The 144179-nt window shown below is 34.9% G+C and overlaps 2 protein-coding genes across 6 annotated transcripts in view; one reads left to right on the top strand and one right to left on the bottom strand.

Annotated features, from left to right (window-relative positions):
* Positions 1–23811, top strand: part of Lrp4 (LDL receptor related protein 4) — an 872950-nt gene extending 849139 nt beyond the window's left edge. For both annotated transcript variants that reach the window (XM_081751909.1, XM_081751908.1), the window contains exons 26-29: positions 3800–4043; positions 8733–8991; positions 10078–10496; positions 12142–23811. In XM_081751909.1, the coding sequence (XP_081608035.1) occupies positions 3800–4043; positions 8733–8991; positions 10078–10496; positions 12142–12288 (1069 nt within the window). In that variant the 3' untranslated portion in view covers positions 12289–23811. The remainder of the gene's footprint in view (positions 1–3799; positions 4044–8732; positions 8992–10077; positions 10497–12141) is intronic.
* A 9640-nt stretch (positions 23812–33451) lies between these two features.
* On the bottom strand, positions 33452–141296 carry snz (sorting nexin snazarus). 4 transcript variants are annotated; one of them, XM_081751904.1, is made up of 19 exons: positions 140965–141296; positions 130497–130710; positions 114032–114210; positions 89051–89185; positions 88288–88463; positions 83829–84015; positions 80777–80897; positions 78978–79115; positions 75746–75955; positions 61731–61917; positions 55936–56069; positions 54876–55049; positions 50289–50428; positions 47831–47954; positions 46519–46652; positions 44781–45011; positions 43038–43181; positions 41185–41323; positions 33452–36072 (listed from the first exon to the last, which is right to left on the bottom strand). In XM_081751904.1, the coding sequence occupies exons 1-19, from the start codon at positions 140997–140999 to the stop codon at positions 36019–36021; spliced, it is 2856 nt and encodes a 951-aa protein (XP_081608030.1). In that variant the 5' UTR covers positions 141000–141296; the 3' UTR covers positions 33452–36018. The 4 variants fall into 4 exon arrangements, with proteins under 4 accessions (XP_081608030.1, XP_081608031.1, XP_081608032.1 ...); XM_081751905.1 differs by having other exon boundaries at positions 61737–61917; positions 140965–141295; XM_081751906.1 differs by lacking the exon at positions 140965–141296 and having other exon boundaries at positions 130598–130710.
* Positions 141297–144179: the final 2883 nt, after the last annotated feature.

The raw sequence follows: 144179 nt of genomic DNA, 5'->3' as shown, positions 1-144179 counted from the left end.
CTGGGGCTGTAAATCATCTAAGGGAGCCCATGAAATTTTTGGTTTGTGAATAGAAACATGAACCCTGAAAACTTCCGAGAAATAAATAAATAAAAGTTATATGTTACCACCAAACCGAAGCTCCTGGAACGGTCTTATGGCGATACTATCAAGAATATGCGCCATTTTACAAATCGAAGGAGACTCTTAAGTACTTTTCTGAAAATAATTCATCTCTTCTTCCTTCGCCCTAAGGAATTTAAATGTGAGACCATTCGAACCAATAATGCAATACTGGTTCCATCACTACCAGAACAAATGAAATAACTTCGCTACAATGTAAAATAATACTTATAGGGGGAATTTTAAAAATCTGGAAGGAGGCTATCTAAATAATAATAATAATAATAATAATAATAATAATAATAATAATAATAATAATAATAATAATAATAATAATAATAGTAAATTCCATGTCTACCAGAGAAAGAAATTCTACAAAGCCAACAGGGTTACTGTAAATATTAGTGTGTGAGAAAAGTGTTTCATAAACATGGTATATATATATATAATATACAGCGGCGGCCCGTGGGAGAAGGCTGCAGGACCGCAACCCCCAACGTAATTCCATACTTCCGATTCGAGACTTAATAATCAATCTTTATGCCCTTTTTGCGTTTGGTTGTTCAATTTTTCACCTCCTTGAAGCAAATTTGTTGTTCCACTTCACCCTCTGGGATTGTCAGTACAATCTCGCCTGGCCTTTTTTACAATGCTGTGATTCCACTTCCTCCTCTTTTTAGGATGTCTTTACTGGTAACGTGCGGACTGCTTTACATGTAGTCGTTTTGGATGCTTGACAGTTTGCGCAAGCGCGTTCTTCTCATTTTGTGTTCGTCTGCTTTGATCAGCGATAAGTACGTATATTCAGGTTTGCCAATTCCAGGAAAATATCTCCTGGCCAATCCTATACAAAACTTTAGTTTCTGATTTTAGCTTCGAGTTGCATAATCCCCCGTTCTTGATTAGCAACGCTGAGTATACTTATGTTGTTTGGGGTTTGTTTGTTTGTGTGCTGGCGGGGTGTTTCTAGTAGGCAGCTGATTTATTTTGTGCAATATTCGATTATATTTAATTCTTTCAAAATGCGATTTTATGTAATTCTTTCAGTATTTGCGTGGTGTCGTGCGAGTGATCTGGTGTTACGTGTGATTTTTATCTTCTGTATCAGTGTTCCCAAAAGACAAGTGAAAATATCTATGAAATATGAAACTATACAATTAGTACTGTTAGAGTGATCTGTTTCGTTCTTATGAGCGGCCTTCTTATTGGCCAAAGTTATGATGGCGCACCTGTAGTGAGCGGGGCTATAAATGGAGTCGAGGCCAAAGTGAGACAGGTGTATCCTAATGCTTATTTTGCGCACTGTTTTGCTCATCAATTAAATTTTGTAATGGAAAGAGCCACCAGACAAAACACTAAAACCAGAATATCCTTTTCTAATCTTTCTACTATCTCGGTTTTCTTTTCGCTCTCATAACAGAACAGCAGTTTTAGATTCCTGTTTTGCAAATCCAGTGGTGGACCAACCAGATGAAATTTTAAATATAGGACTGTTAATGTGATATACGAAAAGCAGGAAGAACTAAAAGAATGTTTCCAAATTTTGTTAGAATCCGAGACCTCAAGCACTACAACAATAAATGAAGCGTCTACCTTGTAGTGAAAGAGATATACCCTAATGCTTATTGAATGAAGAATTTTGTTTCTGGCTAATTTTCTTCACTTAGTTACGCAACATCTAGATATTCTATGTAACCAACTACATAGTCATCATATAGATGCAGCAAAAGTTCAGCCATATTTATCTCCCTTCACTACTGAAATTAATAAAATCAGGGAATCAATAGAACTAGTTGATATCGAAACGTAAAATCAAAACCAAAAGAGAATTGTTTCAAATACACAGTCAAGAGCAGACGCAGCCAAAGAAGTGTGGCGTTATTTTAAACCAAGTAAACCTGCGCTTCCATTTTACAGACTACTTATCTATATTTTCACTTCTGCAGAAATCTAATTTTGATCGGTTTAGTGTTTCCTTTCCCGAAAAAAATTTCAATAAATGTACAGAGCTCTTTCTTGTTTCTGATAAAGACGAAATTTATACTGAACTTATAGTGTAGTTTGTGCAAGAGAAGAGATCAGGAAACTTTGTGATGCTGTGAATTTCCTTCAGTACATTATAAGCAATCAGTGGTAAAAGTAGATCTGAAAAGGTAGGGGACGGTCGGTAGCAGAATTTCGTCACGCCGTTCCCCTACTTATCTTTGTCCATTGTATTTTTTTTAGGAACTGGGGCGACGCCGTACATAGTTTTTGGAGATGAGGGGATGCCATTCCCCTCACTTTTACTCCTGTAAGCAATAGTCTTGCTTCCACTTTTTTTGAAGTGCTAAAACTTTTGAAAATACTCATAACGCTGCCCCTAACTACAAGTGAACCTGAATGATGCTCTTCTACCCTTAAAAGAGTGAAAACTTTCTAAGAAATACAATGGGAGAAGAATGGTTAACGGTACTTGCCATGTTATCGATAGAAAAGGAATTGTTTGAAAAGATCCCTAAGTTTAATGATAGAGTTATCGAAAAGTTTACTACAAGGAAGGACTATCGTATGGAATTAATTTCTAAATAAGGTGTTTTATTTTATGCAGTCCTCCTAAGTATAAGTAGCACGAGCCGCCACTATATACACTGTATATATATATATATATATATATATATATATATATATATATATATATATATATATATATATATATATATATATATATATACAATAGAGGCATGTAGTATTTCTAAACTTTATTTTCGCTCCTCCATCTTTTCTCACAATAGTTTTTGTATTACAGAGATATGTTAGCTTTGCTTTTAGTTCCTTAAATAAGTTATTCCAAGTACAAACTATAAAAAATAAAATAAAATAATAAGTAATTGCTAATGTTGTAATACCAGTAAAATTACAGATTTACAGTTTCGGAATAAAGTAAAAGTGTGTTTAAGTGTTGTTGTTAAAAATGTTGCATACCAAATTAAAGAGGAGTCAGCTTTCCATAATCTAACTTTATTTTGTTGAACTATATTTGTTAGTTTAGACGTTATGGCGGAAAACACAATTTACAACATATAAATGCATAACAATTACGCAAGCTATGCGTAATAATTACTTACGTGTAGAATTAATTAAACTACTTTGTTAAATCGTTGCCTACCAATTTTATTGTTAGAAATAAGAAATTTCTGGCAAATCTAAGACTTCAGTGAGAGAATGGCTAAATTTCTGATTGCTGGTGGTGACCTGCGTGAGTTCGTTGGTAGCGTAAGGGATAATGTGGCCTGAACATTTAAAGGCATTTGATTTGATTATTATAACAGTTTTATGTCGTAATTGTCCTTTTATTAGTTTTCAGTCATTCATGATATACTTAAGATAAAAGTAAATATGTATTGTATTAGCCAGCTAGAATAAGTGAATATCGAGTTTCACTAGTTCATTAGTAGGAAACTTATTATTTTTTTTATTAGTTTGTATTTAAATTGTGTTTGATCATTTTACATCTTATCATAAATATTCTACCATATATATATTCTACTGATAGCTCTTTTCCCATAAATTATCCTGTTTTTCATATTATCTTCATTCCTTTAATAGTATCTATCAATTCAATTCATATTTTTTTCCTAATTCTGTTTCCTTTCATTAGTCATTCTTTCACAATACAATATTCACTTAAATAATACTGAAATTTAATATTTTTCAGGTACCTTTATTGGACAGATTGGGGTGATAGACCTAAAATTGAACGCTCAATGCTAGATGGAAGCTCACGAAGGATTGTTGTTGGTAATAATTTAGGTTTTCCCAATGGATTAGCACTTGACTACTCAGCTCGACGACTTTATTGGGCCGATGCACTGAAAGATCGTATAGAGACCGCAGATTTACATGGCAAAAATCGTGTGCAGCTAGTTCCTGCAGCCACTCACCCGTTTGGTCTCACACAGGTAATTTTAAATTTATTATGATATACAAGATGATTGACATTTCAACCATTTCTCTTTATCTGTATTTAGTGCGGGATTAGGATTCGGAATTAGATTTCGGGGCTTTCAGCACCTATGGCCATGTTAGCCCGTCTCAAATAAGAGATGACTTCCCCCCCGCGATCACACTATCCGAAGAAAGGAAAGGAAGGAAACGGACTGGAACCTGTATGTTAGGTACCATCCCGGCATTTGCCTGGTGTGAATGAGAACCCAGGAAAACCTTACTCTATATGGCTGGTCTATAAAAGCTTTTACATTTTTTCTACCGAGTGTTCCCACCAAGAATCGAACCCGGGACCGCTTGCACCAAAGACGAGGGCGTTAGCGACTACGCTACACAAGGCCACAGTTTTCACTTCGGAGAAAATATTTATTTATTTATTTATTTATTGAACAAATTCCCAGATACAGCATAATTGTGCCATTTTACACAGAGAAATATCAACAAGAGGGAAAAAAAGAAAAAGAATTAAAAAATAAACAACAACAGTAATATCTACAGTATTAACAAAGAGTGCACAAGTAATATTATTTAGCCAGCACGCGTTTTATTGCTCTTTCAAATACCGGGTAGCTCGAAAAAATGTCCACCTCACTAGTTAGATTATTATAATAGTTGGGTACTCGGTGAAAAAGAGACCTCTGTATAATTGTCAACCTAGGGCGTGCAAGATGGAATAGATGGGTATTCCGGGTTTTGCGGGAAGGGACATGCAAAGATAGTTGTTGAATTAGGGTTTCTGATCTTAGGTTCCTATTTACAATCTTATGAAGAAACTTCAAATCAGAGTTATTTGTGCGTACTTCCGGCGTCTGGATATTAAGATATCGCAAAATTTCCTCCTTAGGTAATATTCGAAGTGCGGGAACACGAGAACGTACTATTGCAATAAAGAAATTGAGAACAGACTCAAGTCTAGAGAGATGTGTAGGTGCGGCCATGGCCCATATGGGAGAGCAGTATTCGATCTTGGGTGCTATAAGAGTTTTATAGAATGTTGTTAATGATGCCACAGTACGTAGTTCAGTGAATCGGTAAAGAAGCCCCAGCATACGCATTGACTTCTTAACTATTGAGGAGATGTGCTCTGAGAACGAGAGTTTCGAATCAAAGATGACACCAAGATCATTATGACTGGCAGAATGTGTTATAGGGGAATCGTTAATATGGTATTTGGAGGGAACAGGAGACTTTTTCAGAGTAATTGTAATACCGTCACATTTCTTACTGTTAAGTTTCAATTGCCACATTTCACACCAGTCTACAAGATAATTTATGTCTTCCTGTAGGGCAATTGTGTCATGGAAACATGATATTTCTCTATATAATTTGCAATCGTCAGCAAAAAGCAAAAGGCCACTAGGATTAACTGATAGGTGAGAGTAGAGATCGTCCATATACAGGACAAATAGCAGGGGCCCTAGTACGCTTCCCTGAGGCACCCCCGAGATCACAGGTTGGGGATTAGAAGTCACCCCTGAAAGAACAACTTTCTGTTTACGGCCCTTTAGATAGCTGGTGATTAAAGAGAGAAATTTACCATGTACATTAAACCTATTGGAAAGCTTGTGGAGAAGAAGAATGTGACTGACAGAATCAAAGGCCTTTGAGAGATCAAAATAAATGACATCTATTTATACATTGAACTGCACAGGAAAGAAGAGTACTTAAGTTTGTGAGACTTGAGCTTTTCGGTAGAAAGCCATGCTGAGAAGTGTGAATGTAAGGCGACGTGAATTTGAGAAGCCTGTCTTTGATTATTTTTTCGCAGATAATAGATATTACAGAAAGAAGAGATATTGTCCTATAGGAGGATACTTGATCTTTAAGTCCTGATTTATATATTGGGGTCACATGAGCTAGTTTCCAGCTGATGGGATAATATCCTTCTCTGAAGCATCTATTGAATAGGATGGATAAAGGAACTGAAATAGCTGAAGCAGTTTTGTTAAGATAGAGAGAGCCAATGTTGTCGGGCCCAAGATCTATGTGGAGAAAGCGACTGCAAGAGAACCAAAACCTCACCCGGGGTGGTAGAGAGGTCTGATAAGGTGTTAGTACAAATGGGGAGGAGGGGGGGAAGATGGGTTGTAGGGGGGAAGGCGGTAAATGTTTTATAGAAGTAGTTATTAAAAAGGTCGGGTCTCTGACCATCACTAGCTTCAAAATTCTCGTCATGAACTGTTGCTGGTATGCCGGGAGATTTCGATCGAGATTTAATTACAGTCCATAATAGTTTAGGGTTACTAACAGTAAAATCACCAATTGAGTCCATGTATTCAAAGTACTTACGTCACTGTACCTTCTTCGTAAAGCTTCTAATTTTAGCGAATTGTTTGTATGTGTAGTCACTCGGATGTGACTTCCATAGATTCCAGGCAGCCTTTTTGTTTTTAAGAAGATCACGCAGCTCATTGTCGAACCAGACCGGAAACTTCTTCGATTTTGATGTTTTTACAGGGACAAAATCCTTTATAGTTGAGTGGACAAAAGATGTGAATAGGTCCACCGCCTCGTCGACAGATCCTGCCTCCAACAAACACCAAGGAAAGAGTTCAATAGCCCGACAGATGTCGCCCCAGGGGGCTTTCTTCCAAAGAAGTTGTGACCTACTTTTAAGGGGCTGGTTTGTAGTACTGGAGGGGGAGAAATTGAATGAAACATCCAAGGAATCGTGGTCCGAGGGAAAGAGATTTCTGCATGGAACAATACGACGAGTTTCTAAGTTAGAGAGAACATAATCCAGATTGCCATTTTTGCGGGTATTATGCATATTGTGCTGACCCAGTCCAAGTCCATGAATAAAATTGTCCATGAAATAATTGTCATTTCCGTCTTTAACGATGCCATGCTTACTGTCCTGCCTCGTGATGGAGAGGTTGAAATCACCTAATAGGATGACGTCACCGAGTGATAATGCTTGTAACAGTGAGTCATGGCAAGCTTCTAAGATGTACTGAGGAGTGTTCTTATGCGGTCTATAGAAGCACCCAATAAACACAGAACTACACTTTGAAATAAACACTTCGACCCAAATAAGTTCACAATTCCGTTCAAGTTCCAATCTTCTCTTGCTCTTCCATTTATTATTAATACAAATCATCACTCCACCTCCACGAGTTATGCGGTCTTTACGAAAGATGGAGAAATTATTTGAGAAATTAAGTTCACTGTCGTTCACAGATTCATTGAGCCACGATTCAGTCACTGCAAGGCAATCCAGTTCCATTATCTCGCCTAGGTTGATTGAGCATTCGAGTAATTTGTTTTTAATACTACGAACATTCTGGTAATAAATATTAAAAGCACTGGTGGAGTCTGGACCAGATGGACCAGGGTTTATGTGAATATCACCACAAAGCAAGAGAAGATAAAAGAGAATGGGATACTGTTTTTTTTGTTTTTGAATCATACCTTGTCACACAGTCACTGGTAGTTCCTCTGTCACTTTCAGTAGAAGCTAAGAAAGTACATGGCGGTCTCCTTGGTATGCAAGCAGCAGCAATGTAATGGAAGGATCTTTCACTACACTTCAGTCCATTTACATATATAGCACATTTATATGAAAATAATACTTCGTCCATAGTAATTAAAATATAATAGAAACAAAGTAGCAATGCAATAAAAAAAATAATGAAAGAATGTAAATAATGAACGTATACATAAAGCACATATTAGCAGTGGAGTTGAATTACAGATAATGATTCAGAATATAAGGTGCAAATTTTAAGAGATCATTCCTGCATAACTAGGAGATTGGAGCGTCGGGAAGTATTGTCAGCAACATTGTTTTTAAAGCCCCTTGTCTAAAAACAATGTGATGTCTCTACAGATATTATTTCTTGTGTTCGCAGTTTATCTGAGTTCGGACATCCTTTTAATTGGAAATGACAGCAGTTACTCTTTCTCGTTCATTTAAACGAAACGTTTCGCAATGTAACATTTTGTTCTACTTTCGAAGAATGATGACTCGAAATTCATTTTACTTTATACTTTGGCTGTAAAATATATTGCTAATCAAGTGTAAAACTTACTTCAAGAAAATTGAATAGGTATTCAGGTTACTGCACAATAGTTTTTAATCAAGATCTCAATCTAAAATTGTAAAGTAATTTCTTATATATAAGATTTATCTCACGGATCCAATATGAAAATCACTTATACCTTAATTTGTCAATTTTAATGTGAGAGTATTGTAAGGCTTAATAAAATAAAAAAAAATTACATAAACTATGCAATGTATGTAATTAAGTTAATTTTTTTTCATCATTGCATAGATTTCAAAAGCCTAATATACAAGAAGAGATGGAATTGTATGTATATTTATTTTTTCTGCGAAAAGCTTTACAGAAACAACAAACCAAAACATATACACAATGAAATACTATGTCTCACCTGTCTTTGAGCATAAGATCCGAAGCACTCGAAACCTTTGAACGTGGCACTAGGTTTAGTATACCTTGCACACGACAGTCTATTTTTTGAGCCTATGCTTCTATGCCTATAACGTATAAACGTTAGAAATTTATGTACAATATAGCAATGCATCTGAATATTTCATAAATTGACCATACAAGTAAGTGAATTATCACAACATACCTGTAACTAAGAAATAAATACAATGAAACATTTTCTTGTCTTTTTAGTATGGGTCCTATATCTATTGGACAGATTGGTATAAAAAGTCTGTAGAGAGAGCTGATAAAAAGACTGGGGAAAACCGAATAGCAATACGCACAGACCTTGATGGAGTGATGGAAATACGAGCGGTCGCTGCTAGTCGTCAGACTGGATGGAATCCATGTGCTGTTCAAAATGGAGGCTGTTCTCATTTGTGCTTTTTCAGACCTCAAGGATACGTCTGTTCGTGTCCTGATGAGCCTGATGATAGGGCCTGTACTACACGTAAGTATTTTATTTTGTTTATTTATGCAGAGTGACATCATTTTCACTATTAGAAATGTGGAAGAGTCAGAAAAACAATTGAAAAAGGGCCACGAGTTTTATACGTTCATGAAGAACCATCATCATAATATACTTGTATAAGTCCAACACCGAGTGATTTCCGTTTGGCTTTTCATTTTTATCAGTGTCGTCTTACATTTACTTACTAAACTGCGAAAAATTAACTAAACATGAAAATACAGCTACATGTTTTAATAAAAGCACTGCTAGTCAGTGTGGTCTTTAACAGCATTATGGGCCCCTGGAGAAATCAGTATGCTGGAGCTCCTACGGGAACCAATGACAGGAATGAAATAGAAATGGGTCTATATGCACGTGAGGTAGCAGTATGTTAGAGGTGACTGGAATATTAACTCAGGGATACTAAATCAGAGACAAATCATCATTTCATTCATAACACAAGAACATTGGAGCAAATATTATTTTATAGTTTAGTGTAGTCTAGGCTACTGTAGTAGTACACGTAGATAAACGTAGTGGTATTTATTTATTTATTGCCGTTTGACATACACAGATTAGCATGGGAATCCTATGCTCGCGGAGCACCCTGACAAGTGTCCATCGGACCCATGCGTTAAGATGGCCCTTCTGCTCTGCTGACCGTTCTTTCACATATATAAATATATAAAAGTATTAAGATTGAATTTTGGAGTTTACTTATTTCACGAAAATCAGATTTTTAAAAAATATTTTCAAATAAAACCTTAGCAAATTAACACTATTATTGAACTTGTTAACAATGAAAAGGAAAAGAACTTACGTTTTTTTCTGAGAAATACATACATATTCTTGTTTTAGCGGGAGCATCTCTGTTGTTGGAACTACATGTAACTTCAAACTTTCAAATGGAAATAGTGAATTTTATAGCATATTGTTAGAAATAATTTTGCTAATTGATTAGTTTACTTGTAGGAAATTCATGTGATATAGTTATAGTACACTTCTATTTACAAAAAGCAGTGTTTGACAAATAATATTCAACTCTTTATTTTTTTTTTTCAATAATATTCAAATCTCTCTTTTCAGAGCCTAATATAGTGGTTCCAAATAAGAAGAATGCGAATTCCGGTGATGATGACGGTGATAAAGATGACTATGACGATGAAGACGAAGCACTAGGAGAAAAAGAAGGAGGAAGAGGGAAGAATGTTGATTCGGCTGGATCGAAAACCAACAAAGATGATAAATCTAGTCAATCAGGATCTCCGCCAAGCATTTCTTCACAACTTGTTGGTGCACTGATGGTTATAATATCGCTTATTGTTGTGTGTGGTGTTCTGTTTCTTGTACTGTATCGCTACAGAAGACATAAACGAATGAAGTACCTGTTAGCCGGAAGTAGTGTTCTTACATTTTCTAATCCTAACTACAATGCATCTAATCCAGATGTAGCAGCGGACAAAAAGCCTTTCTTGTGGAAAAGACTGAAATATGACAAAAGTCAGGTAACTGTTTTATCGATTTTTCTATAACTGAAAATTTTTAGCGAACCAGATATTATACCAAATATTACACCAAAAGAAATAAAGTTTAAGTAACTGTTTCTTAGGAAAATATAATAGTTTAGTTTCTTAGGTTCAATATTCAATAAATTTGGATTAATCTCTCATGTGTAATTGTTGTATGTAAAGCCCTCACAGTTAGTTCTTACAGGTCTTGTCAGAGCTTCAGATAATACTCCAAAATTCAGCATTTTATTTTGTAAGTAGCTGAAATGCCAGGCCTTCTGGATTTCTTCACATGGGAAAATTAGATTTATGGAAAAGGAAAGATATATTGGAATCCAATCCCACTCTTTGGGTATTTGTTTGAATCGAAATAAGATGATAAAAACCCATTCGACCCAAGCTCTGAGTTCAAAAATTCATTTTAAGCGGTGGTGTTACTATTATTTTGCTTTTTTCTCCTTAGGATATTCATTTTAATCAAAGAGTAATGATAAAATTAACAACTGATCGTCTACTGATATCAACCTGAAATATAAATTTCTAGTTTTTCTTTCGTGTTTTACTCAAAAATATATAAAAACTATAAAAGAAATTGCTATTTTTAATTCAAAATGAAATGTTTCACTTTTGTATTTAAAAGGAAAGTATTATTTGACTATAAACAACAGAATGATTTCATATAAGTAGGCATTGAGTCATCTTTTCTGTCAATATTTTGTGAATAAAATAACCGGAGAAGTTAATTGTTATTTGATATCTTGTAATTATTACTTGATTAGTGTTGCAACACAAATATATTTTAGTGGTTGATGTAGGATTGAAAAAAAAAATGTTAATTATCGAATCAAAAGCTGTAATTTCTATCGACTGATTTAAATGATAGATTAATTTAATTTTCATATCCAATTGATTTTAAACAGTTCATCTGTTTCCTTATTATTATTATTATTATTATTATTATTATTATTATTATTATTATTATTATTATTATTATTATTATTATTATTATTATTGCCATTTCATGAATACAAAATGCAAAATTAAGAAAAGTTTTCGAAAACGCTAGGACACATGTTCAATTATTTTACTGAGGAGTGTATATGCCGAGTCTCATCTACCCAACTTGAGGGGTTCCTGAAATACTCTTAGTTTTAGTACAACTTTTAAACCCCGTCACCCCTCACCCATCCCTTAGGATAGTGGTGGGCAAACTACAGCCCAATAATCAGCGCGTCCCAGTTCGAACTAGATTATGAGAAAAACCTAATTGATTAATAGGACTTAACAATTTCGTAAAATATATCGTTGTTGTTTTTGATAAATCATTGTTGGCCCGCCTAAAGTTTGTTTTTCTTTGACCTTCTCGTTAAAAAAAATGCCCATCACTGCCTCCGGATATGCATTTTAAAAATTCTAAATGGCCTACAGTCTTTTCCGTGCAGTTATCTGGAAATATGTCAAAACAATGGTGTGGGTTTGTATAGCAGACAAGCATAAAAACAACCAAACTTCAGCTTCATATATAAGATTACATAGGCACAAATGAAAATCAGTTGTATCTATCTAGCTTAATGAATCACTGTTATACTCTATTCTACTGATTTTATTTAATCGACTATATGATTTATTTATTTATTTACAGGAACGTGTTTATGATCTCCACGAAGATAAATTGGGTGGCCACGAAGTAACGGCACTCATTGCCAATGGAAGCACGTCCGATCGAATACTCACTCCTCCACCTACGCCACCCCAGAGGGTTGACAGCATTAGTTTGGAAGCAGGGTGAATTAATAACATACACCGACATACAAGAACATCATGTAGATATCATAATGTAAAAAAAAAATCGATGTGTACATGACTAACAGAGCTAAGGGTGCCACAAAATTGTAGATTTCATATACTTTTTTGTATAGCACAAAAAATGCAGCAAATATTCCATCATTCATATATACATCAATCAGTAAAAGAAAATAAGTAAAAAATGATTTTAAAAAATAAAAGAGTATCCCAGACATCAGTGGAGTATATGAATTAACGTACTATGATCAAGCTGTATATCATTCATTTTCAGCATGGCAGAGCACAGAATGCTTTACTTAATTGTATTTGTAGAGCGCACAAAGCAACACAACAGTTTTTGCTTTATACTTGAGCAGCAATTAACTTATGGTAATACATAACCGAAGAAACGAAGACCGTTTACTGATATCTACCTAATTGATTCAAAAATATATATAACTATAAAACAAATGGTTTCAAAATGAATTGTTTCACTTTTGGATTTGAATATATATATATATATATATGACTATGAACAACAGAATGGTAGTGTTATTTATGACTTTATATAAATAGGCATAAAGTTATCTCTCATGTCAATATTTTGTGATTGAAACAACCAAAGAAATTGATGTTTTTTTTCTATCGTGTAATTATTACTTTATTAGTGATACAACACAAATATATTTTAGTGGTTGATATGGTATTTAAAAAATCGTTAATTATTGAATTGAAAACTATAATTTCTATCGACTGATTTAAACGATAAATTAATTTAATTTCCATATTATTTTCGTTTAATAGTCAAATGACAGTGGATAATCTCACAGTTAGAAATATATGCTGTATGCCCTATTTAACTATTAAATATTAATTTCATTAGCAAAATTATACTAAGATAAATTGTCGTATCTAATGATGAGTGCATTAGTTAATTATACAACCTGTGCTTAGTATCAATAATACAAATAAGGAAATAACGCCTCCATATTTGCTGCTCTTGTAGAACTCGAGAAAATAAAATTGTGTTTTGGTAACAAATGGTAACAAATGTAATCAAGAAAAGAAAGAAAAATAATGAACTATATTTTGATCTTCCAACTTTGGATATTAGTAGACGTCTTCGTTACTGACAAAATATATTAATGTTTCTTCTTATGGCCGTAGTTAATATACAAAAAAATAAAGACACAAAAATTGCTGTTAATGTAGCTGCACTTTCGTTGCTGTATGTGCATGACGAAATTTAAGCGAACTGTCTAAAATATTTCACATTTTTCACCTAAACGTGTTGCATTTTCTTCTTTGGCCTCGTTTAGATATTTGTATTTTGTACTTTAAAAGAAAATGCATAATGAAAATACGACATGATATTGTGTACGTACAATTCCTGTACGATTATCTAATTTTTATGAAATTATTGTTTTAATAATAATATACAGTATAGACTGTTAATGTAAATATATACATACACAAAATTATTTTAGAAGTGCCAATGTATTGTTTAAGAAACACTTGTTATGTACTAACATAAATTGAATAAGTACCTTGAAACTAAATCAATCATCAAATAGAAATCAAAAAGACGAATTTTTTAAAGCTAAAATTTTGTCTTATACGAATAAATTCAGCAATAGTAATGGTATCTTACGTTTTTTAAAAACAATCTGAATTAGGTAATGAAGTTATGAATAATATTTGCATTTCTTTGATAAGATAATAATAGTAAAATATAAAATTTTATATCTCCACTAATATTAATCTATATTGCGTATCTTTACATAAAAATATTTTTGCTATAAATATCAGAAAATATATACTGAATTATGTGCTAGAAATTTTAAAGCTAATCGGTAATTAGATAAACTCTGTTAAAGGTGTGTAAGTATTGTTTACAACAGCAGCTACGAAGTAAATGCTCAACGAAAAGCGAAGAACCATATCATGTTACTCATTTTTAATTATTTTGCGTGAAAATTAAAAGTATTGTTTACAACAGTAGAACAGCAATAAAAAAGTGAATGCTCAAAGAAAAGTAAGGAACCATATCATCTCACTCATTTCAATTACTTTACACAAAAAATAAACAAACTGTCTTCATAATAAACAATTCTTTTGCATTCCAAACGGTGAAAAATTTAAGAATGTTCATACTCAACAACAAACTTAATACTTTTTCCACATTTTTAGTCACTAGATATATTTCTTAAACAACTAAAATATAGATCAAATTGCTAAATAATTGAAGACTATTATATTTTAAAAATAACTCTGAACTGAATCTAAATAATTATGTACCTTCATTGACAGAATCCATAGTTTATGTCTGAAAAGAATAGCAACCTCAAATACGATGTATTTTTTTGATATTCTTACAAGAATATTCAAGTTCGTGACCTCTGCAACGTATCAAACTATACTGATCATAACTTTTAGATAGTGTATCTTCTTAATATTGTGTTACACAGTACACACTAGGACCGTTGAATGTTAATTGTTTTCGAAATTAAGTTCTAGGAGTCGTCATATTTCACTCAAAGACGGTAGTAAAATTCTCAACAAAACGAATCATATTCAATTTGTTGTTGAAAGATATATTTCAATTGCCGTGTTCGTTAAATTGAGGATTCGTTCTCAATACTTCAAACGTAGTACTCATTGTTTCGAAACTAAATAATTTTGTTAACATGGAAACTGAACAAAAATTAAATTTAACAATGAAAGGTTAATTCGTACGATCTACAGCAGTCTTATCGAAGTTACACTGCAGAATATCAGGACTAATATTAATATGTGACCAAAAAGGAAATTACCATCTTTAATAAATATGTTAGATAGAAATTGTTTCTGAAAAAGAGAAAAATCTTGATACGGCAATATCATTAACTTTTTAATATCATACAAAAAATGTTCCTACTATAACGTAGTGCTGCGTACAGTATCTAATTAATGCATTAATTTTATTTTCATATGAAAACATTCGTTAATTAAAATTTGAACAATTATCTCAAATCTGAAAGGATTTTCTCTTTCTTTTTAATGTAAAATAAATTAATAAACATGAAAGAACAAAAGGTGAAACATTAGTGAAATGATTTATAAAATTAACCAAGTCTTGTGCTAGGAAAACAGTATATTCAAAATCTATTAATTATATCGGAAATCAGCATCGTTGCGAATAATCAGACACTGATTACTGAGAAATGATGGTATCGAAATTTATAAGTTCCCAAAAATATTAAAGAAAATGGGTTTTATATACACGAAACACGAATATATACAGGGTGTTTCAAAACAACACCGACAACGTTTAGGAGGTGATTCCTGACACCAAGACAAGACAAAAAGTATAGACCAATCTGGGTGCACAAATGCTTCCTTTCGGAGTTATAGGTTGCTGAAAACATGAAAAAATGAACTTTAAAAGTCCATAGCTTCAATACTATGGGACCTACCGTAGTCAGGTCAAGACTTCACTAGGGAACTAGTATATGCCCTATCCAAATATCCATGTTTCAGAAGCCTGTGGTACTTCCGCAACAATTTTTACAGAGGTAGTTAAAAAGTCCTTCAAATTATATACAAGTAGCCAAACTACCTCTATAAAAATTGTTGCGGAAGTACCTTAGGATTCTGAAACATGGATATTTGGATAGGGGACATATTAGATCCTAAGTGAAGTCTTGACCCCATTTTTTCATGTTTTCGGCAGCCTATAACTCCGAAAGCAAGCATTTGTACACCCAGGTTGGTCTATACTTTTTGTCTTATCTTGGTGTCAGGAATCACCTCCCAAACGTTGTCGGTGTTGTTTTGAAACACCCTATATTATATATATATATATCAATAAAAGCAAAAATAAATCTTCATGCATAAGCTGTTTATTGAAATATCAGTTTTCTTCCATTGAACTTATTCACAGAAAACTCTGGAGACGTTAATAATAGGTATAAAATAAATTGTTATTGACATATATATTTTGATTATATATGTATAAACCATAAATGTTGAGACCAGAGGATATTTCTTCCGTTGAAACAGGCTGAAAATATACTTTTTAAATAGATATTTTGAGACAAACAAGTACTGTTAAACTTTTCAATTAAAACTATACTAGACCTATTCCAACTCTTCCTTCTTCCCGCCAATCTAATGAAACAGTGGATAATAAGTAAATAAATAAATAAACGAGCTCCACTACCTCACGAACTAAAAACTCAATTAAATATTTTTCAGGCACAATCGAAACTACAGGGTGGGCAAAAAGTCACATTGTTCTTATTTACTAATAACTACTTATTATTCTGCTAATTTATAAGAAAAGAATGGAAATATTTGTTATGCATCTAGAATGTCAATATGATCTTTACAGAGACAATATTCATTTTGCAGAGCATTCCTGCGTCAGCCCTTAGAAGCAGCACGATCAGCAGCTTCTAAAGCATCATTAGAAATATAACGACTTTCTTGCAACTTCTCCATAATGAACCGCTATATGCAATTACCTGGCATGGTGTAGCCTACGGCAATGGTACAGGTGACTGCTCATTTTCGCGTTCAATCTAGCATTGTGGAGACGTTTCGTCGAGTCACTCGCGAGCGACAATTGCGAAATGTGCAGGTGCATAATCTTGTTACAAAACAATATCCAGAATGTCGGTCTTTGCTCTTCAGCATGTGAAAATGAGGCAACTGATTTTGTGATCCCTTAAGGCAGTAACGACTAAATAAATTAGCTGAATTCACGTTCCCCACATCATTACATGCTGAGTATCCTATTCAGTTTCTTGATAAAAACAGCAGTTCTTCTCAGCCGAGGAAAAGATTTTCCGGCTTCGTGACTGCAGTAAATAGCACACTCATCAATAATCGTAACTAACCTTTGCCTTGGCCTTGTCGGAAATGTTTTAACCGACTGTGCAGATGCAATATGTCTGTCGCCTCTCCAAATCTCTGCCTGTTAATTCATTCACATTTACATCACGAAAAGTTTCATGTGCAAGCCTTTCTTGATGTAACCACGCTTTGTTGATTGGAGCACTTATTTAATAGCATGGTTTCTTTCTTTATTTCATCGCTGGTCGCGCCAGTGATTCGAAAATTGCAGCACAAATTTCTCTCCGAGTGAAAAGTCTCCAGTTTCGTGGCGAAACACTCACCGTGCCGAACTTTTTCTTTTAACATTTCAGAAAGTTGCTGGTTGGTAGTGAATGATCTACCAAACCCAACCATGAAATCTTACATTATGGTACTCATATTTTTCTATATGTGGCTGCTCATAGACCCATACAACAGTCACGAATGCCTCCTCCACTAAAAGTTCTCGTGTTAGTCATTCCAAACTCTTGACAGTGGCATGAAATCTACTTTCTTGTAGTCGCCAGTCAGAGTTCGCTATATGTCTTTTGCAGTCATACAAAGATACATGAGTATTACCCGACACAATTTTTATGCGTAAGTTTCTTTTATGTCGAATAAAAAAAGAAAAACTGTACTGGGACTTTTTCTCACACTGTAGAATTCAAGAAGGTAGAAAGTCCTCTGTCGAAACTGAGTTTCGTGAGAGTGTTGAGGTTTGTAGAATACTTGGTCTGTTGGTTGGATTGGAGTTTAGCGTACCATTCAGCACGAGGCTATGTGAGACGTGGAATGCGTTTGAATCCAGGGTTATCCTGCTGGTAATTGAACCCGGGACTCCGTGCGCCAAAGGCGCGCGCGTTAACAACTAGACCAACAGGAGAAGGCTCTTATAGAATGTAGGTATAAAAAAAAGAAAAAAGACAGCAATGTATGTAGATCAAAGAAAAAAGAGAAAGTATGGTTATAATGACAAACTACATTTGCGGGAAACCCGAGATCAATTACCGGCGGGAGCTCATGAGGTTCGGATCCCACGTTAAGCTGTAGGTCCACGTCTCATACAGCCTGGCTGCTGAACAGGACGCTAAACTAAAATCAATCCAATCCAATCCAAACAAACTACATGTATTTGAGTTCCAGTTAAAATTACTACTTGAGTATCTAATGATTACGTATATTATGAGCCTTATTTGTCAATGTTTCTTTCTGTGTTAGTACTCGTTGAGTGGTTTAATTTTTTCGTGATTGATTTGTGCGCAGATGTATTTGAAACAGGGGTATCATTTTGGGAGAGCAGAGGGTTTGAGAATCACATGCATTTTAATAAAATGTGAACTAATACAACAAAAAAACGTGAAACTCTTATGTCAGTGGACAACCTTACCCCCTTCTGGTAAAATATGCAATGGCGCTACTGATTTGAAATTATCCTAATAGTAAGTATTAGTTAACGGATTTTAGTTGTAGTGTATAACAAAAAGAAGTTTAATTGTGTATGTGATTGCATTATTCTGATGAGTATCTTAAAGATTTAGTGCCATTTAATAAGTTTATGCCTCACATTCAGTATAAAGTAAAAGCTGTTGACCTAACAGATAGTTTCCAAAATTCCACGTAATTATTCGTTCATTGGCCATAGCTGATACTAATAATAATAAAAAAAGAACTGAGTAGCGGGAAGAACCCAGATTTAAGAGTGTACCAAACATAATATGCATTCTGATTAGTTGTTTTATCTAATTTTGTATAACTAAATTTCCACAGGTTTTTAAAAGTTATTGCAGAGCATGTTTTATTTATTTTTTCCGCCTTCCAACTTAATACTAAAGATTTTTTTCCCGTTAATTCTAAAGCTCTAAGAATGATTTTCATTCACATACTAATCGAAGTACAATTATTATTAGTGTTGAGTATCGTTTGTTCACTGTCTACATGCTCGTACAGTACGTTGATAAATAAGGTTTTCTCTATAAAATTTATTGTACAAACGATAGACTAATAAACGGTTATCATAGTTTGTGGGTTCTAGTTCCGAACCTCTTTGTATTTCTCATTTCATGTACATACAGATTATAGTGTATCTTCAAACAATTCGTGTTTAAAAATAAAACGACGAAACTTTGTCAGGTGTATGAAATTAATTGGTACAATACTAAGAAACAAGTACAAATAATATGAGAAATGGTTATATTTAATTTTTTATATTTAAAATGATTGTGTTCATATTACTTAAAGTTTTCTTCCATTGTTCATCTTCCAGATTTATAAAATTCTTTTTTTTTTTTTTTTTTAATTTCGTATAAAAGTAAATCACTACTTTATTATTTTTAATTTATTTTTCCTATTGTATTTATATTATTACACAAAAAGATTGTGAATTCATTGATTTTTTAATAATAGGTAAAAAAAAACTTTATATGAGATATAATTGCTGATTAAGAGTACTTCTTTTTTTTTAACAGCAACATATCTATTGATAAAAGGAAAATAAATTTGATCTTTGCTTATATTTGAAAATTAAGACAGAAATTCCGTTTTAATTCTCTCTTTTTGCTGGGCTTGCAAAACATATCTAATCAATTAATACTTATGTGATCATACTTACTTAGTATCACTACCTTATATACTTTTATATTACTATGACAATATATTATAACTCAGCTTTAAGGCTGTAATATTACGAGTTACTTCTTTTTTTTAACATTTAAAAAATGCTATGAACTTCTGTTTACAAGAAATTTCTCATTTTTGAGCAGTACCTCACTAAAACATATAATTTCGTAATTCGTATCAATCAAAATGAGAAACTTTTGGAAACACTGGTCATTTTCAGTTATACATTTTCGTGCTCTTAAAAAATATATAAAATTATATTATAATATTTTGAAAAAAAAAAAAAAAAAAAAAAGAATATAAGATTGTAAAATTCAAACAACAGCCCTAAGCCTTAAAACTGCTAAATTCAAATCAATTATCCATTTTGAAAATACTTTAAGTTTCCTTAAATGAATGTATTCCTTTGGATAACGCACAGTAATAACTTTCAACGGACACAAAACAAAGAACCTCTTGAGTTAAGTGATATCGGCAAAGTCTTAAATTATATCGCTACAAGCTATAGAAGAAAGCTTTTCTACTAATGTATTAATTATATCGCTTTCTGAACCTGTATGAAGCTTACTTCCATTAATTCGTAGCGATAACTTTTTGCTGGTGTGACTTCGCTCAAGAACTATCACTGGAAAGAATATAGTTAGAATGTCAGTACCAAAAAATATATTTCAGTAACATATGAAATAAATTCAACAAACTACAAATTTCTTTAACGTGCTTTATTGTGAAATAAATTCAACAAACTACAAATTTCTTTAACGTGTTTATAGTGAAATAAATTCAACAAACCACAAATTTCTTTAACGTGTCTATATTTTTAAGGGTACACAAATGAAGACAATGTGAATTTAACGTGAAAACTATGTGATTTCATAGAATATGTTGTATAAAACTTAACGGAATACTTAACAATCCGTGATTTAGAAACGGAATTTCTGACTAGCACATGATAAGACACAGCGGGTAATAATAATTACTACTAATAAAAACTTAAAATATGGAAGAAAAATTATCTCACACAACTTTGTCAAAGTTTTGTACTATTTAGCACAAATTTAAGAATTGTTATTAAGGAAAACAAATTGGCTAAAAATTACCAATGAAGCATTTTCGAACTAATAATAATATTAGATACATTTATATATTGTATACTTACACATTTTGACAATGCACATTACTTTTTTGGTGTGTATGAAAAGTATGTATGTGTTTGAGCGGTAAAATAAAAATGAATGTATGCATGCATGTTTTTGTATGTGCGCGAATTGGAGAAATGGTCAGTGAATTATGTGTGGATGTTTTGTAATGTTCCTAAAATAATGATTTTAAAGAAAAGGTACATTTAATGACAGTTATGAACTTTACTGTAGAGAAGACCGACTAATGAAAAAAAAGCGTGATCATAGTTTCTAATCGAAATGGAGGGTAATGAAAATCAACTAGTGTGAGTTCTAATTTCAACTCTCTTTGTATATTACTCATTTCTTGTATATACAGATCCGTATTGTATCTTTAAACAATTCGTGTTAAAAGACGATGAAATTTCCTCAGGCTTATGAAATTAAACATGACATGTATTTTAAATGTTCACATTTGAAAGTGTTTTATTTTGTTCCTTCCTGTTTCCTTGCTATAATACAGTAGAATGTGTGTTACAGTAATTGTTCATTATATACAAATCCACAGGAAGAACATTTCGAAAACTTATACATCTCTTTATGGCAAACCTAGAAGGCGCGATCAAAAAGTTCGATGAATGTAGTTGGATAGTGCCATTTATCAATGTTGTATCCATTTCAATTAGTAAGCCCGGTAGCCTAAACTTTTGGTACAGTCAGTATCGAGTAACAGTTGTGACATCATGTTAGTTGGCTTCCAGAGGCAGAAGAGTGAGGACGTGTTAAGAGTGTGTGTTGCGTTCCAACATTAAGTTTTGTTTTAAGCTGGAAGAAAAGTGCCAAAGAAGCCCACGAAATGTCAAAATCAATGTATGACGATGAAGCGGTGGCATTAAAGATTGTTTACAAATTGTACGAGGAATTCAAAACCGGCAATGAGTTGGTTGAAAACGAGCAACGCTCGAGACATTCTTCGACGTCAAAAACAGATCAAAACATACAAAAACTGGCATGATTTGTTCAAACAGGTGAATGATTATTCGATAGCTATGTTTCTGAAGAACCAAACATCTCGTATGGTCCGTAAAAAGCATTTTAACCGCCGATTAAATGGGAAAATGGCTTCCTCACCACGAAAACGCGCCGTGCCACACCTTCCCTTTGATCTGCGAGTTATTGGCCGAAAAAATATTTCTTCTGTTCACATTAGCTGTGTTCTCCAGATATAGCACCATGCGAGTTCTAGCTCTTCCCAAAAATTAAAACCGTGCTTAATCCTAGGATGCATGATACGAATTGTATCATAATTTCCATAACATGAATCTTTTGTGACTCATACTCAATTTCAATTGTATAGGTTTATTTTGTATGTTTAAGACACTTTATTCATATCTTCTCATTAATTCAATGTTTTTTGATTAAGTTCTTAATTTATAAAACATTTTAATTATTTTATTTCAAAGCGTTATTATAATAATATATACTACAACATGAAAATGTATTGTTTTGACTACACACTAGCAAGTATTATGCCAAGTTAAAGAGAAAAAAATAAATATTGTTGGCTAATGTAGTTATAAGCGCGAAGTTCTTATGTCCAGGAACTTACAATTTCCTTTTTTTCTTCTTCTTCTTCTTTTTTTTAAACAGTTTCAAAGTATTTACATTGAAGGCCCTTCTTTTTAATATTTGCAGTCTCCATAAACAACTAATGCAACTGAATGTTCACTACACACACACACACACATTTTTAGCAACTTTTCCTCTTCTTACTTGCCGTTGCAGTCTTTAGAAACAACAAATGTAACTGAATGCTCCGTGCGCGCGCGCACACACACACACACACACAAAATCATCACTCATTCTCTCTCTCTCTCTCTCTCTATTTATCTATCTATCTATCTCACACACACTCACACACTCTCTCTCTCACACACACACTCACACTCACTCTCTTTTCACGCAATGGCACCCTTGCTTGCAGTTTTGCTCTTCTTACTTGCAGTTGTTGGTTGAGGTCCTTTTTTCTAATTGTATATGACTCCTATCCTTTCCATAGCAACCAAAATATGTTTCTGAAGTGTGGTGTATTGTTTTTGATCATGATGTATGGTTTGACAAGTTCGTCACAAAAGTCTGTGAAACATAATCTCTGATATGTCATGTTCTTGTAATAGTTTGGGTGTAGTGTAGTAAATAAACTATAGGCCTTGAGCTCCAACATCTAACATATTGAACCAAATAACCATAGCCTATCGAGTTTGTCGTTTGACAGTGTAGGTATTGACCATTTTGCCCATATTGTTAACCCCTGATTTTGTCTTGATATAGTAGAGAACTATTTCGGGTTTACGCTAATTTTTGGAAGAATCAATCTGAGAATCATGGTGCATTGTGCTTAGTACAATGACGCACTTGTTTTTCTTAGGTACGTATCTAGTGAGTGTAATGTTATTGTTGAATGTGAAAACAGATGACCGCACTTCTCGATCTTTCTTAGGTTTCAAAATTGGTGCACATTACTCCATGCAGTTCATATTTGTCTGTCCAGTCTTTCCGGTTGTGAACAATACCAGAATCTTCATCTTCTGATGTTTCTTCAGACGTAACGCTGCTACCACAGATTCGAACACTTTCGTCACTATGGCATTCAATATTTTCTCCTGCATCATCTAACATGTAACTCTTTTCACCACTGTCTAAAGCACAGTCACTTTCATCAATAATAGCTTGAATCTCTTTCTCACCTAAATAAGCCAATTGTCTTACACCTCAATTTGATTCAATCCTACAGCAATATAACACCAAACTTGTTATTTTTGCCCCCCACGACACAAGTTACAGATTTATCCACCAGTTACCGGCAGAAACAACTACACAATATATCAGTCTAAATTAGTTCATTTTGAGAGATACTTATAGTTGCCAAGGAAAAAGTCCAAAAAAGAAAATCCTTCATAAAACATATTGAGACTGTATTGCAGATTGTAAATATTGCGTAAAATAGCTGAAAATTTATTTTGCAATGAACAAAGGGTAATGAAACATTTATAAAATACAATACTTGTGCATTTTAGTACATGAGTTTTTTGTAGACAGTTTAGAAAACTCACAAGAAGCAATTGTAACTAAGAGTCATCTGTTAGCCATAAAAATGATTAATGTGTTCAGAGTACATATTTCTTAAAAAAAAAAAAAAAAAATTCGACTCTAAGTACAAGACTGGTAGTAGTAGATTTATTCATTCCTCTGTGATAAAAGTAAATATTTATGGCATATAAATTTGAATAAATATTATAACGCTGTATACAGTTGGTGTGCAGACGTTTGAAAAATAAGACTAGAAGGTGTTATCATACTATTTCCACGAAGGAACTTGGATGTTGAAGTGTTGTATCGATCCTGTACGGAAATTTTATTTGTTAAAATATCATGAAAACAACCAAATTTAAGTAAAAGTTGATTTGACTTAAAAATTAATGCTATTTCCACATAGATTCAAAAGTAATAAAACCAATATTTAAATAAATAAATAACATGTATTTGAAATTCTCTTTAAGCACATTCTACTTTACATATTTCTTCGTTTTTCTTCTTTTATCTCAACTCTTTTATTTCTCCTTTTATTTCCTCTGAGTGTATGTCTGATGAGGATCTTGGCTAGAAGATCGAAACGTCACGTGTAAATGTGTTTTAATTAAATAAGTGCAGTCTTGTTCAGCAGTGTGTTTATTGTTCTTATTTTATTTGCAAGACATATGACTATGATTGTGAGTCACGAAAGCATCTACAGCTGTAAATTTCTGCAGACCACTTTTACAAATCCTCTTCCATAATTGTATAAAGACAGTGTATAGAGTATCCTACAATATCTGTACTAGCAAAGGCAGGCATCGTCTATGATTGACATTTCTGACTTGGACCAATGAACTTTCTTTTCTTTTCTTTCTTTTTCGTAGAAAATTTTGACGATATCTCCTTAGTATCTCCAAACATTGAAAAGTGTTTGAATAGATATTTTAAAGGTCATTTTATATCGCTGTTTTAAATTTCTTTGGATTTAAATCCTAAATCTGTATTTTTAGAAATCCTCATTATAAAAATATTGTCAAGGAAAACATAAATATATTGTTATATCAGTGGAAAGTAACTGACAAAACTGGACCTGGAATTTATTATCGTGACATCCAGTATATAGAGAAATTATTGAAAAAATATTCAGAGATAATACAAGAATGAATTAGGCAGAAAACTGTATTACTTTATAGAGCAATATTTATATATATATAAAAAACGGCATTAACACTTAAAAAGTTACGTATAAATAAACGAAGACACATATATATGATGGGGTAATAAAGATATATGTGTATCGCTTTTCTATGCAAATTACCAGTATGTACTTACAAGAGACCAGAAGCTGGTGCCGGTGGCGTGGTTCTGTAGTTTTGCTCTTGGAGGCGAAATAATGTGATAGGGAACGACCCCTACTGTAGGTCTTAATTCAAGCCCCGGTCATAGTTTGAAGTCTACATTTATAGTAGACCCCACTTTCATCTCCTCAGGGCTGAATAAGGACGCAAAACGCAATAACTCATTCATTCAAGACAACTCAATTACTTTATTAAGACAATTGGATATGGCACTTACAATGTTAAACAAATTTTAGCTTCTGAAAAGTTAGAGTCAAATAATTGATAGTTTTTTTCACGAGAACAGTGTTCAAGAACTATGTATAGTAACACTTGTTGTTCTTGAATTTTTCATCTACTTTATCCGATGGAAAAAATAAAGTACAAAAATCATTAAAAAACTAAAAGAAACCTTGATTACGAAACTGTAGGAATAACGGAGTGTAAGAATCCATGTGATTATATATATATATATAAAGCAATAATACTATGGAATAACGATAAACATCTAGAATATAGGTTCTAGAATTTACATCTGTCCCTGAAGAAGATACCTAGAAAGAGGTCGAAATGGAAAGTTCAAAGAGTAATAGTAAGCAATGTAATATCAGTGTTGCCAGTTTGCAGAAAATTTCCTATAGGGGAGGGGAAAATAATCAAAGAATCTGACTTGTGAGGAAAAAGTTTGAAATGTAAAAATCGTGAGAAATTTCGGAAAGAAAAATATAACTTAAAAAATGCTAAAATAGGTACGCAACATATCTCTAAAAAATGTTTAATTCCGGACAGCTGAAAATATATTTAACAATACTTGAGGGGAACACGGTGGAGCAGTGTCAGAGCGCTTACCTCTGATGTGTGGGGTCCCTGGTTCGATCCCAGGCCAAGTAAGTTTGTGATGGACAGTATCGTGTCCGTGGGTTGTTTCAGAGTACTTCCGTTTCCTCCCACATTCTCATTCCAGCAATTCTCCCATCATCATTCACTTGCCTTAATTATCGTCTCCCTTAGCCTAAAAGAGGGCATAATCGTTAGGTGTTAAATTGAAAGAAAAAAATACTTGATAAGTGTAGCATGGCACGGTGCAATGTTCCCCAGTACTGTTCCTGGGAACTATGTTAATTTGGTTATTTCAAGGGATTACCTACAGGAATCATCTTCCTTCAAACATATCTCTGATTGTGCTCAACAAGGGTTACCAGTATTTTTGCAGTATTACTTTTACTCCGCGTATATGAAAGTTCCCTAAAAAAAAAAAAAAAAAAAAAAAAACCTTCTGAAATTATCTGTTCTGAAATTCCCCCCCCCCCTTTCTTTTCCTCTTCCTTTCTTCGTTGAGTTGTTGCTTTTGCAAAACAAGTACGAGCATTTCGTATATGAGTCCTGGATTTCCTTATGAATAGTTTCTCAAGAGCACCGAAAAGGCTACTGAATCGTACGCAAGTCTGAGTGCTACTAAAGTTTGTGTTTTAAATTATCTGGTACACATTGAGCATTGATTGAGAATTATTTCTCTAGATTTGATTATCATGAGAGAAAAGACCATTTTAACATCTATTAAATCATTTTACTCTGAAGTATCCGAACTCTTTAGCCAAAAGTCATCCAAACACTAGTCAGTTCTAGAATACTGACTCATTATTGTCTTATAATTTGGATTGGAACTACCTCATAACTCTATTTGCTCTATTGCTATCTAACCAATAATTTTCTAGTAATTCAGCTAAAAGAGACTTCATGCAATTCACTCTAACTCACCAGAACCTGCAGAAATATTAAGATCCAAACATGAAAGAGTCCTAGTCAATTTATCATTTAAAAGTAACTCCTCCAGAAGTTTAAAGACAAATTTTTGAAGACACTTTTTGCAATTTCAGCAAACGCCAAAATGTTTGAATCAGTTATTGATGACATTTCTTAAAAGCGGTATGTGTAGCCAATATCAACGTTTTTCACAGGATGGAGGTTTCCTTCATTTTCCACATCAATTCGCATACATGAACTTCTGATTTTATGAACTCATTTTACACTTTTTTTTTTTCACTTGGATAAAGTGTTGTAAAGAAATGGATTGAGAGGGTCAGTCTGATATTCTGTAACAAAAGGTTCTACTTCTATAGCAAATGCTTTAAAAAACGTAAGTTTAGGAACAACCATCTTAACTTCTTCCAACATACCTGACATGATTTGATAGCTCGAAGAGCTGGGAACTTTCTTATCCTTCCTGACACACTGAATATACTACAGAAGATAAGGATAAATGTCAATGGCTCGCTGGGCAATATCACAATTTTTAAGCCAACGCAGAACAAAAATTAATTAGAAAATTTTCTTAGCCTCTATAGGAGTGTACTCGGCACGGCGATCTGGAACATCTTTAAATAACTTATGCAGAACTTTTAGCAATTCAACGATTCTCCAGTTTGTCACTTCAATTGCAGCCTTAAATGCTGCACGTAAAGTAACTAACCTACAGTTTCCTAACTCAAGTATTACAAGGTCATTTAGCGACGTCTTGATATTTGACTTGAAGATATGTAGAAATGTTTACATTGGGGCTATGGATTGAAATTTGTATAATCTTTCTTTAAGTTAAAGTCTGAAAGCGTTTCTTTGAAAAACGATTAAAAGGTCAGAAGCTGTAGAATTCCTTTAAAAAAACACCCATATCAAATAACGCGTGCACGCTTGCCCTTGTACGGTACTACAGAATCTTTCATTTATATCTCCTTCAATAGCTGAAGTAGTTCACTTCTAAAGTCTGATGATAACAAATAAACCAAAGTGTATGGTATTTTGTCATGTTGAAGCTGTATTTTCCCGGCAATCTCAGTGTCTGGAAACATAAGTGATACTTTGACATCTTTAGCAGCAGTGAGCATTGATATACGTCATAATACTCAATATACCACAGTAATTCTGTTTTTCAAACTACTTTGTTTCGTCCCTGAACTCGTATGCACTTGGATTGCACAATTGAGCACGCAACATCACCAGAAACCTTTAAGATTAATGAACTCCTGTATTCTAAATTCTCGAACGAATCCTTGGAGAAAGTTACAGAAAAAAAAAAAAAAACTAGTTTGGTTCAATAGGGGACGCTTCCGTGGGAAGTACTTTCGCATAATAATGCAACATGACTGGCAAATAATTTGGTTATAAATAGTCAAGGGACAAAGAGAAATTAGTGGCTACGAGTTGTGAAAGCATTTGGAGGAAAAAGAAGCAACAGTCAAAGAATCGAATTCATAAACCGAAATGCTAATTTTAAAGAGTCAGAATGAGGAGGAAGAGAATGTTATTTCAGATGCGTAAATTAGATTATGGGAGCTGCAGCGTAAGATTGATGAATTACCAATTGAAAGGGTGATCACGAGAAGAAATGATTATAAAGGATATATTATTAATTAAAGAAAGAAATTGGGTCGGAGAAATAAACAATATTAATGAGACTTTGCAGGTACTTTCAACAAAGATGTTGTTAAGACTGAAAAAAAGGAGGACTGGTATGATCGGTGTTGGTGTATTGAGAAACTTTCCAATTAGTGAAGAAACTATTGGTAAAGATAAAAGTACAGTTGTTATTAACGATGAAATGGAGATTGTTACAACACAGCAATTTCAGGGCTGTGGTGAAGAGTTTTCTGGAAAATTCGAATACGTCTATTTGTAATAGTTTGATGATTGAGGATAGTCCTGTTGATAATGAACTGTACAAAGAACTTCAGGAATATTGTGATACTTTGTGTGTGACCTATAACGAAATAAGGGGAACTAGAAAAGAGAAGAAAATACTCCTTAATTAACCAAAATACCTATAAAAAAAAAAAAAAAAAGTGGTTACTGTAGTGTCAATAGCTGTTATTCATCAACGTAACATATGAACACCTGTATTATATTGTGCAATTCTTGAGACTTCAAGTTCCAATAAAGCTGATTCGTGTAAAAGCAGTGAATTACAAGCAAAAAATGAGGAAATACACCATGAAAATGTATAATAATAATAATAATAATAATAATAATAATAATAATAATAATAATAATAATAATAATAATAATAATAATAATAATAAAAATAATAATAATAATAATAATAATAATAATAATAATAATAATAATGAGAAGAAGAAGAAGAAGAAGAAGTAAAACAATTCACTAATATTCTTTATTACAATATTTACAAGGATAAAAAATATTCCATTTAATTTTATAGCACACTTAATTGACATATTCATTTCTATCACAAATTTACTGACACACAAACTTCACTTATTTAATGTGTTTCCCTGTATTTTTCTATGAATGATTTAGTATTGATAGTTACACATGGAAAATTAATGAACATTAAATCAACAAAAGAAAGTCAATAACACATGCTATATGTAAATAAAGACCATAAAAATATGTTTCTACATCTATTCAACAATATACATTATCGTCTTATACATTTTTTCTCTTAAAGTTTCATTTTGAACAAACTTAAAATGTTCTATTTCGAAATACTACGTATATCTGGTTTTATGCAAACTAATTGTATACGTCTAAAGGATACTTGGACTGCTCGTGAAGTCAGCTATACCATTCATTGCTTTATCTTGCAGAATAGTAAGTAATGAACTCATTATTCATTAAAGAAAGTGTACACAAAACAGTTATTATTAACGTAAATCCTTGAAAGTATAGAAACAAGATATACAAATATAAGAGAACACGTAAAATTTACATTTTAAAAAAGTATACCAGTCTTATACGATAAGGAGTTACGTAGTTCTGTGATATATATTGCAATGTACCTAGCCATGTACAGCCTGCCAGCCACGTGCTATATATCAACATTACATTCACACAAATCATATTAAACCAATAATATCGGATTATCAACATGGATTCGTTCCTGGTAGATCCACCGTAACTGTCTTCTCTCACTGTCTTCACTGATCATATAGTTGATACATTGGAGAATAATACTCAAATAGATGTAGTTTATATAGATACTGAGAAAGCGTTTGACAAGGTAAACCGCACGTTGTTGTGAATAAACTTAAATTTCTCAACTTTTCTGATCAGTTAATTGCTCTCATGAAGACATATTTGATGGATAGAAAACAATATGTAGTTATAAATCCTGTAAATCATTCGAATACACTCATTTTCTGGAGTTCCACAAGGTTTTAATTTAGGACCTTTACTTTTTATAATATTCATTAATGACCTTTCTGATTGTATTGAAACCTCACATAAATTATCATATGCAGATGATCTCAAATTATATAGGAGAATTATAACACCACAGGACTGTGTTAGCTTGCAGGAAGATCTACACAGAGTAAATGAGTGGTGCAAAGGCAATTTGTTAAATATGAATACATATCAATGCAAAACCGTGTCCTTCACTAAGAAGAAGAATTCCCTTAAGTCTCAATATACGATAGATGGCAAACAAATAAAGGGGGAGAAACTGTCAAAGATCTGGGCATATGATAGCATCGTTTTAGCATTATATAAATCAAATTCTAAATGATGCAAACAGGAATCTTGGATTTACTTTGAGAATGGGAAGGGAATTCAATAAATCGAATGCTTTACTGAAATTATAATTTTCATTTGTTAGATGAAAATTAGAATACGTAAAATTTAAGGAATAGTGGAAGTAAATGAAACTGGAAAATAAGGAATAATGAGAACACTGACAAGATACTGCAAAGTGAGGTAATAGTGAAGTTCATGAAATCATAAAGGATAGCTGGCTTGGCCACATACAAAGAATGGACAAGAGTAAAATGCAAAAGTAAGAAAGACAAGATATCCTCAACAGTAAGGACAGGAAGGCCGATAACCAGATGGATAGACGATGTAACTGAAAATGTATGCCGAAAAGGAATGAAGAGATAGTGGTAGACTACTGAAATCAAACAGGAACGGAGGCACATAATTTGGAATCCAAACATTCACAGGGAGCTGCATTGCCAAATGGTACGTTAGTAAAAACAGTGATAAGCTTACAAAATAGTAATTGCACGTAGCGACGAAGAAAGAACAATTAAAAGTTAATCAGCTAAGCAGTTAATCAAAACAGAGCTTAGCAGTTTATAATTTTACCATTACTCAATACCTGTAAACTTTAATCTCTTCGAGGGGGCGCGGTGGCTCAGTGGTAGAGCGTTTACCTCCGGTGCTTGGGGTCCCTAGTTCGATCCCAGCTCGCGGTGTGGACTTTGTGGTGGACAAACACCGTGCCCGTGGGTTTTCTTGGGGTTCTCCCGTTTCCTCCTACTCTTCATTCCACAATTTCACTCATCTCTCATCATCACCGTCTCCTTTAGCCTAACCGGCATAACCGTGGGACGTAAAACTTAAAGATTTCATTTCATTTTAATCTCTTCGATGACTGCATAATACTAAAATCACATTTCATATTTCGTTACTTCATATATTCATTTACACCCTCCATTTCTCTGTACACAATTCCTCTTGTGTATACTTCATGTGTAATTTCGAATCTTAAAAGAGCCCATGAATCATTGAACCTACTGCAAACGCGTAACTATACACAAAACATAGCAAACTAATTTATCTTGATTTATTTTAGAAAAGATATATTATTTTCATAAAATACTTTCCGGCAGTGGGGAGAGAGGGGTATGGTGGATCAATGATAGAGCGATCATCTCTGGTATTAGAGATCCGTTGTTTGATCCCAGATCATGTGAATTTGTGGTGGACAACATTGTGTCTGTGAAGTTTTCCCGCTTTCACCCATTTTCTCATCCTTGCAGTTCTTTCTTAATCATTCATTTTCTTTAATTATCCGTCTTCTTTAGCCTAAAGGGCATAATCGTGGGACATAAAGCTAGAAATTTCATTTTACTTTTCGTCTGTAGCTTCATTTAAACGAACTAACTTCCCTACTTCCTATAATTTTGTTTTGAAGTTAGTCAATCAATTACTGGGAAAGCAATTTCATTTACGAGTATACACTATATTATGTGAATGAAATGTATACTTAAGAATAACACAATGTTCATAATTAGGCAGTGAGCGCGCTCGTAATTTCTAAATTTACTTCTTGGTGCTCTATTCCCTTTAATCTGAACCTTAACGATCATATGTAAATAGACAAAGGGGTCATCTACCATTGTAATGCTGAAAAAAAAGCAAAAAAAAAATCTACATCTGAAGTAAATAAATAGCATTGCCATAAATAGGTGCGTTAACATAGCATATTATACCTTTAAAGATCTAGAGCAAAGTGGCTCAGTGGTGTAACACTCACTTCTGGTGCAAGGGATCCCTAGTGTGATCCCACGTCATGTAAGTTTGTGGTAGACAACATCGTGCCCATGGGTTTTCTCGGAGTTCTCTCGTTTCTTTCCACATTCTCGTCCAATCTCTTTCTTCATCATGCAATTCCTCTAATTATCTGTCCCCTTTAATGGCCGTAACCATGGGAGTATAACTTAGAAATAAATAATAATAATAATAATAACTTTCAACATCTCTCCGTTTCTATAAATAGAACTACACACATCAACACATTACATTATTAACATTATTATTTTCAATAAACCTCACCGCTGCTATTCTTCTACATTTGATGTTTCAAACTGCTTCACGAAGATATCGTAATGCAAGCTCTTTGGTCTGAAAAAGTGCATTCATACGCGTGACACCAGTCTTTAGAGATACTAGAGGTGTTCAAACAGAATCTTAGTCCAGTTCCAACACTTACATTTTAAATCTGACTACTATTCATTGTACAGCTTTCTCAGTTGGACTACTCTTATAGGTACAGAAACAAGTACTTAAAAGCAAATATACAGTTATTGTCTCAAAAAAAAAAAAAAAAAAAATCAAACATTGAATTTCATTATACGACATCTAAGAACTTTTGATCGTGACTGCACAATAAATATTTTTCTGAATGTTCAACAAAGAAACAAATATTAGTTTCTTGATAGTCGTAATGCCCATAGAATCCTGAAGTTTTTGTATTTAAATAATGTTAATATTAGGTACAATTAAAAGAAGCAAATGCTTTTTCACTATTAGAATTTAATTTATCACAGTTTTTTGTAACATCTTTGGTATATTTTTTGCATACTGAATTTCGACCTGGTGGAAGTACTTGTCTCGAATAAAAATTCGAGCATAGTTCGGATCTCACTTTAAGGAGTAGGTCCCTTCTCATATAACCTCACCACAATCAACAATAAATATTCTTGCAGTTCAAATATACGAGAAGCATTAAATAGGTTATCTACCTCGGTATTCTTTTTCATTGTTGGAGAGCTGAGTACGCACGTGCAGCTAGGTACATATCATCGCATGTAAAAGAGACAATTTACAAATCTGTCGGCATTAAGTGCTTGAACTGAGAAGATAGCGAGTGCAAAAGCCGGGCGAGTCAAAAGTAAAATTGTGTGATTTGCAGCATCGGTTCCTGATAAAGTCCCTCACAAAAGAAAGAAGTCTACAGAAACCCACGAACAGATGTGCGCTATATATGGTGATGTACCCTCACACTATCAAGTGAAGTTTTGAGCCAAGCAATTTAAATGCGGAGGGTATCGACTGAAGATGACAAACGTACAGGGTAGCCTGTGGTGGCACCTTCAACGAAAATGTGCAAAGAAATGGCGACCATGATTTGCAAGACCGTCTGTTATAGCTTATGAACTGGTATTTTGACTGGCACTGTTTACAATATTATACATACATACAGTCTATTTGATATGAAAACTCAGTTTCAGGTGTATGTGCTGTGAATTCTGACAACTGAGCAAAAATCATTTAGTAGCAATTATGCCAAGAACATTTCTAGTTGTGAATTACTATGGGGTGGGGTGGGGGGTAAGACATGGGTTCACCTCCATGATCCTTAAACCACAGTCCATGCAGTGAAAATACAAGGAGTATCAAACTCCAAGAACTTTCGTGTACAACAGTCAGATTAAATTGAATAACTGCAATTGTTTATTAAGACTCAGGCATTCTTCTCGTATAATTGATGCCGCAATGTTTCCACAATTATATCTTTACACAAGACCATCAAACGCTGTGGAAAATTGTCGGTTGCTGTGTTGCAACTCTATAAAAGGCTTGTCCGCAATTTATGAAAATCACAGGCTGTCATCAAGGAACGTGACTTCATAGAATTTAATCATCCACCTTATAGAATTAGCTCCAGGTATTTTTTTTTCTGTTTTAGCACATTAAAATACCCTACATGGATGATGATGTCCTTCCAGTACTACAGTAAAGAAAGTTGTATAGCTATAACGGGGTGTTTCTCAACCAAGATGTTTTCTTCCGAGGATATTGGATTAATTGAAGTGAACTGGACCAAATGTGTTGAAATCAAACGGGCCAGCAGTGAAAAGTAATGAGTTTCACAATCTTACTAATTTTCATGCTCTGGTAGATAACTTATTGAATGCGCCTCGTATCTCAATGCTTATCGTAAGTAATTAAATTAATTATTCTCAAATTTGTTGTTCAGATAAAATACCAACCATAGTCCTGAACATAACCCTGTCAAATTCATTTAGAATGTTTAGTGTCTATAAATTCACCTTTTTAACTTAATAGAATACAGCACTAGTTTTAAGATCATTTAATGCAATTCCTATACCAATTCATTACTGAAAGGGATAAATATGGTGATCAAGCTGAAATGCAAGGAAGCAACCAAGCTTTCACTTGTGGGGGCAGAAGAACTGAACATCCCATTTCAGAATATATAAATCAGTGAAAATTATTTATTACAAAACTTAACATGAAAATAGATTCACGAAAACAAATTATAAGAAATTATAGTTCAGTGACAAAATGGTGATTCATTGCAAAAGGCCTGCATAGTAAACTCAATTGTGATATTTGCTAATATTATCTCTAAATACAACATGCACTTAGATTATATTACATTCATGAATGGAAATTCGATCACATATGAATGTGCACATTTGAAATCAACATTGGACTGGTTTATTAAACAAATGTTTGTAATACTGGTGCAAAATAAATTACACCATAGTTTTTCACTCATATGAAAAAGTGCTATTTCGGCATAAATGCTACCAGTTTGAATCCAGAATTCACGCTAGAGAAAGCTCTTTTAGATCTGAGAGTTATGCCTTGAAAAGATAATTGATTGTCGTGGGCAGATTTGGTGATAACTGGGGGTACACTATACAGCTTATCGTTCGTGCTGTGCATAAATGATTCCAAGCACATATAGTTAATATTCAACAAATTTACAGGATGTCAATTCGATTGAGCACTAATGAAACATACTGGAACAACAGTTCTGATATCAACACTATGTACTGACAATTGGATCAATTAGGAGTGAGAGGTAGACCAGATAACTTTTGGCACATTACATTTCTGAATGCATCTCAAACTGCCCAGTATTCTGTCATGTAAGTATTGTATATTTTTTAGCAGGGACTTGTACTTACAATATAAATTAAATCTACAAATGTACAACTATGAACTCTACCGAATATAAATTATTAACTCACATTAATAACTACATAAGAAACTAATTTTTTTTACAAAGCAACAATATTTACAACAGAAATAGTTAAATGTGAATTTCTTGGCTATTCTTAAAAAAATATATTACAAGGACAGTTTCCACATATACACACAAACACATTCACGCAAAATGACTAGAGATAGAAAAAATAGATATTACTATTTGTAGACAGTAATTTCTATTAACTCTTATTAATGCCGTTTAATTTCCGGGAACAATTCGTATATAAGAATTTCGAAGAGATCCTGAAAAAAAGAAATATAAAAAATTAAATTAAGAATTACACGAAGAATAATATACATCATAAAGTGTTACACATTCTTAAGTTTACTTTCTCATATTTCACAAAATATAGATGTTATCGGAGGCCAACAGTGAATGCAGTGAAGTCACGCACGTCTTGTAGTAAGATCCTATACAAATATATATATATATATATATATATATATATTAAAAATAATAACTAAACCAAAAGCTTATAAGAAAGACTAACGATATAGCTTGTGTTATTTAAGGTGGTGAACTTATTAATTTGACTTGTGAAAAGAGATGTTTTATGCAACAATCCTGTCCAAAAACTCTCCGTCTTTTCCTTTAAGAATGTAATAAATACCTCTCCAAAAATTTGCGACTCTTAAATGGTTATCCTTTTTACTTACTTCTCCCTGTTTTCTCTGCTGTTCATTTATCTGAACCACAAAGATCGTAACACTTACCACAAAAACTACAGTACAAGAAAATAACAAACACGCAAAAAAAAAAAAAAAAAAAAAAAGTTTCAATCTCTTCTTGCGATCTCTGATCAAAAAGAAATTATCTTATGGATTGAACTTCTTGTCTTCCTGGTACATTAACCACACTCATCTACTCATTAACATTTTAACTTTATCTCGTAATCTGCGCTGCCGACACGCTGGTACACATATCCCGATAACATAGATTCATCCCGCACTGATATCCATTTCAGCCTCCAGAAGTTCTTCCCTACTATTACAGCACCAGCCAATCATTCATTTCAAAACACACTGTCATTCTCCCTCTTCATGACGCTTTTTCTGTGAAATATATTACTCAAATGAATGGCAAACAATCACAGCCTTCTATTCCCATTTCATCATTATCCGTTTCGTCGACGTTCCACTACAGAGGTCATTGACTACGAAGATTAGTATTCCAAAGTTTCGTTACTCCTGCCTAACATACAAATTACATCCCCAAAGTCTCCTGCCAATAACTATCTCTTATTCCAGGATCTATTCATGATATCCTTTTGTTCCTGATACCCGCAAAAACGAAGTCTGATATTTTACGTCCTGAATAGAAAAGCCAAGCACACTATTCTTAACTCAATTAGCAAATTTCATCATCAATATGAATAATTTTTATTTTTAAAGATAACCACTACTTCTAAAGCAAGAACACTCATGGGATCACTTTGCTCCAACCTTTTCATAGATGCTTAATGCAACTAATTCTCAGCTCTGCATCACTAAGATTAATAGATTACGTATTTGCAATTTGGACTCACGGACCACACCGAAACTACCACTACAATCTTTAAACAATATGGTCCTTTTTTCTATTCATATAGTTACCTTCTTAGAAGTGAACATCAGGTTCGACAATGAGCGCTTGAGACTAACATATGCGTCAAACCCAACAATTGCCTGCAATTCCTACACTTAACGAACCCTTACCATATAAAACGTTTTTCACTTTGTTCTCCGGACATTTGTGGAACATGCATCTGCTCCACTACATACCAAACCTACGTACTCTATTTACGAGACTGACTTTTACAACTTCTCGCTCTCGCCCGCTAAATCAGTGCCAAAACCTGCCCTATTATAGATAACAGTTTTCTCGTTTTACAACCTAAAAGGGCCAAATATATCTACTCTTTCCTTCTGGCAGATGTGATTCCTACAATCTCACCTATATTCCTGAATATTCCTGTATTTAGTATTGGATTCTAAATCGGAAACATAAATCTCTCTATCTATATGCATCTAAACCACTGTTACTTCTGCGATTTCTAGACTTCCCATTTACCCATACATGAATCCACACCACAACACAATTCTGTTTTCGACCAGATCTTTAGTGTATTCAAACATTCTCAACTCAAACTCTCTTTTCTCCTTCAGAAAAAAGATAGAACATATGTATACTTCCATTCTATGTGCCAACCGTTGTAATAAATCTCTGCAATATACTTCCGTCATTGTTTCTTACTCGGCATCTTCCTTTCTTGAAGATTCACGACAGATGGTAATGTTACTTTTTCGCTTTTTTTTTTTTTTTTTTTGTGTGTATATGTGTGTGTGTGTGTGTACAATTTCAAGTGATCCTACTTATTCCTGAGTGTCTTAAAAAAAAATAGGTATGCAAGCCACATTATCTTGTTCAAGGAAAGAAGTCAATAAGGAGTATACGAGTTATGGTATCAACGAACATTTGTAAACAGACCCGCAGAAGGCTGCACGAGAGCAAGCCGAAATGACCATCTAAAATATTTAAATCCACGCATTAAGTTGGGAATTTATAATTTTTAGGCATTAACGTTATCATTTAATGCTTGGTTTACCGAGTTTTCCTACCGATTTTTTTCTCTTTTTAAAATCATAATAGTATTTTTTATGCATGTGGTTCGACAAAGTATTAAAATGTACCGAATAATACAAACTTTTGACTTAAAGTTATCATAGACTATTACAACATTCTGCTGTCTATTGTACACACTAATCATATACTCTAAAGTTTCCGTAGTTTTTTTTTTTCAAATTTACAACAGGATAGAAATTATAAAAATTAACAACGTAAGAAGAAAAGAATCCGGAAGGATCAGGAGACCACCTAATAGATTGTCATTGTATAAAAAAAAGGGGGGGGGGAGAGAATGTAATAGTGAATCTGTGAAGAATGTGGAAGAGTTAAATAGTGAATAATCTGTGGAGAATGTGGTATAGCAAATAGTTTGTAAAGAGTGTGAGACTACTGTCAATAGTCTGTGATGGGACAGGAGGATGGCCGGTTTTGGCATGAGTCGAGAGTTCGTGTGAGCAAGAATGAAGTTGGAGTATGCAATAGGCTTGTCATAAGCACTGTGAAGAATATTATTTAGTAGCATGGGGATAAAAATTAGTAAAGTACTTTTGAAGTTTGTGTGCATGTACCCGTATCCGTAAATAAAGAGTACCTTAGTTTGGAAGTAGTTATTTTTAATAGTAAAAGTTATAGCGGTATAGCAGTTCTAAGCACCGTGACTACTCCGATATGAGTCAACTTGAAATGTCACAGAAGAAAATGCACAAATATCTGAAAATATACTAACAAAAGATAAGCTTCTAATTATACAATATATATTATCCTTACGGTCATTAACTAATTGTGCAAGAGTAAATTTAGACATTTTATTGAATCCCTAATCAATGTGCCTGGAACTAGATTGTGAGTTGGGATTAGCGAGATGATGCGTTATGTTAATGTGATAATCACGGTTTACTGAAATAAGCAAAATGTACATACATGAATAAATTGAAGCAAATTATGATAATCAAATCTTGTGTGGGATATATAATCCTAACAGAAAAGCTTTTAAAAAGTATTATTAAGATAGAAAATTGAGAACATTCATTTAGATTAGCATTTCTTTTTCTACGTTCAATTCTGTACAGAAAAACGGTTACATGATAAATTTTTAAAAATGACATTCCATACAATAAAGATGAAGTATTCAAAGCTTATAAACGAACTGTTTTAAATAACGTATTTAAAGTAATAATACCAATAAAAGAATAACATAACAGTTCCAACTGTTATCTCGGTTGTCCAACAGTTTGTGTTATTTGGCATAGCTACTCCGATACTATTCAACTAGTAAATTTTCTGATTTTTGAGACTCACAAATTGTGATTACAATATTTAGTAGATGTGTCGGAGAACGTTACAATATTTAGTAGACGTGTCAGAGAACGAAGACAACAATTACACTGCTGGCAAAGGAACTGCTCTATCGGTGCAATGTATCAATCTTCTCTGCTTTATATAGTATGTACGGGTGCCCAAAAGTAGGTATACACCCCGGAGTGATGAAGTGTAACATTCTAGTTTATGGGTTTATTTGCTTCGATTGTTCCGGGCTTAAGTTATAAGTAAAAAGACGTCAAGATCAAATAATAAAGAAACTAGGTCTACCTGTTTAATAACAATAAGAAATGATATAAAAACGGGACGGAAGTGTATACCTACTTTTGGGCCACCCTGTATATATTAACTGAATTTTGAAAATTAGCATTTTCTGAATGTTAACATACATTAGTTATACCAGATTAAACTTACTGCTTGCTTCTTATTAAATTACAATGCAATTATGTTTTCCAGTTGAGTCTAGCAGATCTAATGATCGGAATAAGGAGGTGATATAACGTATCTTAGAGAAATGTGTATTTGAATATGTATACATTTGTTATCTGAATATCTTCAAATGCAAAGCGAGACATGTAATAATAGAATGTTTCCGTGGTAACTAGCAAACAAATGAGCTCTAGAAATTAGAGAAGACACGAATACAAGGTTTGCAATTATACTTTGTAAGGGAGAGTTTGAGATTTTTGCTTACTACGTAATATTTACTTATTTTGGAAGTTGAAACTTATCGACCGTTTTAATCGCCGAGTCTACATGAGAAGTGGACCTACAGTTTAAAGTAGGACTCGAATCAGTATAATGCGTTCAATGCTCTCTCATCGTGAATCGAATTCGGGACCACGTGCAACAAAGACTCACACACCAGCCACTTAGACTAGAGCGGAGGACTTACTTAATGCAGAGTATCCCGGTATTTCCAGAATTCATTATTATCACACGATCTTCCTGGTGAAAGAAATCAAGGAAGAGTAGCAACTCGTTCTAAGAATTGCGCATTTCTTGCCTTCAACTTCCTTACGGCTATACATACTACGGATTCGCATTTACACTTATGAAAACACTCAAACCATCAGTTTTCTTTTTCATTGGTTTCTTGAAGTTACGTACAATTCGAACGCCAATAACAATTTTATGAGCTGTGCCGATAATCAAGAGCTTAGTTTGAAATACAGGAGAAAACAGGAAATCAAGGAAGAGTAGCAACTCGTTCTAAGAATTGCGCATTTCTTGCCTTCAACTTCCTTACGGCTATACATACTACGGATTCGCATTTACACTTATGAAAACACTAATGATCAAACCATCAGTTTTCTTTTTCATTGGTTTCTTGAAGTTACGTACAATTTGAACGGCAATAACAATTTTATGAGCTGTGCTGATAATTAAGAGCTTAGTTTGAAATACAGAAGAAATCAGGATTAACTTACATAAAAAAGTTGTTTATTTAAACGAGAATCCTGTAGCGTCTCGAACACTTTAATGACTCCTCGTCTTGCACTTTGCTGCCCAACTAGATTACTCAACACTTCAGGAATATTGTTGAGCACTTGCTCCCTGGCTTCACACCTAAAGAAAACATCATCATACTAGCAAAGTCTTAAAATAATACTTCACTAGAAAAACATGCTTTTATTTCACTTTCAATTCTAAGCATTGATAACTGCAGAAACTTGTACAAGAAGTTACTTTTACGTTTAAGGGTTATATACAATTACTTTCCTTTAATCATTCTAACAATCCTTCAAATAGTAATTGCTAGTATTTTACCATGTTCGTTAAGAGAAATTTTATTCAAACACTGATTAATTTTATGAACCATAAATAAATTTCTAACAATAGAACAGGCTAGTAAGTTTTCCATATTTTTTTCGATATATCTTAGTATAAAAGAGTACATGTACATATATATATATATATATATATATATATATATATATATGCCAATATTCACAAATGAACTGAGTGGAATAAACAATATTCAACAAGATATTCATAATTGACATTTGGTGTCCAACGCCAACTAACTAGAGAAAACGTGTCAAACATTAAAGTTGCGGTTTGTAATTTATTGACATGTTTGAAATTTTTCGGTTATTATAAATAAATAAATATTATGTTAGAATAAATAAATAAATAACTCTACGAACTAATCGAATTGCATTTGAAGCACGAAGTATGGGTAAGAGTAGCGCTCCGATTCGAAACATAACGTTACAGACGTTACTGCATCAATATAGCTAATAGCTATCGATTCGCTCAATAGGCGCTAATGGTATATTAAGATTTACTCCTCTTCATTGTTTCAGATATGTTCATTGTTACAGACATCGAAATTCATATTAGGAAAATCAGACTTCTTGTAGCAATGCTAAAAGGTATTTCCTTAAGACAATGGACAGTGCGATTAAAATGACCGTTCATTATTGGCAAATTGTACAGGAATATGCAAGTATATGCTCAGTGTACGAACAGGACATGCGCAATACGTATTAGGATTGAACTACCTAATTGAAAATATGGAAGTCAGCGAGTGATCTTTATTGGTTGCGGTGTTTCTGCTGGTGATTTACAACAGACACTACTTGCCACACGAGTAATATGCGTTGTGATCAAAGATGTGATGATTGTCGTTATCCAATAACTTGCTCAGAATATTACGTTCGTTCGTCTTAAGAATCTGAATTACAAAGAATAATACGTATTTATCAAGAACACAGAATTCAACAGATTAGTACATAGCTAACACCCTGATCAAATCTATCAAACGTGCAGCTCGTCAGATCACAATATATTTCAATTATCTCGTATACTCGTATACCACTTTTGGAACGATGTTTTACCCAATTTATAGTTGGGCATTTCAGAGTATGTTGACAAAAGGCACAATACACCTTTAAACTTTCATGCGTTTTCCTCATACAGGGGGGAGGGTGTGATGGACAACTAACGTTATTATCATTGTGAATCTCTTGTTGAGTACTGCCAATTCCGCTAGATTTTATCATGGTGTTTTTACTGTGGCAATTATGAATATCTAAACATGATGATGAAAAAGAAATTCGAAACAAATATACAAGATAATTAGTTGCTATAACTGCAAACCTGTTCTACTTTTCTTCTAAATTTTACCTTATTTCTCTTTAGTTTTGAAATGCTCCTGAGGATGTCTACCAGAAAGAATAAATAATTACTACAAGAATTCTGAACAAAATTAACGTATTTTTACACTTCATGTTTTTGTGCTGTATCTTGATGATAACAAACTCCGCATTTTCCTTACCTGGTTTTAAGTTTCTGTTCTTCTGTTCGGGTTTGAGGAGGTTCTGCAAGCTGTCCGTTTGGCCACCACGACTTAATAAATAACTGGATGTAATAGTGTAACATGGGTTCCGAAAACAGCCAAGCTACTGTTTCTCTAACTTGCCTGTTAAAAATAAACAAACAACATACTACTTGAAACATGTGACTTTTTGAAAAGGACAACAAGAAGTTATACTAAAACCTACTCACAATTTATATTAGGTGGAATTTTAAAATTAAAAAAGGACTTTCCGTAAGGTTACGAAGGTTATCAGCAAATCTACATACACAGAGTGTTTCAAAACAACACCGACAACGTTTGGGAGGTGATTCCTGACACCAAGATAAGACAAAAAGTATAGACCAACCTGGGTCTACAAATGCTTCCTTTCGAAGTTATAGGCTGCCGGAAACTTGAAAAAATGAATTTTAAAGGTCCATAGCTCCAAAACTGTGGGACCTACCGTAGGCGGTTCAACTTTACTTAGCAACTAATATGTGTGCTATCCAAAAATACATGTTTCAGAATCCTACGGTACTCATGCAACTATTTTTATAGAGGGAGTTTGGCTATCGGCACATAATTTGAAGTACCTCTACAAAAATTGTTGCGGAAGTACCACAGATTCTGAAACATGGATATTTGAATAGGACACATATTAGTGCCTAAGTAAAGTCTTGACCCAACTACGGTAGGTCAAACAGTTTTGGAGCTATGGACCTTTAAATTTCATTTTTTCATGTTTTCGACAGCCTATAACTCCGAAAGGAAGCATTTGTGCATCCAGGTTGGTCGAAAGTTATTGTCTTATCTTAGTGTCAGAAATCATCTCCCAAACTGCTTAACGAACACGTGATGTTTTATATTTTCCATCTAGGTTCCTGAAATGCCATCATCCCTAGTCTAGTGGTTCGTGTGCGTGTGTGTGCCTTTGGTGCACAAAGTCACGGGTTTGGTTCCCGCTGGGAGAGTATCGAACACATTATAGTGATACACATTCCACTTTTAAGTATAGGTCTTGGCCTATATATGCTCGCCGCTGACCAATGGCGTACATACAAATCAAACAACCAATTAAATCGACATTCCAAAGTCAACTTCTTGCATAGGCGACGAACTTAGAAGAAACTACATTAATAAAAGGAGACATGTATACTGAGTTGCATATTTTAGTCTTACCAGCTCCAAATGGTGCTAAAATCAGATCAATTCCGATCCCGAAATAAGCTTCCGTTTTTGACCAAAGCTAGTTTAATATTCCAATGCTTTTGAAAACTTAAGAATTCGAGCTTTCATCTCGGGCCAATCTTCTTCTAGCTGAAAAATTTGCACGTAGGAAAGTTCTCACAAACGGTCGAATATGACCAAGAAATGTCATTGTATTTTGAAATTTACTACCTGAATAGACGATTTGCTACTAGTAAATTTTCAAGTTTACTAACAATTAGTCTACTAAAGATAGTTTTTAAATATGGAAGGTTCAAAATGAAGCCTAGGATTAACAATAAACTGAAGTTAGAAGTACAAGACTATGCTGGTTTCGTTATATAACAATGAGGTTAAACGAGTAAATATGCACTAGAACGCATTTCCGAATTATCTACGTATTTAAATTATTTACTATCACTCCTTTTCAGTTTTACTTAACCGGATTTTATTTGAGTCATACAAATGCGTGGAAACAAAACTTTCTACATACATCAAACGCCACATATTGCTTACCTGTTAATGGTCCTTCCGTAAGTGATTTGTACAAATGTAATTAAAGTTTTCCGTAACCACCGAAACACACCTCTCAAATCGAAGACTTCTCCCAAAAGAGCGTATAAAGGTTCGGCTATTGCATCTTTGGCAATCTCCACACGGGTAACGTCCCCATCGTCAAGAAGTAGAAGATCGTCATCGTCACTTTCTCTACTACTGTCCTTCGTATCTGATCCGCCGGAGCTTCCACTACAATAAATTAAAAATGTATCACTTTCCTTACTTGCTCAGAATTCAGCAAAGCACATTTAATAAAGTCAAACAAGAGACAATTATTTGCAATAACATTGTAGGATATATCGTATACAAAACTTTATCACCATCTTTTATTGATTGATTGTATGTGTTCAACATCTATTATATATTATTATTAGAGCCGGATATTTATGTAATATCAAGCCCTGAAGTATATACATAAATATGTAATAAAATGTCTGAAATAAGTAAAAAAATGTAACTTCATACTGAAATATGTACTATAAATATTTATTTTTAAAATTAATTATTTTTACTTTTTTTTTAAAATTTCTTTCCTCACAAAGGGATATGTTTATTTTAAAAGGACTTACAAAAACTAAGGTTTCAATAATAGAATGCTTACATTAAGTGTTCTTGATATTCTGCAATGTACATTCAGATATTAGCCACAGTTTGAATATATTTAATTATTTAATTTATAATATGTCACCAACAGCTACATTTCAAAAAGTTCAGCAGGAAATCTTCGTTTCCCACATTTTTTTCACTCAAAAAGCACTTAGAAAAACCCAAGTTACCTTTAATCTTGGGGTAGGCACTGTTTGAATATGTTTAATTATTTAACTTACAATATATCACTATGTAAATTTCCAAATTTTCAGAAGTAAATGTTTGTCGCCGATTAGACAATATGTTTTTGTATGCAGAAAAACTTGTCTCTACGTCGCAAGAAGTAACTGGAGCATACTTTAGGAGATTAATGTGGCTGGGATAAATATTATTAGGAGGATAAACTGTCTCACTCTTGAGAATGCGGCTCACTGTCAATAAGCTGTTGTAACAAGGGTTCCTTTCAGTCATTGCGTCGAAATATCTCTCACATCTCCTCCGACAGCAAGCACTTTTTTCTTGCATCCTCATATATATCCATGGCTTAATTTTGTGATATTTGAATTATTCAAGTGAAAATTTGCAATATTATTTTTAAGATGTTTTAGCATTATAATTGCTTAACTTTTTAACTTTAGCTCTAATGTTATAGTTAATTAACAAATATTTAATTTTAGAGAATGGTGATTGTACATTTTAGCATATTTAGATATTCAGCGTTAAAAAGTACAAAAAACTGTATGGAAGATATGTTCAAGGAAATTGAATTCTAAACTATGGAACGGTTGTTCGGTCTATTTTTTTCTTATTAATTCGTTTGATTACTTTCACTTGTGAAAATTCTTTTCGAATCATTCACTTTCATTAACCATCCGCTTTCATTAGCCTACAGGGTATAAATGTCGCAGGTACAACTGATTTTTTATATATATATATATATATATATATATCTTTGATGTGTTGAATTTTAGAATCGTATATATTGTGAAATATGACAACTAAAAATAAATACAGGAATAAATACTCTTTTTCTTTTCTAAATTTTCAGACATTAAAGGATATGTATATAAAGTTTCTGTTCTTCATGAATAAAAAGTCTTCTACTTACCTCTTAAATAGAGTTGAAAACGAGAATCTTGATTTCTTCGGAGATGGTAGTGCTTGTTTAAGATGCTCGGAGCTGGGACTTAGGAATGCATACAGTGCTTCACTTTGGTTTAATCTATCGTCTTCCATAACAATCTGGAAAGTCATTCATTTCTTTGATAAATAAAAATTTATTTTATAAAACTTCCCCATTACTTCCCTCCTTCTACTTCCAATAATGGTTAAAAAAATTCAAAACTTCAATAAAGTATTACTAGATGTGTAGATATTAACGAAAGAGGAAACACCCGATTTTTAACACACTAAATTGTCTACAGATGTGGATTCAGTAATGTACAAAGAGTGGAAAAGTGACTGACTGGACCGAGACTCAAACCTGGGACCTCCGGCATACTGTGCCGATACGTCACGAAGAATAACGACTGCACCATTTAAAATGAATTTTTGAACACAGGACTTGGATCGAGTTTGGCTTTTATAATTTTATATCTATTCAAATATGCATCCTAAGGGGAAAAGAGGGGGGTCAAATATAGCTTTCAAATATTTTTCATAAACCCATTGTTTCCATACGAAGAATGGGCATTTCAGCTAGTACATTATATATACAGTGTTCGAATCTATGACTATACTTATAATATATCGGCTACTCGATAGACCAACAATTAAAAAGGATGGTTCATTGGTTGGTTGAATTCATATTAAAATCTCTTTTGAGCATCAATCCTTTCTGAGACTGGTCGTACAGTTTAAAGTGATATCCGAACCCTTACTCGTCTTTGTATTTAAGGCAAGTACCTCACAGGGAATCGAACCCGGGCCAGCGCATACAAAGCAAGCGTGTTAGCAACTCGGCCATAAAGAGAGAGAAAAAGAAAACGAAAAGACGATGAAGACACCCACAGGAAAAGCAATTTATTTTATTTATTTATTTATTTTTTTTTGAAATAAATTAATATATGCTGACACTGTAAAAGATAATTGCTTATATTGATGTCTAGTCACCGTGTTTTAAAACTAACAGGAAAAAAATAAAAATAATTTTAAACTACTTGGTGCTAAATTCAAATACCGTATAGACTTTTTTGTTTACTTCATATTATTATTATTATTATTATTATTATTATAAAGTTCTATTATATTCTTTAATACTCTACTAATATATAATACTTCCGATATAATGTTCTATATAATATTTTAAAGTGAATTATCGCATTGAAAGCGTTTAAAAGCGTTGAAAGACAGATATTAAACCATCCATTAAATTCCTTTGTGTAAAAATGTGTCTACTGTAGTAGATATCTAGCTCTTACCTCTAGATATTTCTGGATTTGTGCTTGAGCTTTTTCTAAAGAATTCTTCTCATTGCCTTTTCCAAAATGAAATTTTCCTGGCATTGATGGAAGCTCCAGATTTTTTACCGTCGATCCCAGTTGACTAAAATGAAAGAAAAAAAAAGCTAATGATGAAGTTTCGTAAAGAAGTCAGTAGGTGAACTGCAGTGAACTGCATCATTATCAGTAACTGAACTGTATCATTACAAGCATCATTTACAAATACTCTAAAGATTTCACTATACGCACAGCAACATCCTTTAAGAGTAATTTTTTCTACGACGACTTATATTCAGTCCACATTTACATTGTACTTTTAGTAATTGACTAATTCCTTGTAACAATCAGAAGAGAGAAGAATGTGAAAAGAAGTTGATTGCCAAGAAAAAGAACGAGGAGGGTTAAAAGCTGAAGAAAGACAAGAGTTGGAAATCAGGTAATTAAAGAAATAAAATGATTATGACATGATTTGGCAAGAACTGCATTTTGATAATATAGTCAGCACAAAAAAACAAACTACACTTTTATTCTTGAAAGTCAACACTTATGTTTGTCCTTATTCAAGCTAAGATCATGTCAATACCTTTTTGAACTTCTTAGTGATAATGGCAAGTGACTAATCTTTGCAATGGTGACAACATTTGACTCATTAACAGTCCACGTGTGACTCTAATGCCTCTTGAACAGTTTTATTGCTAATAAAAAAGTTGGTTTAGTTTGTTAACTCTACTATAGAAAATGATTTACGTAAGACGAAGGAATAAAAAGCAATGGGTGGGAATTACAATTGATAAAGTATTAAAAATCTTACACCAATACGAAGAAGTTAGAGTAAAGTAAAGCTGCAGTGTATGGAAACGTCACAATTTGTGGCAAGTGACTTGTTAGTGACGACAAGATATCTTGTGATAATGATCTCTTTTCAATGTCAATATCATACACATTTAATTACTTGAAAGTACACAGCCCATAACATACTTGTTACTTTACAGTTAATAATACCATGAACACTATAAGGAAGAAAACAGAAAATAAATCACAAAAGGAGTATACAATCCAGTCATAAGAAAAAGAATGTACTCTGAATTAAACAGCAATAATCATACATAGTCATGAGGCATTAAATTTTATATCATGCAGAAGTTTAACAAATTTAACTGTTTCAATTGAAAGCACATCTATCCTATCAGTCAATTTGTTATAATGTCAAGCATAATTATAGTGGATGAATATGTATGAGTTGAGCTTCTAAAGCTACATATGTAATATATATATATATATATCTTGATTTCTGGTACGATATCTTGGTACATGAGACTTACAAATCAGTCACTGAACTTGATTTAAATGGTTTATTATATACACTAGCAGAACAATCGTTCTTCGCACGGGCGAATACGTTTCATTTTGGACAAAAAGGGGTGAGTTTGGATTTAGAAGGCATCTGAAGTGTCACTGTTCGTCTCAGCGAACCCAAAACTATGATTTCGACATTAATACGGAAGTGTCAGTGTTCATCTCAGCGACCTCGAAAACTTTGGATTCAACACTAATATCGGTAATTTTCGATCATTTTTAAAAATCTCCCCTCCTGCCTCTTCCCTAAGTTGCACCGTCAAATTGAAATGATAAAAAAGCATCCAAGCCTCGAACCTAATCTATGTACCAAATTTGATCGAGATAGGGCTCGTGGTTCAAGAGCTATTAAGTTTTATTTATTTTTATTTATCTTCCCCTCCCCCTTCTCTCCGTTGTGCCGTCAAAGTGAAATGATTAAAACACTCCCAAGCCCGAACCTCTTCTATGTTCAAAATCTGATCGAAATCGGTCGGGTGGTTCTAGAATTATCAACTTACAAACATACTGACTTTCATATGTATATATATAATAGATACACCTCGAAAATTTGTTTTGAATTATCACAATTGATTAGATGTCTCTCTTAAAACAGTAAATTCAAATTACTGACGCCTACAACACAAACCACAATTCTGAAGATAAATAAGAACTTCACATATCATTAAAGGGCTAACTTCTTATTCAGTGGGGCAGAAGTATATAATTTGGAATGAACATACCGACACTTCCAAAAGTTCGTATTGATTCTGCAAATGCATAAATCAATAAATTCGGATCTAATTATGTGACACAACTTTCAATAATTTCTCACGAAACTGCTATTCTTTCCCCTTATATCATAATGACATGAAACTTAAACGGTCAAAATTTACTATTATATTCCAGTAAGTAATCTTCAGATTAAACATATCGATTCGAACCTACACCTCAAAATTCTCGATTAAACACATTAACTAAAAATGATGGTCAACTCCTAAAAGAAAATTTATTTCAGATTTTTAAAAAATTCTGCATCAAAACTTACAGTTCAGTTATACTTTGTATGTCTGTTAATTAATAATTCATCAATTTTTCTTACCAAAGTTTTCGATGAAGTTCCTGGAAGTCTGTAAGTTTACGCTGAACTACCCATCCAGTGGAAATGCCTTCGCCATCACTGTCATCTTCTAAGATATGAACGACAAGGACAAACTGAGGAGATTCCTTTTCATCTGGTATCTGGAAATCGTAATGATTCATAAACTTAATTATATATAATGTAGATTTTAACATTTTTGTTACATATGTTATGTTTAACAAAATATCATTGACTTAGTTTGACTGCATATTTATGTTTACTACGTACAAGGAAGCATACAAAATCACGAGTTTATATCAAGTTGCTCACAAAATAATGGCAAATCTGAAGGATAATGTATCGAACATAGCACCTTAAATTCAAAATAGGCTTCTCTAGCAGTTACATATTTTAATTTTAGTTTTAATTAATATTAGTCAACTAAAAGTTATCTAAAATTCTGGAAACAGAACACTTAAATAATAACGTTAATGTGATACTAATTATTTTATTTATGACCAAAGAAATATAAAAGAATCGCCGTTGCACGCATGATCACGTCAGTGCACGACGACAGGCACTTGTAGACGTTTTTATCTTAAAGGTTTCTACGAATATCGTCTAAGTCGCCCACAACTTTTGAAGTCCCTATCGCTCTTTTCTTCCGTTCAGGGTTATCTTTGTATCCGAGATTTACAGAACCAACTCTTTAATATTATAATTTTCATTTCTCACTACTTAAAAGTGAAAGCGTAGCCCTACCTTCTCTTTTATTGCGATTTTGTATCGTTTTTCAACAAGTTACGTTACCCACATGGTTATCGAATTACTTCGTGATAAAATTCTGCTCTTTAGGTGCAAGGGTTCTAAAACTGAAAATCTGAAAACTGACTTCTTGATAAACTTGTTGGTTTTATAGCTAGAAATTCTTGCAGAGATTTCTTTATTGTATGTCTTAATCTGCTGAAAAAAGACTATATATAGTAAGTGGTTAAACCGTTAAGGGTAACTCTTTTGATGCAATAAACAAGGTAGATCTACGCTATCGCTTTTGATATAGTATAAAAATAAGTCAATTACTTTCTTTAAATAATATTCTATATTCAGTCAATTTTTGAGACATTTGCTGGTTTATACTTCTAGCGTTAATCAATTTCAACCAAATTTCAGCTTTGATCCTTACTGATTTCAATCAATTTCGCAAGCCACCTAAGTAGACCATTAATTAACTTCAACACAATTTTGGTACAAATTGGGCATGTCATTTCCGAGGAATAGAAGTTCATGTTCATTTCGGCTTTTGGCTTTTCTTAAGCAACTCTTATCTCCGAATCTTTGCAGTATAAGAAAGACTGTTTGGTGTTATGGTTTTGTTTTAAGATTATTTTTTGTAAATTTGTCGGTTTCGATCTTTGCTCTTGATCGAACTCAATCAAATTTGGTAGGCACCTAATTAGAGTATTAATGGCTTTCATGCCAATTTCGATCCAAATCAGTTCTTCAGGAGCAAAATTAAATGTCAGTTTCGGTCTTTTAGCCTTTCTTGATCAACCTCCTCTCCGACCCCTACAACACCGCTAAGATTGTTTCGTGTTGTGAAGGACCCAACAGCCTTGCTGTATTCTGTAAGCTTAATTACCATACTGAGATAAAAGATTTATTCATAATCACTAGGGCAACCCAAAAGCATAAAAAGCATAACAGAAATTTACATATATGGTTGGTACCTTGAGCATGGTTGTGGTTGTCTAAGGGTCCAGAAGATACTAATTTTAAAAGCATAATTTTAGAAAATAAAAAAAAAAGCATAAAGCATAATTTAAAATATATAGCACAATTTTTGGAAAATTCTGTTTAACTGCAAGTTTAACATACTATATTAATATTTTTTAAAACCAATATTTATAATGAAAAATCATTGAGATCATAACAATGCAACAATGAAAAACTTATTTTTATTTCTGTAAACTTTTCGGTGTAATCCTTTGATGTGAAGAAAAGAAAAACGGGAAAGAAGAAAAAATGTCCGTCAACAGTGAATAATACACAAGAACTCCACACTATATTGTCATGTGTACTTCTTGAACTTGAGCACTTTCTGTACTTTTTGGTGGCACCTTTTACTTTCCCTTTCTGTATATATGCACCTCTAAGGCGCACACAAATGATAAAAAACTGACTCCAAATAAAATGAAATGAAATCTTTGAGTTTTACGTCCCACAGCTTAGCCGGCTAGACTAAAGGAGACGGTGATGATGAAAAATTAGGGAAATGGTGGAATGAAGAGTAAAGCATTTCTCTTTACAGTGCATTTAGTAGAAAGTTCATTAAATATGAAAGAAACTGGTTGCATAAAATATTAATAAATAGGTCAAGATATTTAGAATATTTAATGTATAGTAAACATTATACGCGATTAATGTAAAACAATGGCTAAAATTAACAATAAAGCATAATTTGGAAAAAATAAAGCATAATTTGGAAAAAAATAAAGCATAATGTGGGTTGCTCTAATAATCACTATTTTAGTGCTTAACTTTACAAAAATCCAGTCGTGATCTGAGAAAAACAAGAATTTGTAAAATCTGTAAAATCATTCTTAACAGCTGTTGAAAACTAGTAAGTAAAGCAACAGACTAATTAATTTTGCTATCGCAGTCTACAAAACACGAGAATGTTCTTATTTCCTAGAGCACAAACCTCTGAGGTGCTTGATCGTAGTGACGTCATTTTCTTTAATCGAACAAAACCAACAGACATCAAGCATCGAGGAGGATATCGCTTTTAATCAGAAGCGTGTGCGTTTGGGTGAGGTCTCGACCATTAAAGGAACAAGAGATCGTCTCTGGCCTAAAGTACCAAAGATTCCTTTGTCTAAGTACATCGTGGCCAAAACAGATAGCCCAATGTGGAAGTGAAGAAGAACGTAGTTTACTCAAACTGAACAACCAGCCATAGCACCGTTAGCATTCAGTCAGCCAGCCATAACCTATAGCTGCTATTAGTTTAAGCCACTCCGGAGAAAGAAATGAGTAGATCCAGCAAGAGTCTGTAAGCTGTCTGTCCTACCATAGCCCAGGAAGTCGTCAACCCGACACTAACGACATACATTGAAGAAGACTAACGAATCACTGGTATTGGTAGAAGTACTGTGCTCGACTACCTATCCTCTAAGCTAATCCATTTTCTTTAACCGGTTTACCTTTCATCCCATTCTAGTCTGTTTTCGTAATTTTTCTAAGACATGATTCATTTAAGCGTTCTTAAGCGAATAATTTCAGTACCAACTTAAAAGTTCTAGGCGCGGATTGTCAATTCCTATCTTCAAACATCCCCTTGCACTAAGTACAATCGAGTTTCGTGGACTAACAATCCCCGACATCCACAGTGTTATCGTTTCTACCTTCAGATTAAGTTTTAGTCATCTCTCAGTCCTTTGACTTTGACTAAAGTTAACTCTGTACAGTTCGAATCAAATTTAGTAGAGGCTCTACGATCTACAATGATTTTTTTTTTGTCGATTTTAATCGAAATTAGTTCTCACTCCTAACATACTAAAGTTCACATGGTCTTTAGCATTGACCAAATTTGGTGTTGATCTCACCCAATAATAACTAAATTGGACAGGCTACTTAAACAGGACATCAATAAACTTTGTTCTTTGATGGGTAGATAATTCATAACAAATAAAAGTTAACTTCGGTTTCACTCTATGGATTTGATTAAACTTAGCTTTTGTTGGTTAATCCCGTCTCCAAATTCTGCAACACATATATCTATCTATTTTCAAAAAAATTATGAAAAAAAATGTCGGTTTCCATCTACTATGTTTTCAATGTTTATCCTATGCTTTGTGATTAATATACCCTTTTTACGAATTTTAATCATCACTTCTGTGTTTTGTGTCTCTTTGTGATAATGATTGCTGACCTGCTTGTTTCGAAGTAGCTTGAACTAAACATTTTATGTTAGAAGAAAACATGTTTGGTGTTACTGAATTCACTGATACTACCTCATGTTTTTTGACGTTCAAATGACGAAGGGAGCCATAAGCTCCTGAAATGATGCCCAAGATAAATTCTACAGGCACAATACCAGTGGGTACGCTAATTATTTACAAAGAAATTATATTTTTCTAACAAATCAAAACCTTTTGAACCTAGTAATTTTCATTCCCTTTTTGGTTGCAAAGCTCCCTTAATATAAGATTGGTAAGGAGAAGAATGTTAGAAAATCTAACATTTTATGTTTAATCAGATCTTCTCCTCCTCCACCCACTCCCTTCCGCAAAGAAGAACTCTCTTACTTAAACACAAAATTACAATTTCTTTTCTGGATGATGGTTGCATTACGGGCAATCGAAATGTTAGTTTAAAGAAAGCTTAATTTGCAACATAAGGGTGTATTTCAAAGTTTATAAGAATGTATCAAAATAATAATATGAATGAAGAGGCAGAGACAGAAATGAATGTACAATTGTCAAACTAATAGATCTACTAAAAATGACAACCTGTCATACATAAAAGGACTTTTTTGCTAATCAAGTTTTTCATCCAAAGATTTGCTTGCTAATCATATTTTTTCTACAAATAAAAGTTGGTACGTACTTCTGCCGACTGAACAATAGCCCTCCATCGTCCAAGATGCTCTCCCCAGGCCTCTGTTCGAGATAAATGAGCTTCTAGCTGTCTTTTTTCTCCTTCAAGCCATTCCACTTCCTTTTCTAGAATTGAGAGTACTCGAGATTCAGGTTTTAATGAAGTCCGTAGTGCTTGAAGAGCCTGTAAAATTTAAATATCATTGTACACACTTATATTTGTAAAATGTATAGTTGCATAATTGCAACGGTTATATTTATATAATTATAAATATCATTGCATGGTGTACGTATAATTGTATATGTATTGTATAATTATAAATAGCATTGTAGAACGTACGTAAAATAAACTACATATAGTTTACATTATACGTAGTATTACACTACTTACCTCAGTCACAAATTTTACTGCAAAAGATCATTCCATGCAATTCTATGGTATAAGCGTAAATAATGCACATCACTCAGTATTTTTATTTATCTGTAAGTCTTTCAGATATAGTTTTGCGGCAGTTTTCGACATCCATGCATCTTTCCAGAAACTGCTCGAAACATCTCACAATGACTCTACTCCACATTTCTTGAAAGATTCATTGTTGAAGATGAACTATGGTTACAATTCTGCGATGACGAAAACTAAGTATTCACAATGGTGGTTGCAGAAATCTTCACTATCAGTTAAAACAAGGCGTGATTCAAACATGAAAGGCGATATCATCTTGACTTTCTGTTTTTAATCATGGAGATGTTGGCTAATACGAACACACTCCAAAAGATCAGATTTGTTTCAGAAATGGAAACATTGATATAAATATGTGAAAAATCTTCTTTGAAGAAGACTATGTAATACTGTCCCATATTACTGTTTTCATAGTACCAGATTAAACACTTTCCTCTTGATATCACCTATATAATTTATCGTATTATTTCGCAATACTTATGGAATAACATTATAACTTAATCAAATTTTAAGGTGAGAAAAAATAATGTTTGCTATGTCACGTTTATTGATTGAATAACAGTAAGTACACATTTAGAAAGTCTTTTTTTTTTTTTTTTTTTTTTTTTACCTGTACTTTGTTGTTAAGTTTCTCCTCCAGCTGGTCCAATTTCCGTCGAGCATAATTTGAATGATCTGCAACATGTAACGACGATGATTCTCCGCTAACTCCCACATCTGACAAATGATGGTCATCCAACAAAGCTGTTATAATTAAAAAGAAATCGTTGTACTGATTCACCTTTGCATAATATACAATCTCAAATCATATATTCTGATGCTCACTTTCGTGTGTTCAAACATTAGGGGCATCATATCGTCGCATGAGAACCAGAGGAACGTAACTCCAAAAATGCGGTTATAGTTTTCTTCATGTTTGGACATAATTTTGAAAGCTCCATTTGGTGTAAATTGAACGTAATGCCATCTGTTCTCCTTGTCGAACATCTGTCGTAATGTAGCTCGATTACCATCTTATTAAAAACACATCTTTCTAAGAAAATAATATTTTTGTCCTCTTGTCTGTAAACCTACGAAAATGGAGTTACGTTCGTCTGCTTCTCATGCGACGATATGATGAATGTAGTGGATAAATACTTCTTATGTGAATTTCATCCGAATACTCTCATTCCCTTGCGTCCTATTAATTTATTAATCATTGTGTTGTATTTACAATTATTTCTTTTACCCTAAAAGTATAAGCATGGGAAATTACATTTGGAGCATTATTTCACATATTATTATTTGAACATAAAGAGTCACAGTTTGAATGTAGACAGTACTCACCAAATGATTCAATTTATTGCTCACTCATTATTATTATTATTATTATTATTATTATTATTATTATTATTATTATTATTATTATTATTATTATTATTATTATTATTATTATTATTAACAATAATAATAATAATAATAATAATAATAATAATAATAATAATAACAACAACAACAATAATAATAAATCCTAAGACGACAGTGCTTATAGCGTTATCGTTCAAAGCGAAGAGATGAAATTGATGCAGACTATAGTACTCTTCAAATGTCAAAAGATTATTTAACCGCAAAAGTATCTGATTTGTTTCCTATCCTTTCATTTCTAATACTTTCTTGCAAATTATTTTGTACTAATTATGCTTACACCACAGCCCAATTTTGGGACTGAGCTTTCCAATACAATTAAGGTTGTTTCAGATTATACGTCACTTCCAGATACGTTCCTTATGGATAAACTGTATATATAATTCATTAACAAAACAGATCCGAAGGCCTTCCTATCCGGAGATCCGCAACAAGATCCGGATTGATATTACAGAATCTGATTGTATCTTCCACACAATCTGCATGAACAAGTTGATTCTTTTTGTCGCTAATGACTTGTTTTGTTGGAAAATATTGAACATATATTCATATTTTAGATCATAAAATATTTACAACTAGAGATCGGATGCCTAGGCAATAGAAACACGGAAAATAGGCAATTATAATTTTAAAAAAATAGGCACTACGGTAATACCTAACTCGAAACAATGAAGGTAAATACAGGGTGCCCGAGACGTCCCTAACCATTTCTAGGAAGGAACACTTGAATTCAAATTAAGTGTTTATATCAAAGACTCCGTAAATCAACGAAATCACAGCAGTTCGACATGACAGCCCTTCATACAAAAGCAGAGTTGCCAACTCTTCGCGGTACATCTGAATACACACTGCAACACTGCTGGGGTAATTGTACGCACCGATGCCGAAATGTGTTTATGCAGATACCCCAAATCCCTAATCTTCACCTTATACACCTGAATATCTAATTTAACATACAGTATAAAGACTGAAATTAAGTATGCAAGCATTCAAATAATCTAGAAACATACTGGGTTTTGTAGAGAGCTTGAAATTCTGTCTATGTATATGTAATAAACAAATTATTTACAGCACTACTATCACTTCACACAGCAATCCAAAGTTCTTCAATTCTTTATGACTTCTCACAGCAGTCCAAAGTTTTACAGAACTTTACACACAGCAGTCCGAAGAAAGAAATTTTTGGTCACTTTTGAATGGGTACGTAAATTATTAAATATATATATAATACATTTTTGCACCCATTAATTTAATACAACTAAATTTTTTAATCTAAGATTATCTTTCTACGTTTTACGTATGTAAACGAGTCATACGATTCCTATTGAAAGCAACCACAAATATATGAACTGGATTCTCTTGATACATTTTGAGCTGGGAGCACTTATCCAATTATCTATAATTTTGTCTAGATTCTTATTAGCTGTACTCGTGGCGACAGTATTTCCATATACTGGGAAGAACTTGACTTTGACCTGCATATAATTTAGTTCCTGTTGTTTCTAAATTCCTTGAAAGTGATAGAAACTTGATATAAGTGAACTGAAAATTTAACTTTCTTCAAAGAACTTTATTGCGAGAAAATGCGTAGGTAAGTATCATACCCAATTGTGTAAATGGTTTTGAATAGACATAAAGTTCATAATGTCATTTACAGTTCATAGATATCTCAAACTGTTCCGAAGATATTTTTTTAAAAAATGAAAAAAACTGCTATATTGCTTAAAATTACGTCTTTGTGGGAACTTTTTAAAACAATTATTTGTTTACTTCGGTTCTATAACATATCAATAACAGTTTTTGGCAGATGTAATTACAAGTTCTCGAAATTACATAATTTGAGCAGCGTTGCAAACTTTACCAGTATTTATCATATCTCCAAAACGGCTTGAGATGTTAATTTGCTGTAAATGGCATTATGATCTTAATATTTATTGACAACCATCTCTATGATTGGATGAGATACTTATCTAAGCAGTTTTTCGAAATAAATACTTTTTTAAAAAGTCAAATTTTAAATCCCTTGTAATTTGTTAATATTCATTCGAAATCCATCGTTTCATAACCATAATATTAGATACTAAAGTACTTTAGACGCGCATTGTCTAGTCCATCTCACTTGCATTATTACTACTGTAGAGGTCACCAAAATGTTGATGCTTGTGATATCGTAGCGTCCTTAGTTTGCAACACTTAATAACAAATGTCCTATTGTAAGTTTTCGTTTGACAAGTAGATTTGAAATGTATATTAACTTGATGTATATACATTTGAAAAGTACAACTTTATGTTGAGCTGGCAACACTGTTAACTTGGATATATCGCATAGTATATCAATGTTCCCCTGCCGATATTTCCATGGTACAAAATTTCAACGTTTTCTTTCTATTAGTTTAAAAGTTACAAGGGGGTATCAAGATAAATGACCCACCCTTATGTATATATATATAACAAAGCTTGTTCTGTAAACTTCAGTAAAAAGTATCGGTACGGTGGCTCAGTAGTAAAGCTCTTACCGCTGGTGCGTGGGGTCCTTGGTTCGATTCCCGACAAAGTAAGTTTGAGGTGAACAGGGTTGGCTAGTTTAAACCAAGGTGGTTTAAAACAAAAAACGAAAAATGCTCGTAAAATTGTAAGTGTTCGTAAAATCTTGATGAGCACACATTTATGGTTATCACGTTTCACTCCCGTATATTATTCGTACTACAAAAGCAACTTTTTTTATATACGTTTATGAATATTTCTTTTGTGATTTTTTTTATAGTTTGTTATTATTATTATGCAACTGCAATCAAAGAAAAATTCTAAATATTGTTTCGTTTTAATCATGTTTACTATAGACAAAATACATTGAAATTTTGGAGGTAGGGGGTTATAAACCCCACGAGAGGCATTTATGGAAATCACAAGTATCATTGGTATCTATTTATGTATAAATGGGTCAGAGCCAAAGTGGATTCAAATAATTCATATCTTTATTCCTTTTTTTACTGATATGCAAATTAAGTCGTTGTAACTTAGACTAATAAAAGTCGTAGTGAACTAACTTGGACTAAATTAGTTCTTCTGTACACTGAAGTATTTTGAAATTGCCCATATGTAATTCTGTATAATGGTTTCACTTGTACAACTGTTTATCTTTTTGTTCTTCTGAAATCACTCTTAACAATTATATTAACAAGTATGTAAAGATCAATACAACGTATTTTCTATCAGGGGTCCTTTGTGAGTGAGTCGGCAGACGTATAGCATTTGTGGCCATTAGTCCCGGTTTCGAGTTCAAATAGAGGACAATTTCTCTCGGATGTAAGCCGAGAAGCGGTTTGGATTCCATTTTCAGGGTGTCTACTAAAATTTCAAAATGAAATCTCGTGACTTTTTCGTGACCTTTTCTTTACCAAACCATAAAATTTTTAACATTCTCAAGAGCGAATTTGGGTGCGAATTAGGCCGAATTTTCATGCATGCGATATAAGCGTGCTTTGCTTGCGATTTGATAGCTTCTAAAGCCAACCATAGACATTTCTGGTGGTGAATTTTCATGTTTTATAGAACAAAATGTTCGAGTCTATACTTAATTTGTAGAGATTAAAAAAAAATATCGTGATCCAAAATCTAAATTTCGTGACTTTTTCTCGACTTTCATGATCGTTTTCTAATTTCGTGACTGTTTCGGGACTTTCGTGACCGGGTTTTAAGCTTATGTGACCCCTTCCAGCATAACCTGGTTGTTGCATAATAACACAAAAGCGAAACAAATTTATTTCTGTCCATATGTGATATAAATACATAGAGCTAATTATTTAAACAAAAAAGGGGGTTTAAACCCCCAAAAACGGGTTTTTTGGTTTTTTCAATAAAACCCATGTTTTTTTCCAACCCTGGTGGTGGATAACATTATGTCCGTAGGTTTTCTTAGGGTACTCTCGTATCCTCTTACATTTTCAATCTACCGATTCTTCCATCATTCACTTGCTTAAATCATCCATCTCCCTTAGCCTGAAAAGCATAATCATGGGACTTAAACTAAAAGATTTCATTTCGTTTCAGTAAAAAGTAAATATTTGACCTCTTCTTTTAGTACAATATTACTATTAGTACAGTCCGAAAAAAAAAAAAAAAAAAAACCTGCAACATGAGGATGTAAGTTTATAGTGAAACTACGCCTAACAGCACACGGAATCAACATAACGTCGAAGTGACACGAATCCGTCAGGAGAAAGCTCGGCGTCCTCCCCTGCACACTTATTTTGGAGCAAAAGACTTCGTCGTTTCACAATAAACTTACATGCTCATGTTGCAGGATTTTTTGCTGCGGACTGTACAATAGAATGCTAAATTTTGCTTCTTATTTGTTCGTCTTTAGGTATATTCGTTTTATACAAATCTATAGTTCAGTAATTGTTTTATTCGAAAGCCATCTAGGGCAGAAAACGACGAGAACAGGAACCAGACACCACATATAATAGGATACCATCTGGTAATTTGCCAGTCGTGGCAGCAGAAAAACTCCAGTTACAGTGACTAGCTAGCAGGAGTTAAACCACACGATTCTCAGACTTACTAGCGAAAAGATAATCAGTAGATAACTCAGTACTAGCAGGTTCTTTATTTGTTTAACGAAAATCTTTATTTCATTAAAAATGTGTCAAATTCAATGTAAACTTATATTATAGTTTGCATATTTTATTAACCAAAAATAAACCTAGCAGCTAATTAAAATAAATAACTTAAAAAAAAATTGTTTCAAAGCAAAATTTTTTGCAAAACATTACGGAAGAATATTTTCTGATATTGTCATACTATACAACAATAACAGAAGACTAAAAGGAGGTATTTATTACGTTAAATATTTAAGTTTTACAAAACTAGGTTCAGAAAACTTATCAAAAATTTCTGTAGTAAGTCGATAAAAAAAAAAAAAAAAAAAAAAAAACGTAAAGAAGATAAATTTAGAAAAGAAATTTGTAATCTGAAGACCGACCATTATTAAAATATTACCATTACCAGCATGAAGTTCGGAGCCTGCTTCTTCCATGGCCGCCTGCATTTTTTGGTACATGTCACTTACAAGGAATGAAGGGTAATATTTTTCTTCTAGTGTTCGGACCACATCCTCCTGAACCTCATAAAATACTTCTGGTCCTTTATTTCCAAGTAAAAATCCTTCCATTCGCTTTCTAATGGTCTGTTAAAAAGAAAGCACACAATTAACTACGATTTGACATAGTCAAAGAATAATAGAAAGAAAACTACACATAAATACCGGTAAAAAAAAATAAAAAGACTACAAAGATGAACACGTGTGCACTAGTGAAGACCTGACACAATTAAACAACTAACAATTAGAACATAAATAGAAAATATATATTACAAAATTACGAAATGTGGTATAGTTTATTAAAAATGAATTCATATCATGTTAAGAAGTCTGATAGGTAATCAAATTAACTCTTACCTAATGTAAAATGCAAAAGATACATACAGGGATTTATTTGTAGCCATGGAAGCCTGGGAATTTTCCCCCTTCTAAGGTTTGACTTTTCTGTCTCTCGGTTTAATTCAGTCTTTCCAGCCTGGGAAGATACTTTCCCCCTTTCTAAGGCTATACAATCTGTCAACCTGTTTTAAAGTACAATAATTAACCTTAATGTTCTTTTTTATAGAATTGCTTCCCGAAGATAAAATTTGCACCTAGTACCACTGCTTATTCTTGATCTTTAAAAAATAAAAAACAACGTTTTCAGTCATCAGTGAGCAGTCACTGTAGTTGAGAATTGGTAGCTTTTTCGGTGACAAGCACGTTAAAAAGAACAGAAGGAAAAGGATATTACACTGTATATTTTAATAAAAGAAAAGCTCCAGACGATGGAAAGGCAAGTAATTCCGGCACACAGAGTAAGAGGCTTTCGTCTGAAGTTAGTGCAGAATCCGAAACTATATTACAAACATCTCATCAGAAAAATTAGAATGATTCGGGGCCTAGCGTTAATAATGTTGAGGTTATTCCTGTTCCCAGTGGCTTGTTCCCTCCCATATGTGATCAAGAACAATTTGCGAGTTGGAAAATTAAACGACCGTGGCTAGGTACTAAACAAAATGCTGATGACATTCGCGTTGCGTGTGCTATATGAGCTTCCGTTCTCGATTCATACAGAAAGAAAACTAGATATGCAAAATGTATGGTACAACGATGTTACTACGAGGGTAAGTCAACTGAAAACCATAAAAGTAGAAATAAAAATCCGCATATGGCGCCAGTGAGCTGTAAGTTGGCATGCCTGTTTACGATATATGCCGGATGTCTCCTAGGTGGCAGCCCCACTAGCCACATGCACCAGCGAGGAGCAGCGTTCTGTGATTCGGTTTTTGCGAAGTGAAGGTGTGAAACCGATTGACATTTTTAGTCATGGATCGGCACATCATATTGTGAATGATGTTCTCCAGTTTCATAAGGTGTCTGCAAGATGGGTGCCCCGACAACTGACGCCTGAACTGAAACAGCGACGTGTTGATGCGTGCGAAGACCTTTTGTGGCGTGCTGAACGTGATGGTAATGCCTTCCTGTCACGAATCGTCACTGGTGACGAAACATGTGTGCATTACTATCAGCCTGAAACAAAGCGAGCGAGCAAGGAGTGGCGGCAGGAAGTTCCACTCCGATGAAGAGGTACGCAACGCGGTGCACGAGTGGTTGCGCCGTCGCCCAAAAGACTTTTTTTCTGCAGGTATTCAGGCTCTTCCGAAGCGCTGGCGGACTTGCATTGAACGAGGAGGGGACTATGTTGAAAAGTGATTTACTTCTGTACCCTGTGTGACCAATAAATAATATTTAAAAAAATAATTATGGTTTTCATTTGACTCCCCCTCGTATTAAAGCAAAGAAACTTCTTGATCAAATCTATGACCACGAAAAATCTATTGCACACAAGAAATGTTTGCAATATGTGAATAAATTTATAGGGGAGAAATAAAGGTTTGAATGTCAAATGCAGATGACAGGTGGAAAATTCTGAATGAAATTAGTGTTAAAAAGACGCTGCAATATCTAGAACTGCTTATGTTATTGCCCAAAATCATCTGTCGTTTACCGTGCACCCACATCTTAACTATATTGCAAGAAATAAATGAAATGCACAAGTTCTCTACTCCAATGTTATGTGTGCAAATATTGTAGAGCGATTATATATTATTTACTCAATGTCCCTAAAGAACAGGCGAGAAATCGAATTAATATCAGAAGAGCTAGGTATTCGCTTCTATATTATTACTAAAGTTTTTCATATTCGGCTCTTGTTACCGTTCCGTAGAAGCATTGTGGAAATCCTACCCTGCGCTAGTGGAACACGTTCGAGAAGCTTCTACAATTTTGCAAAAAAAAATTCAGCAGCGTGTAATATTTTCGGGCCTGTACGTAAAACTCACTAAGTGGAATTTTGTTTATGAAATGTCCATGATCCTAGAGGCGCTGGAACCTCTACACGTCCTTCGCCTGTTTCTACAAGATAGGTCAGCATCCCTTGTACAGGCAATAAGCAAAATTGAAACAACTGTAAGTGTTCTGGAAGCGTTGAAAGAAAAAGACGGCATGTCCATGAAAGAATTACGATAGTTTGAAGAAACTGGTCAGTTTTGTGTAGTTCCACTTGCAAAACCCCCAGACAGTTGTTTTGAGAAGTACCAGAAAATAAGATTGCAATTCTTTCAGGGTCTGGCAGATAACATAGGTCTAGCTTTACTAATGAAACGTTAGGTGAGGTCGAGGTTTTGCTACAATCCAATTGGTCAGAAAAAATACCTGCAAGAATGTTATACGGTGACAAAGAAGTAATGGAAATTTCAAAAAAAAATTTCTCTGACGATTCAGCCAAAATTCTGCAGGAATTCCGAGAACATAAGATGAAAACTTCTAATATTGGGCTAAATCTACAAAATCTTAACTTGAGAATCAGTGTTCTTCCGGTTTCTTCTGTAGAGTGTGAGAGGCTTTTCCAGCTTAAACTTACAGAATACTGACGCTAGAAACAGTTTATCTGTAAAAACCCTTGACTCTTTTCATAAACGCTAATGGGCCAGACATTACTTCTTTCAATGCAGAAAACTTAGTCATCAGCTGGATAAAACGTGGACATCATGCTGCTACCAACAAACCAACAGGGAAAAAGACAGTATCCAATGTAAACCAACATCCTATTGCTTCACTACTATAAAACCAGATACAGTGTGAAAGTATTATTAATTTCTAAATACACTGTTAGTTAACATGCCGTAAGTGGGTAAGTCAGCTTAACCCAAAGTGAGCCTATTTAATAAAATTAGGTTTAAGTGTATGTGCACCTATCACTGTTCTGCCCAAAGTAAACTCTTAGCTTTTGTTGCATTTATTGTTCAGGCGAGGAGTTTAGTCTTCAAAGACCAAATTAGAACTGACCAAAGAATTTCTTGTCATAACAAAACAGTTTTACGTAGGAGTGTGACACTTTTTATAACAAGTTGTGCAGGTTGCAATATAACTATAGGGCTTTTTCTTAATGCTGCACACTTATCCTCAGCAGTAGGGCGAAAAGTAGCAAGGTAAGTAACGCATGTAATCTAATCTACCTAACCAAATCTTTTTTAACTTCCTACAGGTATTTATCATTAAAATATGTTTTTAAAAAAGGCGAAAAAATGAACTTGGGGACCACCTATCAAACTAGTATCATCATTTCAAAGTAGGTATGTTTAAAACAGGGATGCAAATAAGTAACACAATTTTACTAGTCCAAGAAAAAAAGCTCCTAGCCCACATCCCACAATAGCAGTAGTTTACTTACCTTCGATATGTTAATTAATCGCTCGCACCCATGTACCACTCACCCCAGGCAAGTGGGTGAGTGGTTATTTGCATCCCTGGTTTAAATATAACGTTGTCCCAACCTGCCTTTAAAGTTGTTCTGTTATACAGAACACAATCTTGCATAAATATTTCCCCCTTCTACAAAATCCACAAATAAATCACTGGATACATACATGGATAATGTACGTAAGAAAGTTTGTCATAATTAAGGAATATATATATAGGAGGGCTCTGAAAAGTTTCTGCAACCAATATGAAAAAAAAGACCTATGAATCTGTTGAAATAGCTTTATTGCTTTTTTTTTTTTTAATAATTCATTGTAATCAATACACTTTTGTATAGCTCAAACTAATTTTGAAAGCATTTTTTCCACTATCAAGTCAGGAAACACAAATCGCCCACTACGTACCTTATTTTTCATGTGTGGAAACAAAAAGAAGTTATTAAGTGATAAACCAGGTAAGTACGAACAGTAAGTCATTAATTCAACATTTCCACTGGACAAACATAAACAAAAAGCAACAGTTTGGTGTGCTGAGTGGGAACTGGCGTTGTCGTGGCGAAGAATGATGCGACGATATAGGTTTGTTTTATACAGTTTATTGATGACCTCTGGCTAACAAATTCTTGTATACCACTCAATATTTACAATCCTTTAATCTTCTAAAGCTATGGTTGCCACATGTTAGGTATAACAAAAGAAACAAGCGATCATTTGGTTGACAACATTCCTCAAACGAATGAGTTTTGTTGATTTCGGCTCAATTTGAGACACCCGAACAGTAGATTGCTGTTTAGTTTCGGGTTCGAATGAACAGATCCAAGTTTCGTTCCTTGAAATGATGTACTACACCGAATTTGACTTACCTCGGTTGAATTTTTTAAGCGTTTATTTGCATAGCTCACACGAGCCTATTTTTGAGCTTTGACCAAGTTTGTAGGATCCAACGGCTTGAAAAGTTCTTTATGTTCCGGTGACCACTACGCAAAATCATCCGTATTGCTTTCATGATAATGTTCAAGGATACCTTAATCTTAAGTATGCCACACCACAGACCTCCCTTAATTATTTCACATACAAAAGCAACATCACTGGCAATAACAGACATGAGTGGACGACCTTCATGAAATCCATTACTGAGAAATCAGAGACCACGCTGGATTCGGAAAACCAATTGTGCACAGTCCTATTGCTTCGTACATTATAAGCAGCAATTCACGGTGAAAAAGTTCTGATATCTTTCTACGGCAAAGAATAGATTGCTTGGTTTATGCTTGTTACAAAACGAATTACTGATTAGAAGTTTTAAATACGATTAGAACAAAAACATAAATTAAATTGATTCGATAATTGCTTTAAAATGCTTCTATCAAGACCTTTATGAATATATGTCGCTAAAATTATAAAATCATTAAAACAGAACATACTGAATCAAATGAGAATGACTGCTAAGTAATAGATGAGTCAAACAATTTCGACATTTCCGGTGACAACGAAAGTCCAACGTTCAAAAAGTTGTACAAGAAAAAAATCTTCCTGTTTGTTATCGTCGCAAACATATAGCACACTGTATAGCAACTCGCAAATTGTATTTACCATTAGGTCTCGAAGTAATATCCATCAGCGTTCAGCACGCTTTGCAGACGATACCGCAGCTGTACAATGCTCTGGCGATAAAACTTGGAGGTCTTAGACGCGAAGAAGTCCGTGAGCGCGTGTAGCAGGTTTGCCTCATTGTCAAAGGAATCCCCACGGAGGTGGCTGTTCAAGGAATCTGTCAAGAAATCATGCATGTGGTAATCTGATGGTACTAAGTCCGGCGAGTATGGTGGTTGACACAGTCTCTGTCAGCTAGTTTGCTGAATGAAATCCGTGGTTGTCCTTGCCACGTGTGATCTCGTATTGTCGTGGAGATACATCATAACCTTGCATTTAAACAGCGCTGGCTCCTGCTGGTTGCACTGCATGTTGCACCCGCTGCAAATGGTACAGGTTCACAATGATGATGTGGCCTGGTGGTACAAGCTCGTAATGTACCATTTGGCGACTAATCCACCAGATAAAGAGCGTAATCTTCCGTGGGTCCTGGGATTGAACTGAGTTGTGAGGCACAGGGTCATGTGATGACAACCAATGTCCGGTACGCTAGGGAGTGTCACACTGAATCCACTTTTCGTCACACGAGAGAACTCGAGCAAATATGGGTGTGTTGTGGTGCCGAAGCAGCAAAGACAAACAGGCTGTCACTCTTTGTTACCTGTTAGCTGCCGACAATGTGTGGGGTAGCCACGTAATCAACTTGTACAGTCCACAGCAAAAAACCTGCAACGTGAGCATGTAAGTTTATTGTGAAACTACGTCTAATAACGCAGGGAATCAACATAACGCTAAATAGCATGAATCACGCCAGGAGAAATCTCGGCGTCCTCAACTGCACACTTATTTTGGAGCAAAAGACTTTGTCGTTTCACAATCAACTTACATGCTCATGTTGCAGGTTTTTTGCTGCGGACTGTACACTCATGTCCAAAATTATTGTCGCATGTCTATAAATATGTTGTTGTAGGAATATAATTTGATAACGAATTCGCCCAGCATTTCTTGTAATGTTAGAATGTGTATAATTGGCAAAGACGTATATGTGGCAAATTTCATGTCAAAAGAGCAGTAAATAAGAACAATAAAACGAAAATAAAACTTTCTTGTCCATATGGTAACATTTTGTTTTACTCATTCTAATTTTCGTATTTATAATTCTTTTCCTATGAAATTTACCACAAATATACATTTCCCGATTATACACATAGTATCAGTATTAAAAGTACCCTGCAAAATTATTATCAAATTAAATTCTTGCAAAAAGTTCTTAAAGTTCTAAATTCTTACAGACAATCATTTTGGACATGAGTGTACATATTCCCTATGCTGTGCAGGTGAAGTCTGACTGTTTCTTCAAATACCTAGAAGCGTTCGGCAAGTTCCTCAAAAGTTTTACTGCTGTTCTGCTCAGTCTGCCTTCAGGTCTTCGTCATACAACTGTGGTCACCCACTGCGGGGTTTATCACAAAGGCTCGGATGATCGCCCTGAACTTCTGGAACCAATTCCTGACGGTGTGTTAGTACACGACATCCTCCCGAAATGCCTGACGTATTCGACGATTTAATGTGCCTACTGACAGGCCCACCTTAAGGTCGTAACGCGAACGAGCTGCTTTGATCCACTTCTCCTCCACACTGGACGAACTGTGAGTGATGTATGTACACAAAGTACCTATAACTGCCCCAACTCAAGTCACACTAACCTCCCATCGCTTTTTCGACGCACTTGTCACTTTATTTCCTAGTATCAAATGGGACGTGAAAAAGAATTTAAAATATATAGAAGAATTTAAATGAAAAGAAGTCTTTAATGTATCAGTTATATCATCTAGGCTAATGGTAACGGATGATAAATGAAGTCTTCCTGTTCAGTTTAAGAGTAAGTAAAAATGAATATATATATATATATATATATATATATATATATATATATATATATATATATATATATATATATATATATATATATATATATATATATATATGTAATCAAAAGTATCCGGACACCTGACGGAAAATCACTTACAAGTTCGTGGCGCCCTCCATCGGTACTGCTGGAATTCAATATGGTGTTGGCCCACCCTTAGCCTTGATGACAGCTTCCACTCTCACAGGCATACTTTCAATCAGGTGCTGGAAGGTTTCTTGGGGAATGGCAGCCCTTCTTCACGGAGTGCTGAACTGAGGAGAGGTATCGAAGTAGGTCTGTGAGGCCTGGCACGAAGTAGGCGTTCCAAAACATTCCAAAGGTGTTCTATAGGATTCAAGTCAGGACTCTGTGCAGGCAAGTTCAATACAGGGATGTTATGGGCGTGTAACCACTCCGCCACAGGCTGTGCAGTACGAACAGGTGCTCGATCGTGTTGAAAAATGCAATCGCCATCCCCGAATTGCTCTTCAACAGTGGGAAGCAAGAAGGTGCTTAAAACATCAATGTAGGCCTGCGCTGTGAGAGTGAAACGCAAAACAAGGGGTGCAAACCCCCTCCAAGAAAAACACGATCACACCATAACACCACCACCTCCGAATTTTACTGTTGACACTACACACGCTGACAGATAACGTTCACCGGGCATTCGCCATATACCCATACCCTACCATCGGATCGCCACATTGTGTACCGTGATTCGTCACTCCACACAACATTTTTCCACTGTTCAATCGTCCAATGTTTACGCTCCTTACACCAAGCGAGGCGTCGTTTGGCATTTACCTCTGCGTGATGTGTGGCTTATGAGCAACCGGTTGACCATAAAATCCAAGTTTTCTTACCTCACGCCTAACTGTCATAGTACTTGGAGTGGATCCTGATGCAGTTTGAAATTTCTGTGTCATTGTCTGGATAGATGTCTGCCTATTACACTTTACGACCCTCTTCAACTGTCGGTGCTCTCTGTCAGTCAACAGACGAGACTGGCCTGTACGCTTTTGTCCTGTACGTGTCCCTTAACGTTTCCACTTCACTATCACATCAGACACAGTGGACCTAGGGATGTTTAGGAGTGCGGAAATCTTGCATACAGACTTCTCACACAAGTGACACCCAATCACCTGACTACGTTTGAAGTCCGTGATTCCGCGGAGCGCCCCATTCTGCTTTCTCACGATGTGTAATGACTACTGAGGTCACTGATAATGAGTACGTGGTAGTAGGTGGCAACACAATGCACCTAACTTGAAAAACTTATGTTTTTGGGGGTGCTCGGATACTTTTGATCACATAGTATAACCTTTGATAACGAACGGGATACATGTGTCCTGTGCGAATTCAAACATCGTTGGGAATTTGTTTTTAGAAAATTCTAAAAAAATACGTTGTTCTCCCATAGGTCAGATGTGTTTAGTTTCCAAAACTGTATACAGATGTTAGGAATGTACCTCATTAAAGGAGTCCTACATATAAAAAAATGTTCACATTAAAAAAAAAAGAGTAGTCAAAGGGTTAAAAGATTTCCTCCTCGTAATACGTAATTCCGTGGAAGATAATAATTCCGAGCGCAGAAGCAATGCAACTCGACGAAACACAATCTGTTCCGCGTGTTGCACAATGATGCAAAGAATCAGTTTCAAACTACCGATTTATTCTGTTTCGTACGAAATAGAATAACTGTGAAATATCAAAGGTACCTTGTACATGCAGTATTTGTCCAATGCAGTATGTGTACATGAGACAGCTGTGAAGAATAAACAATTCACAGTCTGATATTCAGACGGTTGACCGCATTGCAAAGATAAAATCAGCGAAGCAAATTTTTCCGCGTGTGGTCAAACACTCCTGAAATTTCGGAAATGACTGCAGTAGCTATATTAACTCGAGCAACAAGTTCTTTGACTGTCGTGGCTTAATGGGCGTTTCATACTCCCCACCCCACCCCACCCCACCCCCCAAAAAGAGAAAGAAGTCAAGGGGCATGAGGTAGAGTGAACGAGGTGGTCATAACACAGGTCCTTCTCTCCCAATCCAATGATCTTGAAATGTTTTATTTCGATAGGTCTGCATACTTCTGTCAAAATGTACAGGTGCACCGTCGAGCTGGGATCACATCTGTTTTATGTTCAAGGGAACATCTTCTAACAATTTTGGAAAAACATTAAGTAAAAATAAAAGATACATACTCCCACACAAGCGGTTCGGTAATAAATAAGGTCCTACCACAAAATTATCCACCATACCTCACCGCAAGCTCACACTAAAATCTCTACTGCTGATTGTTTACCCGAGTTGCATGTGGATTTTTACGCCCTACACATGACTATTGCCAGTTTCAGAACGATCTCTGATCATTTCCAGTACGCTGTCTTCAATTTCAACTGCCCACATGGTGCGACTTCCTCCGATTACATGTAGGGGAAGTTGAAGAGATCCTACCTCTCGAAGGCGAATATGGAGGCGTGGAAAAATACAGGGAAAGTTACTCTCCTGTGAGGGCAACGGTCACGACATAAACGATTCGCCTCTGGGCAGGGTTGGCTGGTTTAAACCAAAAACAAGAAATAAAATGCTTTAAATCGTGTACACTTTATAGTGACGTTTCCACATATCAAATCATCTACATTAGTTTTATCTACTTTTCGCCTTTTAATCATGGGGTCCTGTGTTCAATTCTCGGTCGAACCACAACCCTTCTTTTAAATGTAAACCAAGTAGTGGTACGGATGTCACCTTAAGCGTAAGTTTTCTTGATAACCTCAGTATTACATAAGGGTGTTAAGCCTAAACATACGAAACGAAACCAAATTGCATACTTCTGCTTGCTTGAATGCCTATTTTATAAAGAAGCCGAGGTTGCTTAAATATATTGATAGAAATTAACAAAATTTATCAACTGCCTACGTATCTTCCAACATTAGCTTGGATTGGACTTTGTTTTAATTTTATTGAATGATATCTACATACTAAATTTGTAATTTAATACCTCAGTTTTAGCTTACTGATTATGATAAGTTGACCCTAAAATTTTACATGCAAATATATTTAAAGTAATAGCAAGATTTTTCCCAATGGCTAAGGCGGCAGTTTCCTAATTTATATATAATTCTGTATAATGTTTTTACTTATGTAACTGTTTATCTTTTTGTCCTTCTGAAATGACTCTTAACAATTATATTAATAAGTAGGCCTATGTAAAGATCAGTACAACGTATTTTTATTAGGAGTCCTTCGTGAGTGAGTCGGCAGACTCATCGCATTTGTGACCAATTAGTTTCGGTTTCGTGTCCAAATGGACAATTTCTCTTGGATGTAAGCAGAGAAGCGATTTGGATTCCGCTTTAAGCTTATGTGGGCCCTTCCAGCAGAACCCTGTTGTTGCATAATAACACCAAGGCGAAACAAACTTATTTCTTGTTTATATGTAGTATAAATACATAGAACAAATTATTTAAACAAAAAAAAAAAAAAAATCAGGTTGAAACAAAAAACTTTTTTGTGTGTTTTTTTTTAATAAAAACCATGATTTTTGCCAACCCTGCCTCTGGGCTATTTCCCTTTGCCTTTCCATAAATGAGGTGCATATCTACCAGCTCCTGGACAGGGTAATCTGTTATTGCGCAGGCATGTACAGATTAACACAACCAATTTTACTTAACAATAACGTATACACTTTTACACAACCGTGAATACCTGGACACAACCCTCTACCGTTGAACCCAACACTTCCTATCCTGTTATACAGCACTTCCATACGTAATACCAAAGCATAAGACCATGTATAGCACTCACAAATTGCGTAGATGCCTACAACAACACAGCCACGCAAACACGCCATTCCACAACAAAACTGCAAGACAGCCTTTTGTGAGCCACTCGCAATTAACACACAAGGGACGATAGTTCCAAAGTATGCGCCCAAAGCATCATGCCCTTAATGAAAGTACTATGAGCTACGTATGTGTTGCTACGTGTATGCTAAAGTTCCACGTTCTCTTCCCTCCGTATAGGTATTCCATTCTGCTCCAAGGTACATTAGAACGTCGAAAAAAGATTTTCCCCCATTTTTTGGATGTAATTTCTACGAGCTTTCTTCTAGAAAATTTCCTCAGCAGTGACAAAATCAAAATGTAAGTGGACTACACTAGGACGCTATTTTGTATATTCAAAATAGCTAAGTAGTTTCTCGTATCTCAGGAGTAAGGGGCGATTTGCCAACTCCAAGGGAAGGGAAAAAACCCTCGATAGTATCCTTGGAAGACAATTCATCTAACGGATAAATCAAGTATACTGTGCCTGTGTATTTCTTTGTATCGTTATGCAACGTGCCAACATCTCGTGTTTCGTCCATTTTTGTTGCTTCTAAAGTATCATATTCCACGGAATTACATATTAAGAGGACGAAACCTTTCAATGCAGCTTACTTTTGACCAATATGTATTCACGCAATATTTGGGAATCCCTGTGTTATGTGGAGAATCCCTTGTACACTCGCTCAACACATATGATCTTTGCATTTTTGGATACTACATGTTATATTTCTTTACATGCCACCTGACTGTCAAATGCACAGTCGTTTTAAACCTAATCTGGTTCAAAGTTACTTTTTCGATTTTCACACACTCGTAACTTAGACAGGACGCCGTTCATCCATCATCCGTCACCATTAGTCTAGAATATATAATTGTGATTCATTTAAAGACTTCATTTAAATTTCTGACAGTTTATTTTGTACTGAAACAAAATAGATCAATCACACATGTCTCTCTTTTTCTTTCGAATTCTAAGTGTTGTTCTAACTTGAATGAACGATGTACTGATTGTTGAAATTTGTACTTGATTGTTGTTCATTTTTCTCATTCAACGTTTGATAAAATACTCAAAGGAATACTTCAGTTTCTTTGGGAGTCACAATTGCTCCGCCACTGCACTATATTCGATTGTACACTAATGGAATCTATGATTAAAAATAATGGACATTCTCTTTTACCCGACTTCGATCCTACGTTTGTTCTTGAGTTGTGGCTATATTTACATTTTTTCGACAAATTTTCGGGTGATCACGACGCCGAAAGGAGGCTTTTTACACTCAAGTTGGCGTATACTTTTCGTTTCATCTCGGTGTCAGGAATCACCTCCCGACGTTTGTTATATTAATTAAGTTACATCCTGTATGTCTACGGGCGCCATTTTATGTGTTAAAACCACCAAATTTGTTTAGTAATGTAAACATCTTAACTGTGAAAACGTGTTTACTAGAGAAACATTGTTTAGTTCTTGTAATTTTTTTTTTTTTTTTTTTTTTTGGTCAAGAAAAAATGAAGCTAAGTATATACCAATAAATCAATATAGCTATATCTTAGAAATACAATAGGCACTGATTATTCAATCACTGCTCTAAAACACACATGAACAATCAAATTTCTAAATAAAGAGCTTAAAAAAAAAAAAAACTTGAATTGTTTAAACTGCTTAATATCTATTGCACTTAGCTTCTGTAAGTTTTTTGGAAATAAATGAGTAGCAGCATGAAAAATTCCTATATTATCTTACCAAATACACCTACATGTTAATTGCTTTACTAGCTTTATACATGTTTTTTGAAAAGTGATTGTACTCTTTACCTGTTTTCTGCCAATAGCAACTGTATGAATGTATATTTTTAATGTGATATTTTATAAGGGCGCACTGTACCCTTCACAGATTCTTTTTCTTTATCAACAGCCACTATATGAATTTACTATACAAAACTTGTATACGAAGAACTAAAACCACTTATCTATAATGTAAGGTTTCGCAGGGCGCACTGTAACTTTTTTTTTTTTTTTTTTAACAGTAACTATATGTATTTATTGCACAGAACTGTGCTATACAGAAAAATAAATAAAACAGTTTATCTTTGATGTAGTTCCGCAAGAGCGTCTTACGTAAAGAGCGCACTGTACCCTTCACGGATTCTTCACCAGCAGTAATAGTATGTATTCGATGTACAGAACTGTGCCATACAAAAGAATAAATAAAACCGTTTATCTTTGATGTGGTTTCGCAAGGGCGCCTTATGTAAAGAGTACACTGTATTTATCACGGGTTCTTTACCAAAAACAACTGTAAAAATTTATTATTTAATAAAAAAAAAAAAAAAAAAAACTTGTACTTTTATTTATAATGTGTTAATTCGGAGGGCGCACCGGGACATATCCCTGTGAGCCAACACGGGCCTGTCTTTAGCCATATCGCTCGATCATTCCAAGCGTTCTGTTAAATAAATAAATAAGTAAATGGAAATTCGACCCATTTTGCCCATACCTGTGAAATCCGAAGACGCCTCATCAGTGAACTACTATGGCTTGAACTTCTCGTACAGACACTTACGCGCCCATCCATGTACCTTGCAGGGTCTTTGGAAAGTTGTCCAAACGGTACGGGGAGATAATTCCCTTCCCATTCTACGCAGGAGTTAGCTACAGTGGAAACTATGCTAACGGACGATCGTTCGAAGCAATGTTCGTTATATTAAATACAACTGGTGGTGGAAAAAGGGAATTTAATAGCCAAGTAAGTCGACTATTTTTATCGTGAGCAACCTCTATATTATTAATAATTATATCAACTTATTAGTCTAACCCATATTCTACGTCATACATACCTTATCAACATTAATGACACTTGTAGGGGAATGGATATAAGTATAAAATATTTCAGTTCCCAGTTGGTGCCAATTCTTTCTCTCGGCTTGTCTCAATTCTTCAACTGCACCCCAAAACCCAAGTAATGCTTGATGTTCAACTTGTTCTAAGAACTGAGCTAGAAATCTCCGTCCTATTACGCTTTCCAGTACAGTTTGTAAGGGTAACATCTATATACGTAGAGAAGAAAAAGAAAATTAAAATTTTACATTATGTATTTCATAAAACATCTAAAAATGTGTTTGTACTCAGATAATCTAATTATATCTATTACATTTACCATGCGTGCCGCTACAGAATATTTATTTGACTGCATAAATAGAATTAAGATTTTCAAAGAAATCATTACATCTTTCTACGAAGGTTATATGATACATTGTTAGATCCTTTTTTTTTTTTTTTTTTTTTTTTATCGAACATTTTTAAAAACGGTACTCGGAATTTGTTTTATTATTATAAACATTTGCCTTTGCTGAAACGAAGCCTAAACTCTCAAATGCTGGAACCAACGAAAGTTTAAAACCAACGCGCATTTAACTGGGTGATATACCGAGCATACGTTCGTTATTTGAAGGAAGTTAATTTAAAGCAAACAAAATAGAACGATAAACACTAATTCCTCGAATCGAAACACCATCACCTACATATTACTGGTACAACATCTGGTTCACGTTAGCTCTGCTTTATTATTTATCTGATAATGCGTCTGATCAAGCCAAAGGTTTAGTTAGTTGAGGAAACTGTTACACATCAATATCTTAATAAAACATTGTGCTTTGCTCACAGACTGTGAATTTCTATTTTGGTAAAAAGTAAAAATTCAGAAGTATGAATACAAAACATTTCAATGTTGATATTTCGAGATTTTACTCTTATATCAGGTGGTCTACAAAAAAGTAGTGAGTCTTTTGTGAACGAGATGGCGTTAATGTCCCAAATCTCAGGGTATGAATCGCAATAGATCAGGCATAATGTTATTTACGTTGACAGATGAAGCTATTAGATGTGAAAAAAGTGGTGGAATTCTTATAATCAGACGTAAGGTATTGCGCCGTGAAGATGAGGACTTTCCACAAAACTGTGCTACATTTTATTTAAATAAAAGCGCAAATGTTGCGTAGGCACGTCAAGAAATTTATGTTGTGTATGAACAAAATAAGTTACCAAAAGTAACAGCAGAAAAGATAGTTCAGTCGCTTTTGCTCTGGAAATCAAAGTGTCCAAGATGCTCCCCGTAGGGAACAAGTAACCACAGCGAAAGTTGATGATATTCCGGCAAAAGTCGAGTACGACCGGCATGTAAGCAATCATGACATAGCCAAAGATCCAAACATCCATCACCAAACAGTGTTAAACCATTTGGAGAAAGCTGGCTACAAACAGAAGCTCGACCACATGATTTGACTCAAGAACATTCACTCGATCAAATTTCTATCTTCGAATCTCTATTAAAATGTAACGAACTCGAACCATTTTTGAAGCAATTAATCACGAGTGATGAAAAGTGACGAGTGACCTACGACAACAATGTGCGAAAAGATCACGGTCGAAGCGAAACTACACTTAACAGTCTGTGGCAAAGGCCACACTGACGCCCAGGAAGATTATATTGTGAGTCAGTGATTGAAGAGGGATTGTTCATCCCGAGCTGCTGCCGTCGGGTAGAACGATGCACTGGGACCTGTGCCATTGACAATTAGTACGAGTGTACCTGGCAATTCAACGGAAATGGCCGGAACTGATCAACAGAAAAAGTGAGTGTATCACGCTGACAACGCTATACTGCATACAACTTTAATCACCCGTCAGAAATTGAGAGACGTTGGTTGAGAGGCTTTAATGCATCTACCATATATCATGGATCTGTCACCGTCAGATTATCATTTTTTTGGCGTCTGCAGAACTCAATAAACGTGATTAGGTTATCTTCAAACGGGACCTGTGAAAACTACATTTCACAAGTTTTTTGGCCAGAAACTACAGAAGCTCTATAGCGAGGGGAATACGGTGTTGTCGGAAAAATGGGAGATCATCAAACAAAGTGGTAGATATATGGTTTCGTAATGTTCTTTTAAAATCAAAATAAATGTTTTCTCAATGTTGACCTCCAAAGATTCAATACTTTTCAGACAATCTGACATAAACAAACTGAACTTCACTCTTGTTTGTAATACCTCAATATTTCAAACGTTGAAAAAAAAAAAAAAAAAAAAGACTACGTTGAAAAAAAAAAGAGAAAAAAGTTTGCTAGCCTAGTACTCCGTAAGTAGGAGGATGGAGGCATTACGACATGGTTCAGTTGGTGCGTTATGGGTCCACAGTATTGATTACAATTATAAATTAAAGTGTACAGCAGTATTTTTTATGACTCAATGGATCCCACGTTAAACGACAAATGTTTATTCTAATAGGCTATGCCTTTATTATGTGCCGTGATACTCAAATTATTTCTCCAGTGGGAGAGCATCGAACTACAGCAGTTCAGATCTCACTTTAAAATGTACATTTCATCCTATAGCGAAGTTACTGCCGAACTACATAAATATAACTCAATCAATCAATAAAATTATTTCTACATTCCGCACATAATTAATATTTCTACAAACCTCTGCTCTAAAATATAATCGACTATTTCGTCATAGATACTTTCTGTGTTAGTATAACATTTTTTACTACAACACGCGAAACATATACTTATCAAATACTTCTCTCTAAATTCCGTAATTCTGATGATCACCCTTCATTGATTTTCTATTGGATGAGGAAATTATCATAGCATTAATAAAAACTGTAACTAATTTTAATGGAGGACATTAAAAAGAATTAACAATATTTAGCAACATTTTTCACGTTCAATTTATTTTACTAGAAAATCACTGTGACACCAAAACTTATTCAAAAAGCGAAAACAAATACTTCTATACATCGGGTTAAGTTTCTATCGGCCAAATTTTGACTTTCTTTACCTCCAATCTAAACCAAAATATTCTTCCTCCTCCCAATAAAATACCCACGAATGCCGTCAAAATCTAGCGTTCCTTAAGAATTGTGTAATTTAACGGTAATACTTTGATAAATACGTTAATGCGTCTTAAACTGTAATAAACATTTATGGTACATACTGATTATAAGCAACATAATACTACAAGGAAAAAATATATTATCATTGTTGTATTTTAATAACGAAATTACCTTTCTTCCTGCTAGGCTGTCTGAATCACCATCACTTTCCTCAGGGTAATAATTCATCCAGCCTAACGCTTTTAAACGTTTTTCACATTGGCTTTTTGCGTACGTTAGTTGATTTATATAACGTTTCAAATTCCGTGCCTAGAAAACAAAGAAAGACCAACTGTAATAATAACATATAAAATGCTACATGATGCACATCATTTTATTGGTGCATGACATTAAGAACGGTGGAGGGACCATGTAATATAAAAGGAGTCAAACAAATACAAAACACGTACATTGTAGAAGTCATACTACAGTAAAAGTTATTTACTGTTTTATTTTTTGTATATTGGCTCTATTCTTCTTTTTAAAGCCGTAACAAATTTCCTCTATCACATCCTTGTTGAAATTGGAAAGTGTGTACCATATCCATTGCTATTGATGTCATTGTTAGTACATTGAGCGTATTATTCTCTATGGAATTCCAAGAGAATGTGTTTTATTCTATCGAAAATAGAGAAGGGTCATTTGTCTTCCTAATTGTAGTTGGAATAGACATAAATACCATCGAACATTCCCCACATCCGAAGACTGTTTGTAACATTTAGTTGTTATAGGACTGTAGAGAAGACGTAACGAAATCTTCAAGACTATATTTATAACTTAATTCACAATTTTGTATCATTTCTGTGAAACGCAATTATAAAGTTGTCTATAAGTACGTCTGGAAATTAAGAGCATTATTAGAGTTTTTAAACAAATAATAACAAAACGAATATTGATTACAATAAAATCACAAACTTCCCGAGTTCTCAACCTATTACCTTTATTATGGTGATATCAAAGTCCTGTCATTCCTTGCAAGGGCTCATTCAAAGAGATGCCATTCTCATATAGTAAGAACACTCTCAAGAAGACTAATAAAATAATTTGACGAACTCGCTGATTTTAAATCTTTCACCATTCTTTCTTTATCACATAGAATCAAAAAAGATTGTAACATTATAGCATAATTTTCGTATAACCAATAAATAAACAGAGGGACGATCTTGCAATATTTGCAACAATCCATAGCTTCAACTTCAACGTAGAGGTTTTCGATACCATCTAGTGAGCACGGATTTAAATAGGGTCCGTAAATTATTGCACATGTGTCAGGTTTCGGCAGTCACTTGACTATTCTCAAATATATTGTTGTTGTTGGACTAACGGGTTTAGCGTCCCTCTTAGAACCGACATGAACTTACAGTTTAGGGTGAAATCCGAACTACCGAAATGAGTTCAAATTTCAAGGATCTCCGTTCAGGAATTGAACCTGGGACCACATTCACCATAGGCGCGCGCGCTAGCCACTAGACCAACACTCAGGGCTATTCCCAAATGGAATTATCTTTTTCCACAGCTCTGAAAATAGACTTAGTGTTATGGCAATGGAACAGAATGTCCACAGCCAAAATGCGAGCCTTATGTTGCCAAATTTCGTTTAATCCACAAACGAGATAACCACAGTTATCTTCACAGGAATGAAGACACTCCGTTGTGCGAACAAATGTACGCACTGAGTATTGTATACGTGTTAAATTGCAGTTCCTTTAAGATACTTATATATAATGATGAAACGGTACGTAATTGTTTGATCTAAAGGTAGAACCATGCATAACTAAATAATAAAAGATGATTTGTGATGTCATTAAAATAATAATAATAATAATAATAATAATAATAATAATAATAATAATAATAATAATAATAATAATAATAATAATAATAATAATAATAATAAACTTTATGTATATAGACAGACAGATATTTCTTACCTGTAGCAAATCTCCTTTTCCCACTCCATATGAAAATACTTCTTTATCTGGATCTAAGCCTTTAGCTTTCTTTAAGTTGTGAATTGTAGTAGCCTGCATAATCTCTGTGAAAATATTATACCTAAAAGAAAGAAAGAAAAAAAACTAATATTGTATGACAGGAACGATTTGATCTTAAATCATTATCTGAATTATTAAGCTCCCTCTTGTTATATGGTTAGCGTATGCATCTTCGTTCATGTAATTCGGATGCCACAATACGCTGTAGGTCCACGTCTCATATAGCCTCAGGGCTCAGAGACGCTAAACTCCAAATTAATAAATCAATTATCTAAATTATTATCATTAGTGATAAATTGATAATAAATATAGTTATAGTTAAATTATTTCAATATCTTGCCTCATGACTGATTGTCTTCTATATATTTGGTCTAGGAATTAATTCGTGCGGGTGGACAAGAGATGGCGCAACGAACGGAGCGTCCCACAGTTCCGTGTATCCACACATGTGTTGCAAACCCCTGTCATCGCGTATCGTTCGTAGTATAGGGCAGTGGATTAAAGCGTCAACAACACCAGTTTGTAGTTAAGTGAACATGGCGCAATTTGTGCCTGATAAAGTGTTTTTGCGGGGTGGCCTGCTGCATTACTTTAACATGCAGAAAAGTGCGACTGAAAGTCATCGTATTTTGGTGGAAGTGTATGGTGACCATGCTCTAGCTGAGCGAACGTGTCAGAAGTGGTTTGCACGGTTTAGAAGTGGTGATTTCGGCTTGGCAGACCAAGAGCGAGCTGGACAGCCAAAAAAATTTCAAGACGAAGAATTGACAGCATTGCTCGAGCAGGATTCGTGTCAAACGCAGGAACAACTTGCAGCAGCATTAGGCGTTGATCAAACAACAGTCTCCAAACGCTTGAAAGCCATGGGAATGATTCAAAAGATGTCACATTGGGTTCCACATGAATTGAAAGACAGAGACGTTGAAAGACGAAAAACCATTTGCGAATTGCTGCTTCAACGACAGAGCAGAAAGGGGTTTCTGCATCGAATTATTACGGGTGATGAGAAGTGGATCCATTACGAGAACCCTAAACGAAAAAAGGCCTGGGTGAAACCAGGTGAACCAGGTCCATCACAACCAAAACGAGATATTCACTGTGCAAAGGTTATGCTGTGCATATGGTGGGATATGAAAGGTGTGGTGTACTATGAGCTGCTGCAACCGGGTGAAACTATGAATGGAGAACGTTATCGACGACAATTAATGCGTTTGAAGCAAGCTCTGGCCAGAACACGACCAGAATGGGAGAACAGACATGATAAACTTATTGTTCAACATGATAACGCTCGCCCACATGTCGCAAAACCTATTTAGAAAATGTCGGATGGGAAGTTTTACCCCACCCGCCGTATTCACCAGACGTTGCTCCTTCGGACTACTCCTTGTTCGATTGCATGAACAACGATTTGATTGGACAGCGGTTTACTTCTTCAGAAGATATCGAAACATGGGTCTCTGACTGGATCGCTTCCAAGGATGAGGACTTCTTTCGCCACGGAATCCGTACATTGCCTGACAGATGGGCGAAAGTGGTGGCTAGCGATGGACAATATTTTTCTTAAGGTATTTATGTATTTTGTGTTTGTACTACAGCTTCAATGTGTGCGTACCAACCGCACGAATTAATTCCTAGACCAAATATTTACGCGATGTCATCTATTTGGTTGTTATTATATTTCTAACCACGACACGCAGTTGTTGCCCTCTCCGCTGGTTTAGCGGCTAGAGTGCGCGCCTTTTTTGCACGGGGTTCTGGGTTCAATTTCTGGTTAGAATGCCTTGAAATTTGAACACATTACGATGGTTCGGATTACAAACTGTAGGTTTATGTCTCATATAGCCTCGGTACTGAAAAATGATCCTTAACTCCACCAACCAGCATGCAAAACAATCTACCACAAATGCACTATGGACAACAATTGATAACTACGAAAAAAAAAGTAGAGAAAAGTCCATTTCTTCCATCAAAGTAGAAAATGGCTTATACACGACCCACACTAATGCTATACCAGTAAATACATAATTCTACATTCTGTATTATCTCTCTAAATTAAACGTGTTTCAATAAAGTTCAATTTACGTAACTGAGTTTAAGATACCTGATGTTTCAGTTACCTAATGTTTCAGTGGTTTTCCTGCAATATGATAGAATGCTTACCAGAAAAGTTAATTCCAACCTTATATACCTAAGTGTGGTTTACCCTCAATATCCTTGGAAACGTCAGTGCGAATACTAATTTTGCCGGACTACGCTTTGTCTACGAAAATAAATAAAAGGAGGAAGGTTCACTCTTTTGAGATTTATTAACAGAACTACAATATAGGATGGGTATATAATTTTACTAACGACACGCAACTAATTGGTGTTTGTGTCTTTTACGCTAAACAGAATATATTATTAAATCATAATTTTGGTAAACTCTATTGATACTTGTAGAAAAAATGAATACAATAAATTATTGATTTTGAAATCAGTGCTGAATTTCTACTACTTTAATTCTAAAAGCATTACTGAGATGATTTGAGAACAACATTGCTTACATGTTAGAGCTTTAACAGACAAACAAGTATCTATTGACAGTGCGTAAGAAGACCTTCTTCTGTCATCCTATTGAATCCTTCACCTCTTTATCGTCTATCGTTCTCAAAATTCATGGGAAAATTCGACAAGTACAAGCACGATAGTGATTTTATCTTCAGCTTTCCAAAGTTAGTATTCAATAATAGCTAATTCATTGAAATTTCTTGAACATATAAATAATATATAATGTTTTACATGGCTTCAAGATATGTATAGATTTAAATAAATGAATACAATCTAGAACTTCCAAATAATTGGTGTTAGAAAAATTACAACCTACCTAAAAGATAAGTCCAATAGAAAAAAAATATATATTGCAATATTTAAAGAAAAAAGTCAACAAGAGCAACATTATGAAGTCACAGTGTGAGTAAGTTAATAAGTATTGTCGCCAACTTTGTGTACTTACCTTATGTGCTTCAAAAGCTCAACGTCGTTACATTCTTTAATCATATGAATGAAGTCTTCGAAACTTGCTGCGTAAGCGTATGTTTTCTTATGGACAGCCATTGCCTGCTGTTGTTGGTGAATATATGCAAGAAGCTTCTGATTTATGTAGTCTGGATCACAAAGCATCGTAATAGCAGGATGCATTACTACACAGAAAACGAGAAACAGTAAGTATAAAACAAAGATACGTGTTATGTATCCAACAACTGAAAAAAAAAATCAAAGCAGACAAGTAAAATATTCGATTCACAAATCACTTTTCAGCTATCGAATATTGAGATAACTTGATTAATTAACCTCCCATTTCAATACCGAAATTATATTAGATGTGGTCCTACAGCTTAACGTGGGATGCGAGCTCACTGTTTCCTATGAGGGATCAAATGGTATACTCAGACGAAACTGGCATCACAAGAAACTAGAGAAAAGTTCCATTTATCCTTGAAATTCTAAGTATTACTTTTCTACTGCTCCATTGTTTATATAGGAAAATGAAAGAATCGTTTCTATTCACATTTATATTCTTAATAGACTGTTTAAACCTTCAGCAAATGAAAACTATGGTGCAGTAGTGAGCTTTCCTTTTCAAAGGAAACATTTCTCTCTTGAAGGTAAATAAATAACTAAAGGAACAACTTAAGAAATCTTAATCTTCAGTTCAAAAGTTCAAAATAATGTCCACATAAAATAATGTAATAAGTATAATACCTATTATCTATCGAGCTTTCATTTGAATTGGATTGGATTACAGTGCATACAAATAATACTATAATTCTCTATAAACTACAAGTAGTCCGGACAAATTGTAATTGATTTAAATAAATTATAATTTCGTTATGCATTATTTAAAAAAATATCAGGAAGAAAATAAAAGTACTGTTATCATATTGTATCACACCCAATATAACTTTATATCAACTATTCAAAGTAATTTTAACATTAAGGATTTGAGTTCACAACATAAGAAGTTGGAAATATACAGCATAGAAGGTAATTCCGTCATGCAAGATTACGAACACAATATTCTATTGATGCTTTAATTTTGAAAGTTATGTATTATAATCAAATTATTTAATACTGGTATACAAAGATGCACATTGGAAGTAGTCAAATTTAACTAAACTACTTAACTAAATAATTATTAATTTAATTTAACTGAAATAATTATTGAACCAACACCAAGATAAAGAGCATAGATGAGTGTATTTTTTCAGGCCTTTCATTTAGTGTAGTAATTATCATGCTTATCTTTGGATCTATTTCCTTCATAGCTCTACATAATAGACATAAAACAAATAAAATAATAATGGAATAACACAAGTAAACCTGTCGCTGGAGTAAAAGGGACTCGAACCCCGTTGTTCTGTGGCTACTGGTACTTAATACATCATTTTACCTATTATTACTTAATGAGCTCATGGGAATTATATATATTTTCTATGACAGCCATCTACGTCATAATATATTTCTATAGTAACAAATATGTGACTTTTAATCTTTTAGTACATTGGCGGAGATTCGATTCTTCAGCTATCAGTTCTTCTGACTTTTTCCAGCAATATTAGGATTGTTAAGTTGATTTCGTTACTATGGTTATTTGATGTTATCATCTAACCTACATTGTTCTATATATACAGAGTGTTTCCGTGACTTGGTGACAAACTTAGAATGATGACAGAGGATGACAAAAGAAGCAATTTGAGAATAGGAAAAGTGTCCGGAAGTTTCGGATAGAGACCACCTAAAATTTGCTGCAACGGGACAAAAATGGCCATCTTTCGACTGGACTATATGAGACATAATGCACATGAGCTCCCGCCGAGAATCAAACTGAGGTTTTTGGTTCATGCCAAAGGCGCCTACACTATTCACATAGCCACGAGATAGATCTAGCCCTAACTCGAGATCGAAATGTGGGATTAAGGTCCGATGAGAGGCAATACGCATTATCTGTCCATGAGATTTCATTGTTTTAGAAATGGATTAGAAGGCGGCGCAAGGGTAGCCCCAAAAGAAAAGTAGGATATGTCGTATACCTGAAACAAAAAATGCGATGAGAAATTGTCAACTGTACGCAATAAAGTTGTTTTGAGCAGAAAGAAGTTCAATACCTGAATCAATGAATCATGGGTTTGCGAAAACATAAGCTACGGATTAGATAGGAACTGTGACCATCAGAAACATTGATAGGGATAGTGGGCAATCATGAAAGAAGCAATCTGAGGTTAGGAATAGACATGAGACAGTAGAATAATTACACGGTATGAATCGTTACGAAAGCAGTGGCAGGTACGTGCAGAAAGGTGTACGTGAGAAGGGAATGAAAACTGGTTGACAAAGGAAGCTACTTCAGTAATCCTGTGAGTATCATAAATAAAGAAAGCGAAAATGCTTTCGGTAGACAGACAGAACGTAGTTACGTACCCGACACGTGAATAAACTCTACAATGTAAAACAGTTTCAAAATAACGTCCCCCGGTGTCAATGCAAGCGTAACAGCGTCGTAGACAGCTTTGTCTACTCGCGCAAATATTCCTGGTGTCGTTATAATTATGTCACTGGCAGCGAGGATTCGTTTAAGGAGGTCCTCTTCGCTCTCTACGGAGTTTCATAGACAAACCTTTTGAGGTAACTCTACAAGAAGAAATCATGTGTGGAGTGATCCATTGAGCGAGCTGGCCACGATTCTCCCCCCTCCTCCCGAACGAGAAAGGGTAGCAAAGTGCACTGGGGCCCCGTCATGTTAAAAGCACGTATGCTGTCGAGCACAAAGTGGGATATCTGCTAATAATTCTGGAAGCCTATGCTGCAGAAACAACACATATTCTAATGCAGTTAAAAGGGGAAGAAGATGATACGGGCCTATTAAGTGGTCGTCAACGATGCCTGTCTACGTTTACTGCAAATGTCCGTTGATGGCTCTTGGCAATTGTCGCGTAAAGGTTTTCATCAGCCCACATGTTACTATTCCAACTATTAAATACACCGTTCCTAGTAAGGCATGCTTTATCCGAGAATAATATAGAGGCATGAAACTGAAAATCGGCCACACAGCGCTGCAGAAGCCATTCATAAAATACGACACGAGAGTCGAAGTCAGCTTGATTCAGATTTTGTACTCTTTATGGATGTCAGGGCTGCAACTGCTGTTCATGTGGTACCTTCCACACAATACTGTGTGCCACACCAATTTCAAGTGCTATGGCCCTCGTGCTTGTCGAAGGCTATTCTTTCCCCCGCTCAAGCACTGCTTCTTCGGAGGTGGAAGTCCTGGTAATTCTCCGCTTCCCGTAAACGCTGGAACAGACACGGAAACGAAGAATGCTTCAAATGGCTCCTCTGTTGAAATCTTTCACGATACAACCTAGCTATTTTATGAATATTTTCATTGGCCATTTCATAGGTAAACACCATATTTAGTATATATTATATATATACTGCAAGCTAGTCAACCCAAACTCCATTACACTGCTAAAATACTTAGTCACACAAATGACATGCGGAGTAACTGCACTACACTAGTCTATCAGCACTAACCAGATGACTGCCAACAAGTCTTCGCAATTGCATGAAATGAAACACCTCTAAGTGGTGACTGATATGGTAGGCAGCTGTCCCCTATGAACTACACTACTGTAGTAGATAGGACATGAAAACATTTCTCGGACACAGAAGATTTCGGGTCAGTGGCCTGTAACGCAGATTCGTTCTTTCGTGATTGGAAACTACCCTTATCAATGTTTCCCAAGGTCTTAGTTCCCATATTAGACCGTGGCTCATGTTTTCACACATCCATATTTTCTCCTCATTTGATTTAGTTATTGGACATCTTTCTAGTCAAAATAACTTTATTGTATACAATTGACGATTTCTCATGACGATTTTTGTTTCAGATATACGAAATATCCTACTTTTCTTTTGGGGCTTCCTTGCACCGCGTCTGTTTCAAATCCATTTCTACAATAATGAAACTCAGGTACGAATTATGCATATTGCTTCTGACCGGACCTTAATCCGACACTTGTTTCTCAAGGTATGGTCATTTTTGTCCCGCTGCGCTGTGACAAATTTTCGGTGGCCCCTATCTCAGAAACAATGCAATTCTGGAAACTTGTTTCTATTTTCAAATTGCTTTCCAGGTCACGGAAATACATCATATATATATATATATATATATATATATATATATATATATATATATATATATACTGGCATTGCACAAAATTCAATATTTTATAGTTCTTATATATACTGTATAATGAATTCTCATACCATGCAACAAAACAATTTAGAAATATGTAATGGTATTTATAATGTGTATCCAACTTACGTATCTATTAAATCCATTTTATGACTACTGACCATACACTAACAAAATTTAGCCTCATAAGTCGAAATACACTTATATCATAACTTACTTGCACACGCAAGAACTTCCCTCAACAAATGTCTCACCGGAGCACTCGCTGAATATCCACGTGGAAATAACACCACAATAATCAATTCAGAAACTCTTCTTAAATAATCTTCCTCTTTCCCATTAGACATCAAATGCGGTGACAGAGTAAAGACCGGCAACTGATCTCGTCCTTCACTGTAATAATAATAATAATAATAATAATAATAATAATAATAATAATAATAATAATAATAATAATAATAATAATAATAATAATAATAATAAACATACCAAATCATACTATAAATATCAGCCAATCCAGTATTTTGAAAAACGATGAATAAAATCTACACTAGGATGGAGAAATCAGAAAAGATGTATCGGTACCTACAAACAGAACCAATACTATAATAAACAATAAAATGAACCACAAAGTAACTCTCATATATGTGGAGTATCATTATAGAAAGTTACAGCACGACCAATCATTATTTCAGCTACAGCTATTGTCCCTAAAAGCATTATGACTCAATTGAAAGAGATAAACAAGAAACATGTTTTAACAAACCTACAATAATCAGTAATTTTGAACATCTGTCATACATGAAAAAGAAAATTTCTTCTAATAATCTGCACTTGCAAGAGACAGCAGTCAGATTATTAAGTTAAAACTGGTTTGAATCTAGATATAATAGTGATAATAATAATAATAATGCAATAAAATATAGATCACAAAGATTATCTATTGAATATTGTTACTGATGACAATTTAACATACTTACACTGCGACTTGAGCCAGTCTTATCCGTTCGAAATGATTTGTCACTTTAGTTATCATGTCGCAAGCAACTAGTTTTGCTTGGTCTATTCTAGAAAGACGTTCTTGAAGATTCTGAACTGCAACCCAGATATCTTCTCTAAGTTAAAAGAAAAGGAAAAAAACGTAGTGAGCTATTTTACTATTGTAAAAAATACACATCGTCATTGTTATCTTATGTTACGTGCAAAATCAATTAAAAAGTTACCCTTCTTTATTTTCTATAACATAGATTTTGTATTACTAACTTCATAAATATAACAATGAATCACATATGTATAAATAATATACATATTTGATTCATTGATTTTATATATATACAATGTAGATATACAGGATAGCCCATTTTAATCTTTCCACGGAAATACGGAAATATCTCTAACACGGTTCAACATAAATGAACCAAACAAAAACTCAAATAGGAAATACCATGGGGCAAAACGAATGATGGTGTCGCGGTGCCACCCAGGGCCGCCCTTCATCAGGGCTCGGAGCCCAACTTTAAAATTTTAAATGGAAACAAGGGGCGAGTGATACATCGTTCAATAAATCTCTAAAAACTAAAAAGCGTTGTGGCAAAATATTTTTTGTATCGGTCACTGTATTCAAAATGGCCGCCAAGACATTTTGCCTGTATCAGATAAAATACCCAGTACCACTAATATGAAAATGGTTGAACATAAATGAACCGAACAAAAATTCAAATAGAAAATGACATGGGGCACATCGATTGGTGTTGTCACGGTGGCTCCCATGGCCACTCTTCATGGGAGCCCAGGGCCCAACTTCAAAATTTTAAATGACAACATGGAGTGAGTGATACCTCGTTCGACATATCTTTAAAAAATTAAAGATCGCTGTTGCAAAAGATTATTCATATGAATCACCGTTTTCAAGATGACACCAAGACATGGTACCTGTATCAAATAAAAAAAAATCCAGTACCACTAATATGAAAACGGTCAAAGATAAATGAACAGAACAACAATTGAAATAGGAAATCACAGAGGGTATTTATCATTCCACGGCTTGAGAATGTTGCAACAGAGGAAAAGATGATAAGAGTGAAAGTGCCATATTGCAAAGGAGAAAATCTAATTCCTAGAAAATTAACTTTCCGATCTCCCTGTTTAAGTGGGTGAAGCGAGAAGGAATGGTGAAATCGCAAATGAGAACCTTAGTTTTTGCAAATTTTATCTACGAAACAAAGTTATCTCAAATATGTTTTTGTAAGAAATAGATGTCTCAGTAATGGGATGAAGCATGTGAAATTCTTGTTAAATGGTACCTTCCATTTTGATTGTAGACAATGATTTGATGCAAAAATGAAGAAAATGAAACGCGAAACAAATTTGTCGAACAATGTAATTTTAGAACAATGTGTATAAACGTTGGTTTTGTTCAAGAGTCGTCTACACGATATTGGTTCGATTCTTTCCCTTCTATATCTTCTTGCATGTGATAGAATACGAGGTTCACTGAGATGCTGTTTACAGTTACATTCCGAATAACTTTCAGCTGTAATCCCAGTTGTGATCCCAGTAACGAAACGGTTCATAGTGATGCAGATGCCTCCCAGACATCTTGCACGCATGGCGTTAAATTATCAGGGGCGAAGAGGAGGGCAAAATGTTTGCAAGTTTCAAAAATGTATTATTAAAACCTTTGCTTCTCATTTCAGTTGCTTCTTTTTTTCCATCCAATGACAATACAAATGGGTGTTAAACTTGAATTTCATCTTATTTTTATTCATTACAGTACCAGTCACTTGTACACAAAGTGTTTCAGAAAAAACTTCCTATTGCAAGTAAAAGTGGGGTTCTCATTTGAGATTTTACCATTCATTCCCGCTTCACCCACTTAAGCAGGGAGATCGGAAAGATAATTTTCTAAGAATTACATTTCCTCTTTTGCATTATGTCAATTATATTTTAATAAACTTTTTCTCCGTTGCATTATTCTCGAGCCGTGGAATGATAAATACAATCTGTGATTTCCTATACGAGTTTTATTCTGTTCATTTATCTTCAACTGTTTTCATATTAGTGGTACTGGACGTTTTATCTGATACAGGCGCCATGTCCTGGCGGCTATTTTGAAAACGGTGACCCACATGAAAAATATTTTGCCACAACGCTGTTTAGTGTTTGAAGATCTATCGAACAACATATCACTTGACACATATTTCCGTTTAAAAATTTCTAAGTTGGGCCCTGGGCCTCCATGAAAGGCGGCCCTGGGGACTACGGTGAGAACATTATTAAACGTGCTCCATGCAATTTTCCTGCTTCACTTCTTGACTACTCATTTATCTCCAACCGTTTTCATATTAGTGGTACTGAACGTTTTATTTGATTCAGCCACAATGTCTTGGCGACCTCTTGAATACGATGACCGATATGAAAAATCTTTTGTCACAACGCTTTTTAGTTTTTAATGATCTATCGAACGATGTATCACTCGCCCCATGTTTCCATTTAAAATTTTAAAGTTGAGCCTTGGACCTCCATGAAGGGCAGCCCTGGGAGGCACCACGACAACACCATTTAGTGTGCTCCATGGCATTTCCTGTTTGAGTTTTTGTTTGGTTCATTTATGTTTAATCGTTTTCGAGATATTTCCGTGGAAAGATTAAATCGGCCACCCTGTATATCAATATATATATATATATATATATATATATATATATATATATATATATATATATATACACGGAACTTTAATATTGTAATTTATAATATTGTCAAATTAATCTATAATTTTATTAAACATTGTAGTATGAATAGGCATAAATAAGCTATATGCATGCATTCACATAACTGTTTAGTAGTATGTATTTACATAAATGAGTACATACCTATATTTAAAAGGTAAAAAAAAAAAAAAAAAAAGAGAGAGAGAGAGAGAGAGAGAGCAAACTGTTCACTTTATTTATTAATTTGCAATTTATCTGAGAAGACCTACGCGTTTCAACTCATAGCATGAACTAATGGTATTCTGCATTTTATTTGTGAATAGTAGGATCAAGTGAGTGTGCTAAGTAATGGAAAAATGATTGTTTGGAGTGATCAGCAAATATTCGGGGAAAAAGTATAGAATATGTAACATTTTTGACAAAATGGATACTTTCAAATATCTAGGATCAATATTAACAGATCAAAACCATATCCACGAAGAAATTAAATGTAGACTGAAAGCAGGAAATTAATGCTAATATTCACTCCAAACTCTTTAGTCTTCCCTAATTTTGTCGAAAAATTTGATGGTTAAAGTATAAAACGATAATTACACCTGTTGTGCTATATGGTCGTGAATCATGGTCTCTTAACTTCGAAAGAACGGAGATTGAAAGCATCTAAGAATAAAATCCTGGACGAGAATGGGAAACAATGGAAACTTCATAACGAGGAACTGCATAATTAACACGGTTTATCTGACATTGTAACGGTCATTAAGTCTAGGAGGCTCAAATGGCCTGGCCATGTAGCCAAAATGGAAGAAACCGGGAACGCTTTCAAAATTTTAACTGGAAATGTAATACATGAAAGACGATTAGGAAGACTTTGGGGCAGATGGGAGAACAATATTAAGATGCATTTCCTATAAATAAAAATACAAAGCAGAAACTGAATCCAGTTGGCCAAGGACAGAAGTCAATGAGAACTTTGGTGAAAGTGGCATTAAACCTCTGGGTTTCCTTTGCCATAGTGTTAGTTAGTTATATACTTAGAAACATCAAACGAAGGAAGAAAAGACAAAAAACTGATAACAAAACACAAGAAAGAAAGCTACAAATCTTGACACAACTTTTGGATATTTGATACCCACAACTTCATAATTTTGTTCAGTTGTTTCGTGATCGACACCAAAAATCATTCTGTTACACAATGACTGAAATGAGATGTATTTCTGTTATGAGATGAAATGAAATTTTAGGTTTACGTCCCATGTTTATGCTCTGTAACCTTAAGCAGACGGATGCCTAATGAGTGAATAATTATGAAAGAATTAGTGGAATGACAATGGGTGTGAAAAGAGAATTTCACGAAAACACTTGGACCGATGTTATCCACCAAAACTTACATGGTCCGGAATCGAACCAGGGAGCTTTCGCAGCAGAGGTGAGTGATGTACCTGTTTTATTTTTAATATATACAGAGCGCTCAACGTACCTTTAGGTGCCTGTTAATAAATACAAAGCAGGACTCTTCGGTGATTACTTAATCAACATCAACGACCGTTTGTTTCAATAGACTAACTCTTTAGTGCAAGAACGAAATTTGCCTAAAACCTAGAAACACTACCTGCTTTGGGCCAATTTTAATGTTCCACAAAATGCGTGGTGCCTTGATTATTTATTATCACATTCGAATAAATAGTTTATTGTACTCACAATCGACCACTCTTTATGATTAAGTTATAATAACTGAGAACTAATGAACGAAGCAGTGTAATTAATGTAATAAAATTTTAAAATAATTTCCAAAACGAAAAACTCTGCTGTGCACTTTTTTGTAGCTGCCGCCGATTCAATGAAATGCAACTCAACGAAAAAAAAACTTATACAAGCTATTCAGTATCATACTAAAACATTACGCAAGTTTGAAATCTATAAATTTTTCCATTTCCTGCTACAGAGTGAAATGCATAGAAAATTTCTCTTCATATTTTGGAACGATGAGAAAGTAACTTACTGACACGATTCTAATTATCTGAATCCAAATTCTTGTACAGTGTACTACGAACTTCATTGTTACTTTCACTATCGTTAAGTTAAAAAAAAAAAAAGAAAAAAGAAAAAAAAAGAAAAAGAAAAATTATGTCCCCACCACTGCATTGCACCATTGCAGTACTCTAAAAACTCGACTCATCAGACTATACTATAAGTCTCTACTCTGTTACAGTCCAGTCCAGTGTCTGTACGTCTCCAGCAGTGAAAAACAGCTTTTTCCATGATACTCGATTCCAAATGTCTAATGCATGAAATTCCCTTCGCAATAAGCTTCTCGAAATCTGAGATAGACCTCTATTCACGGACTGCAGCAATTCTTGGAAAACAATATTTCAAGAGCATGTGGTTCCTCTGAATTAGGATTCTTTTACGACTCCACTTGTAACCATATAGTTCAATTCATCGAATGTTATTTAAGAAAAATTTTAACTTTTTAAGTACACTTCGTATAAAAGCACTTCTAAGAATTTTTCTCTCAGCAAACAGACGAATATGCATATATGTGTGTGTGCGTCGCATCTGCGATGGAAGTCTCTCGCTTCTCCAAATGTGTTAGAATCTAACGCAGAGAACGAATTTTTTGTCGGAAAATTCCTGTCTATAGCCTGTCATAGTTATTTTTAGCTGTGATATCAACAGGTTGCATTGCGAGCCTCTCCGCTGGGTAGAAGCACGGAGAGCCGGGGAGAAAAATTAAGTTAGTTTGACTGGCGGAACGAATCTGACAACAACATGTAAATAGACCAACTAGCACTAATGTGCCAACATGCAACAATAATCAAATACATAAGTCATTCATGTGAATATACATAAATTAAAATAATTGTAAAGTATTTTCGAAACAATGTGCAACACTTAAATAATAAATATAATTTGTACAATACGAACGCATCGGAGTGTCTCCATTGTGTGAATTTCAGGACCACCCGAAAGAAGATAAAATGGATAGCAAGGAAATTCTACTTTCCAGCTTTAAGTACATCTCCCTGGAATTGCCAGAAATCGTCTTTCTTCCGCATCAAAGTGAGCAACAAGTGAAAGTGTGAATCAATAAAAAAAGTATAATGTAGTGATATTCAACCGGTAGCTCGCGACTCCCGCGTCTTCCGCGATCGTAATGAAAATAATTAGGCCGAGTGTAAAATTGCATTATCATATTTAATTATTTGAATCAAAGTGCCAGTGTATAATGTGATTTGTGTTTGTGTAGTTTCAGTGTTGTTAATTAAAGTGAAAATGTAAAAGTAGTATATATCCTTTCACCAAAATAATCACCATGATTTAAATTTATGTTTTATATTTTAAAAGAATTTAATCTAATTTTTCTTTCCAGCATCAATAGTTTAATGCCTATACAACGTAATAATTTTCGCATTATTAAATTGTATTGGCATCAGAGATACAATTGGAATCAACCTTTATGTCAATTTCCCAGAATGTTCTGACCCGAACTCTGAACCGTACTGTTCAGTGGTTATATGGTCGGCTTTGGTAGAAGCTCCGAATCGCTATTAAAGCTCAAAGGAGACGTTCAGGATATAAAGGGTCGAACCCAGGACACTCATAGATGTGTCATAAAGTGTCTTCCCAGAAAGGGAACATAGAGGATCGAATCCCGGACTGCCATAAACGCCTAAGCCCTCATAGAGATCCACAGGACACGAACCCAATACCGTCATAAGATGTCTTCCCGAACAGAGATGTACAAGGATCGAACCCTAATACTGTTATAGATGGCTGTTCCCTCACAGGGACTCGAACCACGCAATGTTATAGATGGCTATTCCCTCACAGGAATTCGAATCATGTACTGTTATAGGTGGCACCCGAACAACGGACTTGAACCCAATACTGTTATACGCTTCCGATGCCGTTTTGCGTTTACATTGGCCCAAACATAATGGCCCCTTTGTGCCATTCTGTCATTTCGTTGCCTCGATACATCTTGACAAACTGACATACTCATTTATCCAGTTATCTGTAATGTGTCAACAGTGATGGTTAGTCTTGTATTACCAAAGAAACGTAACGCCTTGTCTAGTGCAAGGGTGGATAACTTAACGAAATGTGCAATATTTACAATTTGTTATATGTTACGGTTACTATTTTGTAACCCATTTCTGCACCTACTTAATAACGTTATTGGTCAGTGTAACTTTTAAAATGGTACGCTCTGAATTATGTTACGCTGAGTAACGTTACTCAATGGAACATTCTGCATTTTGGTATTGTAGCTACGGTCACCAAGGGATTAGCGTTACTCGAAATACCCACGTATGTCGTACCTGCTTGAGATTGTTAAGATAAAACTGGTTCCACTGAATACCAGTTCTCTCTCGAACCCAAAGGGTTTTGTTCCTTGATTTTAGCGATATGAAACGTATTGAAATTCTGCAGAACATTTTTGTGTAAGTAGACATATTTTTGTTATGATGAGTACCATTTCTATGTTTCTCTTTTCTTTATCGGTTACCTTTTGTACCTGTATTTCATCTTCTTCAATTCTGATGGTCTTGGAGTTACGCTTGAGTAACGTTTAAACATCCTTGGCGACAGGGAGTCTAAGGTTGGCTTTAAAAGAATCTCCATTATACTAGTAAATAAATTCCACGTTTTTCAGTCTGTTTTCTTTTTCCTCATACTTAAGATTCAGTAAACACCTTAGGCCAGCGTTTCCCAACCGGTGTGCCGCGAGAAAATCGAAACAAATTATTAATTCTATACGAACCAAATTGCAAGACAGGGGAAAATGTATATTTATATTTCACATTACTATGAACCTCTACTATAAATCTACAATTTTAAATTTCATACTGTGTTACTTTTCTGTACATTTTTAATGTTGAAAAACGTATTTATCATTGTCACGACCATTATTACTTCTTTATTGTTGCAGACTATTTCGTAACTTGAAATTTTAACGTATCATTCAATAAATTCAACAAAGCAAACATGCATACAAATTACCTACATTTGTGTTTTAAAAGTATAGGAGATTTGTTTATTTGTTCGTTATTTAGTGATCTTCCCTTTTAGTTAGAGGTTAGATACAGTTTTCGAAAGAGAAAGTGGATTTTTAAAAACCCGAGTCCTATATTTCATTGCTATTGTTTTCTATTTTAAAATTAGAATGAAAAATAAGTATAATGATTTAGCACGGGGGAAAATCAGTGATCGAGCTTTCTTCTCTGTAAGAAGGAAATTAGTAATCACATTAAAATACCACGGTAATTATATATATATATATATATATATATATATATATATATATATATATATATATATATATATATATATATATATATATATATGGGTGCCGCGAGAATTCAAGTTACACCTGTAGTGTGCCGCAAGTTGAAAAAGGTTAGGAAACGCTGCCTTAAGCCCTCAGGTACATGTCCTTTGAGAATAGCATTACTTTGATTGCTCTGTATTTAAAAAGAGGAAAAAGAGAAATGATCAAAGAGTGAAGTTTTTAATGTAAGCTTATTGATAAGATTTTTACTTCTTGTGATGACACTGCCGATAGTTGAGTTGATTTGGAGTTTAACGTCCTTTTCGGCAGAGAGGCTTTATGAGACGGGACCTACTGATTAACATGGAATCGAAACCACATGTGCTCACGCCGGGAATCGAACCCGGGTCTTCCAGGCGAAAGGCGCGTACGCTAAGCGTTTAGGCATGAAGGAGTTCACTGCCGGTAGTCACCATATATGTTTATTTTACAACAGTCTTGCACTGACCAATGTGGTTGAAGCTCGAGCTCACTTCCCAACAAGGATCGAACCTGGAGCTACATTCACCAAAGTTACACATATACTGGCCCCCAGGGAAGCAGGAAGGACATTTCATTTGCTTGCAAGCAATTTAGTTTATAAATCAAATACATATCAGACATCAGTGGCGTAGCGAGAAACTCATCAAGGGGGGCCAACACACAAGATTTGGTAGAAAGGATCTTCTGAGGGTTGCACCAATAACTACCAGTAGGCCTACATTTGAATTGAATTGGATTTTTTTAAATGCCTTTAGGCACCTGTGGTGTGAATGAGGAAATGACCTGGATATCCTAAGTATCTGTTCTCGGTGAATCCTTTTGTTGAACTTTTAGAAAATTGACTTAAACTATCGATTTTGCAAAACTTCCCTTTGATTTAAGCCCAAATCGAAACATGACAGAGGAAAATTTCGGAAAGTGTTGCTATTTTCACTCCTAGCTTTTCACTTTAGGTAGTGTATATTTACAAGGAAGGGGGTGCACGTGCACCTTTGCACCTTTAAACATATTTCTATTTTATCTTATTTTTGTAAAAAAAAAAAAAAAAAAAAAATCTGCCAGAGAAAGAAAATTGTCAAAAAGTGCTACCCATTCAGAAGACTATTTTCTTCTCATGTGAATGTTTTGACTTCTCGTGGCAATATGGTAATCTACAGTTTATTTTGTCTCTTTTTCTCCCTTTGATTTTTAATGTTCATTGTATTGTTTAAATGCTTATAAGTTAACTTGCGAGAAACTGTCATAGTCGAAGGTTGTACCCCTTGTAGAACTGATATTAAAAAGTAAATAAAAGAATTATCATGGAAACAATTTTTTCATGTTGTATTCAGAAAACAAACATAGGGTTCTTGCGGTTCTAAATTGCGGTTCTGAAATTAATATATCGCAGGCATTCGTTGATATAGTAGCCTACATGTTGGTTTTCACCAGGTACATTCGTGAAGTGTCCCCTCGAGATTCGTGTAAAATTGATTTAAATACAAAGTTCTCTGCTGTCTAATGTGTATTGTACTAAATTTAGCTGCCCATGCCGGTAATTGGCATATTTATGGGCCTTCATATATCCGGAATTCTATCATACACTACCATAACGCTCGGACACAAAATTCATTTTAGTTTCTTTAGATGTTACTCACTGGACATGAATATGGGCATATGAAAAGCAAATTGGATCAAGTACTGCTTCTGACACATGTTATCCATCCCGGCCGCCATCTTAGATCTGCCATATCAGATTTTACTTTTGGTTTTTCAAATGGAAATAGGTGCAAGTGTTACATCGGACATTTACGTTTACATTCACTGGTGTAATGTATTTTATCGTAGCTTGTACCATTTGGAAGGTATTACATGTTCATTCCCTCCAGCCACTTTGCGAATAGACATTACAGGTTAATATCAGTTACGCTTACGTTTTTGGTGTTGACAAATCAAAACAATTTCTAACTGGTAAACTCCTTACAATATAGGTGTCATAATCTTATTACATTTCCATGAGTGATTGTTATTACTTCCATGTTATACTATAATAAGGAAGTATTGTATTACTGTCAAAATGCCTAATGTAGATCCAGATACGGCCAGATTTGGGTGAAGACCTACCATTTCCGTATTGACATCTGTGTGTCTGCATGTATATAAGTTCAGAGAATATTTCATCAACGATAACACATAAAAGATTGCATATACACACGGGGCCCTGCACAACTTTCTATTTGGTTCAATATGAAGTGCTTGACATTTAATGGTATATACAAGCTACGATAAAACTCAGTACACCAATGAAATTCCGAGAAAAGTTTACATTAATTTGATGTATCATTTGAACCTATTGCCATTTGAAAAACCGAAAGTTAAATCCAAGATGGCGGCCAAGGTGGGTAACATATGTCAGAGAAGGAGTTCTTGATTCAATTTGTTCTGCATATGCCCATATTCATGTCCAGTGAAATCTACAGAAACTAAAAGCAACTTTGTGTCCGAGTGTTATAGTAGTGTATGATTGAATTCCGGATATATGAAGGCCCATAAATATGGAAATTACCGGTATGGGCCGCTTAAATTAGTACAATACACATTGGGCCACGGAGAACTTTGCATTTGAATCAATGTTACACGAATTCCGAGGGGACACTTCGCGAATGTACCTTGTCAGTCTCCGTACAACTTGGAATCGCTTAACATTAGTTTTACGGGAAGAAAAAAACGACATCATTTGGAACAACTTTCCAGTTTCGATCATCTGTATTTCCTCCTTATTTATTCGGTGTAAGGACCTCAAACTTATTTTGTTGGATCTTGCTTATCGAAAGGTTTTTAAAACTGCCTTACTGCCCCCAAAGTCTGAAATTCAGGGTGGGGTGGGGGCGGATGCCCTCCTGCCCCATTAACGCCCCTATCTAGCGGCTGTCATATGAAACTATCCCACGGCCTTTAACGTGGTTTTAGTTATACTTATTGCGGACTCTTGACTGCGAAAATATTACGTTTGGAAATAGAATTCATTTGCTGAGGAAACCTGAACCTTATTGAAAATGGACTTGGATCCATAGTGCTCTGAACGCCTCATATATTACTTGTCTTCAATGAATTATTGACTTAAAAAACAACCAATTACATAGGCTTGCAGAAAATATTCTAAAGTTAGCACAACATGAAGTGTGCTTCAAACTATCATTACTTTTCGAAAATTTATTATTTTAAGATAATTTCATTAGTATGTGTTCCGAAATAGTAATCAAATTTTTGCAATTAAAAATCACACCCGCCTCCATGAAACGCGATCTTAGCCCCTAAGAGCATAATTAGGAAATTTTCAGAAGCAGTAACTCCGAAATGACTTGTTTTAAGGCTAAAGTAACCGCACAAGCGTATTTCTGGTAAAGTTCTAGCCTTAAAACACGTAACATGACTCCATTTGTATTTGAAATTTTGAATTCCAATAAAAAATGGCAGCCATGATGCTTGATAGCACTATCTGATGTGTCAGACCACTTAAAAGTTTCATCATTCTCCCTCAACCCGTTCTTAACGCACAAGGGTGGTGAGGACTTTTGTTTCACCATGCATATTGATAGATTGTGTGAAATCTCCACAGTAGGTAGATTTTAAAATCTACCTAAAAATCTAATTACAACCAAGAAAGTACTTATGAGAATCACTGGCAAGAGGGTGTAATAAAAAGGGGTTGGAATATGAAATAAGTTGAGAATTAGTAATCTATACTGAAATATTCTGTACCCAGCACAGTGTTATTAATCAGGATAAAATAAATGAAAAGGTCGGTTGCTAGTAAAGAGCAAAAAGTCCTAAGAAATAAGTTATTACATGATTTTGAAACATGTTAAAAATCATGTTTTAAACTGTTCAAAATGTTTGACATGTTTTTTTTTTTTCGTCTGTGTTTTAAAACATGTTTAAAACGTTTTGAACATTTTTTTTTTTGTTTTAAACACATGTTTTGTTCTTTTTTTAAAAAAAAATAAAACTATTTTTTCCAACCCTTGTCTGGTGCCTAAGTAATATAAAACAAAACCATGTACCAAATTGGTCGCCAGGTTGGAATTTTCGATCACCAGATTGCCAATGATGACTGAATATTTCAGTTTGGCGATAGACATTTGCATAAATTATATCTTGAAAAAAGAAAGAAAGAAAAAAAGAAAAAGAAAGAAAGAAAGAAAGAAAAGGAAAAAGAAAAAAACTATATGATCTTGTTGCTGGATTCAGACTTGAGGTTTCGTGGCGTGCCTGTAATATATAGCAAATCAATATATAGAAGTCATTACATATGCCGGCATGAAAAGGTACGAAATATGGGGTTTGAAGCGAATAACTGACAATGTACAGGGCCAAATGAACACATTCTCACACCCAAGATTATACTTCAGCCCCTTCACCTTCTATCAAACAAAATATATTCGTAGTTCTTTCGTTGTTGCGAACCTGTCCTTTGCCCTTTGCCTTGTAAAGTATAGCGATCTTTATTCTTTGGACAATGGGCTATCTGCGCACCATATTTCGATTATATTCAGCCAGTAGCTACGGAGAAATAAAATAGAACATACAAGGCAAGCCGAGCCGAGCCTATCGCCGGCCGAGCTCGGCCATCACATGTAGTGATCTTTATTCCTTAGATGATTGGGTATTTTCGCATCAAGTTTGGTTTAAATTTAGCTGATAGTTACCGAGGAATAAAGTACTACATATGCACACACATAATTACAGCACATCTGGAGTAAAAGTACAACTTCCGGTCAGCTTACGCCGGGAACTAAAAAGAAAAGTCCTAACATCAGGATCACAAATAGAGCATACTATATGTAAGCGGAATCCACTTTCAACATCGCAATATTAATGGGGGGAGGGGCTTGAGCCGGGTGTTCCTCCCTGACTACGCCACTGTCAGACATGACCTACAGCTTAAGGGGATGTCTTCCCATCATCAGAGGCTTCAGAATCTTTATAAGATAACATGTAAAATTTAATTCATAAATATCTTAGAAAATATTGCATTTAGGAACTGGTAATTTTGTTGCCAAAGAGTAATACAATTCAGATGACTGTCACAATTTTGCACCTAATTACTTGGATTAATTGTAATGCATTCTTCCGTATTGAGTTACTGCAGGTAAAGAGTCAAAAGACCACTTGCAAATCTCATGAATTACTATGGATGACATTCTTTGAAGAACAAATGCTGAGGAGGGATGTATTATGACAATTTGAAAAGTGAAACCCGTGTCTACCCCTCCAGTTTCATAATCATTTATGCCTTGAGCAGTCTCCCTTTCCACTCCCACTTACCACTGATTTCCCACAACTTTACGACACAACTATCTGAGTGTGCTTTTTCGGCGTAAGTTGGTATGATTCACGTGTCAACAAAATACTTCGTAGAACAAAGATAATGATCTTTGAAACCTCAGTATGGAATGTCTTTCCAATTGCTTTTCTACATCTTTTGTTGGTTGAAACGGATGGATTCTCCTTCGAAGCAGTAGCTTTAATCTCTTCCACTCACAAATGTAAACCAAAAAAAGTCTAAATGTTTCTTATATATTTGCCTATTTCTTTTGTTTTCTGGAAGGATAGATTTCTTTTCATTTTATAATATTTATCAAAAAAACGCACAGAGTGCGATGTTTCTGTGGTTAGAACGGATTAATTGTGTGCAGGGATGACAAAAATCAAGTTTTCGTTGTAAGGTTTTTTTTTTTTTTTTTTTTTAATAACTAGAGTTTGGTTTATCAAAACTCCATTATATATTTACCTTATTCGCGTGTGTTAGTGTGTGACAAAAATAAATAAATAAATAAAGTATTTCATGGATCATCACCAAATTTGGTAAAAATACAAAGAGTCAAGAATTAGGAAGTGAGTTTGTTATTAAAATAGTCTTCTCAAACCGAAAGTGGTTTAAAGAAACCATTTCCGGTTTGATCATTAATCATCATAGATCGAAAAACGTAATACGTATTAAGATCCGGGTTTCAGTTTCGTAAGAACATATTTAATCTCTATTATTAACTCTCTAATAAAACCGGAAATGGTTCATTCAACTATAATTTCTCGTTTCAATAAATATTGGTCTACATAGAGCAAGAGCGGTAGATGAAAGCAGTCTTCTCCATTCGGATACCTCTCAAGTGTCTCAAAAGTGCAGTGGCGTAGTCAGGGGGCTCACCCGCCTCAAACTCTCCCCATTAGTGTTGTAATGTTGAAAGTGGATTCTGCTTACATGAAGTATGTTCCATTTGTAATGTTAGAACTTTTCTTTTTAGTTTCCTTAGTAAGCATAGGGGAGCTTGTAGTTTTACTCCAGATGTAATTAAGTATGTGTGTATGTAGTACTTTATTCCTCGGTAACTACCAGCTAAATTTAAACCAAATTAGATGTACAAGTACCCAATCATCTAAGGAATAAAAATCACTACATGTGATGGCCGAGCTTGGTCGGCGATAGGCTCGGCTCGGCTTGCCTTGTATGTTCTATTTTATTTCTCCGTAACTACTGGCCAAATATCATCGAAATTTGGTGTGCAGATAGCCCATTATCCAAAGAATAAACATCTCTATACTTGGTGGCCGACTCGGCAAAGGACAGGCTCGGTTCGGCTCTGTTTGTATGTTGTACTTTATTTCTCGGTAACTATTGGTCAGATTTAAATCAAATTTGGTTTCCAAGTATCGCTTAAGGAATAAAGATCTTATATATTATGTCTGGGCTCGGTCGCCGACAGTCTCGACTCGACTTGTCTTGTACGTTGTATCTTCTTTTTCAGTAACTACTGGCCGAAATATTTTAAACAGGGACGCAAGTGGAATGCAGGACAAAAATGTCCTTCTCTCCTCTTGCCTTATGATTTCTTACTTGCTTGACAAAAGTTATATTATTTTGCTTGGTGAATTCTTTTCCTTCAACCTTCAGAAAATCATGCTTTTGCAAAGCTCTGCTTTCTTTTAAGCCCCAAACAGATACATGATGGCAAAAAGTTTCGGAATGTGTTGCTATTTTCACTGCTCGCTCCTCATTTTAGATAGTGTATATTTACAACAAAGGGGGGAAGTGCACCTTTTTTGCAGTCCCTAAATCCGGCCCCTGTATATATATATATATATATATATATATATATATATATATATATATATATATATATATATATATATATATAGATAGATAGATAGATAGATAGATAGATAGATAGATACAGTGGCGGTTCCAGGATATGAACAAGGGAGGGGCTAAACCATAGCTTGCAGCTTTATCCAATGTAAAGCAGAATTGAAGCCCATTTTAACCAGTGTATACCTGATCGTTAAGGGGGGACTATAGCTCCTATAGCCTTCCCTCGGATCCGCGCCTGTATACAAGGGCGCCGATTTCTCTGTAAAATGGGGGGCCTCATTTAGATGGAGAAGGCATATATGAGGATTTTAAAACAAATTGCATTCAAATTATTCCAAATATTATATATTCTTAAATACAATAAGGGGGCCCACATGTGCTTTGGGGGGGTCCCGGGTCCCCTTGGTCCCCCAGGATCGGCGCCCATGCCTTGAAACGGATGGATTCTTCTTCCAAGCAGTAGCTTTCACCTCTCTGCCACTCAAAACTATACAACGAAGAAAAGTCTAAATGTTTCTTATTTACCTATCTTTTGTTTTCTGGAAGGATAGGTTTCATTTCATTTTATATTATTTATCATACAAAACAGACAGTGCAACGTTTCTGTGGTTAGAATGGATTAATTGTATGCAGGGGTGGCAAAAGCCAAGTTTTCCTTGTTTGGTTTTTGAATAACTAGAATTTGGTTTACCTACTCCTTTATATATTTACCATACCTGTGTGTGCACGTGTGTGAAAAAAAAAAAGAAAGAAAAAGTAAAAGAAAAAACTAAAGAACTGCTTGATGGATCATCGCCAAATTTGCTCAAAATATAGTCAAGAGTAAGGAATTTTATTTGTCATTAAAACTACCTACCCAAACCGGAAGTGATTTAAATAAACCATTTCTGGTTTGATCTTTGATCACCATAGATCGAAAACGGCAATATGTAGTGAGATCCGGTTTTCTGCTTCGTAAGAATATATTATTAACTCTATTATTAACTCTACTACAACCTACAATGGTTCAAATCAACTATAATTTCTGATTTCAATAAATATTGATCTATATATAGCAAAAACGGTAAAAAATAGATGAAAACGGTTTCTTCCAATCGAGCAGCTCTCAAGCGTCTCAGGTGTACCTTTCATCTCTTCTTGTGATCTTCAATTGAAAGCTCGGTTTCAATAGGGATCTCCATAGAACAGGAATGAAGCGGGTTTTTGCTTTCTATTCAGCTTTCTAAAAATAACTACTATATTCTGTCTTCCAAAAGATGTGGAAATCAACTAATACCGATTTTAACTTTGATGGCTATAGAATAAAAACTGTAATAGATAAGAAGCGGTTTTCTACTATTTATTAGGCGTTCCAAGAATATATTTCGTCTCTAGTCTAATCTCTCTACTAAAACCGGAAGTGATAGAAATCTACTACAATTTACAGTTTCAATATTAATTGTGAAAATATCGTACCACAGACACCAAACTCTTTTGCGTGATGTACACGTGGCACTTCTACTAGTTTTTGAACCATTTTCTTTATCTTGTGGATAATCGTGGCCTCTATTTTTTAAATAATAAAATAAGTCAAACTCGAGGTCATATGTAAACTAGTTTTACAAATGATTTACCAGTAGAGTACAAATTATTTACTAGTCTGCCCATTCATTATTGTTCAAGATTGAATAAGCCAAACCGAGTAGCGTGTCTGAACAAAGGAGTGAGTTAGGGAAGCTAATACATAAGATTATTTGCATGAATAAAACCTACTTTAGATTTATAATAAGGGATAAAAAATCTTAAACATCTGAGAGGTTATTTGGTTCACACAGTTACAGTTAAGAAATTGATAAGAGAATAAGATAGATTGGGCTAGAGCCTAAGTTGGGATAAAGCGGGAAGTATAAAACATTTTTGTAATGAAAGTCTTGATTCTGAGCGAAAACAGCTAGTTTACCTTTGACCTCGAGTTGGACCGGTTTGCGGTCACTTCTTAAGATTGAGACCGAGATCAGTCGAATTAGCACCCTCAAGTTGCAGTTATTCATTTTTTTTTTAAAGAAGGGGCCATGGCTACAAAACTTTTAATTTATTTAGATTACATATGGATAGAAATAAGTATTTTCTAGCCCGTTCTTATGTAACAGGGGGATTATGAAGGACGGGACCTACTGTTTAAAGTGGGTTACAAACCATTACTCGGTTTGAATCGGAGAGAAATTGTCCTCTAGCTGGGCTCAAACCTGGGACCCCTGCCTGATTACAAAAGTGACAATTCTACAGACTCATCCACGGAGAACACCTGATAAAGATATATTGTACTGATATTGCATGTACTGTACTTGTGAACATTTTAAGAATCGCTTTACGAGAAGAGAAAAAAAAAAAAACTGCACAAGTTAAATCAGTACAAAGTACAGAAGATATACTTTATTCCTCCAAGTTAGTTCACAGAGTCAAAAATTTAGCGACCTAATTTAATTTGCATATAAATATAAGAAGTGAATAAAGATATGAATCAATTGAGTTCACTCTGGTTCTGAACCATTTATATTATTTTATTGGTTTAAATCAATTGTTTGTTTAACATACACATACAAATTCTATGAACTTCAATAGGAAAATAATTTTGGATCTTTGGATAATTTTAGCACCAGTCGAGCTAACACTCGACTCGACTCGAAACTCGAGTAAAGTTTAGAGTCGAGTCAAAGGTAATTTTCTCGAGTGGAGTTCCGAGCCGAGTCACTGTTTTTGACGTCGAGTTTCGAGTAAGTGGAGTTTGTTAAATGGCTCGCTCGTTCAGCTCGTTTTAACTCGTTTTGAAATAATGGTCTGATTAGACTGGAAAGCGAAAGCCATGAGGAATGTAAGCAGCAGTGTGAAATACTTTTAGTGTTGCTCACGACAAGGAACACTACTCGCATCTTGTCTCGTCTCGATAACGAGACGACAATATTTTTTTTATTTTTTATAACGAGACAGCCTCAAGTGTCATGAGCATCAATATAAGTATATACCGTAGCTCTTACTATCAAAGCTGAGATCTGCACGTTCGAATTTTTGAACTCAAGCAGAAGCCCAACCCGAGTGGTGATGTCAATCGGCTCGGCACTCGGTTCAACTGAGTGAACAACTCGAGCCGGCTTGGATCAGATGAGCCATCGGCTCGGCCCAATTGAGCCAATGGCTTGAGCCATCTCGGTTGAGACGAGCCGTCGGCTGGCACAATTGAGCTTTTGGCCCGAGCTTGCTCGGTTGGGATGAGCTACCGACTCGGCTCAGATGATTCACCAACTCAGCTGAGATGAGCCATTGGCTCGAGCCAGCTCCGTTGAAACGAGTTCATCGCCTCGGTTCGACTCGGCTCAACTGAGCCGATTGCTCGAGTTGGCTCGGTTGGGTGAGCTGTTGGCTTGGCTCACTTCTCGGTTCGGCTCGATAGTGAATAAGCTATGAACCAAGCCACTGACAACCCTAGACCCGAGCCAAGCAGTTTTGAACATGTTTGACCGGCGCCCTATAACTTTTAACAATTTTTGGCTCGAGCCTGAATACTTTCTTCTTCGGAACTCAAACCCAGATCCTCGTGAACAATGTCCTTGCCTCCTGAAGACTTCTCGGTGACCGAGATCGGAAGTCAACTAGTTTTTAGTATACAGGTACACCCCGCCTACTTTCTTGGTTATACATGATGTTATAATAATAATAATAATAATAATAATAATAATAATAATAATAATAATAATAATAATAATAATAATAATAATAATAATAATAATAATATAAGTAGTAGTAGTATCATTGACCTATTGTCTATGTTGGATACTTAAAAATAGTAATTGAAACTACACACGACTCGACTCGAGTCGAAACTCGACCTGAATTCGAGTCGAGTTGGAGGAAATTTTTCGAGCCGAGCTCAAAAATGTCTGCTTCGAGTCGAGTCGAGTTTCAAAGAAAACTCACTCGTATCCATCCCTACAGTGGAATAGATATAAAGTTCGTGACCCGAGGTCTCGCTATGTATGTTCACAGGGTGTTCGAAAACGACATCAAATTACTTAAGGAATTTAATCCTTACACGAGAACATAAAGTGAAAGTTACGGGTCACCGTACTAAAAACATTCTCGCTTAAATTTCTTAGGTTAAATCATATTATGTTGCTGTCAAATACAACAAAACTTTAAGGCGTTTTCGGAAAACTCCAAAATATTGCTCGAGTTGTTGCTTTCTTGTACCGTTACGACCAATTTTCTGTGGACAATATATCTGAAATAACGCAACTGTGCACCAAGGTTGGTCTATAGGCTTTTTCATGTTTTCGTCCGAGGATTCACATCCCGAAGTTATTTCCTGACACCATGTGTATATATTATATTTGCTTATTTTCGAGTAACAAGATCTAGAAATGTTCGAGGCCCTAGTTCCACTTATATTTATTACCATAATGAAAACTTTAAAAAATCGTTCACGTAGTCTAAATTATAGTGACATTACTATGTCCGTTCTTCATTAGCTTGGTTGGTTTGGTGGGTTTAGAGTTTATTGTCCCTTTCTGTACCGATGTTATAAGAGACGTGAGCCTTCAGTGGAATCCGAGTCCTTAGTGATCTATTGATATTTCAAGGCTCTTCCGCCGGGTATCGAACCCGAGATCTGTGACCCAAAGTTGCGCGAGCTAGCCACTAGACAGACGAACGGGAAGGGTTATTGTATTTTTTTAGAATGTTACCTATGTATGTTTATTCACGGGAAAGTTGGTTCATCGGGTTTAATCCATCGTTTCAATCTGTTGAATTTAGCTTGAAGTAAAGTTGATTTTTTTTTATTACATCCAGAAAAACATGTGTTGAATAGCTAATGTTGCCAGAAAGTAAAAGTAACTACCTGTCACGAATTTCAAATCCCAGTTACTAGAGGGAATTCTGTAGTGTGTATCCATGCAAACGTCTCATACAAACTTAGTGCTGCAAAGGAAAGCTAAATTTCAACCATGATCTGTATCAAATTGTTGATCCTCCTCTTCAAAGTATATATATACTCTCCCCTATTTTCTACTGTTGAGGCAGTGTTATTACAAAGAGTTGGAACGTACTAATATGAAATTAGTGGTTAGCAATAATTATCTAACTAGAGTTACTAGTAATGAAGAAATTGGCGTTCTCTACCTGATCTTTGCTTTCGCAGTATACATCATACAGCATGAAATCGCAAGAAGCAAATATTTCAAATTGTCTTGGAAGCAAATATTCTATCTTTGTAACATTTACAGAAAATCTATCCGCTCTGCAGAAACGGAAGAAAGAAATGGGATGAGGGTGGCACCCCGCGGCGTTCTACCACACCCATTGGAAAAGGACTTCAGACGGGGAGGGAAATACCTGCCTGTCAACAGGACATCTGTTCGCGAAGATCACATTGGAAAACACAACCTTCAATATATAGTCCATTACAATGTTACTTTAAAAAGTTCATTACTCTTGATCTACGTCATTAAGCGTGAAATTGAAACAATCATTTCATTTCTATTGCTTTTCTGTATACGTATGAAAAATTTTAAGTTGTTACGTACCATATTTCGTTAGATATTCATGAAATAAAGTTTACATGTTATCTTATGGGGACTGAGAAACCAGTGGCAAAAGATATAACCGGTCAGGGTAGCAGGCCACATGCTTTGAACCCAGGATCTCTCTTTTGCGAAAGAAGAACGCTAGCCACTAGGCTATGCTCGCTAGACATAATAATAATAATAATAATAATAATAATAATAATAATAATAATATAGTTTGATTCAATATAGTGAACAAATTGGGAATGTGCCTGGATTAAGAATCAGCAAACAACGGTGAAATATTCCAAAAATAATGCAGATTGATAGCCAGTGACGTGGCCATGCATCACACAATTTCCTAGCTATTTTGTGGGCTTTGTTTTAATAATAATAATAATAATATGATTTTCACAGGCTTGCGCCCACCATTCATGGAACAGTTCTAACATAAATTAATCCTACTCTTGTTGTGGACAGCTAAGAGCGCTATGAAAACAAAGCAAGATGAAGAGTGAAAGAGATTGTCTATTTTCCCTCCCCTTTGTTACTTTTGTCTCACTCTGTGCTTCCCCCTGACCCTGCTATCCCCTTCCACCTGCCTTTTTCCTTGTATGTGACTGACTTCCTCCTATGATATTCACAGAAATCGATCTCTTTCTTTCTCCCTGTCTCTACTTCATATTTGCAATAACAACATATGAAAGTGAAATATTCATTCTGCTTCACCACCTGAAGAACGAAATTCAATGTGACCCTCTGAAGAACAATACAATAGATACCATGTCCGAGGAACTCTCCAAAGATCTGATAAGATCTGTAACTGATGAACACAATACCTTTACCAAACCTGTCTGGTCAACTGTGTTACTCATGTGGCAAATAGTATTTGTAACGAAATAGCTTCTGTTCCACACATTTTCGTTCCATTAGATACCCGCAGAGGAAAGAATCTCATTCAGCTGGTACCAGTTGTTGATTTTCTCCCACCAAGCGTGAAAGGAATACCCGAAACAGATTTGTTCCTTCAATTAGTTACGGTACAATAACGTTACATGCTCGAATAACGTTACGGTGTCGTAACAAAAATTGGTGGTATACCTTGTACCTACCTACATTAAATAACCAATAATTTTGTTACAGAGAACTATTTTCGTTACGTTACAGTTACGTTAAGTTATCCACCCCTGGTCTAGTGTGCCTAAAAAGAAATCATTTCGAAAACTTTTACCATGGAAAACGTAATTTTATTTAGAGTCTTCACATTTCGCGTTAAAACACAGCGTAAAGAAGGGATAAGGCTCCTTAATGCAGACTAACTTCGATAGAGAATATCAATTGGTATCATATTCGAACAAAAAATGAACACTATGATAATAAACATAGTGACTAAATTCAACGTGTGAAATTATATCATGCAAACTTTTGGGCCACTCTACATGAATGGAATTGAATGAATGTGTGAATGAAAAAGGATCATTTATTATTTGGTTTTGTAGATTTTCGTTAATTTTACCTTATTTGAATCCACTTCTTTTCATTCCTTATATTTTATTGTGTCTGAAAGACAGGTCACACTATGAGCTGAAACATGTAAGACTTCGTATTAAAGTTTGAACCACACTAACGTAAGTTTTAGTGTTGTTATTTCTCTACTTTTGTGGCGCCCCACTAATAATACAAAAATCAGTCTTGCAATTTTTTCACAATGCAAACAGCAGGTGCGTGTACATGCCATGATTACCATACAAGCTCAAACTGGCCAAAGAGGTAGTGTTACAAGTGGACTATTTAGAACGGAGGGCGCCACTCCTCAGTACATTCAGTCAGTTTCAGTGGCAGTGACGATGAGTGTTCAACAACGTCTGATAAGTAAATTGTTTCTGTGAGAGTTCGAACTCGGGAATACCGCTGCGACAGCAACCCGAAACATTTCTCATGTGAAAGGGGAAGGTGCAGTGAATAACACCACAGCAACTCATTGGTTCCAGAAATTCCGTGCAGGTTGTGACTATTGACTGTTGAAGATCAACCAAGGTCCAGCCACCCGAGAGTAACAGATTTTGAGGTCATGCCATTAAGGAAAATCTATCCACAATCAACCAATCATTATCAAATCAACTACTCATGTCCCAGTCCACTGTCACGAACTTGAGAAAACTATCAAGAGCTGGCGCATTGTGCACATTTGTTGACCCCAGCTCAGGTTCAGAGGAGAATGGACGTGTGTCGACACTGCTGCAAAATCCACGTGATGTGCGTTTCCTGAAACGGATCGTCATATGCAATAAAAAGCGAGTGTTCTTTTCCAAAATCCAAATGTGCAAAAACACTGGCTGAACAAAGGTCAAGTTCCAGAACCGGTCGTTAATAAAGCCATTTTGAGTCATGCTCTATATGTGCTAAAATAACGAGGGAGTAATTCATTTCGAGTTCCTTCCTAATAGTCGTATCATCAATGCTGAATTTTATATCGAATAGTAGGAGCAGATATATGTTGTACTACGCCAATAATATTTTGAATTGCTGAACCAAAATCACGCCCTGCTGCAACGTGATAGGAGAAAACCACAGTCGGCTCAAATAATGCAACATAAAAATCCAGAAACTTGATGGTATCAAACATTCCACACCCAACATATACTCCTGATCTTGCCTATTGGGATTACTACCCGTTTTGGTCCATAGCGCACTTCCTGACATCAAGACGCTACATCCATCAGCAGGAAGAAGAAACAGCAATGATTGACTTCTTTGCTTCCAACGACAAGACGCGGTATTGACGTGTAATAGAGGAACTGGCAGAAGGGTGGCTACAGACAGTCCAAAATTAGGGGCTATACTTTAAACGTTAATGTTTCATTGTACTGTAATAAATACAGGTATGTTGAGTACCAGAAAATTGCACGATTCATGACTCACTCTTGTAGAACTCGAACTTGCTTGCTCTTGACATAAGATTCAATTGTCCTAACTCTCATCTGACTCTTTGGACTTTATCAAAGTACTATGGAAAGGATTACGGCAAGAAATAATAGAAACCCAGAACAATAGAAAAGAAATCCACTATTGAAAGTAGCATTATATTTTGATAACCATCAGAATGTCCTACAACCCTACCAACTATAGAAAATTATCAAAATAAATTTCTTTTTACAACATCTGACTTCGCCCGGGTTCGATTTCCGGCGGAAGATCATGCGATTCGGATCCCACGTTAAGCTATAAGTACAAGTCTCACATAGCCTCGCTGCTAAAAGGGACGCTAAACTCGAAAATTAAGTCAAATTAACAACATCCGACTTATCACTTAGTTAATATACATTGATATTAATCTACGAAAACGAACGTAAAAATGGAAAACAGTATAAAAACATTGAACTTCAAAGCGTAGAAAAATAAGTGTGCAATAAGGCCGCAGATCAAAGCCGAGGCTTTGGTTTATCGTAGTAGGCTACCCAGTCCTCTCCAGTCCAGGAACACATTTACATTCTTAAGGGTGGTAATTGACGTCACAGATCATGTGCACTATCTCCCAACTGACATTGGTTATAGATGCACAAACCCAGTGACTATTAGTAATAAACACTTGAAGCTTGAATTATATATCTACATACGTGGGAAACATTGGTAACAACTGATGTTATTCAACACTCAAATATTATCTAAATGAAATTACAAAGAATGGGAAAGTGTGCGACTGGGTTGAAATGAAACCAGTATTTCGGTTGCCGATATGATGTAGTGAATAACGCACCGGGACAGTAATGGTAGTCCGGCATGAACCCAGAGGCATAGTTTAGGTCGGAGCAGAGCGAGATGATTGTCTCTTATGAGTTTGGTATATATTAATCAATAGTATGGTAATATACTAATGTCAAACGTGGAACTTTACTTACATTAGTGGAGAGTTGAGTTGAGTTGATTTTGAGTTTAACGTCCCGTTCCGCAGCGAGGCTATGTGAGACGTGGACCTACTGATTAACGTGGAATCCGAACCACATGAGCTCACGCCGGGAATCGAGCCCGGGTCTCCCACGCCAAAGACGCTTACGCTAGCAGCTTAGCTACGAAGGAGCTCTACATTAGTGGAGAATCTTGCCTCCTCTCCCAAGCAAAATCTGAAATGACGCTTCAACTTCAAAATGTCCCAGTCACATTATTTTTCGCTCTTTGAATTTCATTAAACTTTCACCTACAGCAAATACTACATATTGGAGGAAAAAAAAAAAACAGTTCCTGTGTTTTTAATAAGAAATACTGGTACTCACTTCATGGAATGTAACAATGTATCCGCATTGAATGCCAAATTATTAAGCCACTTTCCTACAAAGTCTCTCAGAGCAAGATCTATCAGTTGTTGCAAAGCTCCATCAATCACGCGACTAAATACCACTGGAAGTCGATGCTGCTGCTGCTGTTGTTGTTTGCGTTTGTTGCTCTCTGTCTCCTGTTTCGAATTGAATGGAACATCAACAAATATTAAAGTAAATCTCAGTAAATACACATAATTATTTTTCAATATTCCTAATTTCAAATATACATAGTATACAAAAATACAGAAATCCGAACCATTCAGTTAGACAAAGTTGTGTCATGGAATTGTTATTAGTATAAAAACTAGTGTATAGTAGTATTTTATCTGTGTCAACACTTCCAATTAGCATCGTCCATCGTATAGTAACCTTGGTTGCTAGATATCTAAAATTAAAACATCAAAAGGAAGGATACTTCAGCACTAAACGTTCCGCGATTGCCTATTTTTGTTTGTTTACAGTAGCCTTATTGCCTTGTATAAGAAGTACTAAAACAAAAAAGAAAAAAAGACAGAAAAAAGAAATAACAAACATAATATCAAGATAAATTTGTATATACTGGTACTCAAAAAAAGAAAGCAGTTTATTTATTTATTTATTTATTTATTTAAGCTTTGAGATGATTTGATTGAAGCCTTCATTTAAAAACTTGCTACACATTATAGCATACAAACGTTTCAGATATAGTGTCATCATCATAGCCACTTTGTCTTTATTTTTTATAAATTTGAAGTTCTTTTTTTACTATGCAACATTGAGTCTACAGAGACATATCATAAGTAAATAGACACCTTGCAATGTAATAAAATGTAATGACTTGAATTAAAGACAATATTTACATTGTCCTTTCAGGAGAATACAAGGATACGATTGAACGAAAAAGAGGTGGTAATGACAAAAAAATTCAAGTACTTGGGATAAATTTTGCAGGAAAATGCAGGAACAGAAGCAAAATTAGCAGCGGTTGGACAAAATGGAGAGAAGCGGCAGTAGTGTTATATGGCTATAGAGGACTAATACGCCTTAAAGGAAAAATTTACAAAACAGTAGTGAGACCTGCCTTATTATACGGAGCGAAATGTTGGACAACAAAGAAGAGAGAGGAACAGAAGTTGCATGTTGCGGAGATGAAGATTTAGGATTTAGATTTCTGGGCTTTCGGCATCTAAGGCCATTTCGACAGTCACGTTTGAGGGATGTCGTCCCTCGGGGAGTACACTATCTGGGGAAAGGGAAGGAAGGAAGCGGCCTAAGACTTATAAGTCAGGTACCACCCCGGCATTTGCCTGATGTGAATGAGGAAAACCCAAGAAAACCTCATTGAGGGTGGCTGGCCTGAAAAAGCGTTTTACACTTTTCCGACCGAGTGCCCCCACCTGCTGCGGCACGATGTTAACTTTTGGTGTCAGGTAACTTTCTCTGACGAGTCCAAATTTTCCCGATTTTCATCCAGCGGACTCACATGGATCAGAAAACAATCGCTTGAAGAATTGCACGTCGACCGCATAACAACGGTCAAACATCAAGGGGTGCGGAATCACTTCGAGCTCTAGACGATTCGAGTTGCTAAATGTGATGGCACCCTCAACAGTGCTAGGTACATTGACAATTTGCAGAGGAATCTGCCACCGATATTTTTCATTGATTCCTTCGAAAAATAAAATATATGCCCCTTGCCGTACTGCCAAAAACACCCACATCTGGTAGACACAAAATGGCATCCAAGAATTGCCATGAGTCAGTCGGTCCCCGAATATGAACCCAATTAACTATTCTAGATCATGCCATCAGACGGTTCCCCCAAAAATCCACTTCTCATGGAGAACTTCTCCAATGTTTGCGTGAAGAATGAAAAAAAAAATCCTCCAGGGCAAGATGCCATCCTCCAATGGGTTAAGACTTTGCTTCAAGCTAAAGGTTGATCAACAAGATACTAATATGTATCATTTGGTTACCATTTGGTTTCTGTACCAAGTGATACTGTTCAATAAAGGGAAAAGTTTATAAACAGAAGTGTTTATTTACTTATAGTATGTATCTGTATTTCTAGTATCTGTTCACACGTCCAGATATTTCGTTTCTGAAAATATTCTTATACATTTAGCATTGCAATTAGATTTGGAAAAAATGTAAGAGGGCATTATTTTGTAGTTTCTGAAATTTGTAGAAGAACATTCCTTATAAATAACTATAATTTTCTTTGCCTGATGTAACTTGCTTTAGTTTCTGAGATGGTACTATTTCCTTAATAAAGAATCTTCTCCATAGAAATAATCCATGTTAAGATCCACAGTTTTTAACAATTATTTTTAATCCATAAAAGGAAAATAAAAAAAGCGACCAGTGTACTTACAAGGGCACCAATTTTGCTCCTTCAAAACCGGACGGAGTGACAATTCTACATACAATCAGGGTATTCCTATACATTAAACTGTCGTTTGTACGTAGCACGCTATTTTATACGATATATATATATATCCTTTCATGTCTCACTACTTTTAACGAAGCTTCTGCCTTTGCCTTCCTTGATGTTCAACTAATTTCAATAATTATTTCAAGAATCATGTTAAGATATTACTCTTGAGCTGTCTATCGATTTTCGCTTTTGGCCTTGGCCGATATCACCAACGTTGGCGGGCTATCTAAGTAGGCCATCAATTATACTAATGTCAATTTTGGTCTAATTGGTCATACTGTTTCTGAGATATAAAGTTCAAGGATGGACAACATTATGTTTGACTATTGTGATTCACAACCATATATATATATATATATATATATATATATATATATAAAAGAGCAAACTTCAGATGTTCTACCATAATTACAGTGACTGATAGAACAACGAAGTTAAGTCTAATGCAAAAACATGCACAACGTCCCTTTATCCTGCTATCCTTCATCCTTGAAATCCTGCTAGTAAAACTTTTATGCATAGTAATACAAGATATTCCTCTTAATTCTGTCCCGCATCGATTTCACAAATCTAGGGCTACCGACCAAATTCTAAAACCAAATCCTGTGTACACTACAGCTACAATTACATTTTAGTCATAACTAATAATTAGGAAGTATACTTCTGAATCTTCGGCACCTACGGCGATTTTAGCCCCTCACGAATAAGAAGTGACCTCCCTCAGAAATCACACTATCCAGGGAAGTGGGAAACAAAGAAATGAATAGGGATGGAAGGACGCGACCTGGGACCTTTAATTCAGGTACCATCCCGGCATTTGTCTGATGTAAAAGAGGAAAGCCTAGGAAAACATTCACTCGGGGTGGATGGCCTGAAAAGACTTTTACACCTTTCTGACCGAGTGTCTCTACCGAAAATCGAATCCGGGGCCGCTCACACCGAAGGTGAAAGGTTAGAGACTATAGTACGCGGGACTACACTAATAACTACAATCAAAGGTAACAGAAACTTTTTGAACTAATTAATTTTATGTACGTATAAACTTTCAAAGTAAAAAACATATATATATATATATATATAGATAGATAGATAGATATAGATATAGATATTTACACTGTGGTTCCGATCTGAGGACCTCTAGATCATGGGCATCCGAACGGGAGGGCACGGTGGGCCCGAGCATCCCCTTCCCCGGGTCACGAAAATGTATTTAATTTTTTAAGATTTTCTTAATACAAACAAAAAATACCAAATAATATTAACAAATAACATAGCAAGCAGGGATTTGAGACCCCTAGACAATTTTCTTCGGCCGCCCATGCTTTAATTATTATTATTATTATTATTATTATTATTATTATTATTATTATTATTATTATTATTATTAATAATAATAATAATAATAAAAACAAGTAAGTTTAAGTACTTTTTAATTTATTAACATGCATTAACATCCAACTACAAACTGAAACATAATTGGTATATACAACAATTAACAATCTTAATTTTTAAGTGAATTTAGATTGGTTCATTCAGTGTATATAGTGCTTATGTTTTGTTTGTCTACTATTACTACCACTACTTTTCGTCTACTTGTTGGCACTCAAACATCGTAAAAATTTAAGATTGAGAAATGATGAAAGGTGGCCATCGTCCATTTTTCAATTCGCAAAATAAAGTTCCACAATGCAGAGCCATAATTATTCAAAGAATAGACCGAAATTCAAGCCAGTTTACCAAATTATGAAGGTAAGAAAAATAAAGAAAAGTATATCCGTTAATATCAGAAGATGGAAACTAATGGTGCTGCTATTAAATCGGGAATATAGAGTGCACTGGAAAACACATGTAAATACTCCCACCACAGCTTCAGCGCCTATGATGTTTCTTTGCAGCAAAATCTTGCGGTGAGGATAACAACATCAGCCTTTATTAATTCCTTGTCCTATGTGTTTGCTCCTCAGTTTGTAAGGATGTTCATTTGGATTTAGAACACTGTGCAGTAACTTCATTTTATTCTTCTCAGAATGTTTGCTGGCGTAACACTGATAACTTTCCATTACTCCATGACATTTTGATGTGTTGCAATATTAATGTGTCTTAGCAGTAATCGCTCTTCTGTATTTTGGTGTCAGTTCAAAATTGTTCCAAATGCACAAAGACGATCTTCTTTGGGGTCCTGATTCTGGTGATTTAGCAGCATTTCAAACATTGGCGGAAGAACGTCCGACACCTCTTTCTAAACCATCTTCGGCAACGTGGAACATTTTCTGTTGTAGGAACTTGACGTCATTGCTCCCATGCAGATAAATCAGAGTAGCCTGTCGAACACTCAATACTGCCTTCTATTTCTCCAGCTGGAATTATCATCTGTTCAGATGTTCCGAACGATTCATTCTCAAACAACACAGTTGTCCAGTTTCTAAATAATTTCGGCTTCTTTGCTAAGCCACACTTTAGCAATTTGCTGGTTCTCAAGTCGAACAAAACGAGCACAGCAGCCCAGTGACAAATGTCGTCTGATTCTCTTGTTATCGGATGAATTTTTAGTCCTAGTAGATGTTTCCTTACAGTCCATTGGACAAAGGAGAACAACGCAACTGGGCCATAATCAATAATCGTACAGCCAACAATAACTTTGTAATCAATAGTTGTGGGAGGACATATTTTTCCACGCCAATCACTTCCTACAACAATGATATCATTATTGGATGATTCGAACAAAATGGCAATCTCGTCAGAGAAGGCATAAGGTAGTCCCTGGTCCTTGAATTACTCCTCTGAAAAGGAAGGCAAGAGAGAGAGCTGGCCCATACATCGCAACAACGTTTCTCCTCTTATGATGAAAAGTGTGCAGATCGAGGAAACAGATATATATGTAAAAGTCCATTGCATCCGATTGGTGATCTTACGGAATATTTTTCTTCTTCTTTTCTCTATAAGCAGGCCTTTCGATATATTATATGCCTCATCTTTTTGAATGTTAACGTCAGTACGTGACAAAAATTGTTTCTTCCATCTGCCTATCCATTTTCTGAAGCGAGGAAGTAATATTCTCACAAACAATCGACTCCGACGCCTATTCACAGATCTACTCATCGAACCAATGGAGTGGTCTTTTTCAGTCTTCGATGTCATCTCGTCAGATGCCTCGAGCGACAATAAGCTCACCCAGTTCCTAAATAGTTTAGATTTCTTTATAATACCACATTTCAGCAGCCTTTTGGATCTCAGATCGAAAATAATAGCAGCAGCAGCCCAGTGACAGATATCTTCAGATACTCTAGTAACTGGGTGGATCTTAATTCCTAGTAGATTATTGCTTATAGACCATTTGATGAAAAAATACAGCGTAAGTGGCCCGTAGTCGATTATGGAGCATCCAATGGTGACCTTGAAATTTTCAACAGAAAAAGGGACACACTGTCCCACGCCAATCACTACCAAGAATTGTTACAAAATGCCTGCATAAGTCATAGAAAACGTGCAACTGGTCACAGAACGTATATGGAAGATCTTAGTCATCAAATTTACCCGGTGAGAATGTGGGTAAAACTGAAGTTTTTCCATTCCAAGCAATAGTCTTGTACCACGAATTGTCATCACATGTTGGGTTGAAGATATTAGACATTTATCGATAAATGAATATCTTAAATGCTGGATAATCTTCTTAAGGGCTCGTCTTTTACTCTTCGTACGATTGTTAACTGGAAGATGGCGTTGTGATGTATTAGGTACTTCATGGTAATCTCGTGCAGTCATAGCAGTGATAGGTTCAGCAGTGCTTCTCATTCGTAGACGAGAAATCATTCTTCGCATCGAAGTTGTGCACCTTGGCAACGATTGGAGACAAGATAAGAATCGTCTTTGTGTTGTATTCAACAGGTGAGTAAAGGAGATATTTTCTTCATGTTTTAACAGTGTTGGAGGCTGATTTAGTAGCAAATACATATCGGCTGATGTAGAAGAGACCAACATGCTCTTCGCTGGTCTCAGATTGACCGAAGTGAATGAAATAGATGTGCATGATGTCATTATAGTTCGCGCTCAAAAATTTTCACGTTTACTTTATAAGACTCCCTAGGCTCATCTGTTGTTTGGAAATTTTTATTGGCCAAATATTATTCATGCATTGTTTTGCAATAATTCAGTAGAACTAATATGAATTTCATTCTAGATATTGTTGTGGAAGTTAATTTATGAAAATATGACTTTAAAAATGTTTGTAAAGTCTATTTTCAGCAGAGATCTGAGTCTTCAGCTCTGGGATATAAACCATATGAAGGACAACTTCGAACTGAACCCATAGCTTCTATGAAAACAGTGCGTATACTGACCATATAGCCAGCCATAAAGAGCCTTGCAACTTATTTATTATTTATATAGAAAGGTAAAAAATGAAATGGACTTTTTCAGTTTACGTCCCACGTTATGTCCTTTAGCCTAAAGGAGACGGATGATTAATACAAGTGAATGACAGTGAAACTGTGCTCTCCCACCGGGAATCGTACCAGGGACGACGTGCACCAAAGGCTCACTCGCTAGTCACTTTTAGTTGTTGTGTGACACACTGATGTATCACACAATCCCCTAAGGTGTGTCGCAAAATTTTAGAATTTAAAAATCATGAAGTAGTTAATAATAATTAGTTAAAATCGAGTCAACACCTCCAGCGGTAGCAATAATGCTCAGTGCTATATAGAGTCTTTATAAAACTAACTGCTTTTACTATTATAATAGATATTATTATTATTATTTATAATTAAAATATCAAACAAGCGTGTCAAGATGTCCTGGACGTGCAGTAAAGTGTGTCGTCAGTCAGAAAAGTTTGAGAACCACTGCACTAGACCAGTAGGAAGGGCTTAATGCAGAATGATATATACTGTTCTAAAACAGCTAAAGTTGTCAAGATGCTTCTCATAACTGAATAATACATTTTATATGAATTCCTAGATGAAAATAAATCCCATATTTTTTATTCGTTTAGTTTTAACGTTAGATCTGAACCACATGAACTCCTACTGAGAATTGAACCCGGCTCTTTATGACAGCTCATGTGTTTCGGACCCGATATGTTAAATTGAGGCTCATGTGCATACTATGTTAAATAATAATAATTAAATTTGCACTCTGTGTAGACTTTTTAAGATACCCTCAAAGTTTCTTTTTTTTTTTTCTTTTTTTAACTGATTTATAGCGCTAACAAACTTTCCACATGCTATGAGAACTTCTTCGATTTTATTTTCAAAAATCCTGAGAAGTCTGTACATTTTTTTTTTTTTTTTTACTTCGATGCAAGCACAGTGCAACTAATCTTACTTTTTAATTTTTTTTTTTTTTTTTACTTCAAACAAGTGCGTTTTGTTTAACATTGTGAAATTACAATAGGTTTGTTTTAAATATATATATATATATATACTGGTTCAATAACGAAATCGAAAGTTGTATATTTTCGCTATCACTTTAGATTACACTAACAATATAAAATATCATCATCTCTGTTCGCATCGAAATATTATGATAACACATACAATTGAACGAAAAAGAAGTCGTTCAAAGATTAAACATCATGGGCGCCCGAGGACCCCTGGTTCACGAAAATATATACGTACTAGAGCAAACTACATATATTAAATACTAGAAATTCCAGACGTAAAATAGCAACCATGGAGATGCCTCCCCTCTAGAAAATTTTTTGGGGCGCCCCTGCTCTAGATTACTGGTCGATTGCCTTTACCACTGAACCATGATCACTACACCGCTAAATGATTCGTCTTTAGTGTGTTTAAGTTAGGTTTCTTTGACTTCACTTACAAATTTCTATGTTATTTTTCTTTGTTTCAAAACTTCTTTCGTATTTCTTTTATGATGCTTTAAGTCAATAATAATCTTTGGCATAGTTTATATTAATAACTTCAGTCGTTCTTAAACCTTTGGTTCACAATTTTGTTTCTTCTCCACGCCAAATTACAGATATGACAGATTTAATCCTCATACTCTGTATTTGGTTTCAAAGCAGTCGCCATTAACTGGTAAAGCAATTTTGTCCGCCACGATACATAAAACTGACTATGGTATATTAACAACATACCTTTACAAAAAATAATCAATAATATTAAGCAATTCATTTCACTTCTCCAAACGCTTTATTTTTTCATCACTATTGCATATCTTCCATTATTTTAGTCTTCTTATTTTCAAATTCATTCAGAATGATCATTATTTTCTTATCCTCAGCTTCTTTTTGATTATTTTCATTTTCCTCTCGTCGTTGATATGTTGCTTCCGTAAAACGAGTATAATTATTTAAAGCATAATGAATTCTGGATTTCTTTATGGATAGTTTCTCAAGGACACCGAAGAAGGTACTGAATCGCACACAAGTGTGAGTGCTACTAGATTTGCTCTTTTAAATTATCTGCTACGCATTGCTTTCACTGAAAATCCTCTTTCTAGATTTAAATTTTCATGAGAAAATCGAGACCGTCTTAACATTTTTAAGTCATTTTACTTTAAGGTATCCAAATTCTTTAATCAACAGACTTTCAAACACGGCGCAGTTCTAGAATATTGACTCATAATTGTTTTACAATTTGGATTCGAACAAAACTCTTTGAACTGCCTCACAATTCTATCTGACCTATTGCCATCTGACAAATTATTTTCAATTAACTCAGCTAAGAGACTTCAAGCGACTCACTAGAATATCAGACCCTGCAGAAACATTAAGATCTAAACACGAAAGATTTTTAGTCATTTATAATTTAAAGGTGATTTCTGCAAAAGTTAAAGAACAAATTTCTGTAGATATTTTCTGCAAAATTTTTGCGAAAATCCAAAATGTCCAAATACGTCATTGGTTGATATTTCTTAAAAGCAGGTGAGTAGCAAACCCAATGTCAATCTGTATACCTGAACTCGAAAAACTAAAAGCTTCTGGTTTAACAAACTGATATTGCTTTTTTTTTTCTTTTTTTCACGTCCGATCAAGTGTTGTAAAGAAATAGACTGGGAGGAGAGTCAGCCTGAAATTCAATAAGGTAAGATTCTATTCTACTCCTAATGCAAGTGTTTAAAAAAATGTAAGTTTAGGAATAGGTATTTTACCTTCTTGCAACATTACTGGCACGATCTAATACGTAGTTTGAAGAGTTCGTAACTTTATCCTTCCTGACAGTTTGAACACGCAATAGAATATACAGAGGTTGTTCAGCCTACGTTTGGCCGATTTCGTTCCTTCCCCCTCCCGGGCAGAATGGACTCACCCGACCTAGCTCGTGGCGTCCTGCAGTGTTGTGCAGTGGCTTCCTGGGAACGGAGTTGTTTTTCCGCGTGGACGACAATAACGCACAAAACACGACCACTGTTGTGAGTGTTGTGTTAAATTTGTTTCCAAGTGTGTGGGTTTCCGCTCTGTGACCAAAATCCTGCCCAAACTAAGCCGGTTTTGAGAAGGCTATATTGCGGCTCTTTATGACGCCCACTTTAGTGTTTCTGTCATTAGAAAACAGTGCAAGAAGAATGGCTGCAACATCAGTTTAAATGGAATAAAAAATGTTATTAAAAAGTACAAGGGCAACGAAGCTCCACCATTTGGATCACCAACGAAGTTGCCTAGGAAGCGGGAATGCACCAAGATCACCTCCACCATGCAGAGGAAACTTTGCAAAATGGTAATGCAAGAAAATCCGCTAACACAAATGTGTGGCTAATCGTCTTGACGTGTCGTTGGGGACTGTGAGCCGGACCTTACACCATCAACTCAAGCTGGAAAATGTCATGAAAGCTCGCGGCCATCTTCTCACGGATGCCCACCAAAAGGAACGAAAGTGTAACGCCCGGAAGCTGTACGAACGACATCTGGCAAAACAAAGGTGGATGTACGTCGTAACGCTCGATAAAGCATGGATTTACATTTCCGACTGCGGCAAACCGAAAGCCATCATGTACCGAGAGAAAGGCACTAAGAACTTCAGAAGGTGGGTCCGTGTCTGTAAAGAATCCTTCCCAAAAGGGTTCATGGTCGTTACTGTCTACTGTTATCGAGGTAAACTGAAGATTCGTAGGGTGGCGAAGAACTGCAAAATAAATTTGCAGTATTTTCAGAAGCAGATGATGCGGCTAATCTACGAGCAGAGATTCCAACAATGTACGGAAATGACGCCAATCTGGTGCGCATTTACATGGACAAGACCTCATCACATACCTCACGATCGTCCCTCGCATTCTACAGGAAGATGGAGGAGGCAAGTGGTATACAGGTGATACCTTTCAATGAGGTACCTGTTAAATCTCCAGATGCAAGTCGTATGGACTATTGTGGATTTGGATTGCTGAAGCGGGCTTTGGGAAAACGGCATATGACAACTGTGGAAGGACTTTGGAAAGCTGTGCAAAGGGAATGGGACAAGATTCCCCTTCTAGTTCTTCAGAGAAGCCTATTACAGTGGATATTACGCTGTCGCGTTATTGTTAGGAACCAAGGGAAACACACCGAGCACTTACGGACCTGGCGCCATGGATTCTTCTAAATTTTTAGGTAAGTCGAAACTGGCCAAATGTAGACTGAACATCTCTGTACTAATAAATGTCTATAACTCGCTAGGAAACACTACAATTTTCAGTCCAACACAAAATTTTCTGAGCCTCTATAGGTGTGTACTCGCCGCGGCACACTGAAACAATCTTAAATAGGTTATAATTTTAGAAATTCAACGATTCTCCAGTTAGTTACCTTAATTGCAGCCTTAAATGCTTCACGCAAAACGACCCACAGCTTCTATTTGGTCTAGGAATTAATTCGTGCGGGTGGACAAGAGATGGCGCAACGAACGGAGCGTCCCACAGTTCCGTGTATCCACACATGTGTTGCAAACCCCTGTCATCGCGTATCGTTCGTAGTATAGGGCAGTGGATTAAAGCGTCAACAACACCAGTTTGTAGTTAAGTGAACATGGCGCATTTTGTGCCTGATAAAGTGTTTTTGCGGGGTGTCCTGCTGCATTACTTTAACATGCAGAAAAGTGCGACTGAAAGTCATCGTATTTTAATGAAAGTGTATGGTGACCATGCTCTAGCTGAGCGAACGTGTCAGAAGTGGTTTGCACGGTTTAGAAGTGGTGATTTCGGCTTGGCAGACCAAGAGCGAGCTGGACAGCCAAAAAAATTTCAAGACGAAGAATTGACAGCATTGCTCGAGCAGGATTCGTGTCAAACGCAGGAACAACTTGCAGCAGCATTAGGCGTTGATCAAACAACAGTCTCTAAACGCTTGAAAGCCATGGGAATGATTCAAAAGATGTTACATTGGGTTCCACATGAATTGAAAGACAGAGACGTTGAAAGACGAAAAACCATTTGCGAATTGCTGCTTCAACGACAGAGCAGAAAGGGGTTTCTGCATCGAATTATTACGGGTGATGAGAAGTGGATCCATTACGAGAACCCTAAACGAAAAAAGGCCTGGGTGAAACCAGGTGAACCAGGTCCATCACAACCAAAACGAGATATTCACTGTGCAAAGGTTATGCTGTGCATATGGTGGGATATGAAAGGTGTGGTGTACTATGAGCTGCTGCAACCGGGTGAAACTATGAATGGAGAACGTTATCGACGACAATTAATGCGTTTGAAGCAAGCTCTGGCCAGAACACGACCAGAATGGGAAAACAGACATGATAAACTTATTGTTCAACATGATAACGCTCGCCCACATGTCGCAAAACCGGTCAAAACCTATTTAGAAAATGTCGGATGGGAAGTTTTACCCCACCCGCCGTATTCACCAGACGTTGCTCCTTCGGACTACTACTTGTTCGATTGCATGAACAACGATTTGATTGGACAGCGGTTTACTTCTTCAGAAGATATCGAAACATGGGTCTCTGACTGGATCGCTTCCAAGGATGAGGACTTCTTTCGCCACGGAATCCGTACATTGCCTGACAGATGGGCGAAAGTGGTGGCTAGCGATGGACAATATTTTTCTTAAGGTATTTATGTATTTTGTGTTTGTACTACAGCTTCAATGTGTGCGTACCAACCGCACGAATTAATTCCTAGACCAAATATATCAAGTATTACAGGAGCATTTGGTGACGTCTTGATATATCTGACCTGAAGATATGCAGAAATGTAAAGGATCATCCATTGAAATGATTCATCATTTTTAAGTTTAAGAGTGACAACGTCTCTTTGAAAGGGGTTAAAAGTCAGAATCTGTGGAAGTCCATGTCAAATAACACGTGCACACTTTCCCTTTTATGGTACGCCAGAACCGTAGATTTATGTCCAAACAACTGAGCTAGTTCACTTCTAAAGTATAATGATAACACACAAACTAAAGTGTAGGGTATTTTGTCACGTTAAAGCTCAATTTTCCAGGCAATTTTCAGTGTCTGGGGACTTCCCACCTTAAATGATACTTTCCCATCCTTAGCAAAAGTGTGCACTGATGTACGTCATTACACTTTGAACACACAATAATAATTCTGCTTTTATAATACTATCTTTTGCTAAGAATCCTTGTAAACTACTTTATTTCATTTCATTTATTTCAATTCATTTCATTTCATTTCATTTCCAAACTTGTACTCACTTGTATCGTAAGAATCCACATTTGAGCATGCAAGATCACCAGAAACCCTTAAATTCTGTACAGATGAGGTACAAATAGGATGGCACTCCAATTTAGAAGGTACTGAATTGTTTTCTTGATTCACAGTGTTCCTAATATTGAAATGCTCATAGCCATCTACATATTCTTTTTATCTTTCATGTGAGTTGTTACCGATTGTCGTCTATGTTACCCACGAAAAGACGCTCCGGCAAATGTTGCAACTTTGTCGCCTGATACTTTCCGAATCTAACCAAGAATGAAAAAGAATTATCTAACAACCAGGAAGAATTGAGCGTGGTCTTGGAATGCTTGGAAACTGACATGTTTGTTATCTGCAAAGGAACACTGGATACAATGAACGCCGAACCCAACAACTACAACACTTCTTCACTTTCGATCCTGTCTCTGCAACTGAACAACCATTCCAAACCAACAGAAAGCGCTTTCTTTGCACTTCCCCACTCTGCTTCCTGACAGGAACAGCCTTTCTATACAACAATATGCTGTCATAAATAAAAACCTATTGTTGACGATTGCATTAAATATTTTTATTCTGTTACGTATCCTGCCTCGATCCACTGCATAAATCAATCTGCATTTGCTACTTTTTTACTTCCTGGGGCACAGCCATTTTTTTGTTTAGTCTAGGCGTTTAAGCATTGTTATGTTTTTAAGATAAAAATGAAACTAATGAACTAAAACACATAAACAATGACACATGATAATGCGCTTAATACACGGTAACAAAGCGTATACACATTCTCAGGTTGCTATTTATTCATTTGGAATGTCTTGTAATAATGTCTTTATTACTTTGTATCAACTATTACAATCGCACATGTTGGTACTTACAAAATTTTATTCTCCAGTAACGAAGACTATCGCGAAAGTAAACAAAATTCCCACGCCATAAAGCGAGCACAGACCATCTTATTTCTGAGAAAAATAAAATGCAGGAACTTTGGCGCCAAAACTGAACGCTCTAGCGATTACGCCACCGAATTAGTGTTTTAGTATTAACATGTACAATATTTCAAACCCGTAATCTGAAATATGATCGATCGCTTGGATCAGTTTCCTTCACTCAATGTACCACGTATAATAAAGAAGCAATAAGAAGGAATTTGTTTGCTTCCCTAGCTCCAAAACCTTAGGATTTACAGCGGAAAGCAAGATATAGAACAGCAACGTAAGATGGTCAAATTTATTATTTTCTTCTACAGTAAAGGTATGAAGATATCAACATCAAAACATGAATTGCACATCATGAAACTTCGTTACTTCCAACGTGAACTGGAAACAAATTATTATTATTTTACGACAATTTTTAATTTGGATCGCAAATTCTGACCGTCCTCTCTTCTTGTCTTTCATTTCGCTGCAAATTGCTAAATAAAGACATCGAATCATTGTTAGGTAATTTTGAAGATGGGTGCTAGCATGGGGTATCACACCCCCCAACTCCCAGAACAGTTTTAAGCCTCTTCCTAGAAAGCTACATTCCAGTTACAAAATATTTTTACACATCTTGTCCGAAAAATTTTGTTTTATGAAAGTTTGAACTTTCCGTATTGGCATTGAAAAGCATACAAAAATCTGGCTCAAAGAATGCCTAAAAAGAGAGACTAAAAAATTTTATTTGAACATTAAAATACCGCATCAATAAGAACAAACAATAATTTTTAAACTTATGAAACGGATCATCATAACTAAATCATTATAAATATATAATTATTAATGAAAAATAATTAAATATGTACTTGTGAATGTATAACAATAAATATTGCATTATAAGCACAAAGTAAAAAGTACTCTTTGGTATTTATATACGTATCCTACAGTTAAAGATCATGAGTCCGATTAAATTAGTCCGACTATCCATTGAGTACTGACCAAATGCATACACTGATGTGCAACTTTATCAGCAGCTTTCGTGAACTCATAAGCACTTCTGAAATAAACCTCTTTGCGAATTAAATGCATTACAATGAAAACACAGAAGCTTAAATACGGGTAACTTAGTACAAAGTTCTTTCATTTGTGTGATATATTACCATTACTTAACGCACAACACGAAACTCCGATAAAATGGAAACTAGTGGGAACGAAAAACAAAAAAGGTTGGAATTATGTACGTATCGAAAATGAATTTTCCATTGGACTGTTGATCCAACTGAATTTTGTGGATGATTTACCAATATGATATTCTACTGCACACGCGAAAGCAAAATATAGTACGCACTACAGAACAGAAGTTTCTTACATATTGTTAATGAAAAGCATAGACAAGTTTCTAAGTTTGAAGCTGCAAATTAAAAAACAAGCGCTCAACCACATCTGAAATCGTCTTAAAATTTTCATTTTAAATGTTTTTAAAATTTCTTTCTTAGCAAATTGAATTCCCTTACTCTTAGCAGAATTATTTGACTTTTCCCGTTTTCCAGGTTTGTCACTCTGGTATTTCACCTTTAGTTGTAGGTTCACTTCCCATATAGCCTCGCTGCTGAAAAGGACGCGACATTCTAAATCCATTCATCCAAAAGCTGGAATGTAGCGTACCTTTCTCGAGGAGTGTTGAAACGCAAACATGGTTGATTAATTGATTACGAGATTAGCGTTCCATTCAATAGCGAGGCTACATGAGACGTGAACCTACTGTTTAATATGGGATCCAAATCACGTAAGCTCCTACCGGAAATCGAACCCGGGTCTCCCGCGTCAAAGATGCGAACGCTAACCGTATAGCCACGAAGGAGCTCTGAAGAGCGAACTGTCCGTCTCATTGCGCATATGTATGAAACTGACAACAAAAGAAAGAAGTTATTGTTTAGAATTCCTTATTTTCCCATAGGAAGCAAGAAGTGTAGAAGTCTCATTTCAATGTAAATGTTATTAGGTAATCAAACATCTATTATTCGTTATATACTAAACAGTCCAGAGATACAAAATGTTAATTGGAAACTAGTATTTTAAGAGGTGTTATTAATTTTATTTTGCAGCTGCACTCTCAGGACTCTGCACGTGGAACCAAATTATGAATGGTTTTCGTGTGTTATTGCTTGGGAAAAGGAAAGTAATCATTTTGATAAGAGACTCCAGTCCGTTACAGAGACATCTGGTGATAAATGAATATTGTAAGAAATAATTTTAGCTTCAAGAAAATGCACTGTTCTTGCCGAATAATATCCACGAAACCAGAAGCGGTTACAAATGTTTCATGAAGCAAATATTTTTCCATAAATCTCGAATTTTCAGTTGAAAAGAAATACAATTGTTTAATTTAGCATTCTATTTGCATCGCAATTAACTCTAAAGAAAACATCTAATATTTAACTGAATATTAATATAATCGCTAATATACGCAAATAAAAACGGTACTTTACCATTAAAAATTTTTGCATTGCTTCTAATTCAGCCGGAGGCTTTGAACTAGTGCTCTGCTTAGAAGACAAAATAATATGAGCTCCAACAACACTTGACATACCCAGGCCCATTGCAGCAACAGTTACCGCAAGAAATAAGATCACAGTAATCCATTCTGGTCGATAAATAAGGGATAACAACACAATTCCTGAAGCGGGTAAGCACAAAGTCAACCTGGAAAATAAACGATATATAAATGAAAGTCAAGTGACATTAGGTATATTGTAAAATTTCACATCTTCAACAAGCTTTATTTAGTATTAGTTCTCTCAAGATTCTTGTGTTCATTAGCCACAAATTATTCATTTTCATGGATTAACAAAATACTTACATCTAAATTTATACGTTTTATTAGCTTCCGCCGTAAGCATACGGGAGATTATAGTTTCATTCTAGTGCAGGTGGTACTTCTCTCTAACTATTGGCCGAATCTGAACCGAATTTGGTGGGCAAGTAACCCATCGTCTGAGGAATAATGGTTGCTCAGGGATAAGTTCGAGTTGGCAACAGAGGGTGTGTTCCACAGCTTTGCACGCCGGGAGATTCTGAGTTTGGCTCACCTCGGCTTGATATAAATCTTAGTAAAACAGTCCTTGTTATTCTAAGTTTGTATGTTCATCTTTATTCATTCGACCTGTTTGTTTCTTCCTCAATAATAATCTTAAAAAGACGGTGTGTGTTGAATATACTGTAATTTGAGGGTTGTACTTGACATTAACATTTGCCCATAGCAGGGCCGATTTTCCGCTTAGGCACGCTAGGCACGTGCCTAGGGCGCAAAAAATTGGAGGGTGAAAAAAGAGAAAAAATTAAAATACGCTGGTGTAGAAAACGTCTTTTCCGTTTCGGTTGAGCTATCTGGTTACAAACAAATTAGATCTCGGCGGCTAATGTAAATATATGATTTTACTTTTGTTAATTGAAAATAGATTTTAAGGACAGTTGTCTGAGGATAACTGGGGGGTGAAAACAAACTATTAACTGTACTAATATTAGAAAAATATATGTGTTTTCTGCTATTAGCAGACAAAAGCCGAGACTGTGGAAATGTTTCCTTGTGCACTTTTTAATTATAATAATTTGCGAGAAACATATAAATGCAACCTCCGTCCATTTAAAAATACTAGCTTGTCACTCAATATATAATCTGAACATCAACATGATGAAAGAATAAAAAAAAAAAAAAAAAAAAAAAAAACTTTTGATGAGTTCAATGTATTAATATTAAAAGCGCACCCAATAAATTTCAATCTCCTGTACATGCTTGTAACCATCATGGTTGTGCTCTGGAAAAAAAGGGGAGGGGGCGTAACAGTTTGAAGTGCCTAGGATGCAGGGAGGTTAAAAACGGCCCTGGCTCCTAGTCGTCAAGGTTAGCGCATTTTTTATTGTTTACCAGCTGTTAGTGTATTAACGACTACTTATTCTTAAATTTATGTTACACCAATTACATTAGCCACTCTTTTGTCTTCACGATGGACTGTATATGCAAAATTACAGATGGAACAGTGAAAAAGATAATTTAAATAAATAATAAATAAACAAATATAACTATAAACCATGAAATGTCTTATTGAAGAAGACAGACATCCAGACTATTGGTGTACGGCACATATTGAACATGAATCTTGAACGTTTCTTTTTGAATCTCTGTTTGCATTAATATTCATCACTATTTACTTTGTTGAAATAAGGGATGTATTAGGTTATGTCTATACACGGTAAAAATGATCGATTTGAACTAATTCTTGTATTCAAAGCACTATGATAAACTGAAAGTTGTAACTACGGAAATAATGTGTACTCGAATTTAGTACCAGGCCTGTAAAACACACATACAAAAAGGGGAGATTGAAATACATAGTCTCAACTTTCGGTAAATCTCGAAACAAGAAAAACTTTCACACACATATACACAACAATATGAATCTTCTTTCCTCTACCTGAAGTTTGGTTTTGAGTTTACCATTCCTTTCAGCAGCGAAGCTATGAGACGTGGACCTACAGATTAACGTGGAATCCGAAACACGTGAACTCCCAATGGGGAATCGAGCTTGGGTATTTAGCTGAAGTGCTTCAATTTCTACACTTGCTCAGCTTTCGTACTCAATGAAAAACAAATCCGTTAATACATATATACCGGGTGGATCAAAAATCCGGGATCATAGGTCAACTCCGTTATGAGAAAAGATACGAAAAAACAGAAAGGAAGAGAAGTCTCTGGAAATAGATGAATCTAAAATAGTGAAATTCTTCCAATCACACCAGCCGTTTGGCCTCTACACTGGCCCTATATTAAATGAAAAAATAACGATTCCAGTTCAGCATGCTGTTCAAATGGAACATAACAAAAACATGTAAAAGTGACATGGCGAACATTCACATTGTTATGTGAAGGAATCTAGAATACATCGGATCCGTTTCCTGAAAATGCTATATTTTTTATATGATGAGGACCCAAATTAACACCCTGCTGAATAGCAATCTTGCTTGTTTATTTAACATAGAGCGCCTTACCAATCTGCAGCCCAAACGCCCAGACTGATCGGAAAAAATCCAGTACTGAAAACTACCTGTTTCTAACAACTTTCCTCCCTTTTCATGTTTTCGTATCTTTTTTCCATAATGAAGTTCGTCTATAATCCCAGATTTTTTTTATTCATCCGGTATATATAATACGTGAATAATTTATATTTAAGATTTTAATTTTATTTATCAACGAATATATGAATTTTCAACTGAATTAAGTATACAAGTCTAAATACCCACCTGCCAATCAACAGCAATAAAAAGAATCAAGAATTCACGTTGATTCTTGATTATTATACAGTGTGATAATTTGAGATTCCTATTCTCCCTTAAGAGGACGCTTTCAATACATGGGGCTGAAAAGCAGCACTTTGAAAGTACTGATAACTGATTAAGTACGAATGTGTGATATGGTGCGGAGGATAAGGAAGAAAATAGTCTAAGAGTTAAATTCTCTCCTGAAATTGTCACTGATTTATATTTATATATGCACAGATTGTTATCAAAATAAAGGAAACACCTATAGTCACTGAGTATGCATGTGCAACACCTGATCGTCGTTAGTGAGGAGATTGTCTGTAATGTGTCCGGCGGGGTATAACAGAGACATATATTGGAACGGACAGATGGTAGTGATGCAAAATGGAAGACCTAACTGCGTTTCAAACAGGCCAAATTGTGGATAAGATATTCATTGGCACAAATGTATCTAAGGTGGCTAGCACGTAATGGATTTTTTTTTTAATGCTTGTATTGTTATGCCTGAATAATTAATTTTATAAAAGTATTATCTTAAACCTGTAACATTAGCATCCTAGGCTAAAGTTCACTCTTGAGCGTGAATCTGATAACTGTCTTACTTTTTTTACATTTACTGATTACCAGATCGAACAATAAATTTATAACAAAACTATATTGAAAACCCACTGCAGACACTATTTACATACATCAATAGTCAGGCCATTCACCACTGTACAAGGTCAATATTTGGAAGAATTTCTTTCCTAGGGTATTATTAACTTGTGATTGTCCGCGTGATCTCAATGATGCAATATGGGTTTTATATCAAATAGGACAAAAGAATGATTATAAGTTGTGTGTGTGTACCGTACAAAAATAGTTTAATCAAACACACAGATCGGAAGAAGATCCTAAAAAAGTTATTTCCAACTTAAAATCAAATCAAATCCAGATTGCATTTTCCAAAACTAAGTAGCTGATTATGCGCCTGATATTTAAAAAAAAAAAAAAAAAAAAAAAAAAAAAAAAAAAAAAAAAGCAGAAACAGAAACATATAAATGAAGATATAAAGATGTGTGAGGTTCCTACAAACTACACAAAAATTGGTTGGTGTTTCGTCAGATTTATAGTCTTAGTATTTCAAGAATTTCCTTTGTGGTAAACATTCAAGTAAACGAATAGTAGCAAGAAATTTACCAAATGATTCCTTTTTTTTCTTTCTTTTGTTTTGTTTTTAGAAATGAAGCATCACTTACATGACGCCATTTTGACAGAAGGGATGATGCCATTTCTAAACTAAAAAAAGTGGTTGCAAAACCAAAATACAAAAACTGCGTACACAAGGTAAAGGATCGCTGGCAAGAATGTGTCACGAAGGATGACTAGTTTATGCAAAAGGACACCCTTATTGGGAAGCGTTATCCTACTAGGATGAATGACCTCAATTACAGACAACACAAAACTGGTTAAAAAAAAATGAAGATAGTAAATTGTTGAGTTTTACGTCCCACGATTATGCCGGCTAGGATAAAGGAGACAGTGATGATGAGAAATGAATGAAATGGTGGAATGAAGAAACTGGAGGGAAACGGGAGAACTCCGAGGAAACCCACGAGCACGGAGAAATAAAGTTATAATAATAAGAAGATTCTTCAGTCACACAATAAAACAAAGGCAATGTGGAAAATAATCAAAGAAGACCTCAGCATGCAAATGCATAGTAGCTACCCATACAAGTACCATAATTTATAAGAGCATAAATATGACAAATTCAAAGGACATATCAACATCATTTAATATGTATTTCACAAATATAGGATAATCCCTTGTTAAAAACAAAGAAACTAATAAAACTAACTTAATAGAACTAAAAATATCATAAATCGATATTCTTAAAACCGGTACCAAAGAGTGAAATAAGATTATGATAAAACAAATGAAGAAATTGAATTTAGCTGGGACTGATGAAATATCCGGCAATTTGATGAAAAGTTGTTACAAATACTTAGTTAAACCGTTATCTCTCAAATATTGCTCGCCTCAGAAACTTTTCCTGATACACTAAAAATTGCTAAAATTAAACAGTTAATAATAATAATAATAATAATAATAATAATAATAATAATAATAATAATAATAATAATAATAATAATAATAATAATAATAACAATAATAATAATAATAATAATAATAATAATAATGTTTATTTCTGTGCCATGATAATAATAATAATAATAATAATAATAATAATAATAATAATAATAATAAATAAACGTAATGCATTATGTAACATGTCATTAAATAGCTAAGATTGTGAATTATCGAAAATAATAATAATAAATCATAATTAGTCTTGATTTTTCTGTTATTAAATGAAAATAATAAGTTTTCGACGTAATTGTGATAATAATATGGTAATTGAAATTTAAATTCACTTCAAGAAAATTTATGGCTCTCTATGACCTCTGGTGGTACTTTTTGGAATGAAAATTTTGTTTACGTGCACCGCTATCTGGGATCATCAGATCACAGGCTGCTATCAAATAGGAAGGAAAACAATTATCTTTTGTGCCAAAATCGAAATTTTTCAACCTAGTTGGTTTATTAAATTAAATTAAGTGTTGGTAGTGTATGTGATGAATGCAAATTTAAAAGCTTATTGCTGTGAATGCTATGGATTATAAGTGGAAATAATCACTGTAAGTTGTTTATTCATTAGATTTTCTCATTGGAAGTTAGTGCGCCATTTAACATGGTGCTTGTATGTGCTCTGTTATCGCTGGGCGACATTGAATTGTGACTTTTATAGTTGAGCACTAAGTTTAATTTTTGGTCTAGATTCAATTCACTTTGCGTTATTGTTTGTACCATTATGATTTTGAATTTAATTATACTGTTCAAGTTCATTTATATAAAGTTGATAATATTCGAATTAATTTTATTATTTGACTTTTGTAGACCATAGATTACCTGGGGTGCTATAGAGCATTTTTCTGGTAGATACTGGATTTAATAAGATCCCACTTTTGTTCAATTAACTGAACTATACCAACATAAGTTAGTTATTTTCTTATTAGTATGAGAATTATATTCTCTTTCCTTCCAGCGTGCACCTTTAATTTTTGTCTTTCCGGAGGCAAGGTGTGCGTGTAACGTGCTAGTATACTTTTAATAATAATAGTTATAAAAAATGGATATACGTTATAATTAGAAACTTATAGACCGATATCATTGCTACTCATAATAGATCAAATTCTGGAGAAAATAATGTTCAATCAGGTAATGGATTTCATTTATTACAACATGGTTTCTTGAAAGGTAAGTCCGCTGAGACAGTAATGTTTCATTTTCTTGAAACCTGTAGAAAGTTGCTCGAAGGGAAAAAAAAATTACGTACAGGAATATTTTTGGATCTAACAAAAACCTTTGATATAATAAGTCACAATATATTACTAGAAAAACTTCCGTTTCTATGGTATTAGAAGCCTAGCAAATGAATGGTTTTAATCATACCTTAAAGATCGGGAGCAAGTAACTGAAATCCAAGGTTGGCAAAAACAATGTTTTTTATTAAGAAACCAAAAACCGGTTTTTTTGGTTTATTATTTTATTTATTTATTTTTTTGATAATTTGCTCCATGTATTTATATTACATATGAACAGAAATAAGTTTGTTTCGCCGTGGTGTTATTATGCAACAACGGGGTTATGCTGGAAGTGGTCACATAAGCTTAAAGCGGAATTCAAACCGCTTGTTCGGCTTACATTCGAAAGAAATTGTTCTCCATTTGGACTCGAAACTAATTGGTGACAAATGCGATGAGTCTGCCGACTCACACACGAAGGACTCCTGATAAAAATACGTTATACTTATCTTTACATACTTGTTAATACGATTGTCAAGATTCATTTCAGAAGGGCAAAAAGATAAGCAGTTGCACAATTGAGACAATTATACCGAATTATAAATAAATCGGGAAACTCTCACTTTAGCCATTGGAAAAATCCAGTTATTACTTTAAATGTAAAGCAATAATGAAAAAATTCCGTTATTGCTTGGCATGTAAAATTTTATGGTCAACGTATCATAATCAGTACATTGGTATTAAATTACAAATTTAGTATGTAGATATAATTCAATTAAATTAAAACTGAAAGTCCAATTCAAGCTAATGTTAGAAGCTACATAGGCAGTCGATAAATTTTACCAATTTCTACCAATATATTTACGCAACCTTGGCTTCTTTATAAAACAACAGGCATTCAGGCATACAATTTGATTTCGTTTCGTGTGTTTAGGCTTAACATCATTATGTAATACCGAGGTAAGAAAACTTTTGCATAAAGTGACATCCGAATCGCTACTCGGTTTACACTTGAAAGAAGGGTTGTGGTTCGACCGAGAACTGAACATGGGACGCCTTGATTAAAAGGTGAGAAGGAGATAGAACTAATACAGATGGTTTGAGATGTAGAAACGTCACCATTAAGTTCATAAGCATTTTTCGTTTTTTTAAAAACCAGTTGATTAAAAAAAACAGCTGGTTTAATCCAGTTACCCTGCTGAAATCACAGGAATAATTAATAATAAAAATAAAAAAAAAATGTCTATCAAGCGAAGAAATTATTAATTGCTGAGTACCACACGGATCAATTCTAGGGCCACTTGTATTTCTTCTTTATATAAATGATCTTTCTGAAAATATTAACAGCTCATGTGTGACTTTATATGCAGATGATACAAATATAATACTTAGTGGGAAAGATGAAAGCGAATTAGCTTCAAATTGCTAAACGGCAATGACCAACTTTGAAGTTGAATGAATAAAAATGGTCTAATTATTAATGCAAACAAATATGTGCCTTAAGTTTCATAATGCTAAAACCAATTACACCAATGCAATAATAAGAATAGATAATAAATCAGTTAAATATGTAGAAACTGCTTTCTTGGAGTTAAAGTATGGTATCTAATAAATTCAACTGGGAACCACATGCAGATCAAGTAATAAGTCAGTTAAGCAAACTGTATATATTACTCAAATTTTCATTCTATAATAAAATATGTCTCGTTGTTCTGAGAAAGCATAAATAAAAGTCGCGTCATCTTTAGGCTACAGAAGAAATTGGTAAGAATACTAGCAGGAGTAGAATGGTACTCTCATTGCACAAATCTTTAAAGGAACTTTGACCCTTCCCTCAATGTATTTGTTAGAAACATTAACATATATGTAAACATATAGTAGTGAATTTATTGGTAACAAAGACATTCACAGATACAACACAAGAAGTAAAGACATGCAGTTGCATACACACAGAACAAATATATACTATAAATCAGTTACTCACAAAGGAACTCTATTCATGTCCAATTTTGTTGTATGACGATGAACGGATGCAATAAATTATGACTAATGCCATCATGGTCTCAAAATCATGCAGAGCTCTTTTCTTCCAAGTGAATGCTCAAACTTTTTGATAATTCCTCGTATAAGGTAATACTATCAATAAATGGCAGAACATGCTAATTCATTCTATTTTGGTTTGTTTTTGACACTTCCCTTCGCAGCCAATCAGAAGGTACAGAATAACGCATTCACAATAAGTATGGCACTTTTTAAAAAAGAAAACAAGAGCGCTGAAAATAACCATACTCTACACAACCTAATCAACGAAATCAATTCTTGTACAGGGATTGAATTAAATGTCGGAGAGTAAGCCTAGAAATATCTAACCTAAGCCTTAACATCTTTGATTTGCTCTGCGGTACAAAGGCCTAGACATTTTTTCAGCACGTTTATCTACTAACGTTCCCCAATGGTTTAGCGGCTATCTCACGGGCCATTGACGTCCTAAAATTTAAACGCATTACGGTGGATCGGGTTTTACCCTAAACTGTAGGTCTACGTCTTATACAGCCTTGGTGATGAAAGGTACACTAAACTTCAACAAACACAGTTTATCTGGTAATATTCTTAGGAATATACCAGACGGTAACATAGAAAGATTACTATTTAAACTTTCGTTGTGGAATTGTTGGAAATCAACCATCATAGGAAATGTTGTAAATCAATCTACGTCAAATATATCCTGCTTGAGTTGCAAATTAGATAAACTTTAAAATGCCTGGTCTAATTGGTACTCGATTAATTTTAACAAAATGGATACATATATTATATGGAATGGAAATAAACATCGAAAAGTCGACAGCCTTGAGAATATTCCGTGGAAACTGCAGAGTACAACCAAGAGAACTTGAAGAGATCGATAATTTCAAGTATGTGGGAAGTATTTTGATGAGAGACGCGTACTGCACCAAAAAGGTAGGTCAAGAATTGCCATAGCCAAAGAAGCATTCGGTAAGAAAAGATCACTCTTAACTAGCAGGCTTAATATTGGACTTAGGAAGAAGTTATTCAAGTGCTATATACGGAGTATAGGACTGTATGGTTCAGAGACTTAGACATTATCAAATTAGAGAGGAAATATTTAGAAGAAATTCGAAATGTGGTCTTTGAAGATAATGAAGAAGATAAAATAGGCAGAGCAGCAACAAACGAAGATGTTTTAAAATGGATAGAAGAGAAGAAGATACTTCTTGTCAGCATCCTTTGTAGGACAATTGGACTGGACATATCTTGCGAAGAAATGATCTTCTTCGTCCCACCACTAAAGAAAAGATGGAAGGAAAGCGAGGAATAGGAAGAAGAACATAAGTGATCGATGATTTGAAAACTAGAAGCAAATATTGTGAGTTAAAAGAGAAGATCAAGAAATGTGGAAGAAACATATCTAGGCCCAAATTAAAATTTAAAAAAAAAAATCTAGTTCCGCGACGGTATTTATCCCTACCCTACTCGGCATTACACGAGCAGACAGTTCTACCAAATTTTGACACATTTCCTACATTTTCAAGTTAGGTTAGAGCTTTTTATTTTTAGCACAGTATGTGTAGAAAACACGAACCAATTTGTGCTAGATGGTCACTAAAAACACGAATGCTATCTAACCGAGTCAGGGCAGGAGCGCATTAGGGGTGCCCGAGTGGTAGCGAGAGGGTGCATCCGTAGGAAGCAGGCGCGTCAGCGATGGAGGGTACGCGGATAAACACATACTATACTTTCACTATCGTTCAAAATTCATTTCAATATTTTGTGCAGCGACAGTATATTCACACTATCATTCCTTCAATAAAAAAATGTTTCACACCGTATTTTACCTACAAATTTACTATTTGGTAGAACCGTGTGCTTGATTAAACCTAAATGTCAAAAGGTGATACACAGGGTAATAGAGACATTAAAAGAAAGGAAGGTAGCTTACAAAGTTTTCTTAGTAGGACTACAGATCACAAATAGGAATCGTAAGATACGGAAAACACAACAATCATTTTCATGAAGTACAACTAACGGTAAGAGTGCACTTTGTGCAGAACATTCATAGGAACCGATACAATAAATAGCAATACGAACAATTACACTCTATTAATCTTAACAAAATGTGTCCTAACTTCCCTAACCCTAAGCTAACCCGACTCTACCCTACTTATTCCTACCTTGCGTCATGTCAACAACGTGACAAAATCACTTGTTCTGAATAAAGTGCACTCTTGCCTCAACGAACTTTAATTTAATCTGAGATATGAAAATATAAAATCACCTCTTCCTTATGATTGCAGCTACTGTGGGCATCATTTCTCCCGGTTGATACTATAAAGATTACTGAGGCACTCAACTGAAGTTTAACACATGTAGATGTCCTTGCACTTAGATATGCTAACAAACTCTTATTTTATACTAGGACACTATGCACTTGGGGATAATAGTGGTGCGCTGTCAGACTTTGGCTTCTCATACGACTTACTTAATAAGTTTATTTACATACAAATCCATTACTTCACACTTGCAGCAGAAGGAACAGCTTTGCATTTCGCTCGTCATTTTTTCAATACCAGACGAACTTTTGAAATTCCGAAATGTTCTATCTCTCATGTTCTAGCTGGCAAATTGAGTAACGGTTTGCGTCAACACAATGCAAAACATGCAGTGAAGCCTATTTAGCCTATTTTTTGGCTAAAGCTAGCCTATTTGGAGAGGCATTTAGCCATTCAAATCTACGAAATGCTTATAGCCTTAACTATAGCTTATTTTATGAAACTCTTTTGCCATTTTTGACCTCTTTTATCAGAGGTTAAATAAATTTTAAAATTACTTTTTTCTTTGAAAATCAAATGTAATTTTTTAAAGAAAAAACAAGCCTATTTGCCATTATATATTTGTCATTGTAAGCCCTATTAATTGATTTCTCTTGACTGAGGGTGTTTTATTAGGCATCAAGTCATCGTTTCTTCTTCTTCTCTCTCTCCATCCACAGATTTATAGGTACTTAACAATACTTGTCTACTGAAGAAAGAATTTTAATGTCACTCCCGTAACGGTCCTGTTTAGTACTTTTTAATTACTTTAATTTTCGTATTTAGTTGCAAGAATGGCAGTTCTCTTATACGAATTTAGCAACTGTTTGGTACTTCTAGCCACAGAGGTGGTTTTAATTTATTAAAGGAAACAAATAGGATATCTAATTAGCTTGAAAACAATCAATCATGACGATTCGTGTGGGTGTACGGAGAAATTGGAAGCGTTGTAACGTCTATGACCTGCCGAAAGAAGTACTACTGAAAATTGGGACAATGACAATCTACATAATCAATCCACAATTCAATGATGGTCCATCCTGTTCCAGCGCCTCGGCTATCTGCGACGTCATCGATGATGACTTATTTCAAATCAACTGAAAACATGGTTGTTGACTATCACAAATCGAATGAGTTGTTAATGGATTTTATTGTAATTTAAAGTCGTTGTTGCTTGTTAATATTCAGCGAATAAAATTCAACATTTCAAATTTTACAATAACTTACTTATAATCCTACATACAAAAAACTGGTTTAAAATCTACAATGTGGCTTATATGTTAGCATTTCAAAATCTAGCCATTTTTTGCGTAAAAATGCTTATTTTTTAAGGTCATTTAGCCTATTTTCTTCAGAGATTGTTGGCAACACTGAAAATATGCACTTTAGTTAGCGAATAGCAGCGTAGCAGTTGTAAGACCTCGCCTCCATTGCATCCGAATGCAATTGTAAATGCGAATGTGAATTTGCCAACACGTGTAGATGAACCGTAGTACCTTCATTAGATCCGAACTGCGAATGCTAAGACCGACGAAAAGTTGCGAATGTGAATGATCCCAACATGTTGAATTGTACGTCCGAAATCGCGCGAATGAAGCAAGGATGTTATAATATAGAGGATTTGCCCATAGCTATCTTTGTCCCCGTAACTCAATGAAGCCGAAAAACAAACGAACACCGCTAAACCTGATTGGCTTCTCTCATTTCCGCCATTTACATTCGCACAAAGCATTAGGTTCTTCGCATGTGAACATGTATTGGTTCTTGCGTTTATTTTATTTAAATCTTTGCTTTAACGCTCAAAATGGTTACATGTACAGCTATAGGCTAGTGTTCATTGCCTTCAATGAGACTCGCTCTCCCATTCTCGTTGAGAGTAGCGCTTACTCGGGCTCGGGCACACATCTTTCAATGAGGATCTCAATCACTAGCCTCTTTGGACATCGGCAGAGGCGTAGCAATAGGGTAGGCAGGGTAGGCATTGCCTTCGGGCGCAGGAAGTTTCGGTATATTAGGGGGCGCCCAGGTTTTTAATAAAGAAAAAGAAGCAAATTATATAAATAGAGAGCAAGTTTTCGCGGTTCCTTTCTGAACATGCAAGATTTGCGTATCAAATTATTGGCATTACTGTAAACTCGTAAAGGTTATAGCACTGTGTGAGTAAGAAATTAATTCTCCTGTATTAATACGATATCAGTCCTATATTACAGGTACCGAGCTTACCAACTTTAAATAAAATTCACCTGCACAACCGACTTCCAACAATAATGACAGATTCTATAAGTTCTGGATTGAAACGAATTAAAAAATTTTGTCATGATTACGAGGCACAACACAACTAAGCACAAGCAGCAAGAGTCGGGCAAACCGGGCAACTGCCCGAGGCGCCAACATAAGGGGGCGTCCAAACGAGCAACCAAAAATACATTTTCGAACGTATTTTCTAATATCACTGTAATAAACAGTTAAATATGGGCTAGGACTAGGTGTGAGGGGGAACAAAAAGACGAGGTGAAAATTTTGCTCATGAATAGGACATTTCCCCTCTGATAAAAGAATTTGCAGCAGCAAAAGTGAGAAAGAAACACTTCTGATTTTGTATATAATTTGTCGATTTAAAAAAAAAAACAACTAAAAAATGCTTATAAACAGTTTCACAAAATTTTATTATTTATTTTACAATTATGTAAAATCGTAACATTCATTTGAAATCCATTTTGGTAATACTGGTTGATACATTACTGTTTATTTACACTACCCCTGCAAAAAAGTCCGAATTTTACTTTTTTTAAAATAAACAGGAGACACTGTCCAGTTTACTTTTAAAAGACATACCTCAATGATATAAAAAGAAAAACGGTCAGTAACGTCCCACTGATAATTTCCGGTTTATAGCCGTTTCTGCGCGTACGCATATGTTATAGATGATTATGCATGCCGTCTATTCGATGGGTGAGGGGGAAGGCGTCACTAGGGATTTTGCCTACGGGCGTCAAAAACTATTGTTACGCCACTAGACATCGGGTTTACTAATTTCGTTGGATCATGTGCTTACTTGGCCTGGGTTCGAACTTACTACCATAAATGGAGCTCGTACCTAATGAAATCATTGGTGCCTGCACTCATTCGTGTTCAGGTTGATTACCTTCATGAAGCAAGCTATCGCTATTCTCGGTGACTT

This window comes from Thermobia domestica, chromosome 3 (assembly GCF_964235325.1).
Source record: "Thermobia domestica chromosome 3, izTheDome1.hap1.1, whole genome shotgun sequence".
NCBI lineage: Eukaryota > Metazoa > Arthropoda > Insecta > Zygentoma > Lepismatidae > Thermobia > Thermobia domestica.
Note: the sequence above shows the minus strand (reverse complement) of the source record. Positions and strands in the feature narration are given on the sequence as shown.

Bases quoted from the DNA above. Each gene is read 5' to 3' on its own strand.
- snz (XM_081751904.1), bottom strand. From the start codon at position 140,999: ATGATGCCCACAGTAGCTGCAATCATAAGGAAGAG. The intron at 114,211-130,496 runs GTAAAGTACCGT...AATTCGAAACAG, and splicing joins CAATGCAAAAATTTTTAATG to GAGACAGAGAGCAACAAACG. The intron at 55,050-55,935 runs GTAAAAAAAAAA...TAAATTTTACAG, and splicing joins AACTTAACAACAAAGTACAG to GCTCTTCAAGCACTACGGAC.